Consider the following 142,352-nt stretch of genomic DNA (forward strand, 5'->3'; position numbering starts at 1 on the left):
TCCTCTGTCAAATCTTCAATTGCATCACTTCTATTGTCAAGGATCAAAGATGGAGCTTAAGCGTGGCTAAAAAATAGTTAGTTGAGTCATAGTATTAGGAAATAAAATACTTTATTTGCTCCAACATCTCAATTATCAATACATAAGTTTAAATATTGTGAGGGTGCTAGAATATTTGTTATATTCTTTAATTTTGTTATTTTACATTGATGTACTTAATTGAGTGGTTGTTTCAATTTCAATTGTGTCGTTGAATTTTATCAATGCCTTGATAAACTGTGGCTATAGTGGTGGTCAATGGTCAATTTTGGGGATAGTTAGCGGCACATTGCGATGAAAAGAAAGACGAATTTGTTTTTTTTTGTTTTTTTTTTAAAGGAAGTTTTGGAATTTCCATGGTATAAATGTACACATTAAATACATGTACATATCTAACATACTTTTAAATAATCACCTTGACCTTTCTTCCATTTCCATTTTCACTTGCCCTAAATACTCTTTCAATATGCTCCCTCCATTTTTATTTGTAAGAGAAAAAAACTATATCACACAATTTAAAAATATCAGTTAATTATATTAATTGTGTCTAAAAGTAAAAAAAATAAGACTACAATACCCTTCATTAATTATGTTATTCAAACCTTCATTAATTGTTTCTTATAATTATGAATCATAAAATTAGGAGGTATAATTTAAAAAGTTTGTAATAAATGCTTATTAAAAAAATATAATTTTGCTTATATAAAAAAATAAGTTAAAAGTAATAATTTTTTTTATAAATAAAAATGGAGGGAGTATCAAATAAGACAAGATGAAATCCACTAAAGTTTAGGTAACTTTTCCTTTTCACTTGTGTGCCCATCCTTTGGTGAATTACAATGTGAGAGCATCACCCTCCAGTTACGAGTAGCATATCCTCTTTTTCTAATGAATGCAAGCAAGCTAGCAAAGAAAACATCCAAGCAAGATTATTTCATCGATCTTTTTAATCTTTCAAGGCAGGCCTACTATGTAATAGTGCATTGCATTTACCTTCTTAATATGCCATAGTACATATCTGTAGACTTGTGTATACCTATATCTTTGATTCACGAAGTTACTTACTAGGATATATGTAATGCACAGTGTCCATTTAGTATTTGATGCTCTTTTTTACTTTTTTTTTTCCTTATGCTGGTTGGTACTTGGTACTATGGTGGCGAGCTCTTTTTATTATAGCTAAATGCTACCCGGAAACTTTTCTTACTAAATATATTTTATCTATTGACTATTGCCTTCTTCAATTTAAGTAGATAACCAGTTTTGCACCACCTATAAACTTTTCTTCGGCACAGAGCTGAATTTTTATGGTAACTGTTATGTGAGCCCCTTTGAACTGAAATCAACCATGTAACCATAGCCTATTCACATGACCTTGCTTGATGTGTTTTACTTAGTAGACGTATTTCTTTAAGCTTAATGGATATTTGTACATGTGGAAATACCGCCAAAGTTTAGTCTAGAAGTTTTATAATTTCTTTTCTACATACACTGCTTTTGATCATGCAATGTGTAGATTGGAATATCCTTAAAATCTAAACCTAATTAATTAAGTTTAATGAGAGTAATTAAGTGAATTAATGTGGTGTGTGGCCAAGGAAATCTAATTTTTGTAATTGATTATGATTTCAACCCTAAATGCGGGTCCAAAGTGAAGTCGAGTCATTCGAGCATCAAAAGGTGATAAAGAATTGAAGAAAGGTTTTTTATGCCACATGTCGTGGCACGAGGAGTGTCCACCATGGCACATAAAAGCAACCAACATGAATTAGGCCTCTTTATACTATGCGCCACGATGGGAGACTGCGTGCGCCACGATGCATAGCCAAAATTTTGATTAAATCAGTGCATGTCTGTTTGAAAATGCCTTCCTTTAACTTTATAATCCCCAAAACCAAATGAAATAGCTTCAAAATGCTCATACTAATTTGCTGAAATCTAGCCGGCACTAAACAAAGTAGCTCGATACTAATAACAGGAACTGAAAGCTACTGAGGAGAAAGGGAAGACGAAAGGCACAAGATTTGCTCTACTAGGGCATGAACTTAGGGACCATTAGAGATATTTTGAAACTTTCCAACACCCAAGGTAAGTACATTATACTTTCCTCTTCCCTTTTCTTACATTTTTATGAAGATTAAAGTTAGTGTTTGAGTTAGGAGAATGATTTTTTATCCATATGATCTATAAGTCCAAACCTAATGGCTAAGACATGAATAATGGGAGTAATTTTGAGTGTTTAAACCTCACATTTATAGTTCTATGGGTTGATGATTGTTGAGGACCATTAATACCCAAAAATAGCAATAAATAAGGTTGTTGAGAGTATTTAATGGATCATTAATGACAATGTGGGTTATTGAAACCTAGTAAACCCATTAGGTATAATTAGGAGTGAGTTTATGGCTTTGATGAAAGGGAGTATATAAAGTTATAACATTGAAAATTTGCCCAAAAATAGAGTAATGATGTTATCCTTGTGAAATGATTGTAGATTAACTCAATTGGCACCGTTCAAGTTTGAGAAGAAGTTTTAGAAGTTGGTATTTCAAGGGATAAACTTTTGACTCTCAAAGGTTGAGGTAACTGAAGAAAATCTAGTTTGTATAGTTGAATATTAATTAATTATTTATTGAATTTATTGGTTTGATACAAGTTTGGCATTTTGAATATCCATTGATGCAAATTTGGCATGGCTTGAAATTGTGTGGAATTGTTGAAAACAATGTGCATGTTTATACATGTGTGAATAATGATGATGATTGAGAGTATGAAACTATGTGTTTAATGGTATATGGAGTATAGTGGAGAAAGAGAATTTAATAAATATGATATGATAGGATTAATGTGTATTAAATGGCATATAACTTATTATGTGCATAGCATGATTATTGACGAGAGTTCACCTAAAGAGAAGAGTAGATTGGTAAATTGACATGGGATTTATAACTTGCCGTTGAAATTGAAAGCTTGCCTTTGCACAAACTGTTGGAATCGAGAGGTAGTCATTGTCCCATGGTTGATTTGAGACTATTTCACTTGTTCTTTGAAAGACTTGAACCTAATTAGGCTCCAACGATTCATGAGGAGGCTAGATTAATGGTACGACACCCCATAATTGTTAATATTGGGAAAAATTGCGGTACACAAGTGAGTAAGTTAACCCTGACCTAATAACTCCTCACAAATAAAAGGCCGGGTTAGTTTGAATTACGAGCGTAGCTATTAATAGCCATCAGTTTCATATCGGAGGTAACAAAAGGGTATAAGATTGGCATTGATCATGCATTTAGTTTCGGCTACATGGTTGTTATTATTGTGGTCCAACGTGTTTTAGGGGAGCATTGTTGTTATTTTTGCAACCCCAAGATGTGCATAATTGTGATAAATCCTATGATTGTATGCCCGATCACATAATTGTTATTGTTGTGGTCGAGGCTATATTTGCTATATGTGCGTGTTATATGACTTTATTACCATTTGCATCCATTTTTAATTGATCTGCAACTATATAGGCTATGTTGATCTTGATTATTGAGTGATTGTATTCACCTCTTGTCCTTCAATATTTTCAAGGCTTAGCTCATCAGATTAAGAACAGGAAAAACATTATGAGGTTTAGGATTTTAGTGTAAATCGTATTTGTAGGCCTCCTTATCTTGATTATGTGTATTTAAATGTTGTCAATTTGTCAATTAAAACTCATACTATTATTTTGAACTACTTGCATTATCGTTGTGAAAATCATATGTATTTTGTACCTTAAATTAGTGAGATATGGTTGTAAAACTTGTATAGAATTAAAATACTAGTACAAGTAGGAAAGATTATGCTTTGGTTTGAATGAATATTGATGATTTATGCAAAATTATCTCCCCTTTATGTTTTTTTGAAAATCGAGGGGTTGATGGCTGAATTTATTATGTATGTATATTTGGTTGACTGTGGTGTGTTGCACGAGTTTTAAATGGTCTATAGTGCATGGTCTAAGAGTTGGTATAGGCTTTTGACACATTTGTTAGAATTTAGGCACCCTAGATGTAAGTTAATGTAAAAAAGGAATGAAACTAATAATGGGTGTCCAACTTTTTATAAAAAAAATAATTTGATTGTGAAACTTATACCATTAACTAGAGTTAAAAAAAAAACTCTTTGTAGACACCAAGATTACTTCAATCGGATGTCGAATGAAAAAATGGGATGCGTGGAAATTTCATCTCTTGTGCTATCAATTTGATAGTAAAGTGCTATCAAACTTATACACTGTGTCGCGATGAATGGTACAGAGACATGCATGAGTGCATGTGCTGTTTTTCTGTATAGTTCACTGTTTGAGTTATATGTAAATGTTTTGATTTTTTTTTCAATTCACAGGCTTCTACATACATTTAAAACTTTGATTTGAATATATTGAAAGTGTATGGGAGTATTTTAAATATTGAAACCTTAGGATCATGTTGTATAATTTGTCATTCTTACTTTGAGATAATCTCTTAATTATTTAAGATTTAGATTAATCGGGTAATAGTGAGGGAGATTTTACATAAATACTATATTGTGAGAGATGCCAAGTATCTAAACATATTATTTATTATTAGTCTAGACAAATTGTTAGGTTGATCCAAAATCCTTAGAGTTTAGGAAGAACAGTTATGAAAATTGGAAAGCCTGAGGTAAGTTCCTCATATTGTTGTCTGCTTGGGAATGTTCTTTTTTTTCTTATTTGAATTATTCCTCAACTTGTCTTGTTATTAATCATGGCTTTTGGTAGCATATTTGAATAGGTAGACTGGCAATATTCTGATGATTGGAGCCTCCTACCGTTGCATTTTAATATCTCACACACTTCATCATTGATAGCTTGTGGAGTGACGATGGATTATCCGATATGTATTCTATGTGATATACATATGTGCATATTCTCTTAATTTTATGACTTCTCCCCCTCCTTATGTGATTATTGTTTTTCTTGTCGAAGGTTATTTGATGTCTGAACTGACTGAATTTTCTAACAACATTGTAGATTGGCATTGATGTGGAAAAGAAGCAAAGACGGTTCAAGAATAATACTTTAGCTATGACTCAATGTATGCTGGTATATAACTTACTAGTAGAAACTATACTTTATATAGAAATATCATCAACATGTAACTCTAATTTAAGTTTTAATGTAGGCATACATGGTACCTGAAAAAATTTAACAAGAGGAAAAAGGGTCAAGTAACGAAAAAAGGAGAGGAGAAGTATCCTACTTGTTTTCCCCTTACCTGCATCCTTTGTCAATGTTAAGGCATTCTTCATGCATATTTATACATTGGTGATCCTTCAGACTTTCCTTTTAGTGATCATAAACAATAGCAGAGAATGCATGAACACGTTTGTAAAGGAAACAGAGACTATTTTATTGATTGCCTAATTAATAGCGTTTCCATCAAGTGTTAAGATGTATTTTGATGGAATAAATAATGCAAAAGACTATTGAAGTAGAAGCTTCGTGACAAGGATTATACAGCCCCCAACTTAACATTCTAAAGAGTGTGGGAAAAACAAATCAAGACACAGTTCCCAACTCACTGGATTTAGCAATTTTTATTCAACAGCAGGATCAGAATAAGGAGACATTGGCTGCAGCATCAAAGTCTAGAAACAATTAATAACGGTTCCAGTAAGCCTACAATCCCTCGTTCACAATGCTGTAAATTCTAGGACAAAAGACAACGAGCTAATAAACACAAGGCATGGATGAGGAGCTATGTTTGCCTTCACCTGGGTAAGCTTCTTTACATATATTATACATACCATCTATGCCAGTGTGTGAACCCTACACTAGTAGGGATTAAATGTTAATACTTTCCTTATTTGATCTACACTGGTTTCTTATCCAGTTATTTAATGTAGCAACTGACCACCAGTTAATGTAATGCAGTATACATAAACTTCATTTGAAGTTATTCCTTTCCTGTATAATGAAAAGTACAATTCAGTGAGAGGATAACTTCTCGCTATTATAGGCTGAAATTCAAAGCATGCTCTTATTCTGGCAATTAAAAAAATGTTCTGTTGTCCTGCGGTTTTCACTTACGGTGTGATTCCCATTTATGGGAAGCATATGTAAGCACTGGGGAAGGGCTTCTCTACTTCACCTTTTCAATACATTTACTGTTCGATTAAGAGACTGCATGACAAAAAGGCATATGCCATGCTCCTCATTTGATTTCTGAGGTATGCTCTACACTTGAAGAGTTGGCTTGTGGAAAGCTCTGAGAGATGTTAGCCATTCATGACCTGATTCTTCTTCAAGACTCTACTTCATTCAACGGGGATCGTAGTATAGTGTTTGATTTATTATTCTTCTAAAAACTAAATAATCTTTACTATTTTATTTCTTGAATTTTACATTGACATAAATCCTTTTATTTTATCTTCCTTGTGCACTTTACTTGCTTAATGGGTACCCGAAATAATTATTGAGTCATTTGGTGACCTGAATAATCCCTCAAAAAATTGGCAATTTATGCTTCTGGGCAGGAGACACGTATCAACTTATCTGTAGAGGTCAAACAAATCTAACAGTAGCACATTCCAATCAATTCATCTAAGAAAGTCAGAAGCAAAAGAAGAGAACACGATCAGAGATTAATTGACATGCATAACTACTCCTACAACCAACGGCACACACGGTTAGCATCGCTTCTATAGGCACAAAAGTTTTCACCATTATATGGCTGTTCTTTCAATCAAAACAAAATGAACAAGAAAACATCATGAAACTATCATCAGTGTTAACAAACAAATTATATTAGGCTACATCCAGGACGAAGACAATAAAGCCAATGAATGTCAATAAAATAAGTGAAAGAGGACACAGAATAAGGTCATGGTGCCATCAACAAACATACCCTAAGAGGCTCCCGCCTCAACTGACCTATTGAGGTTTTGAAATATATAGATCCTTGCTGGAGAGAGGTGCTGCTGCTTGCACCCATATGAAAAACCAAAACAAGTACATTGTCCAAAGCAACCTGTCTGCTTTCTTTTTTTGAAAAAAAAAAAGAAATGGGATCAAATTAAAATGCCAAAGAAATTACATCATAAACCTAATCAAATTAGAGTTCCTATCATCATCAACCACTCTTCTGATGCAAGATGGTGGATAATCAAATGTATTTAAAATAGCCTGAGAGGAAAAGGCTAAATTAGCTAAAGCATCAGCACATGTACCCTCTTTGCAAAAAATAAATGAATAAATAAATTGGACCTTCCAAGGTCTATTGACACTTCTCCTAACAGATTAAGTGCACGTTTGGTTTTCAGTTTGTCAAAAGTTCATTTGATAAAAGTCCATTAGGTGAAAGTCAGTTTAGTGAAAGTTAGTTATTGTAATGAAATTTGTGTTTGGATTTTTTTTTTCAAAAATCAGTTTGATACATTAAAAGTTGTTTGATTTGTGATAGTGAAATCTGCTTTTGAATGTACAATTACCAAAAAGAACATTGATTTATAATGATTTATAATTTTTATTATACAAATGTAATATATTTAAAATATTTAAAAAATAGAAGAAAGATTTTAAATTTGATCTATAATGCTAAAAATTTGATTTCTAGTTATTTATATTTTTTAATTTATAATTTTAAAAGATGTAATAAATATTTTTAATTTTTATTATACATTAATGCTAAAAATTAACATGATTAATTACTCAATTTATAATACTAAAAAAATTCATACCTAATTATTATTATTAAAATAACAATTATATTTTTAATGAATTAACTATTTTTTAAATAAAAGAATAAGAGATTAAACTTAGAGTAGTATGGTCAAATAATATCTTACTTTTTAAATCCACTTTTTAAAAGGTTCAAATAGTTATATTTTAGAAATTCACTTTGTTTGAATGTAATTTCAAGATGTGCTTTTCTGTAAAATATTATACCCAAATAACTTTTAATTTTTTAAAAATAAAATTTTACCTTTTAAATATGAAATGGAGGAAAACCAAATAGTCTCTAAATGACTTTCCTGGAAGGATGTTGCTCCATGTCGTCCATGGTGATCACATTAATGGCTTGAATGCAATCAGTTAGCACCTCGACATTTTAAACTCCACGATTCCAGCAAAGTTCTAGACCAGTGATTAAAGCTTTAATCTCTGTAATGGCAGGTGGTGATTGATCAATTTTTTGACAAAAGCCTCTTATCCATTCCCCCTTTTCATATCTAACAATTCCTCCAATCAAGCTCCTGCCATCATCAGCTTTGACAGAACCATCGGTTTCCAGAACCTGTCGGCTAATTTGACATATTTCAATTTCAATTTGTTAAAAATTAGTAGATATACTCCAAAGTTTTGTACGTGTAAATTTTGAATTAGATTAGAAAAGGAACACCCAGTGTCCCAAAAGACAAGCCAAACCAGAGAAAGAATCAACAAACAACTTGGGGGCCTAAAACACGCTTTAGAACCCTACCCTAGTTTAACACATAACTCTGAAGAATTGCTACAAACCGAACGCCATTCTTTGTCTGGATCTTCCTAAAGATTGAAAGGTAGTAAACAACAACACAAAATGTCAAACTTTGTTACCCAGGATATCCACTTTTACATCAACAACAGATAGGGCATTGAATTAACCCATTCTCATTGCACTGGCCACATTTCACTGTCTTCTGGTGCTCTTTATCCAGGACCTTGCAACTTCCATTGCATTTTGAACACATCACAAACCTCACATCACCACACCCTTCACACCCAACTCTTGCCCTTGGAATTCCCTCAAACAGAATACCCAATTTCTCTTCTTCTTCTAACTTCACCACTTCATCAACTCCTCCTATTAATCTTCCCTTCACGAAGACCGTCGGGACTTTCACTCCTTTCGTTCCCATAAGCTGCCGTAATTCCTCCTTTAATCCTGCATCCATAGATATATCGCGCTCGAAGATGCGAATGTCATGGGACTCGAGGATTAATCGAACTTTATTGCAGTCTTCGAACGTCTTTCTAATACCTCGCAACGTCGTCGTGTAGATTACTACAGAGTTTTCTCCTCCTGGAGGGCACATTTTCTCGAATGCCTGAAGAACAGGTTCCGTGTCCTGAGACTTTCTGGACCTCCGGCCTTTGGGTGTTGCCCAGACCATTCTCTTGATTTGTTCTTCCTCTTCAGAGAGTTCTTTCTCATATGTTGCAAGAAGCTCCGGATCAAACAGTGGAGTGGGACTCCTCTTTCGAGACGAATGCCCAGAATCACTACCAAAACTGTTCCTTGAAGCACAAATAGGAGACCCCTTCAATGAAAAATTCGGATTAAGGACCGGCTTGCTTGGCTTGGGAGAAAAATTACTTGATTTCAGAATCCCTTTAGGGCTATAATCCAAGCGTCTCATGCCGCCTCTGACCACACCGCCTTGAACTTTGTTCTCCTTGCCTCCAAATTTCTTCACCGTTTTGGGAGACCCAAATTGATTCAATAACTTGAACGGACTTCTCGTATCAGAACCAATAAAGCCGCGAAGGAAAGGACTTGGTTTTGGGCTTTTCTTAGCTTGATTTGAAACGGGAACACCATCTTCAAGATCTTCCATGAGTTCCCAGGCATTAATAACCTCTGGGTCTTCGCGAGGAGGCGACTTCTCAAGCCTCTTAGAATCTGCAACGCACTCCGCTCCGGGTTGCTCGCTGTCCAACTTGAGCGCTCCATAGGTGGATGATGTAAGAGAAACCACATGATTAACGTAGTCGCCACCATTGGCGTTGATGAAGACTTCTTGCCTGAGGTCTTTCCTCAGGAGTTTTGAGGAAACACAACCCATCAGTGAGTGGGACGATGTCTAATCCTCTTGCTTGCTAGAAGGCCAGGGAATTTTGAAGGAGTGACGGCAACGGGTCTGGAAGTTTTTCCTGCAATCCGACCGTTACTTGTCCGCAACTGACCCCAACGGTCCGAAAATTCGAATCCACTTTGTAGTTTGTACATGTAATGACGGGATTTTGTTGGAACTTGGAAAGCCCGTACAATTTAGCGACCCGGTATCTCCCCTCCCACCCATTATTAACTAGATCGTCCAAGTTAAATATTTAAATTTTATTTTTTATTTTTTATAAATAAAAAATAAAAAATTTTATTAATTATTGTCAACAATATAAAAAATCAAGATTTAATATAAATATTATAAATTTAATATTATAATTTTTATATTTTAAATATTAAATTTACATTATTTAAAATATATCTAGATAGTCAATTTATAAAAATTAAAATTTTTTTATTAAATTTAATTACCAATCCAAACATGTTAAGTTTAATATTATTGGTGCAACTTTAATATTTAATTTTTTAAGGGGTAAGAACCTTTTAAATTTATAATGTAAAGGGTCTTTTATCCTATCATTTTCTCCAGGATTGTGTCTTGAGGTTATGGACTCAGTGTCGATTAAGATAAGTTAATAAAATTGTTAGGTTTTATTCAAGATTGTGGACTTAGAGTGGAACCTTGGAGGAAAGATTTGTGAGGCTACATGGTTTGGATTTTTGAGAAAAATTCAAATTCAATTTGGGCAATGTTTGTGGCTTTATCAAATCGTGGGATATAACTAGTTTTAATTCTTTGACTTGGTTAAGGAAACTCAACCACTTGTTTATTTTTTGAATTGAAAACAGTGACCTGTTTATTTTTTAGGGTTTCAATAAGTTGGAAAAGGGTTATCAAATATAAATCTTTTTCCTCAGTAATGTTTGCCCATATTTGTTTGGGTCCAATGGGTTAATCATTAAGATACTAAGGCTTAGATAGTTTTCAATTGAGAAGGTATAAGATTGTGGGCTTATTGTTTGGACAGTAAATTTAGAAAAGGTTGGTTTAGGGATTAATTTATAAGAGGTTAGTATTTTTTGCTTGGGGGTTTTCAAGACAGGTGACCCTACTTTCTTGGTTAATGGTTTAGTCAATGACTCATTTCAATTTTAAGTCAATGACGTTGTTAACAAGAGTATTGCTAAATTAGTCTTCTCCATTTTTTCTTTTCCTTTCTTCTAAAGCATATTTTTACTTCCTGCAAGAATTCTCTAATGAAATAATCTAAAAGAAAGTTTGTAAAGTCTCAAATATATTCAATTTCAAAGTCAAATACACTTAATAAGCTTGCCATCTAGCAAAAATTTATTTTGATACAAGAGTTTTAACATATTTTGCAAAACACCTTTGATCGATTTGCAATCAACTTTGACCAAAAACTTTTGGTTTATTAAGCCACTTTGAAATTTTGTGATACATAAAACGATGGTTAAAATTTCTTTTTTAATAATTGAATTATTTTGCTGGGTTGGATTTAAATGCTTTTACGTGAAAGCAATAATGCTTTCTTTCTCATTAAATCTCTATTTGAGGATTCTCCCATATCCTATAGCAGAGGCATTGCTTTCCACTACTTTTAATGCATGTGGGTCAGGCAGAGCTAAGCACAGGCTTTAACTTGTGATTTGATCTTTCTAATAATACGAGTGTGGGTATTTGTTCATGCTGGTGGACTTTTCTTAAGGCAATCGTGGATAGGTTTAACAAGCTTGTTTAACTATGGAAGAAGATCTCTTACATAATTTAAACATCCTAAAACCCTCTAGAGTCAAGTTTTACTAGTGATTTAATTTGATAATTTATTAGTAAATTGAATCATTCAATGATGGCAGTAATCATTCCCTAATGAATATGGTGACCTAAGAATCTTATTTTGGTTTGAAAAAGACTTATTTTTGTCTTTAAAACAGCAAGGCTACTTCTTTTGATACTATTGACAAATATGTGGATATGTTTGAAATGTTAATCAATTGATTGAGAGTAAATTAAAACATTATCAATGTAAACACTGATGAATTTAGTGTGTGGGTTAAAAATTTCATTTATGATTCTTTGAAATTCAAAGGGGGCATTTTTCAAATCAAATGACATGACATTCCATTCATACTGGCCAAAGGAAACTGAGAATGTAGTTTTATATCTATCATTATTCATCAATTTGAATTTGTCAAATTTTATATTTCATTTCAAACTTGAAAAAGATTGTTGCCAAATAAAGGTAGCTAAAAAGATTTTTTTTGTTAGGAATAGGATACCTAATACATTGGAGTGCCTAATTGAGAGGCTCGTAGTTAATTACTAATCTTGGAGATCCTTTCTCTATTTCTACATTTTTATTAATATAGAAGGCAACATAGGACCAAGAACTATGACTCTTTCTGATTAATTTTTTAGTGAGGAGTTCTTGAATTTCTTTTTGAAAAAATTCAAGAAGCTCTTGATTCATTTGAATTAGTCTAGCTTTTGTTGAAATTTTGGTTTAATAGAAATCTTTTTCATAAGATAGATTGACCAAATGTTTCTTTCTCTCCTAAAAAGCATAAGGGATATCAAAACATATAGATTGTTTAATATCAGTTAAAAGATTTTGGATCTTCGATTGGACTTTTGGTTTGGCTACTTGAGTATTTTTGAAGGAAATTTCTCCTTGTAAGAAATTAATTTGTTTTTCTTTAATGAGAATATGATTAACTTTTTAATCACTAGTTTGAAAATAAATTCAAAGAGAACTGGTTTCTCTAAACGTTGAATGGTTATTTCATCATTGAAAATGGAAAAAGGGAAAAGTTTCATAATGAAAAGAGTTCTTAAGATGATTTTATTTCTTATATTTTTTATCAAAAGGAGTGGAGTTTAATCTATCTGGTTATTTTTTAACAAAATTAATACTATATTTAGACTTTAAAAAATTTTAATGTTTAATTTAGACCACCCATATTAAATATGGAAATCTCAAATTAGTAATGAAACATGTTTATTAATTTTTTTTTATAATTTTTAATAAATATAGCAAAATAAATATTTTAAATTTGAATCATTCAAATTAAATTTGAATGGCCAAGATCCATTATCCCTCATGGGAGGGACAATAGAAAGAATCCAACTCCATAATTTAGGTGGTGTTTTAAAAGCTATATGAGAAGTAAAAAATTATTTATAGGATTGATTGATTGAATTTGGTTAAATAAGGTAGGGAATCAAGAACTGTTTTTAGATTAAGAATCAAATAGGGTTGGATTGATCTATTTTTTTAAATTAAATTTTAAAATTAAATAACAACATTGAGCAAGATAAACTTGAACCGAAAATTGCAAATCCTCAATTAGTGTTTTTTTTTAAAAAAAAAGCTCATATGGCAAGAGCTAATTATTTTCTACACATTTTTTAACAATTTCATATTTATATTGTTATGTAGGTATGTACTCTTACTTTTATTTAATTATTACGTCATTCCTTTAATCATCTCAATTGGTTGGACTATAAGAATTGTGAAATGTTTGCCTTTCTTATTTACAATCTGATCTGGTTTTTAAAAATTAAAACACTAAATTTAGGTTTATTCATTTTTTTAGGAGCACGTGACTTTTTTGTATTTCCCGACTTGTCGCCACACTCTTCAAATTTCTTCTTGCAGCTTCAGGGGCGGGGCAAGGTGGCAAACGCCTCAATGAAAATACCGCCTTGGCAGATTATTTTGCACTTGATTTTTTCCCTCCTTCAAGCCTAATTTGAGATACAAATGGAAAAAAGAGAGGCTAAAATGATTTCTTTTGGGTCAATCAAATATCAAATATAAAAGTTAATTTGCAGGTCCTCGTAATTTTTATTAGTTTTGAATTATGTCCCTAAGATTTATTTTATTTTAATTATATTCTTATAGTTTAATCAATTAAATATGTTAATCCCTGTTTCAAAATTTTTTTTCCAAGAAATGTAATGAAGAACTTTTATATTTATATCAAAACTTAGAATTACTTACATAATTTTTATAATTCAAAATTTATATAATTAGGTCATGTCCTCTAAATAATTTTTATTCAAGTATAATTTTAATAAAAGGTTAATAGAAACGTAAACATTGCATTAAATCATTTTTTTTCTTTTTGGCCAACAGTATTAAATCAAAGTTCTTATAAATTTAAAAAATATTTTTATTTTAAGAAAGTTAATCATTAATTAATAATTTTAACATTCAAGCTATAAAGGTTTGATTAAAATAAAATAAACTAGAGGAGCCTCATCCAAAATTGAAAAACTATAAGGATCTAGGTATTAATGTATAGTGATTTATATTTATATGCTCCTAATTTAATATAAACTTTTTTTTGGTTTGGGGGGGGAAGCCCAATGTATTAATTAACTAGACAGAAAGTGGGGATTGAAATGTCATGCAATCATGAAGCACTAACTCCTTTAGAAAGAAAGGAACATTATCAAAGAAGATGAAGAAGAAGAACAAGAGACATTCAGCGCCTCGTTTGCAAGTTTATCAGCCACTTTGTTTTGCAATCTTGAGATGAACTTATGGATGAACTGATGATCTATCATGCACAAGGACGGGCTCAGATACTATAAGAAGTTTGGAGCCCAATTCTGTTTCAGTTATCTCGTCGAGCTCACTTTTGCGAGAGACTGAGAGATCCTGGGGAATAGTAGTGTGTTGGCCTAGAAGTGAATCCAATGGGGGGCCCACAATCTTGACTTGCATGGCCATGTAAAAGAAGGGTTCTGTTATCAGGCGGCAATAAAAATAAGGGAAAATGACAATTACAGACCCTAAGGATGATTGATTACAACTGTAGACCTCCAATTATTGAAATATTGAGCATGACTTAATAAGATCGATTAATGAAATTTCTGACTTTATGCATATATAGAGTTTGTAACTTTGACCAAATTCAATGGGCCACCCAACTTGATTAAAAAAAATTAAAATTTGACTTGATTATATGAGTTTTTTAAGATGATAGGATACTTTAAATTTGATTAAAATAAGCTCGATTCAAATTGAACTCAATTCAAATAAACTTGGGCCACATGAATTACTAATTCTACCTATTTGTAATTAAAAATAATTTGATTGGACTGAAATGCCCTAAGATCCATTGAATAAAACAACTTGATCTGGGCATTGAAGCATTATCCCTAAATTTTCCCGTCCTTTTATCATTTTCTTCCTTCCTGCCTCTCCACTGCTCTCAAAGGTGACTTAAATGCTTGAAATTCTCTCTAACTCCACTTCTTAATTTGTTTTCAATTTCTCTTCCCAATTTCGCCACTTGTTCCTTCATTTCTTCTTCCATCTTTTTATTTGTGTTGTTTCATTTTTTTTTAGAGTTGATAATTTGAGTGAACCAAACTTATTTAAATCAAACTTAAAATATCTTACCCTATTTAAAAAGTTCATATAACCAAATATGACTTTAATACCTTCCGGCTTATTGGGACTAACCCAAATATTCAAAACTTTTTAAAAATATTTTTCTTTATTTTGTGAACCAGTTTTTAATTGTTAAATAATTATATTAAGCATAAAATATTATTTTAATTTTAAAAAAATAAAAAAATAATAACTTATTAACTTTGTACTCAAAAATTTTGTTAAGTTTTATTGTATTATGTATAATTTATTTATAAATCTTTTATTTACTTATAAATTAATATCTTAATTGTGTAGCTATTGCTCTTATTATGGTCGTATATAAATATTTTAATTAAATTATATTATTTCAATTATGATTAAGTTGATCTTAATTTAATTACATTTAGATCGCTAACTTAAAATTATTATCTTGATTAGTTTAAAATTTTTAATAACTTTTGAGTAAACTGTACTTTAATTTTTAAAAATATGAGAAAAATAGTCATCATTATATTATATAAAATAAAATTATTTAATTATGAGTAAAATATTATTTTTTATAATTATTTTTGAAATTTTTATATTGTTTAACCCCTCCAAACAAGGGATATTTACTTTAATTTATTTTTAATTTTTTGACCAACTCTAGCATAGGCGAAAGCTAAATAATTATTTAAAAATATTATTCTATTTATTATGTTTATCTAGTAATAAAGTCAAGAATTCATACATGTTCAAATTTTATTTTTAAATTTATTTTTAATTCAATTTTTACTTTAAAATTACTATCTTATTTTATGAAAAATATAAAATATATTTTTTGTATACTCAAATGATTTATAGGAGTCTAAACTTTTTAAAAAAAATAATTGGGCCTTAAAATATAAAAATAAGAATTAAAATATATTTTAAATATTATTTTAAGATATTTTATTAATTAAAAATAATAAAAATATGAAAATATAAATATTTTTACTCTTTTTTTTTGAAAAAAAATTATAGTAATGCACTCAAATATGTGGTATTTTAGTATAAAATGATATAAAATTTAAAAAATTAATTAATATTTATTATATTATATATATATTTTAAAAAAAATTATTTTTATTTGGATATTCAAGTTAAGCTTGACCTCAATTGGGCTTATTTTAAAAAATATTATTTCTTTTGGGCTCGATCCTAAATTTTGTCAGCATGGGTTTGGGTTGGCCTATCAAGTTTAAATTACCAACTCTATTTTTTTTAATTTTTGTTCACATTTAGCCTACATGATCTGTACAAATTGTGGATTAAAAATTAGTGGATTTATTTACTTTCTAGATCTTGTTGCCCCTACTTGCATTTTTATTACATGAATAGCTAAATTTGATGATTATGCTTTCTTTAATAGTTTGTAAAACTAAATTCAATAGTTGTGTTATGTATTATTCATAGTGATGTTCGATATTTCAATACTTATGTTAGATGTATTTTTAGTCCTTATGTTACGGGCTTTTAATAGCGATGTTTAAGCACATATTATAGGATTCTTTTTTTCGCTAGAAACATTATAGGCTTTTCTTTGTTTGGTGAAATTTTCTAGTTTTTTCTTAAGTGTTTTTGTTACATTCGGAAATATGGCTAATGTAATTGATATTTACAAAGTGTTTAATATTAAAAGTTGTGTAAATTATTAAGTATATGGCTTTTGAAATCTCCTAACATTGGTTGGAAATCGTGACAGGATCGTTTGTGAAATTTTGAAAACCCATTTAGAAAAAGGGTCATTTTAGATTGCTTAACTCTAAGATTACGTTTGCTTACTAAAATAAAATGGAATGGATTAGATTAAAAAATAATTGTAAAAATACGGTAATCAAAAAGGATATATGAGTATATTCATAAAGGGGTGAGATAATTTAATTTACGAGGTTAGGAATTATAATTTATATAATTTTTGAAGGGTGTGATGATTCCTACATTTTTAATATATATTAATGAGTTTTATTATGCTCAATATGGGAAAAAGAATGATTTAGTTCATTTTTATCTTTATTTTTTAATCTATTCTATTTTATTTTATTTTAGTAAACAAACATAACCTAAGTTTAATTAGAACATAGTTTTTTAATTATAAAAAAATGTATTACTATTAAAATCCCCTAGCATGGGACGAAAATAATGGTAGAATTACTTTTGAAATCATGAAAACTTGCTTGGTTTTGTGAAATCCTCTCATTATAATATTTTAAGTTTTGTACAGTACAAAGTTTTCTTTTAAAAGCAATAATACATTTACTAATAAAATCTCCTAACGTAAGTCGTAATTTTCAAGAGTAGTGTATTATTTTACACCCTGAAGTAACATTTAGTTACATACTTTATATTCTAACTTCATTACAACTAAAAAACAAAGTGGTAACAAGATTAGAATTATATCATTTTGTGCATAAACAAAATGAATATGTACACAGCTTTTGAGATTGACAACTTAGTAAATATCAATGACATTAATCATCCTTTTAAACGTAGCAAAAACACTTTACAAACAGAAGCAAGAAAATGTCAAAAAACAAAAAGCCTAAATTTTGTGCCTTCACTTTTTTACTACTTTCTCTTTGTTTGGCTTTTGAAATGAACGTCAAAACTTCTGAATCAACTTTATTGAATCAACTAAAAGGCCACTACGTAATAATAATCTATATATGATCCAAGTACTGAAAAATATATATACACTAAAAATACAAAACATCACTATTGAAAATCCATAATATAAGCACGAAAAATGCATCTAACATAAGTATTCATATAGACCATCACTATGAATAATACATAATATAACTATTGAATTTAGTTTAACAAACTATAAAAGAAAGCGTCACAATCAAATTTAACTATTCATGTAATAAAATGCAAGTAGGGGCAGCAAGATCTAGAAAGTAAAAAAAAAAAAAACCACTAATTTTTAATCCATAATTTATGCAGATGATGCAGGCTAAATGCGAACAACTATTGAAAAAAGTGGAACATCACAAATAAAAAACGGCACAAGAAATGAAGGAACAAGTGGCGAAATTGCGAAGAGAAATTGAAAACAAATTAAAAAGTGGAGTTATAGAGCCTAGTATGTGAGTCACCTTCGACAGCAATTGAGAGGCAAGGAAGGAAGAAGATGGCAACGAGATGGGAAAAAAAAAAAAAAGGAATAAAGCTTCAACTCCCAAATCAGGTTGGGTTGTTTTATTCGATTGATCTTAGGGACATTTCAGTCCAATCAAATTATTTTTAATTGCAGGACCATGGTTCTTAAATGGTATTTCAATAATTGAAGATCTATAATTGTAATTAATCATCTTATAGGGTCTGTAATTGTCATTTTCCCTAAAACAAACAAAAAAGCAATGAACGAATGGAGATGGACGAGGCTGGTGTGTGTAGCTAAGTTGTGTGCACCCCTCTTCTGCTAGCTAGCAGTCAATAGTTACTTCAGATCAAGTTCATTTGTTGCACTATTAAAAGAAAATGTTCATTCACTCATTGCGTGCTTTTTTATTCCCGGAAACAAAAAAATTCTGTTTTTTCCGCACGTGAAGTGTTATGAGCGCGACTGACTATTGATCAGCGCAAATTATTTTGTGAATTTGTGGGATGTCTGCAAATTACGGACTTCTTTATAAATCATAACATAACAGATGCGACTCCCAAAAGGCCAAAAGCCAAATTTCCTTCACCTTATAATTATAAACACTACAAAAACTTGGATTGCGACATTTCCCCCCTATCTGATGCCATCCTAAGATGGTTTATTAGATTAAACATCTGACCACTAATCTCTACATGCTGCTACTAATTCAGATGCTTTCACAGTTTTGCTTTCAATTAGCTCAGGAATACGCCGCATTATTTTATAGCTACTTCGAGCATCATGCATTATATAATTTGATCCATGTTGAATTAGTATTCAGGAGTGAATATTTAAATAATATATCAAGTAACTCCAGTTTAATCAATATTTTTAATTCTAATGCTCACGAGCTCACTAAATACGCCTCTTCACGTTCACGTTACGAATTATCAGCGCACCATGATGATATTTAAACTTTAACTAGATTGTGCTAATGTAATTTCTGGCCGGGGAAAAAAAAAAGAGGACTCTATCTATCTAGACTGGGTGCTCAGGGATTCTAGCCGCTGTTCGCGTAAAAGCTTCAAGCAAACTTATGGAAAAATTAACGTTTCAAAGATTGAGCAGAAAAAATCAGTCGCAGTACTTCAATTAATAATTAACTGGATTCATCGCCGCATTTGCCACCGGGTTTTGGTCTGCGAATATGATTAGTTTGTTGTAACTAACTTTACTAGCCTCTTTGATTGCGTCTTCTGTGTCTCCTAACTACCTAAACCCGCAATTTTTAATTTAATTCCTCATTGAATAACTGAGTCAGTGTATCATTAATGTTTGTTCACAAAATTACCTAAAACATTGGGGGAAAGCATAAAACCGGAGATATTAATTATGAGAATATGAGGCATACATTATTGTCGAGGAGCCGTGAGCATTCTTTTTCTTATATTGCAATATTGGTCGGCTCGAAAAGCCGGCTGTAATATAATCAGATTCGTATAAATTCCTTTTCATTACTCTGCAGCATGATATAATAATAATAATAATAATCTGACCTCGCTTCTTGTTTTATAAGGGATGCTGAATACAACTTGTCAAAAAGAACAAAAAGATCATCCCAGAACATATAATGACTTTTCAAAGACTACGTATATAGTCTTCGCCTCACATTCTTTTTTTTTTTTTTAAATGAATGTCATCATTGATGAAATTGGGACTTATTCTAGGAAGAGGGAAAAGTTAACAAATTCAAGCTACATAAGTAACGCGATTAATTAATGCATAATATCTTGACATACAGAGTTCTTTTAATGATTTGAGCAGTATGTATCAGACAGTATTGGAGTGTTTAATATTTTATCTTGCAACAGCTATTGCACTCACGTCGACCTACTAAAGGCAAGAAACTAATACATGTAATGTAAGCCTCAACTCAACAACCATTTTATATATGATGGAATAACGTAACGAATGAACTTCCATCATATGCATACTTTTAGGTCAGCAGCTATGGTATTTATGTAGCCTAGCTGCCTGACCAATATAAAATGCAGGTTGTTAATCAGAAAGCAAGGGCACACTGTGCATGATGAGAACCTAATTAGGAAGAGACCAGCCTTAGAGAAGCTGTCAAAATAAAAAACAGCCATGGAGGAAAACGAAAAAACCTTCAAGTTGGGAAAAACGCCCTCTAAAACGCTGCGTTTTTTTCATGGTTTTCGTATTCTTTTGACGGGCCTCAAAGATAGTCTACTCTCTCTCTCTCTCTCTCTCTCTGGAAAAGTGGGAGTGGCCTACTCGCATTCATAGAAAACAAAACCAGCGTGAGGTGAGACTGAGCACCAGTCAACAAGTTGAACACGCCCCTCCCGCTCCCTCCTGAATAATGAATGTATTAAATTCTCTCTCTCTCTCGCTCTCTCGCGCCCGCCTACTTTTCAAGTGCTCTTTAGCTCTTCCATTCCTACCCACTTCTACAAAAACCATTGTCTTTCTCCGTTTCTCCCCTTTCATACTTTCTTCCTTGCAGGCCTCGGCCTTCCGTTTTTGCGTCCACCAACTGCAATGCCACAAGTCGAAACATTGGTTTCTGCGTGTGCCGGCGGCGGGTCCGGTGATCGCAAAATTGCCTGCGAGACTCTTGCTGACGGTCACAGCCACCAGGTAGAGGAAGCGCATCTGCCGAAGAACAACCCTGATTCCCCGCCTGAATCCTTCTGGCTCTCCAGGGACGAAGAATTGGACTGGTGGGACCGTAATGCTGTCTACGAGCGAAAAGAATCCACCAAGGGTAACAGCTCCAATTCCACCAATTTGAACCCCAGTTTGAAATCCAGGTCTCAGCGGGTTTCTTTGAAGTCCAAGGCCTCCATTATTGGCCTGCCAAAGCCTCAGAAACCTTCCTTTGGGGATGCCAAGAATCGTCGAAACCACAAGCCGGGGAACACCAGATTGTTCCCCAAACGGAGTGCGTCAGTGGGAAAATCGGAATCCTCAGTGATCGAACCATCATCGCCAAAGGTTTCATGTATGGGGAGAGTGAGATCAAGGAGGGATCGAAATCGTAGGTTGAGAATTCGCCAAAGGTCCTCTGAGTCGGGCACCGCTAAAGAAAAATTGATGCGAAGCAAAAGCAGAGGCCGGAAACCAGGGTTCTTTGAAAGCTTTAGAGCTATTTTCCGCCCCCGCCGCCAAGAAAACAAGGTCCAGAAAGCCGATCTTCCGCCAGAAGATTCTCCTTCAAGCAAGAACCGGACCACGCTGCCGCGGAATAGCACTGCTAGCGATATCGACGCATCTTTCGCCGAGCCGACCCCGAGAAACAGCGTGACGGAGAGTGAACCTCCTGGTTTAGGTGGTATGAAGCGGTTCGCATCTGGGAGACGGTCCGGCGCGTGGGGGGTAGGTGAGCCTGAGATCCACGTGCGGCAATAGGCTTCAAGCGGTTCGGCGACGGCGTCGAGCTTGCGTGCTCGGAATCGCCGATGCTTGTGCCGGGCACAGATGACGTGACACGTCGAATAACGGTCTCGACTGTTCCCGAATACTTCTGCTTTTACTGTGATTTGGTTTTTAGCGTTTCCTTTTTCTCTCTAGTCTCTACTAACAATTTGTAAATAGATTCGTGAATCGTGAGTGCTTTTTTCCCTTCACCAAGAGTAGGAGTGATGTTTTCTAATAAATGAGCAGTTGTAAATTTTACTTTTCCTAATGGATCTGGGACTGGGCGTACAATTTTTGGGGAGGAAAAATCGCAAGTATTGATGGCCAATGATTTCAGTCTCAGAGCGGGAACGATTACGTTCTCGTCAGTGATTATAAAAGGGAAGAGTGAAAGTTTTTTTGATTTTCTTTTGAATTATGGATCATCCTTTTACATCTCTATATCATTAAACTCTTGTCATTGAGAGTTTAGATGTGGGAATGTAGTGATAAATTTAACTAGCAATAGCTGATTTAGAATTTATGAACGTTTGATGTCTGATGACATGAAAAGTTGAGGAGAATCTTAAGCTTTAGTCTTTTGCAATAAGAAAACTTTTAATTTTATTTTTTTAAAAAAAGTTTTATTATAGATATCTTTTTGAAACATGCTTGAACCTCTTCTAATATATTAAATAGTTACAAAACAAACATCCTTTTTATTTTTAAAATTTTATTTTTAATTTATCTAATTATTAGTTGACTGTTAAGTTATTAAACCAATATACCTACATTTAAAATATAAATGTTATCTAAAAATTATTTAAATTATCAAAAAATTTAATGCATATATTTACTTTTTTATTTATGTTTTTTTTGTTTGGTTTTATAAATATATTTATTTAACAACATTTTCTAAAATTTCAATACATAAATTGGCTAAAATAATATTTTAAACGCACAGTTAAGAAAACTTAATGAAATAATAGGATTTAATATAATAAATTACTCAATATAATTTTTATTTATTTCTTAATTTTATTAATTTAACATGCAATTTAAATTTATTTATCTAAATATTTATGTAATTATTTAAATTTTTAAAATTGGGAGAGAGAATAAAAAAATAAAAAATTAAATATTTTAAAATTTTTAAAAAAATTCTCCTTTGATTTTATTCATAGGGAAAAGAGGAAAAAAATTTAATTATATTTATAAGGCACTTATTAACTCTTAATGATTCTCTTTACATTTTGGTCATTATTAAATATTTTAAATAAAAATATTTGTAATGAAATTTAAAAACGGTAAAGGTAAAAATTTGTTAAAATTTAAGATAAAGTTAATAAAATTTTTTTTTTTAATTTCAGTAAAATATACTGAGAGTGACTGATAAATAGAATTAGAGAATCATAACATTGTTAATAATTGAATTAAAATATATTTTTTGAAAATTGAAGAAAAATATATGTGATTTAAGTAAAACAGAAAGGAAATTATTATATTTTTTTTAACGAAAAAAATGACTGTCTCGCCAGACGCACATCAGTGAGAAATCAACCAAGTGACATTTGATTTGCGCGATAAAAATTGTTGTGTAAATTGTTTAAGTTAAATTTAAATATACTGAGTTCTGTTTTTATTTAAAATGTAATATTTTTTTTTTACTTTCGAAGAATTGACATATAAAATTAAATAATTTTATTGTCAACTTATCAAAAAATAATTTAATTAAGATATAAAACTAAAACCATGGAAATACAATATAAAAGAGTGAGAAACAATGGGTATGCATGATGTAGTACTCATCATCTTCGATAGATACCGAATTCATGTCTGGTAATTGATTTTTTTAATAAAGATCTGAAAAGTAAAATAAATCTGTAATTTGTTTTGTTTTGTTTTTTAACTCACAATCTCATCATGCTTAGCTTGGACCCATCTTCTTCTGTAAGTCCTGAGACAACTGTGAAGGTCAAAAAAGGCATCTCGGCGTAATTTCCATCGTAGGTTACGTCTCGAGTTCAAATGGTGCTGATTGGGCTGTGTTTGTCAATGCTATTCTCCTTTCTCCTCTTTATTTTGTTGCACCTACTCGTTTTCATGTCACAATTAAGGGGTGCATAATTCATCTAGGTTGTGAAGATATTGATACATGTATCAAATACAGCATGCGTACATCAATATTTTAATTTTGAAAAATATAAGATATGATTTATTTTCGATAGTTGTATATATATTTATAAAAAATATTAAAAATATAATTTTAATTTAAAAAATATTCAAATTAACATACATATATAATCCTTTATAATAATATGAAGTAAAATATAATCATTAATTGTATTTTTATTTTATCTATACCTAATTGCTTATCATTTAGTCTTTACTAATAGGTAAAGTATTAATATTTTTTTCTTCTCAACCATTATAATATTACGTTTCCACATTTTTATAATTAAAAAATGTAATATTTATTCTTTTATTGTATCCAAAACTTATTTTTTTTAAAAAAAATTTAATCTTTGACTTTGAAAGCAAATCAAAAAATGATATTAGTAATAAAAAATTTAATATTACAAATTTTAATAAATTAATTTTTTTAAATTTTTTTTTTCAAATATTGATAAGAAATTTAAAAATATTGAATACATATTAAAAATTTAAATTTTTTAAAATTTAAATATATCATTTCAATACTTTGTGAATATGTATTGAAAAAATATAGGTGAATATTGATATCAAATATAATATCAATACGCATACGTTAGACAATTTGAAATATCAGTGTCTGACATATATAATTTTAATATCTTTCAATTCTCAATGCAACCCAAAAAATATACTACATCAAGATACTATTTGTTTTCTATTTAGTTGAATATAAAATTTTAAAATGTCCGCAGCATTTAGGTAACATCAAAATAGACAAGGTTGGAGACATAATTCATCATGATAAAACTCATTTGACAACTTTCAGAAAAAGCCTAAAATTCCGATTGCGAGCGTGAATAGTGATATGACATATCTTCTTACTGGCCGCCAACCAAAAAAGATATGATATATCTTCTCACCCCAAATACAAGTAGTCAGAATTCAAACTTGTGCTAAAGAAAATCAACACCCAACTCCAAGTTTCCTTGAGCATGCAAAATGAAATAAAATGAAAAATGTGTATTAGAAAAACAGTAATTTTTTTTTTTAAAAAAAAGAAGAAAAACAGTGATTTTATGGATGAACAATGTCTTTTATTCCTCGAAATAAAAGAGAGCTAGAAATAGCGAGAGAGAATGGAAGGGAGGGATCCCTCTCCTCTGAACATCACAGCCTATTCCACAACAGTCCAATGTTCATAAAACGACTAAACGATTGAAGCCAACACACTCTGCTGTTTAACAGGGGAAGCAAAAGATGAGTTAACCTTGAGCTGAGTACTTATGAATTTTGCGGCCGTCAAGGGGCTGGACAGGCCGTGCATTATTCTTGAACTGAGGGCTCAAAGGTGCCTTGAGAAGATGGATCTGTTCAGTGGAGATTGACCTTACCTTGCCCAGAATGCTCCAGGTCACATTCTCTTTGCATGGAGGAGTGGTCAAAGAGCCCACATATCTGTAATATGTTCGGCTTCTTCTCTTCATATGCCTCACATCAAAGGTTCCCAGATCAATATGGGCCCCATCGTAGCCAGCTGAACTCTCCTTCGCCAGCTCAACTAGCTTCTTCTCCAGCTGCACAGATCGATATCACTCCTTTATACTTGATCGGGACCTCAAATTGAAATGGAAATTATTTACATTTTCAAGTTGATGCAAGCCATGGCACCTTGGAGATGACAGGATCTGAATCACCCAATTTGTACAGCACCCCCACAACTGCAAAACTTCCTTCTTCGTTCTGGTGCACTAGATGCAGTTCCGCGTCCATTCTGTATCACAATATTTGTGTGTGTATATATATTTAACCTCACAATCAATTAAAAATGGTTTGAACCTTCTTCCTGAACCATAATGAAAGGGGAAAGAAGAGAAGGAACTTACTTCTTCCCATTAACTCGGTGCTCCGAAGGAGAATGCCAGTGCATTTGTTTCAGGTAAAACTTCTGTCCATCTATTCTCAAATCTCCCACTTTCATATCAAAATGAATCTATACATGCATGATATAATTACTTCATCAGTGCTTGATAATGCATTCGGGGCATGCTGGTTGAATCAAGAATAAAGTGTTAGTTCAGGAGCAGACCCCAATGTTGAAGCCGTTGTTAACAAGTGAGGCGTTAGCAGAATGGTAGTGTCGTTCTAAGGGCTTCAATTGCTTGTTGTACACAATATTCTCATTCCTAAGGTCCACAGGGGACTGAGCTTTTCCTTTGGAGCAGGCTGAGAAACTTGGACTTAAGCTGCCCCATTTATTAGGACCATTTGCACCATAATAGCCAAAATTAACCGGATCTGGTGCACCATAAAAATTTCCGATTATGAAACAAAAAATGAACACATGCCAACACAAAGAATTTGATATACTCTGCATCATTTGAATTTAAACCATAACAAAAACCAGACCTCTAAACAGAACACCAAACTCACGGCTCTTCAGAGGGGGCGGGGAACTCTGTTTCAACTTGTAAAATGTTAAGAATGCTATGCTGGTGGCAAACTAATGCATCCAAATCATTTGTATAGACTGATAATTGAGAACAATTATAAATTCCTAGCGCAAACTGTTGAAGATAAGTCACTAAAACAACTCTTGATATAAGCGAAGAAAACTTGTCTCTGCTGGAAAAAGAGGCCAGCCATTGGAAAGAAACAATATAAGTGAAATTCGATGGGAAGAAATATTTGGATTTTTACCTGCGGAAGTACAAAGTGCGAGCAATGCACAGGAAAGGATTAGGAAGAAAATTGTCATGGACATTTTGGATGGGTTGGAGTGGATGGCTATGTCGTGTTTGTGCTTTTGATTAGCTTTTATGGACGAAGATGCTCTTGTTTTCTCCAGTATTTCTGTTGCAACAGTAAATTTGTTAGACACTGCTGATTTGAGCGCTGCTTGTTGCAACGATTCGATGGTGCGATAGGAGCAGCTTTACAGGATTTATTTATAGAATTACATTTTCGCAAATATTTTTTTTTTTAAAAGAGGCTGTGCTCATGGAAAGTCGTATTCATGATCTTGAAAATATTTTCGCCAAAAATTTTATTGAAATTGGAGTTCTTGATTTTAATTTTTCTCTTGTTCATTGCTGCTTCCGGCGCGTAATAGTTTTATAGGCTCCATTTAATTTGTGCGCGAAAGATCAAAGATCTATTGCTTTCATATGAAAACGCACTGGTGAGTGATCATGACTCATAATCAATTTTGGTTCCATCTCAATTATAAGCATAAATATAATCCAGCAAACTCATCTTCGTGCGTGCGTGCGTGTGTGTAAAGTAAATCATGTGTATGTCTTGAAAAAAAAAATCAATCTTAAAAAGCAGAAAACATTGCACGTCGAAACAAAACTAATATAGTAATTTTCATTTTATTGGAGCTTCCCACACGATCCATGTTCCGTGATTCACATTCCTTTGTGCGTCTGAAAAAATAAAATTGGGATGGATGTTAAAAGCAGGCCACTTCGGGTGAGAGGGATTGGCATAGTGCGCATGCTCAGATGTCACTTTAAGAGGCTACGAGGGATTGAGATTGACCAAACAGCACTTGAAAGTTTGTGTCGAAAGGTTGGTTAATATTCTTTCAAATAAAAAATATTAATGATATGTAAAAAATAGCACCTTCAGAGCCACAAGCAATCAAAGTTTTAAACTTCATGCTCCATCGAAAAATTATCATATTAATTTATTTGTTAAAAATATTTCAACTTTTTTAATTAAAGAAAGACAATAAGGTATTTTGTTATTTGAACAAATATTTTTTTCAAGTTAAACTGTTGAAAATGAAAAAAAATTCATCTTTTTTTTTTGACAAATTATGATTAAGATCACTTTTATTTATTTATAAAAATACCTTATAAATATAATCAGAATAGTGAAATTTGTGTTGGTTTTGGTTGCCCAGGGGCATTAGAAGCCCACAGGAATAAAATGGCCATTTTATATGGTTAATAGGAATTTGTTTTTTTTTTGAAGTATGAACTAATTAAGTTTAACACTACAATTAGTAATTTAGGTGAGCTGAATTTATTTGGGTAGTACTTATTCGGACTTGAACTTACATAAAAGGTTCTAAGAAAATTAATTATCCACAACTGTAAAATTAATCAAATACAAAATCTAATATCACACTCAAATAAAATTAGTCAGTGTTAGAAAAAGGGAAAAAAAACTTAAAAAGAAACCAAACCACCAAAGGAATTGAAAAGGTGAGCAATACTCACCATTGAGGCTCAATAATAGAGGCGACTGCTTATCCAAAGAGCCCCACGCACTGCCACTGTACCGCGCGCATATCATATACAGAAGCTTCTCGATCTGTATTTTTTAAATCTATAAAATATATATAGTACATTTCATTTGCTAATCCAAGTTATGCAGTGCAAAGGTTAGCCTACTTATTATTTTTTTACCCGTTTAATAATATAAATTAATTTTTTAATTCTTATAAATGTAGTTAAAAGTATCTTGTATTTTAAATTGGAGAAAGTAAATAGAGTTGGTAATATAAGCTAATTTGCAGGTTGGAAGCTGACCTGCAGCAGGTCACTGGCTGGCATAACTCGCATCTTTTGTGGGTTAACAGGCTAACTCACTAGTAAATTTTTTTTTTAATTTTGAGAATTATAAATTCATCTATATTCGTTGTTTTTTGTGGTAAAAAAATCATATTTTCTTAAAAATTAATTATCTAAATAACAATAAAACTCTAGGGTTTGTATAGATATTATCCATGTTATAAGATAAAATCAAGCAAACATCCTAACATTTATTATATTTTAGATTATGATTTGTTTATTATATTTTTTAATAATATACTGTTGCATATAAATGATAAACTCCTTATAAATTTTTATTATTATTAAATTACATATATTAATAAAATTAGGTAAACTAGTTATTTGCAAAAAGATATGTATTATTATTACCTATTCATTTGCATTGAAAACGAGTCTCATTGATGAATGTATGCAATTCAATATGTATGGTTTAAAAAATATAAATATTAAAGACAGAGTAGATTGAAATGTTACATCTAAAATTAAAATAAACCCTTCAACGAATTTCTACATTTAAGACATGCATAAATGCAAATGGAGAGCGAGAGAGTTTGACCCATTGTATTAGCGTGAGAGAGAAAAGGGGGGTTAACTAAGCTAAACAAAGCTCAAATCTAACATGTCGAAGCTGTGTTGCTGTTGTTGTTGTTGTTGTTTTTTTTTTTTTTTTTTTTCGTTGTTGTCGTTTATAGTATTGATAACATAGATGGATGTCATATATATTTGGGTTTTGAAATGGCTTCCTCACGCGAAGTTCTGTTTGTTTGTTTTTTTTTTTTAATGACAGGCTTGGGGAGTTAAGTATTTGTAACTGACTTGTTAAAGACCGTGGGGGTTAACAATCAAGACATTATTACAAGTCATGAAACAATATAATCTCCTATCAAATTGTTGCCATAAACGGAACGGAACTGGTCGGTATAAAGCAATAAAGCACGCATGTCACATTGTGCAATCTGCTAAATGAGTAGATGGAGGTCGCGTGGGAGACACATGTCGGGGAAGAGATACTAAACTTTGAGACTCCCAAATAGTACCAATACATTGTATAAGCATAACACTAAATACAGAACTCACTGACTCAGAAAAAGCAAAACCAGGAAGGGTATTTTTTTTTTCGGTTATTTTTAAAGTTAAAATATTTCTTTAGAAATTAATAATTATAAGATAAATAGCAGTACTATTTTATATACTGTTTCATGTAAGATAAAAAAAAATTCTAAAATCTAATTAAAAAATAGAAAAAAACTGAACCATGAAAATCTCATATAGATAATTCAGCTGAGAAGAGTTCATGATGCATATTTTTTCTCTGCAATCTTAGACGTCCACGGAATTTCAGAGACAATGTGATTAAATGGAAGTCAACTTCATCTTCGCCATTGAAGCCCCAGAGATAATATTCTTCAGTCCCCACTTCCCACATTGTAAGGATCACAAAGCAGAATAATTTGGGGTTTTTATTTTTTTTTTATTCCACATGAAGAAGGGGGAAGATTTGTGAAGCGGGCATGGAAATGGAAACGCACAGAGAGAGAGAGAGAGAAGGAAGGAAAATAATTAAAATGTGTTTGTGTTTGTGTTTGAGCCTTAAAAACTAAAAAAAGTAAGGTCATCCTACTTCGGCCTTAGAAAATGCTTAAAACTGTTTTGATGCCCAAAAACGTCCGCATTATTGGCACACCGCCCCTGTAGGTTTATTAATGGAATCTTCCGGTCACCCAGTTTATTACAAGGCTTGACTTATTTAGTTATTTCTATTAAATTTACATAATTAAAATTTTATATAGCTTTATCAACATTTTTAATTTTGTAAAAAGTATACAATGAATTTTTAAATTATAAAGTTAAAAAATAATTTTACTGAAAAATGAAAATGAATCAAATTATTTATATCAAATACCCAGTTTGTTTCTTGACTACGTGAACATGCTGACGGGCATTTAATTGTTAACCCGTTGTTATTCCTTGCAAATAATTTCCCCTTTCCTTTCAGGAGTTTAAGCATACATAAAATAAGATGGAATAAAGCAAATAATTAAAAAATAATTCAGATACGAAAAATGATAATCATGTTGTTATTGTTTTTTCAATCGAGTCAAACAGAATCGCATTGATGCAAGACTCTCCTTATTCCCCTCCTTTTTCCATACGTTAAATTTCAACCCAAAACCTCTTTTAGAAAGAGCGTTGAACTACTTAAACTAAACGGCGTTAGTTCGTGTTGTTATTTTCGAGAGGTATTAAAAAGAGATAAAAGCTATTAAAAGATGTATTAATTTTTTTTGCTTCTGCTTTTCCCTTTCCTTCAACAAGCCAAATATGCTCTAAGTAATCTCACTGTCAGCCAACAAAATGAAGACTTTCAATTTTGGCAATTTGTCTTGATCTAGCTACTTGACTAGATATTTGCATGCAAGTTAACTTATCCAAGAATTTGAACAACTAGCAATCACACCTCCCAAGAGGAAGCAAAGGCAGACTGGTAGAGTGACATAATGGGAGTGAGTTAAAAATTCACATTCAGGAGCCTCTGGAAACGTGATTTATTGAAGAGCATAAGTTGCTCTTAGATATTCTATAATCTCTGCACTCTCATACATTCCAATCCCAGTGTTCGGATCATCCAAATAGGGTACCTGCAGTCAACCATAAGCATCCAAATTCATATTATCGTCTAACCAAAATGAGATCATGTCTCCAGGTTAGCAAATCTACATTGTGAGCGTGCTCGTGAACATGACAAACTTATTACCAGAATAGATCTTTTTTTTTTTTTTGACCAGATTACCAGAATAGATCAAGTACCTGGAAATGCCCAGTTTTTTCTAATAGCACCTGTCGTTTCGGGCTACCTCGAGAACAGCTGAAATGAAATGAAAAGGAAATTGATTACACAGAAAAGCAAGATTGCATATAGACCTTACCTACACTACACGAAAGACTCCATTACTAATTGTTTATGGAATTCCCAATCACTAATAAAGATTTGCATCTTCTCTATCTAATTGGAGAGGAAGCGTATGTATGATATGGCCGCAACCATGCATGGTTTTAACTAATGAAATCAACATAAGATGCATCAGCAATATAGTGGTCAAAACTCAACTAGTAACGATTATTAATAAAAGGGTTCATACGTAAGATGTTAGTTGCATAAAATATGAAGTGAATTTAGATAATATCTCAAGACAACCATAATAAATTTTTTTCTTTGACATCAGATCTAACAGTCAGCTAGTTTGGAGATAAGGAGATTACGTGATTTGCAAATGTGGCAGCTCCAACTCTACAAGTACTTCACGTACAAGTTTGCAGAAAGGTGAACCCTGAAAGAAAAATATCAAATATTGGTCCTATGATCTCAAACCAGAGAGGTCAACAACAACAACAACAAGCCTTCATCCCACTAGGTGGGGTCAGCTACATGGATTGCAAGACGCCATTGTGCTCTATAAACCAGAGAAGTCAAATCAAAGATTTTCTCATATAGAAATTTATATTGAGTTGAGCAATACAATGCATAGATTTGTATGAATTTAGTTTCATGGTCTACCAACCTCATATGCCCATATTTTTAGTGGCTCTGGAGGTAATTTTGCTGGAGTATAAGTGCTACCCTGAAAATAGAAATTAAGTAGTTATTAGTCATTTTTTTTACTGATGAAAGTGAAATATCAACAATAAGTTTTAAAAACAGAATTCACGAAACTACTAAAATCTCTAAAAAACATATAACAGTCTGCCTGCCAGCCAATTCACATATGCAATAGTTCCCCAAGTAATTCAGAAAGGAGCTGCTTTTTTTTTTAAAGAAAAAAGGAAAGAAAAGAAAAGAAACTGAGTTAATTTCGCACTAAAAAAAGGAGTAGAAAACCATACTACCTTTCCCCTTCGACCAAGCATGCCTAAGCCAGCACTCAGCGTCTGCAGCAAGCAGATAGTGTTTATTAGTAACATAACCCATATGATTTAACCTGTGAGTGATAATAGAACCAGATTCTAACCGTAAATAATCCAAGAGATAAAGTGATTGGAACACTTCCATCTCCTGCAGAACAGAAAAGGAATATTTAATAGAAAATTTGCAGGCTTCCACCATGTAAACTTGGTGAAAAATGCACTCATAAAATAATAATGTGCTCAGAAATGAAGTGAAAGCAGTATCATAACGTTTTAGTCCTTCTTATGGGTAAACAGGCTGCAATATAGCAATGTGATTCTGAGATAAGAAAAAGAGAAAATATCCAGATTTGCCAATATTGATGCTTAAGTGATAAAATTCACAGTTTTGAATTATCTTTTACATGAAACCAACAGCAGTAATCTCTTTTTATTATGATTGATTGGGGAAAAACTACATCGGCATATGATAGAGACAAGGGTAGATATGATGGCACACACCATATTTCTCAGCCAAGTACTTGATTATGTCATCCGATTCATACATGGAAACGCCTGTGTTTGGATCCACCTGAAAACAAAGATACACAAAAACAGAATCGTCTTTCAAAGACACGCACAGAATCATCACAGGTCTTGATATGTCAAGTGCATGCATAACTACTAAAATTACTACAAAAAAAGCTACTGCAAACCTTTAAAAAGAAGAAAGCTTTTTGTCTTTCGAAAACAACAAAATCATTACTGAAGCATTAGATGGTTTAGTACCATTTTATTTAAAGGTAGGGTAAATATGCATTTTTACCTCTAAAGTATTCTCCAAGAGACACCCAGTATCTCAAACTATTGGTCAGAGCAATTATACTTTTAAAGTAATTAAAACAGATCATTTTTGCCCTTGCCATTAAATTCCCTAACCGTCAACATTGCAGTCCTAGTTAGCATTTTCTAGTGGTCAACATTTGGAATTTGACGGCAAGGTTAAAAATGCTCCGTTTTAATTACATTAAGGGCAAAATTGTTCTGATCAATAGTTTAGAATGCTAAGTGCTCTTCGAAGAATATTTCAGGGGCAAAAATACACCTTTACCCTTAAAAATAAGAGTATAATATCATAACCAGGTGTATGTGAGCAGAATACAAATGGTAACTAATACATAAAGAAATTTTCCCCAAGTAGCAGTTGCACCTTTAAAGATCTATCAGATCAAACCAATTGGCTCCAGCTTACTTCATTTCAACTTTCAAGTACCGTGTGATACAGAACCTCATTCTATTATAAATCTATCTTTATAATTTCAAATGCTAGCATTCTGAGCCTATTTGCAAGCAAATAGGAAATGTAAGATGCTAGAATGGTATATGAAAAACAGCAACCAAGTTTTTAGATACACTTCGGTAACGTGGAGTAGGTTCATCAGTTATCTTCCTGTAATTAAAATTTTTTCTCAAAATATATAGAAAGAGGCATCAGATTTTCTTTTCTGGTTTGCTTTTGGTTTAAAGGAATCAAGCTAACCATGTAGGGGAATTGCTGTTTTCCACCCATCTGAGCAACCTTTGAACGGAAATTCGGTCCATTTCTAGGGCATGGATAAAAAAGAACATCGATGTCCAAAACAGCAACAATTTCTCTGACCTGTGCGTGATCAAAATATTAGTCCAGTCCACACCGAAAAATTAGGTCTTGCATATGATACCAGAATCTGAAGGTTCAATTTTTGCATAGATCCTAATGATTCCCACTTCCACCACCCCAAAGTAACGAAGGAAACTCATACCTTTCGACAAAATGGACAGCTGCACATGATCCATGATAGCCCATAAATTAGAAGGAAAAACAATATATAGATAGTTAGTGCATTCCTTCAAGAGGTATGTGACGATAAACATAGGCCAAAGGGAAAGGAAGAAACTAATATTTTCGAATGCATTCTGACATAAGCCTGCGTTTTAGAATATTCGACAGGGAAAAACAAGATACCTCTCAAATTCATATATCTCAATAGGTTTCTCTGGGCGAGGGCCTAACTTTGCTGTTTCTTTTACCTTGTACCCTGGAATCATACCACTCGGGTTAACATTCAATCCGCAAACAAAATCAAAATACAGTGATGAAAAGACTTTGAACTATCACGTTTAAATAGATTTCCCCATAAAATTTGTATTTTCAGAAATTATTCCAAAATGTATGAGTGATTATTTAAGTCAAGACATAACTTGAAAACTTAGAAACTCATTTCTAATTTTTAAAAATCGTCAGGTTGACATGCAAGCTTATTAGATTTTCCTCAGCTTTCTAATTCACATCAGCAAGCCAACAATATATTAAACGACAATATGCTATAATTAACCAGAACAAAGTATTAAACTTAAAAGAAGGCAGGTGTATACCAGAAACTTCCAAAGCATACTGATCAGGTGGAAATTCATCCTTAGGAACGAAGGAAAAAGAATACCTGCCATAAGACAGCACAAGCTCAAGAAATTCAGAATTCAGCTGCTGTCTAAATTTACAGCGAGACACATTGTCTAAGATGCAGTACTTTTTCAAGATTTTTGTCTTTTATCATATATTTTATGTGTTGACTTCAACTTGGGGAAAAAGTGATTTGAAGATACTGTTAAGTGCTCAAAATAATAAAAGGAAATAATAAAAGTAAATGTATTAAGATGATATAAAATAAGAATCTCGTTCTATATTTCTCTTTATAGCCACATTCAAGAGGATCTCCAAAGGATTTAAAGACTATTTTATTAATGATATGCTAGCTTTTAAGATGCTAATCATATTTATAAAGCCAGATGCAATCCAAAATATTAAATGAAATCTAAATAACTAGATCATGGAATAAAACATCCTAAAATCTATATCTGAATAAAATCTAAAAACTAAATATCTAAATATAATCTCTAGAAATCTATCCTAAAATATTCCTAAATCAAATAAAATCAAACTTAATTTATCTTCTAACACTTCCTTCTTGAATAAGTTTTTAAAAGAACATTATTTAGGATCTTTTCATTGCCCTCCTCTTGAAAACTTAACTTGTCCTCAAGTTGAAAAGAGGGAAACTGAGCTCGCAAGAGGTCGTAATCCTCCCAGCTTGACTCTTCCACAGGTCGCCCTTGCCATTGCACCAATAGGTCAAGCAAGTGATGGCGAATCCAACAATGATCCAAGACTTGATCAGGCAATATATGTAGCTCAAAATCAGCAAATAGTAGTAAAGAAGCTGGGATAATGAGTGGATCCATCCCATAAGCAGGTCGTAATAGAGAGACATGGAAAATAGGGTGAATTCAAGCATCTAAATGAAGTTCCAATTCATAAACTACCTTCCCAATCTTCCACGAGATCTTGTGAGGACCGAAGAAGTGAGGCAATTTCAAATTTCCACTTAGTGAGTCATCATTGGCGAAAGGGCTATACTCGCAACTAGTGATTAAAAGACCGAACCGGGTTGGACGGTCGGACTGATCCTGATTCGGCTTGGTTAGCATGTAAAACCATTTTAGGAGTTGAGCTGAGTTGGGCCGTTTTGGACCGATGGTAAGATCGAGAAACTGGGATCAAGCCAAGAGCCGGACCCAATTTTCAAAAACAGGGTTGTTAAAAACTTTTTTTTATTTTTTTATCAATTTTTTTTAAGAAAATGATCAATTTTTTAATCATTTGATATGATGTTGTATCATGTGGCTTGTCGAGTCATAATAAACTTAAAATATTTGGTTTTATTTTTAAGTTAAGTAACAATTTCATATTTATTTCTTATATTTAGATTATTATATATAATTTTTTTAATTTAATTATTATGTCACCGGTTTGACCACTGGCCCAACTCGATTGAACCATGCGAACTGTGAACCACTGACCTTCTTAGTTCAATATTCAGTCCGGTTCTGAAAACATTGCTTGCAATCAAACAACATTGCCCTCGACATATTGAACTTCTCTCTTATGTTTGTTAGTATGAGTCTTCATCCGGTCTTGAGCCTTGCACAAATCATCTTTCAATAGCTTGAGCATTGCATCTCTAGTTTCTAATTGGTCCTCTAAGTCAGCTATAGAAGTTTCTCCTTTCACATAAAGAAGTAGATGAGGGGGATCCCTACCATACACCTACTTGAATGGAGAAGAGTTGGTGGATGTATGATGTCCTATATTGTAGGAGTATTCAGCCTAGCAAAGAAACTTAAGCCATAACCAAGGTTGTTCATATGCAAAAGAGCAAAAAAATGCTTTAAGGCCTCAATTGACCACTTTGTTTGACCATTCGTTTAGGAATGGTAAGCAATACTCATTTTTAACTTGGTTTGGCTCAGTCAGAATAATTCTTGCCAAAAAGAGCTCATGAAAATAGGGTCCTTGTTAGAGACAATTGAGTGAGATACGCCATATAGTCGAATAATTTCTTCACAAAAAACAACTGCGACTTTCTTTGTAGTGTATGGATGCACAAGAGCAATAAAGTGGGCATACTTAAACGATCCACTACTACTAATATGACCTCAAAACCACCTGACTTTAATAGGCCAGTCATGAAATCAAGTGAGATGTCCTCTCAAATCTAAAGAGGTATAGATAAGGGTTGAAGAAGTCCTACAAGGGCTAAAGTTTGATACTTGTTCTGCTGACAAGTGATACAATGTCGCATATAAACCTTCACATCTGCTTTCATCGTAGCCCAATACAAATTCTCCAAGAGCCATTAAAATGTTTTGAGAAAACCGCCATGCCCTCCAATAGTGGAAGAGTGAGCCTCTACTAGTAGCTTTGGTCTCAACTAAGATGTGTAAGGTATGACTACTCGATTATCATAGAAGAGCTTTTGGTCAACTAAATGGAATCTTGGTTGAGATGACGAATCCCTTTACAAATCCAATACTACCTCATTAGTGAGTGGATTTAAAGCCAACTCAGAGGAGAGATCATGTAATTCAAGGCAAAAGGCACTGTCATTTGGAAAAAATCTGCATGCTGGTGTTGTTTTATCAAGGCATCTACCCTTTTATTATCCACACCTGCCTTGTGGATGATAGTGAAATTAAATGGCAAGAGCTTAAGGATCAACCGTTGTTGAGTATTACTTGTAATGCGTTCTTGTAGTAGATATTGAAGACTAGCATGATCTGTCTTCACGAAGAAATGCCTTCCAAGGAGATAATAGCAGTATTTTTATATTGCTAGAACTAATGCTAAGAGTTCTCTTAATCAAAGGCAGACTTGTCGCGGTTGGAGACAGAAAACCCTTTACTAAAATAAGCAATGGGATGATTATTTTGCTTAAGAATAGCTCCAATCCCTTCCGTAGACGTATCGCATTCAATTGTAAACTCTTCCTTAAAATTATGCAGCTGTAAAATGGGTGACATCATTAATGCAAGCTTAAGGTGATTAAAGGCCTTATGAGCTTGTTGAGATCACAAGAAGGCATCCTTCTTAGTCAACTCAGTAAGGGGGGCACGATGATCCTGAAATTCTTCACAAAACTTCAATGATAACCTACAAGGCCCAAGAAACCACGCAATTCCTTGACATTTTTAGGAGTAGGCCATTTCCATATTGCCTCCACTTTTTCAGCCTCAACTTCAATCCCTTAGGCAGAAATTTTGTGTCCCAAGAAAGGTACTTGTGGCCTCCCAATAAAGCATTTTTTTTTAAGTTGACATAGAACAAATTTTCCTGTAAGGCTCACAAAACCGTGCACAAATGATCTTTGGTGCGGTTGGAAAGAGGAACTGCACACTAAGATGTCATCAAAAAATACCAATACAAATTTTCGCAAGTAAGGCTGAAATAAATCGTTCATAGCCACTTGAAAAGTGGTTAGGGCATTAGTTAAGCCAAATGGCATAACTATGAATTCATAGTGCCCAGAATGAGTACGAAATGTTGTTTTGTGAATATCCCTAGATGACATCCAAATTTGGTAATATCCAAAATGGAGATCAAGTTTAAAAAATGAACTACCTCGGGTAACTCATCAATGTTGGGAATTGGATAATTATTTGGAACCGTAACGCTATTTAATTTTCAATAATTCACGTAAGAACGCCACGAACCAAGTTTCTTTGTGACCAATAAAACCAGGCTGGCAAATGGACTAGAACTAGGTTGGATGAACCTCTTTTTTAGCAATTCTTTAACTTGTTTCGCAATTTCTACCTTTGAGTAATGTCTATATGGTCACAAATTAGGAGGATTGGCCCCTGGAAGCAAGGGAATGGCATGTGAGTGGTTTCTAAGTGGAGGTAAACTGATAGGTTCTTCAAAACTAATGGCAATTCTTCAAATAGTGGTTTTAGGTTGGAACTAATCAAAGGCAACGGAAGCTTCTATTTGTTATAATGAATTAAACCGAGCACCTCTACTGTTATTAGGGACGCATTGGGCCTTATACCTTGCACCATATTGAGAGATGCTAGCGACCTAATATCAAGGACTAGATCGACACCTCTAAGAGTAAAAGGGTAAAAGCCTTCCTTAATGGTTAGCCCAGTTAGTTGAAATTTTATATCTTTACACATTCAGTGGCAACGAATAATACTACTATCATCAATTGGAACTCTAAAGGTAGAAATAAAATTGGTAGGTAGGAGAAGATCTAGTACCAGAGAATTTAAAATAAAATTATAAGTGGACCCACTATCCACAATTAATAGTACTTCGTGATTGCCTGACATGCCTTTGAGCTTCATAGCAGAACCCATATTACTTCCCAATGATTGCATTTAAAGAGATTTCAACTCCATCATCATTTTCTTCGACTCTAATATCTTCAAGAGAGGGTATCACTTCTATAATTTCCATAAGCGAGATGGAGCTTTTGCAGTGATGCCCAAGCCTGACCGTGTCCCCACAACAAAAACACAAGCTTTCTCTCTCCTCCTCTGTTGTTTGGTGTCCATGGAGGAATTTTTGTGCATATTCGTTGAAGATGCTGTTGCAAAATTCTTCTAATCACGTGTAAGAGGGGTAGACGCAAGACTGGACCTATGTTGGATTTGGAAAAAATTGGGCTTGAGCCCTCGTGGATGCAACTTGCCTTCAAACACTAGGGCAAGACTTATTGCTCGATAGACTTACTTTGGTTTGTGGATACACATGTCTGCTCATAGCTCTTTGCACAATCCATTTAGAAATACTCTAAGCAAGCAGTGTTCAGGCCAATGTTTAACTCAGGCAGACCGTTTGGAGAACTCCTGGCAATACTCATGTACCGAGCCCTCTTGTTTGATGCTATACAAGTATTCATCGGGATTCAAGTATTTTGGGCGTCTAAAATTTTCTTAAAAGATGTAACGAGTTCGTCCCAATAGTGCAGTGTTCTCTTATGGTTGATTCAAGTGAATAGATCAAGGGCATCTCCTTCTAGAGCCATCGACGCCACATCCACCTTCTCTTCTTCAAGTGTGTCATAATATTTAAAGTATTTTTCTCCCTTTAAAAACCATTCTCATGGATAGAGCCGGAAACAAAGGTTGGGTTATATAGGTTGGCCCGAATAATTGGTTATAAGGGTCGGGTCAGGGAAAAAAATGGCTGAAATAAAAATGATTTTTTCTAGCCTAAACTATATAACCCATGAACTATGTGGGTTAGGGTTGGCTCATTTAACCTATACTATTTTTCAAAAAAAAAATTAAAAAAAAGAAAAAAGGGAAAATTTTGTGGATGTAAACCATATTGACATAACTTATTTAGCTGGATCAATTTATATATTTTTTACAAATATTATAAATTAATATTTTGGTATATTTAGAATGAGTCATGAAGGAAAATCAAATTAAAACTTATTATTTAGATGTATTTTTTTAAAAAAATCATAAAAAATAAATAAATAAGCTAATGGGTTAGCCCATTTAACCCCCTAACCCTCAAGGGTTGCGTTGGGTTGGAAAAATAAAAACGGGTTGAACCCAACCCGATCTACATTTCTCTCAAACCATATGGGCCGGGTTGGCGCATATTCCCACCTCTACTCATGGATCATCTTCATTGAATTTTGGAAATTCAATGTTGGTGTGGTGATATCTGTTGTGTTGTCTTGTTCGTCTTCACTTTCATCTTCATAGTAGCGTCTGTGATAGGTCTCCTTCAACTTATTGTCTTTATTGAATGTGGAGATTTCAAATGCCTCTACCTTTTCTTTTAACAAATCAAAAGCTTCGAGTCTAAAGGTAATAGTGGCTAGATGATCTAATTCGCTTGAGTTTTGATTTTTTGAGGAGTTGCTGAATGAATTTTCAAAGGGTTGGTTTCCTGACAGTATGTGTGGAAGAAAATAAGAGAAATAAATATATTAACAAATCATTCTATATTTCTCTCAATGGTCACGTTCAAGAGGATCTTCAAAGGATTTAAAGAATATTTTATTGATGATATGCTAGTTTTTAAGTTGTTAGTTATATTTATAAAGTCAAATACAATTCAAAATATTAAATGAAATTTAGATAACTAGATAAAGGAATAAAACATTCTAAAATCTATATCTGAATAAAATACTGAATAAAATCTAAATAAAATATAAAACTAAATATCCAAATATAATTTCCAGAAATCTACCCTAAAATATTCCTAAATCAAATAAAATCAAACTTAATTTATTTTTTGACGTCTCATTCACGAATAAGTTTTTAAGGGAATATTATATGTGATCTTATCAGATTCCATCTAAAATCATTGTTTAAGGTGCAGCAGTAACGGTAAGGAATAAAGACCAATGTTTCTTAGTAGACCTTAAAGAGTTTTAGATAGTCATTAAGCCACAGCAGAAAAAGGTCAGAAAACCTATCATTATGCCCGCTATGGCTAGCATTTGAAGCTTGTCATCCTTGGGTTCATTAATATTTGAAATTGACCTCGAATTTCCAGTGCCATAAGCGATAATTGAAGGTTATGTGGGGAAGAAATTGGGGAACAAAACACACGGCAGAATACATTTGCTTACCCAGAAGCGAAAACTCCAGTACCAAAGCGCAAGAACAAGGGAATTGCCGCTCCAAACACGTCATTAGACTGGTCAGGCCTCACTTGAAAGCGCTTGGGCTCAGGAGGCTTGAAATTGAGTGGAGGAGCAAACGTGGACGATGAGGGCGGAGAATCCGGTTTTGGGTCTTCTGTGATGCTCACAGAAGCGGAAGAGGACGGAGAGGTTTCCGAAGTCGCTCTAATGGACACCGTGCTTCGGGTTACTCTTTTAGGCAATGGAACAGACCCAAAAACTGAGAATTGTGGGAGACTTAGAGCTCCGGCCATGGCTCCGGGAGGCCAAGGGTTCTGCTATCAGATTGGAGTGATGGCGCTGTATACCAATGGCAAAGTGTGCTTTTTCAGTTCGCAGTGAGACTGTGATTGGTAAGGTACAAGACTCTGGCCGGAGCTTCAAGTTGCCAGATTCATGTTCACTAAATTAAAATATCTATTTTGGAGCCCACTGAAAGTACCGATTAACGTCGCTTTAGAGCTTTGCCTCCACGTGATCGTAATGTCACCAACCACCTTAGAGTTTTTTTTTTTTTTTAACCCTCCTCTCTACAGTAAAGTAAAGAAGAACACGCGAAAATCATGGCCAGAAAATAAACAAGTTAAACGAGAAAATAAAGCATCACCGACTCAAAAAAAAAAAAAAAACCTCAGCTTGGGCTGTAATGGTGGACTTTTGCACTTTGTGATGATGGGTTGGGCCGGTTGTACACAGTCAATTCTAAGATATACTACCAACAAAGTTAATTTACTTAATATAATTTGATCCATATTGAAAATTTTATAGAAACAAATCTATATATTTGTTGGCAAGAGGTTTTGTAAGTATCTTTGTAAGCTTTTTTTGAATTTGGAGACGTGCAGTGACTTTTATGACTCCTGTACCCACCTTACCTAAACTTTTCTTTTATAAAAAAAAAAATTCTGACAAATACTCCTCATCTCCTTTATTTTAAACAACTAATATTGACTTTACGTAAATTAGTGAAGTTTTGTTAAAGTTAGTTATTTCTTGTAAAATTTAAAATTATAATCAATAAAATCATTAATCAATAATCAGAGGAGTTTTTTTAATTACTACCTCTGAACTTATTTATAAAAAATACTTTATAGCTAAATAAAATAGTCCTAGTAGTTAAAGAGTTCTATAATTAATCAGTATGATGGGTGAAAAAAAAATTAATACTTTGGACAAAGTATATTATATTACAATATATGCCGGAGATTGTCGTAATAAAGATCGGAGCATGTTTGGTGTACCCAATGAAATAAGATAGCAATGATTGGGTTAAGAGACAAGTGGTTAAATATTTGATAAGTAATTAACAGGAGTGGAGTCTAGTAAAAAATATTAGTTACTTGTAAGTGATGAATTAAAGTTTAAATTTCTATTACGAAAAGTATTTACATTTAATATTTAATTGTGCTTTAAATAAAATTATTTTTAATAGAATAATGCATAAGAACAATAAAAGAAGAAGCAGCAGCAGCTAAGCAAGTTATTGTTCCTTTTTCAACAGAAGAAGTTCTTTTTTAACGGTGAATTTACAAAACGACTGATTGCAACATTAAATTTATCGATAAATGAAATGATGATGCAGTTAAATAAATAGATAAGCAAAGTCTTGCGGTCAAAAGATAATCATATCCTAAATCAAATGGGGGCACTTAGAGCTCAAACTTTACGAATTGAATCTTTAACCAACTCCTATACGCCGAAAAAAAATTATATGCAAACATTTTTTTTTAACTAAATCCATTGCCAGTAATTGATTTGCCTACAAAATATCAAACAAGCATTGACTGTTATGGAATCTTATTAATATTCTGGAATTTGATAAAGTATGCGGCTCGCATTTTATATTCTGTAGTCATGTGCTAGTGTTTCTAATTTCTGTCGGCAAAAAACGATTGATTTTGATGCACTTTTATTTCCACGGACGTGGATGCATAAAATCAGAGAAGAATGAACAAAGGAGAGTGCAGCGAGCAGAGGAAGCAACAAGGCAAACACGCTTTTCGAGTGTTATGATGCCAAACCGTCAACTATGTTGATCATTTTTGGTATTGCTTCCAAGGTTCATCGATCTCTTGATGTGACTCCCGCCAAATTGCTATGAGTGTGATTTCCAGAAGCAAGTGGCAACCCCAGATACAGATGATTTCAAGTGGCGGCCCATGGACCTGAAACCTTTCGGACGAGCCTGTGGAAAAACACAAACCAATCGAAGTAAGTCATTCCAATTTCCAAGGATCGGTGCCGTCCGACCACCAAGAGCCAAGCGTTCCTTGAAGTAAAATTTAAAAGAAATCACTCCTTTAATTTTATTTATAAATTATTTTTAATATATTTTATTAATATTAAAAAAATTTTAAAATTCATTAATTCTATTTTAAAATTTAATAAATTTTTAATTTATTCCTGTTAAATATATATATTTTAATAATATATTTTATCTCTTCAACATTCAATTAAGGGTAAAAAAAGTTTGTGATAAAAATTTAATGGTGTGATTTATAAATAAAATAATTTTTTTTATTTTATAAATAAGATAAAAAAGAGTAAGTTGAGAAGGGAAAATCTGGAGAGAAGACTGAGAAAAATAAAATATTTGGCTTATAGTGCGCGCGCGCATGTTTGATACGTGTTCAATTAAAGTCCTCAATAAAAGTGTTTTGATGACTTTTTCGGTGAGAAAGGAATAGCGTCCGACTTACTTGCTTTGGAAGGAAGTAGAAATCAAAACATTAAGTTGGGGTTGTTGAGTGAAAACAGAACTTCTTCTTTGAGAAACTGGCTACTTAAAAACAAGGGCAAGAGGCCAAAAAATTATGGAGAACCATTTTTGTTGCGAGTGTTTTTAATATAAATAGAAGTCACGTATTAAACAAAGTTAGATTTTTTTTTTATCAAAAATAAAGTTAGACTAAAGAAAAATGGGTTAAAATTTAATTTTGTCTTTGTATTTATTTTTTAAGAGCGCTGCGCACCCTATACTTTTAAGTGGGACAATTTTACTCTTGAATTATTTTTTCAAAAAGTAAAAAATCTCTCTATTAATAAACAGTTAACTTTGTCATTATATGCTGATATGACATGTACATGGAGTCATGTATAGTGATATATAAGACTTTAATAATGTCCTTTGGTGCTAATTTGCCCATAAATTCTCTTTTCAGGAGCATTGAGTATCCTAAAGTCTTTTTTAAGAGCACTGAGTACCATGAAGTCTTGTTAAAATAAAATTTAATAAATATTATTAAAATATTAATTATTTTAATATTTAATAATTTAAATATTATTATTTAAAATATTACGCCACCCATTTTAATATTTTAATATTTTATATTAAAAATAAAGCAAATGAACTTCTAAATTAACGAAAGAATTTTTTTTCTTATCTCTCTATTTTTTTCTTGTTAATTAAATTTTTTTGTAGTACATTAATGGAATAATGATATCTTTCAAATAAACATTTTTATTGTCATTTTATTAGCTTTGATTGTCATATTTTTTATTTTACATCTAACATTACAACGCATAAAGAGTATTAAATTTTGGTAACACAATATTTTAGAAGAAAATTGTTATTTGACCAAAAAAATTAAGGAATTTAACTAATATTAAAAATATAAGTAAGTTCTAACATACACAAAAAGCATAATAATTTGGGGTTACTATTTCAAAGAGAAGATCAAATATTGATATATAAAAAATAAAAAGTTATCTATAAATTTATAAAATGTTAGTTTGAGTTATTAATGTTTAAAAAGTAATTTATAAATTTTAAATAAATATTTATAAATATTAATATTTAGATTATTAAATATGAAAATATTTAATATTTTGATAATATTTATTACAATTTATTTTAATAAGACTTAAAGATACCCAGTGCTCTTAGAAAAAGGCTTTAGAATACTCAACGTTACTGAAGAAAAAGTTCAAGGGCAAATTAAATAAAGGACATGGTCAAAATCTAACCTGTCATTGTGCAAATACCCCACGCACATGTCACATCAATATATAATGGCAAAGTTAACGGTTTATTAACAAAAAGGATTTTTTGCTTCCTAAAAACATAGTTTAGGAGTAAAATTGCCACACTTAAGAGTATAGGATACCCAGCGCTTTTAAAAAATAAGTACAAAGACAAAATTGAACCTTAATCCATAAAAAATTCTTATACAAAATATGCTTATAACATTATTACTAGGTTTTGAATTAACATGTGACATTAAAATCACTTAATGTCAGTATATAATAAATAATAATTTTTATCTTTTTAGCAGATACACGAAATTTGGAGTGCTTAGCTAAAATTTGTTTTGATTTTTATTTTCTTCTTTGCTCGCTTTCTAATTGCTTGCAACCTTTGAGTACATATCATGATTAATAATGTATTGATAATTGTTAGATTATTCAAGTGTGAGTGGATTAAAAACTATACAAAAAATTCTATATTGAAAAAAGTTCAGCTTAATATCTAGTATAAAATAAAAAAATGACATATAAACTTGAGCGGCAGATTTGACAGCATTACTTTAAAAAATTTATTTATCAATATACTATATTTTTGAGCGGCAGATTATTCAAGAGAGATTTTGAGAAAGAGTCTGAAGAGCTATGTTAGGGTTTGAAGAAATTAACTATTGGGAGTATTTTAGAGCTCATAAATATTAAAGATAAGCTTTTTATACCTAAATTCTTCTCTCCTTTCATTTTCTTAATGGTAGAAGTTAAGGTTTAGTTGATAATGATGATTTTCGGTCTATATGATTTATAGGTCCAAACCCATTGACTTAAATAGAGTTAATGAGACTAGATTGAACTAATAAAACTTGATACTTATGGAGTTATGATGATTGGTGGTTGAGGGGTATTAAATATTCAAAAATTCTCCATTAATGTGTTAGTTGGAACAATATGTTTTCATTAATGACCATTAAAGAGCTCAATGATATTAATGAGGGTTAAAGGAAGCTAAGAAATCTTATGAATACTTTTATATGAGTCAAGGATAAATTTTGAGCATTAAAAAGAGTTGAATTATTAGTGAAAATTAGCTCAAATGTGGACATTGATGATTTACATTGTAAATGTTTATAGAGTGACTATCTTTGGTATCATTCTAGTTTCTTGAAAGCTTTGGAAGTGAGTATTTAAGGGGTAAAACCTTTGACTTCTTAAAGATTTTGATATAACCGGGAGAATTTTATCTTATACTTTTGTGTGTTAATTAACTTGTTGAATAATATTTGATAATTGAATTGTGTGAATTTGGTTAAAATGCAAATATGGCTTGCTTCATTTGAAAAGCCCACTATGAAGTGGTGATTTAATGTAGTTCAATTATTTTCAAAGTGTTAAGTACCATGATTATGAAAATAGGAGTTTAATGATTTGAGTTGATAAGAGTTCAATAATTTTGAAATATATAGAGTTCAATAATTGTGAATATATGAGGTAAAATGATTATAATAGATTTAGAGTTCAATTACTTGTTTGATTTGAAATTCAATGAAAATGTGTTTAGAGAGTACTATTTTTTCTTGTTTATGAGGTTTTATGAGTATATGTATAGTAGGAGTTCAATGATTTGTAAAATGGTAGAGTTTAATGAAATTAATTATGTGAAGTTTTATGAACTATATTAATTGTGGGTTATTGCATGAATATGCATTGCATGATCTTAAGAGGCAGGAGTTCACCTAGAAAGAGAAGTGAAGGATTAAATTCACATGGTAGGACTCCATCCGAGTTGATAGCTTGCTTGAATCGTATATGTACCTATTGTCCCATGTGTTCAACATCTATCACTAGTTCAACAAGAGACTCAAACCTAGCTAGCTATCAACTAGTTCAACGAGGAAGTTAATTTAGGGAGTATGACACTTCATAGTGTGAGAAAATAGGGAAAATCATGTTTCATAAGTGAGTTGGGTAAGTCTTGGCCGGGTAATCCTCTCACAAGTTTTTAGGCTAGGAGAGTCCTGGATTATAGACTATTCTAGTGTACTATAACCCACGGTTTTATGTCAAAGGAATTAGGAGGATATAAGGGACGTGTGATATGCATATAGTGATTGAGAGTACATGATTGTCTGTATTATGACCCCAATGATGATACTCATGAATTGAATCTTAATCACTTTTGAGTATATGTCATTTGATTGTGTAACAAACTTTCTTCTATATGGAAGTTGTTAAAAAGCATTATTTTCCAAATATGTGCTATTATGCCTGAAAATGTGAATTTATACTCTTAAACATTTTATGTTGTTTAGAGAATTGATTATATTTTTTACTTACATTTAAATTAATTGACATATATTAGTATAAGTTAATTAATTTTGGTTACTGAGTGGTTGTACTCATCCCACTGTCTTCAATATTATAGGAAATAGCTCAAGATGATTGGATAGAGGAAAGCAATCAGAGGCTTAAGATTGCAATCCTATTTAGTAGGCCTCTTTATTTTTGAGTCATTATATGTATGTGACAATTAAAATTGCCAACTAAGAATAATCCATTGGATCCTTACTTGTATTATGTTTTTTGTGAGTTGTAAGTATATTTTGGGCCTTAGAAAGTGAGTTTATGAAATGTGATATCTATGATATGGCTAAAATACTAATGTAAATAAGAGTTAGGCATAATGTGTGATGATTATGATTTATTTGATGAAAAAGTTGCTTGAAATCCCCCTTATATATTTTTGAGATTAAGGGGCTAAGTAGTAAAATTGTGATCTATAAGTGTTTGGTACAATGTGGTGCATTGCATAAGTTAATTTTGGTGTATTGCACATGGTCTAAGTGGTGTCAATGATTATTGGCTTTTGATGAATGAATTGGACACTTAGTTTTGAGAAAAATATTAAAAAAGTATAAGTTTTGAAAATATATCTAAATTTTGATTGTGTAATAATTTGATTATGAAATTAAGGCCATTAGTTAAATTTTGAAAAGAGCTTTTTATAGACATTAATTTGCATCAATTGGATGTCAGACGAAGGAATGGGACACATCAAAAGTTGTCTCAAAAGCTATCATTTGATAGCAGAAAGTTGTTGTCATGATACATGCAATGTGCCGCAACACATGATACTATAAGGCACGGCGTATGCCTTAAATTTTTATAGAATTATTTTATTTTCAAATTCTTTTGCTAATGCGCTCATGTTTGAAATGATCCTATACTTTCATATAATTGTGAACTTTAATTTATTTATTTTAAAGCCTTTGAAAATGGTGTTTGTTTTTAAACACTTGGGATTCTGACTTTTTCACCTAATTGTAACTAGGTATTATGTTAATTAATTGAATCCAATCTCTTAATTAATTGAGATTTAGAGTTAATCAGATTTAAAAAAATGAAGATATTACAACTAGCCCCAGCTGCAACGAAAACTTGTGCGCACTACATCATAAAATTGGACTAGCCCTGATTAGAGGCATGGATACTTGACATTTAGTGTGTCTTTTGTATGAAAAGGTTGTGGGATCACATTTGAGGAAAGACTGTTAGATTGTCTAAGTATGAATGAACTAAAAATGATGTGAGAAGTCTTACATCAAAAAAAAAAATTAGGCTTATTAATAATTAATATAAAATAAAGAAAAATAACCCATAAAATTAAATTTTGAGGTTTTAAATTAAGATATAATTCCTTTAATCTTCCCCATGCCTTCTCTTCTCCTATTCTCAGGTGGTGGCTCCCCGTTACTACCAAAAATAAACCACCCAAAATTAACATTAATTATCAATTAAAATATGGTCAATATCTAATGGCCACTAAATTATTGTAAGGAGGAAGGTGGCGCCACTAATCTCTGTGTCCATTTTATACAGGGGTGCAAAATATTCATCATGCTGACATAACCAGTTACACCATAATTAATTATTTATAACCCAGGATTTAAGCTGCGCTAAGGAAATATCTGCCACGAGAGATTTTTTCTCTCTCGTTTTGGTCTGTGATGTTTCTTTAATTTGTTTGTCATATTATTTGTCTAAAATGGATAGAATTATACTACATCTATAATGGCATTAATGCTTTAATTTTTAAAAGTGGATTAGCCATTTAACACAGCTGTCCTGTAATTGTTTGCCATCTATGTTAAAGAATAAACTTTCCCCCAGATATGATCTTTGATGATATTTCCAATATATAAATATCCAAGCTTCGTTTCAATCGTGGACACTTTTACTTACTTGTGCATACAGCATAAGCCAATCATCTTTTCAAGAACCAACGACTTGTTGCTTGCAAATAATATTAAGATTTAAGAATGACATCTCTGCGAAGGATATTGATTTGCTAAACACAAAATTCTATTTAACCACTAATATAATCATTCCATTTATCTACTCAGCGTGCCAAATATTTAACAGTAATAATTATTTAGTCATGCTTTATTTATGACTAATTAATTATCACTGTACTGGAATAGATACATATAGAGAACGCGGAATATTTAATTGCTCCACTGGAGAAGTTTAAAGGAAAGTGGCATCACTAATTATATTATTATAAATATTTTTAACGTTAAAAGAGCATCGGGGACGTTGAAAAATTGAAGTGATGATAATTCGTAAGCCAACAATTCCTACCACCACTAGCAATCTAAGCAAAGCAATAACCTGATAGTAAAGATTTGATTAATTGAATCGCATGCGTGTTGACAACATCGCCATCTCAATCTCACCCATCAGCACTAAGCCCTTATTTTCAGCAAATATTATGGATCCATCACTGCGAGCTATAATATTGCTGCATCTCTCTCTCTTTCTCTCGCGAGTGCCTTCTAAGTCTCAGGACCTGAAATTTCCAATTCTTCGATCGCCACAGGTTCTTGGAACTGACCTTGCATGTCTGCTTCAAAATTGATTGCTACCTGCAGCTGCTTTTGTATCAAAGTTGGATTTTGAAGCCTAACAAGCCATGTAAGCTTCTTCTCATGCATATAAAATTCTGAGGTGGACCACCACCACTCTCCCTAATGTGTCACAAGGCCGAACTATGTCACTTATTACATACGATTCTGATGGAGGATATGTCGAGTGACAAGGACCGAAAGGGAGAAAATTAAAGCTTACGATTCAATTGGCTGCTTTTTTTTTTTTTTATGAATGTCGCAAGAAAAAACTGAAGTCTTGAACAAAATCTACTCTTCACGCGTGCATGATGAGAAGCCTTTATAACCAAACCAAAAAAAGATAAAAGAAAATAGAGAAAAGGGGGGGCAACTTTGAATAATCTGAAGGCGGATCTCCTAATCTAAATTGTGTAATTCACTTCAGCAAATATGGAACTAAGCAAGACAAGTGAGAATTAACTAATGAGTTCATTATTCTCCCTCTCCTGTAATACGGGATCAATCCCTGAAAATACCGTTAAAATCAAACTTTTTAATTAGAAGTGTTTCCTTTTAAGCTTATAATCGCCGGATCCAACTGCTCATAAGCATACGGAAATTACTGCATGTGATCGGAATGTAATGTAATTTTCTATCATAACTAAACCAACAAGCTAAGGTTCGTTTACTCCTTCTGTTGTATGTTGACTCCCAAGACTAATTCAATTACCGATCGACCTTCAACGACGTGCTTGTTTGTTTTCTCTGTAGACATTCAAATCAACGTCTTCAAGAAGCAGCAATAATTATGAACCCCACTCTCATTCACATCGTGATAGATAAGTAAATTTTCTTCAAAATTCGGAATTGAATTAAGCCATAAAATGAAATTAAATTAACCATTTTTTTAAATAACAATAATTTCATCAAGGACCCAAAGTTATAAAATTAAATCACCAAAAATAAACTAAATTACTAACAGTATTTAAGCTCAAGTCTACTAATAAAAAAGTACCATTTAGCCTAGAAAGAGGGGGAAAATTACTCATGTTGAGAAAACCTCCCCCAATTATGGCCTGAGCATACAAAAATTTTGAATTAGGAGGGGCAAAGGAAATAGTGAAAATATGTGTGATTGGAATTTTTTGAAGGAGCACTCGGAAGAGTGGTCAACCACTTGGGCTTCCTCTGTGAGACATTCTTCCGGTCACAATCCACTTCCACTACACACCATCCTCTTAACCTGTCTCTCTCACTTTATTCTATTGACTCTCCAACTCGGCTCATTTATATGCACGTTTTAACTCAAAATGGCCTTCCGAGTCAACTCTCGAGTTTTACATGGGCATCCAATTTATCACCATTTAAATGATGATATGGAGTTTGGGCTTTGGATGGTGTTTTTGGTAATATTGAGACCTCCGTGAGGGTATTTTCCGAAGCAAGATTTCTTAAATACGCCCTGAAGCACTGCTCCTTCCTCTCATTCCGAAACCAGCTGAAAACTAATAACCACCTCCGAAACTAGCATTTTGTTTCTTTCTCCATTTAAGCACTTTCCGAGAGATAAAAATATAAACCATGGGCAATTGCTTAGTCCTTCAAGAGAACATCGTCAAGATCGTCAAAACCGATGGCAAAGTTCTTGAATACAAGGCACCCATTAAAGTCCACCAAGTTTTGACACAGTTTTCGGGCCATGAAATATCTGAGTCACTGCCTGTCGTCCGGCATCTCCAGCCCAGCACCAAGCTGCTCCGAGGTCAGTTATACTACCTCGTACCGCCGGCACCGAAAGCTGCGGCAAAAAAGGTAAGGTTTGCGAATCCAGAAGTAGAAAGTGAAGAAGAAGAAAGCAGAGTGGTAAGGATTAAGGTGGTTATCAGTAAGAAGGAACTGCAGAATATGCTGTGCAAGGGAGGTATTTCAATTAACAACATATTACCTCTAGTTCGTGATGAAAACGGAGAAGATCATGATGGTGAAGATAAAACTGACTATGGTTGCCAAGAGTGGAAGCCAGCACTAGAAACCATACCGGAAGTAAACTAGCGATATTTTTCTTTTGAGTTACGTTTTCAGTGTTTTTTCCTCATAGCTCACTAGTTTTGATTAGCATGCTGAGTAACGCTGTATTATACGCACATACATATCGGAAAAACACAATTAGCATCTCATCCTGGTGAGACAGGCGATCAATACTTCACATTCTCTCAGTGCTGGGTCCTGATCAGTCATTACGTAAACTTGCCGTTAACGCAGTTCATCAACTAGGTTTTCCGTACGTCTTTAGATTAACATAAAACACAATTAGATGGTGACCAGCTAGCAGACAGGATATACATGTGGTTAGCTTTACGTTAAAAGTCCCTAAAACCAAAATTTTTATGGCGTTAATTTTTAACATTATAAAACTAAACATATTCTAAATATCTGTCTTTGTTTCTTTAATTTTTTGCATTCAAATAGCTTTGTGGCCACAGGGCACGGACAATTAAGAAAGGCAACAAGCGTTATATTAATTATAAGCAAAAAAATAACCATGGATCACCTTCTTATGTAAAAGAAAGTGTGTGGGAGCTCTTTCTATTATTCAACCCGAGCGACATTAAAGAATTGAAAAGGAAAAAAAAAAAGTTAAGAGAAAAGGAAAGGATGGGGGCTAGAGCATCATTAATGGTAAAAAAATTCCAATGGCTAAAACTCATTAGCTTCTCTCATATGATGATTAAGATAAAATACCAATGGAGAAAAAATGATCATGTTCGCCATTCTTACAATGATGTTGCTATTGCCATCACCATTTCTTTCCCTGTTTCTACGCAATATATATATATATATATATGGCAATAACACCTATTGATGCACCTATGAAAGTTATATAAATAATACTATACCAACTAATCCAATAATATTAATTAGGAATTTGCCACTTGCCAGCAATTAAACCCAGAGAATGTCTTTCAGAATGGTTTGAAAATTTTAAATATATGATTGAGCTTGTTAAATATCTTCCCATCAACTATTTATCATTTTGTTTCTCACAAATCTCCAACTTCTGAGACCCATTTTTGCCTTCTTTTCTGTGCTACCTCGTGGAACAACTTCGCCATCGCAGTCTCTCGCCGTGACTCTACTTCCTCTGAAAGCTTTTCACACGATCCACAGATTTTTGTGTAGGGTGAGTTTGATTCTTTTTCTCAGCAATTTTCCTCACCTGCATTTTACACTTGATCTTATCTAGAACCCTGGATTGTGTCAAGCTAGGCCCTGTTTATTTACAAACTAACGCCTCTTCATTTTGGAATTCAATCGAACTTCCTCTCGTTCCTAATTTGGTTATCGAAACCACGCTTGCAAAATATTGGCATGTGGATATTCCCCCCATTCGCTCTTTCCTTTTCCTGTTAGATGACGTTATAAGAATGTATCGTTATTAGTCAAGGTGAATACAATTTGTTTAATCTCCTCTGATAAACGAGGATAATGAAATGACTATTATTATATTAGAAATGACTAGAATGGTCTAGAAAATAACTAAATTTTGAACCATAATTTAAATAAAATTGTTTATATTTTAAATTTAGTTATTTATTTTTCTTAATTTTATATTTTAATAATAAATTTATGAGATATTAAACTCGAACCATTTAAAAATGGATTGAGACGGGAAGTGAGAAAATAAAAATAAAAATAAGAGAAATGGAGAGAAGGCAGTTAGAAGAAAGAATTGCATTGATTAGCGTGAGGTATGAGAAAATGGAATAACTTCAGGGGTTCCGATCCTCTTCTCATTCCTTCTCTCTCCTTTTCTTCTCCTCATCCTCATTTCCACCCTTAAACAACAACATGAATGGTACAGATTTATTTGTTTTATAAAATAATTATCAAATTATTATATAAAAATAAAAATAAATTTAAACATTTTACCTGTACAATTTACAGTTATATACTGTTATTATTTTTTTTATAAATTACATTTTATTTCAGTTATAAACTATGCAGATTAAATTTTAACAATTTAAAATTATTTATTTATTTTTTAATATAATATTATGATGATTGTTATATAAAATAATTGAATCTGAACCCTTCATTTTTTAGTCAAAGGTGGAGATGGGGATGAGGGGAAGAAAAGGAGAGAAGGGATGAGAACAGGATCTCCTTCCATAGCCTTCAGGGCAAAAGATGTAAAAAGAGACGGGAGACAATGAGCTGGCAATATGTAATGGCAGTGTTGCCCTGTTGGGTTTAAAAAACAGGAGAATAATAGCAACGTTCAGGCGTTGGCGAGCTTCTTCCCTCCCTTTTTTCACTTTTTCTAACTTACCAATCAGCTGTTGGTAAAAAAAAAAAGGCACTCAACTTATTTCAATGATCGTCTTCTTCATCATGGCATTTATTGTTCTCCTTTTTTTTTTTCGTTTTTCTTCTTCTTGCATTTTGTTCTTCGATCTGATTATTCCTTGGCTTATGATCATGTTTCTTCCTCAATAGTCCTCCCCCATGATCATGTTTATTTCTCAATTAGCTATTGGTAAAAACAAAAAAAAAAGGCGGTATAGTTTGGTGAAATAAAAGTTAATGATTTGTTATTTTCAGGTTAAAAGTGCATTTTTATCTTTTAAGCATTATTCGAGGAGCGTATAACACCATAAATTATTAGTTAGAGCAATTTTTTTAAAATAATCAAAACAAAATATTTTTATTTTTGTCATCAAATTTTCAATGTTTACTATTAAAAAATACTAACTACAACTCTAACTTTAATTGTTGGGGAATTTAACAATAAGAGTAAAAATATTTTATTTTACTTGATTTAAAGGTAAAGTTGCTCCAATCAATATTATAGGGTGTTGGACATTTCTTGAAAAATATTTCAAAGGCAAAAAACATTTATACTTATATTTATAATAATAACTATTCGCATATTCCCCAGCAAGCTTTTCTTGTACCTTTTTTTTTTGTATAATTGACTGGATTATAGCTAATAATTTCTTATTACATATATAATTTTTAAATTTTCAATTATTTATTTTCACCAGTAATTCAGTGATGGGCATGGGCGTGTCTTCCTTTCCTTTCCTTTTCTTTTTTTCAAAAAGACAAAAGGGTCAAGTTACAGATAATTTTTTCTTACAAAAGTGTCGAGTACGGGCCACTCTAGTCTTATTTTATTCTTGGATCCATGCAGATAAGGCGGAAGCAACAATAGAGTTTAGTGTCTGGCACCAGACACTTCGGTAGGAAAACAAAAAAATTGAAATGTTAATATTAACATGCATAAAATAACATGGCGAAAGAGAGTTAAAAAAAAAAGAAAAAAGAAAAACAAAATAAAAAGAAAGAGCGAGAGAGACTGCCATGCAACCATGAATGTTAAAATTAATATACTATTTGAACTACAGAGCAGGGGATACATCGATACAATATCAGTGAAAATTAAATACATGTATAAATAAATGAAGAAAAAATCACAATCAAGTTATTAGATATTAAAAATAATATTTTACACTTCCTAAGGTTTTAAATTGAGATTTGAGATAAACATTTATTATAATAAGGTTAACATATCGAAACTTTATTATAACATTTTAGATTAAATGAAAATGGCAGAAACCTCCACCAAGTGACTGTCAAATTGTTATCTAACTATATTTACAAATGACATGCATCACAATCAGGTACACAAGATCTTCTGGTGTTGGAGTCTCTGATTCATGTCATACCGGACGAGTTCCTATCTCGCTATTTACAACAGGGCTGTTGAAAAATTAAGAGTGCCTCCTGATTTTAAATTTGGAGGACAGAGTTCCTATTCACCTTTCCATTCTACCTCCAATGCAATCTCGTTGCGTCGTTGAAATGGAAGCGTGAACGGGGGATTATACTGCAATCAAAATAAAGAACAAATATCACAAGTTGGACAAAAAGGCTACTCGCTGAGACTTTTTACCCTTGCGGCACGGTTTGTTACCCTGAAAATTTAAAATTCCCAGCATCTATAAACATACTTATAAACTGCAAACCAAGCAGCCCCTAAAGCTCTCACCTGCGCAACTTCTACTGAAGAGCCCTCTTTAACTTTATATTCTCTGTCCCTTTTCAATCCTTCTCGTAGTTTTAATTCTCGTCGCTGAACTTCTTCATCATTCACGTAACCTGATTCAGAACGCAAGAACGGTAAAATATTTCAATGGGATCTGAAAAACATTTAAATAGAAATGATTTCTTCGTTTCTTCGTGCTTAGTACAACTAATGGTACGAGGCCGACTAATTCATTTTTAACTTTATATAGAGTTATCAAATAACGGAGTTTTGTGTATATAAAACATGCACACATCCACCTAAAACTTTATGATTCAAGCGGCAATTACCTGGCCTTCCTAGGTTGGGCTAAGGCACCGGGCTTAAAAGACTAGGTTCGGTGCAAAATCAAGCTAGGCCAATGCCCAATCCAGTCAGTTTTAGTTCTCAACTCGTCTTCTTTCCTTTCTAAACATATACAAACAAACTCACGTAGTTCTCAACTTCTCATGATCTAGAATTCTAGACTGTGGACTTTGTACTTTCAATAGTACTGAAAATTTAAAGTGGTACAGCTTTACTGTCTAATATAAATGGAATCATAGATGAAGAAGGGAAAAAATTCCATATTTAATTTCTTATTAAAAAGGCAAGGGCTAACCTGAAAAGGCAACTACCGCAACTATTTTTCTGGGGACCTCTTTGATCATCACAGAGGAATCTTTAGGCAATGGTAAGTTGGCACCATACTTTGATGGCATGACAAAAGACATTTTCCACTTTCCATGATCTTCCATCTAAAATAATGTCATACTGGATTAGATCATTATTGGAAAGAACATTGAAGGAATTGCAGTATCTTATGCAAGTTAATTGATGATTTAACAGCAATATCTTATGCGCGTTCCGAAGTAAAAGAAAACCAAGATCCCCTTTTCTACAATATAGCTACAATTATATTGTTAAAAGAGCTCTAAGTCAATTAAGCTTGAATTCTGTCACGCTGATAGCGGGAGGTCAAAATCATCCATTTTGAGAATAAGTGGTCCAACTGTTTCACTACCACAAGCAGAACAATGTGTCTTGAGTTTAGTTACTCATAAGAGATCATTCTAGCAATATTTAGGAATTACTTTTGTCTATGTTCAGTTGCACTTCATAGTTTTATGCTGTGTCTGCAAGGGTTTGTCAGTTTTGGCTGTTAAGCTGCTAGCTATTGTTTTCACTTTTTATATCTAAAGAGATATGATCATATTTATCAAACTAAATAACTCAGATTATTGATAGCCTCACCGGCATTGTATAAGAAGTATAAAAGTAAAGATAGAGATTGAAATTGCACAAATTACATGGAAAAGAATAGTACCCTTGTTGTCAACACAGGCGTTGTCATATCCATTTTAACCCCGTCATTCTCATCCTTGCGTGTAAAAACAGGTGTTGTCATCTCCATTTTCTCCTTCTTTGTGTTCTAATATCATAATAACAGTATAAATCCATTACTCATTTTAAAACATGAAGGAAAAAGAACAAAAGATATTCGTACGTCACTTCCACATGCAAAAGTTTCACTGCCTAATAGTGAGTGTCTATGAATTCAGTTACTCGGAAAGAAGAGAGTAACAACTACACGGGTGCAACTAGTGTGCATCCGCATGTACCATTACTCGAAAATAGAAAGGGATGTAGTGACCAAAGGCAGCCCAGTAACGTAATTGAAGTTCAGTTCTGAAACTAAAAATTACCTTCCCAAAAAGATATTCAGCTAGGACATTAAAGGACTGGGAGGCACTATAGAAGTCAAAGCCACTCTTCCCAGGCATTGTAGTCTCTGCTACAGAGTAAGGCTGCATAGAATAAAATCACATCAAGGTGAGAAACATGCCCAATAGCCCGAGACAAGATTGTTCACCATAACAGCAAATCACTTTATTTTTTTTTGGAAAAAAAATTAAGCACATGGAGAGTTTCGCGCAGAGTCGTACACACACAAACACCCACCCACCCACACACACACACACACACACACAATGAAAAGGACTACAGAACACGTACAAGCCCCTTCTAAGAGGAAATATCAAATTCAACGAAGATTTACTTCATCCTGCACCCACACGTCATGGGTGTACAGCTTTGTATGCTGTATATTAGGTGTTTGCTTTCTAGCTAAAACATTTTCCTTAGTCGATTTATCTTCAGTCAATACAGATGGAACCCATAAATACCTCAATTTCCCTGATCTCATACTGGTCCCGCGTACCGAGAACTTTGAACTTCACAGTCTCAAGGTCCGGAACTACAGAGAAGGCCCAAATAATTCGCAAAACGGGAAAAGGAACAATTAGAATAACTCAATTTCATATTTGACGATGAAAATCAATCATATATAATACCTGCCATCAGAGCCTCTTCGAGAGTCCGGCTTTCAAATCTTTTGGGAAATATGTATTTAGCAGTTTCAGTGGCCGCGTCCGCTAGAACTGTGACGGAAATCCGTAAAAACCAATCAAGTGAATTAGATGGATGGCAGAGCGAAGACACTAACTTACAAGAGGAAATAAAAAGAATTGTGCATTTACGTCTCTGAGACAAAGAAGTGGCTTGGGAAGCAAGAGCGAAAAGCAGAGAGTATCGAGCTTCGAACGCAAACATGGTTCTTCGCTGGGTTAGAGATGTGCTGATTCTGTTGCTGGACGCAGAATTGGTAATAATCGATGAGTTTTTTTTAGGGGTTCCTGGAAGGGGGACGAAGACTAACGATGGGTTGTTGCAAAAAAGCATTTTTCCTTAGGAACTCGAGGCACGACCTTCTATGTATGGTAATGAATGGTTGCCTCGCCTCGCCTCACCTCATAGGTTATGGTTTTGGGTTTTTTGAATATCTGCCGCTGAGTGCAGAAAGCCAGAAAACGATTGAATTTGGAATGTGTGTCACATAAGAGGTCATTAACTACGATTTTTTCCGGGAGTTTTGAAATACATATTATTTTAGACTTTTGCTACAGTGCACCCCAATTTTCTTCTTAATCTCATAAGCCGTACATAACTCATTGATACTGGTGCTCCGTCCTGTTCCAGCTTCTATGTGTTTGGATTAAAAAATTTAACTGAGGTTAGGAGTCAATTGAGGTTAGCAAACTGAAGTTAGAAAAAAAGTCAATTAATGTAACGTGATTTATGTTTGGATACTTTTTTTTCAAAAGTCAGTTAGATAAATTAAAATTCGTTTGGATGATTTGATTAAAAAGCCAGTTGATAAAATAGGATGTTTATACTTTTTGACTAACTAATAAGTAAAAAATATTAAACTTCAAATCACAATTAATAAGTAAAATATCTTAAATATTCAATTACAAAAACCTAAAATAAATTAATATTCAATTGATATGAAGTACAAATTGAACTTTAAAGGGTATCCTTTCCATTGTAACCACTTCAATTCTAGAGGGAAAGATTTGAACTTCCCTTTCAATCTCACATTATTGATCTGAAGCAGCACCAAGTTCACCATTGTTTCGAAGGACTTGGTTTGAAGCACTACAGCATTTCTATCTATCTTAACTTGTTGAAAATATTTTTTGTTCAACTGCTTAAGGAATGCCCAGGCATTTGCAAAACTCAAACCCCATTGAAGGTGTTTCCCAAAAATTACTTCATCCTTATGATCTTTAGTAGATCTTTCCTCTAAGTCTAGGACTATGCCTTGAATACTCCTCGTTCCCTACGGTATCGAAAGCAGCCAAATATTTAACAACATATGTAAGGAATTGGTATTGTTATCAGGGGAGCGGAGAAGAAGCTATAAAAATCGCTAACACCAAAAATCTGAGGCACTTGTGTGAAATGCATGTCAGACATTATATATAATATTTAATGCATGTCAAGATTTTCCATTGGTCTAATATATGCACAGCATGCAATTTGAGAACGTATTACGACATTGTAGTATTTTATTGAACCAAATTTGATTAAGATAATTGCAATATGATTAAATAATCTGACATGGCTGCCTTATAAAATTCTGTCTTTTCTTTTGTTTGTCTTAGTCACTCCTCCTGCCCGTAAAAGACAAGTAATGCGAGGACATGCATTCTTTTGTTTTACTGAAACATACAAACAACTATCACCATTTAACTTTAAATTCTTTTGGAAAAACTCAGCAACAGAATAGTGTAGTTATCTACATAAACACCCATTTATTTCAAACCCCATTAAAAAAATGAAAGTAGAGCAAATAGTTCAGACTTTATAAACCAAAGCAATAAATGAAAGCTGCTCACAGTTCATTAAAAAAGAAAAAAGAACCAGAGTGAGGACGGCACAGCAAGGAATGAGGTGACGTAGGCAGAGCAAAATCAGAAGATGAAGAGGAAGAAAAAAAAACTCAGCATAGCAGCAACCTTCGTCAACGAATGAGATGAAAGGAAGAACCTTAATTGCCAAGGACAGTCGATGAGGAGTAGATCCAGCGACGAAAATCTCAGATCTGGTGGAGATGGTGGAGATCGAGACGCGACTGTAATGTGGAGAAACCACTGCTCAAGAAACTATACTTTCATCTCAGACCTCGGTGCTTCAACATGGAGATGTTGGAGCTTCAACTAAGGTAGAAGAGAAGCAGATCTGAACGCGACCTGGTGCTAGATGTCTGGAGCTCAGGAGGTGAAGCGAAGCAGATATAGAGGTGCTGCATAGGAGGTCACGGGAGGAAGAAAGCAACACAAAAAAAAAACCAGATACCTCGTGCCTGGCAGGTTGAAAGCTAAGAGGAGAGAGAAAGCATGCAAATTTTAAAACATAATTTAATGAATGCAACGGTTTGCAACGTGAACGCTGATGCAAAAGCCAAGAGAGTGGGCTTCCGAAAAAATGCTCTTTTTTTGCTAACTGAGGTTGAGATTTTTTCTTAATCCAAACAAAACAAAATGAACTTTTTTTGTTCTAATATCAGTTGGGCTGATTCTAACTAAGGTTGATAGCTAATCCAAACATGCATTAAATATAAGTTGGTTAACTAATTTACAATTGTTAATAAAATAAGTTAGGTTTTCCTTAAAAAAATCAGTTTAGTTAATTATTTGCTATTAATGTATTAAACTTATTTAATAGTTTTCATAAGACATTTTTTTCATTAATTTAGTCTAATACTTCAGTCATCCTCGAAACAAACTCCCCAAACAAAATTTAGTTTTCATTAACTGAGGTTTTTTTTTCACGGTGATTGAAGAAATAGTTTACTATCATTATTGAAAAATGTTATTTATAAAATGAAGAATCACACATTAGGCCTTAAAAGAGTAAAAAATTGCACTTCTAGCTCAATAAATTTTATTATTACACTGTAGGGCCAAGAGCGCCTGTTACAATTTTTTTAAGAGTGAAAGTACAATTTTGCTCTAATATGATTTAAAAACTCAAATCATATACAATACAATATTTATCGATGTACAATACAATATCCATGCATTTTTAATTGATCAATAGATTTAATAAAATGTACAAGTGATATATACAATATATAGCATAATGTTCATAGACACACAACACAATGTTCATACATTTTCAATTAAATGTCCATGCGTGGACACACATGAATATTATTTTAAGAATTCATTAACATTATATTGTGTATCTATAAATATTGTATTATGCATGCAAATAATATGAATATCGTCCTGTGCATTTATAGATATTTTATTGTGTATTCATAAATATTGTGTTATACATGATCTAAGTTTTTACATCACATAAGGGTAAAATTGTACTTCCACTCTCAACAAAATTTAAAACAAAAACTCTTGAACTTGTAGTACAATATCAGAATGTATTACACTTAAAGTAAATTTTTTTGCTATTTTAAAATTTACAGTGCGAGTCTTCCTTTATAAAAAGAAAATAACATCATAGTCCTTCACCCCCCCTAGCTTGATTGCATGCGAACTTATTTAAAACTTCAAAAATACTCATGAATTATACTATTTATAATTGCAGAGTAAAATGTTTTTTTGGTTTGGTACAATGGAATGGCTTTTGGTGGAGCGAAAGTGAGAATGGAAATGGGAGCGAGGGTAAAAATGAGATTTTAAAAATGTATAGCATGTGAAATACTGACATAGCTTTTATTCCATATTTATAATATAATAGCAAAATATCATTTTTACTCTTGGCCTGAACAAAAAAAAAAAAAAAGAAAAAAAAATTGCTTATGAAGCAAGAACATTCTCAACCATCGTGCACAAATTGTTGCCAACAAACAAGAGAGCAAAACCACCAAAAAACTAGCGAAAGATCAACTTAAGAAGCAGCAAAACAATATTGAAAAAAAAAAAAAAATAGTAACTCCAAATCGAACAAGGACCCAAGCTAAACCGCCCGAAAGAGGCTTGGACGGTACTACGCATGCATCTCCATTTCAGTGGTTGAATTTACGAATTGATCAAAATCAGTATGGACATCTTCATCAATGGCGAAACGCGAAAGTCGAACAATGAATGACCCAAATCACTAATAGTGGAGAAGAGCGCCGAACTCTGGTGAAGAAAGGGAACAAATCCCCTTTCTTGACTTCATGACTGCGGTAGCGGACAAGATTTATTCAGCGACAGAGAAGATGATGGAGATCTCAGATTTGGGTTGCCGCCATTACACTGGAGAAAGGGAGATGACTGGAGACGGAGGCTACTAAGAACAAAGGCCATTTTTGTCGACGTTCAAAGTTGGGTAGAAGACAAAAATGAGGAGGAGGTTGGAAGGTGAGGGTTGGCGATGGAGGTCCAACAACGACAGAGAAGCCAGTCGGAGTGTGAGGGAGAGGAACCACGATGGAGAAGGGGAGACGGTAAGATGGCAATGCATTGCAGGGGTCATTTGGTAAAAGAAGAAGTGTGTACGGTTAATTGCAACAAACTATGATTAAATATAATTTTAAGCTGGGGTAATTTAATCGCTCAAAAATTCATTCCCAAAAAATGGACCAATTATTAAAGAGTATCAATCAGTTCGATGTCAAAATATTTAAAATCAATTGGCCTAACAATGCTCAAAGTATAAATCGAATCAAACCAAAGATTAAATTGAAATTTAACAATTAAATTCAGTTAATTAATTTGGTTTTGAACTACTTGGATTCGAGCTAACTTTTTTTTTTTACTAAAATAATCAAAACTTATATATAAAATTGAACTTGTAAGGTAATAATAGCCATGAGGTTTAGAGTTTCAACTTATTAAATTATATACTTACTTTTATTTAAATATAAAATAAAAAAATAAAATAAAATAAAGTAATTAATAAACTAAATATAATTTATAAATTAATAAATACAAACATATATATATATGATAATTCGATGGGCTAACCTATTCAATTTTAAATCTTATCAATTAAGTCGAACCCATCAATTAAAAAAATTTTCAAAAAAAAAAACTTGAATAAATTAAATCAAATAATAAAAATTCCATTCAGTTTTGCTCACTCCTATCAAACCATGGTCTGTTAATGGAATAAAGATTACCTCAAATGAGGTAATGAGCCATTCCATGGTAATGACTACTCCCGTGTGTCAGATGAGGTAATGAGTTGTTCCATTATCCCGCATTCCATTGCACCAAACGTGGCCTTAGAGGAGAAGAGAAAATTAATCAAGCACCTTTGAGAAGATGGGCATCAGGCCGTTGTCTCGTGACTTTCGTAATTATCGCGTGACTGAATAGGGCCAGGTGCCTTATTTTATAAAGAATATATTACTTCAGTCGTGATTCTTCATTAGTACTTTATGTAGAAGAGAACAGAGAGAAGAGCTAATTCCCTGAACCCATACTCATACATGAACACAGAGTCTGAGACGACATTTCTGCTCAGATAATAAAACTTGAAAACAAGCACTGATTTAAGTCGACACCCTTTTATAAGGACATTCAACGATAACAAAATAATGAGGGCAGTTGGTAAAACACTACTTCTCAAACGAAATACATGGCCATCTGAACAGAATTCTGCTTAAAGCCACACTTCTCGTAGAACACTTTGTTCTCAAGACTGCAATCAAGTATCACCTTATAGCACCCCATTGAACGGGCATGATCTGTAAGGAACTGGATAACTTTCTTTCCCAATTGCTTCCCCCGTGCACTGGAATGAACAACAACATCTTCAATATGTCCAACCTTGCCACAATTTCTTAGAAACTTCTTTTCAATGAACACACTTCCTGTAGCAATAATCCTCTCACAAAGTTCATCTTCTATAACACATATAACATGATCATCTCTGATAGAACTGAGCTCGTGAAATCGATCCTGAAATTCCTTGTCAGAAACTGAATCACAGACACTAAGTTGTTGCAGCAACTCTATGAAACCTTTCCCCTTGTCTGAGATCTCTAATTTTCTGACTCTTAACTTCTGCTCCACGCCAGGTGACTCATTGTTCTGCATCTTGTTCAGCGCAACTTCTGTTTCTGTAAAAGTTACTGCGTATATACCATCAACTCAAATCAACCATTGGATATCACAAGAGCATTTTATCCTCAGAAAGCAGGAAAGAATAAACTAAATTTATTAATAGCATCAACAATGCACATGAGTGCCATAGAATTCATTTTTCTAACCCTAATATTATTATACTGGATCCCAATGTCATCAGCACATTGTCGTCCATAATAATTTCTTCTCAAATGGTAGCTCAAGCAACAAAGATAAAGTGAAAAGTTTGTCATTTCAAAATTCAAATAACTGTCAACAAAAAGAGCAACTACAGATCATCGAAGAGAGATTTTCTCAAGCGATGAACACCGACAGAAGTCTAGTAAATTCCCTTACGAAATAATGTGGCAGTGAATTCAGAAGGATAAAACATGATCAACATTATCAGCGTCATAGCTAAATCGTACCGATTCGAAAGTTTTCCCAATAAGAAGAAAAGGAGAAAGCAAGTACAGACGTGAGAATACCAGCAATATTGTACTAGCACCTAGCTCGTAATAACAGCTTTAATGAATCCTAGCCCCTTACATGATATTCAAAAGAGTTAAGATGCATTTTTACCCTTGAACTTTTTCTTGAGGAGCAATTTTACCTCTGTACTCCTAAGTGGGTCAATTTTATTCCTAAACTATTTTTCAAGTAGCAAAAAAACCCCTCTACCTGAGGGTGTATGGATATTGATATCGATGATATATGATACAGGAAGGGGTATGATAAAATAGTAGGAGAGAGAGGAGTTCAGTTATCTGGAGGACAAAAGCAGCGGGTGGCTATTGCATGAGCCATAGTAAAGAATCCGAAGATATTACTTCTAGATGAAGCTACCAGTGCCCTGGATGCTGAATCTGAGAAAGTGGTTCAGGATGCATTGGATCAAATCATGGTGGAAAGAACGACAGTGATAGTGGCTCGCAGGTTATCCACAGTTAAGAGTGCAGATTTGATTGCAGTAATTAAAAATTGGGTCACAGAAGAGAAGGAAAAGCATGAAACTTTGCTCAACAAAGGCGATGCCTATGCCTCTTTAGTAGCATTGCACACGAGTTCTTCTTTAAAAGAACTCAATTGAGTTCCTTCAAGTTACACGTTATATATTACTCAGCAAACCAAAGACCTTGTAAGATTAAGACTTCACAGTAAATAACTATGAAATATTAACAAGAAAAATGTCAATCTAAAGACTATGTAGGTGAACTGTCAAAGTTAAAATATAAGCAAAATTGCGTTCATGCTGAGAATGAATTGCGTTCATATTTATTGATACAAAATTAAGGTTGCTTTGTCCTTCCCAAAAAAGAAAAGAAAAGTTTTTTGTGGGTTTGGATCAGCTCGAACAAATAGTTCAAGACTAAAATTATCCCATTTATTAATATAATAGTAAAACTGCTTTTTGAGAAAAAATTTAAATATAAAAATGCACATTAACCCTATCTAAATTGAAAAGTTTATTCATTGTTACCTTCTCCGCAAAAATTGATCGTACATCAATCAAAGCCTTTGGCTTAGTTCTTTGGGAGCGAGAGGAGAGCTCGACTGAGATGCTATGAGCCTTTGGCTTTGGAGGGATCGAAACCTTGCCTTCTGAACAGCATCTGTCACTTGAGGCTCTGATGAGATTGAAGAAGATCGAAAATGATGACGTCGCTATTTGAAGCGGCGTTGCCTTTGATTGATAGACGGCTCAGATTTTGCTCCATGTAATCTGGGGGTACATGGCGCACCATGCGTGCAGCCACTCCTGCAATATTTAAAAAAAAAAAAAAAAGAGTGCAAAAGTATTGAAACGCGTCGTTTCGCTCGGACCACGGGCGCCGATATGCCCGTAAGAAGAAGCTTATACAAATATACAATCCGAGTATCTGTTGTGTATCTGACGACGAATTGTTCATTGAAAGGGGAGGGAGGAGAAATAGGAAATAGTCATGTCAAGATCGCTAGTTCGACGCTTCACGCCATTTTTTACAGCTCGAATTCGACAGAACCAGAGGCTTCTGAGCTCCTCTTCTGCGTCTGTTCTTCACCATGCCTCTCCCTCATCTCCGTCCTCGTCGTCTTCTGCCGAGCCAGTTCAAATGACTGAAAATTGTATTCAAGTATGTCTTGCTCAATCAACAAGAATACTTGCCACTTCTCTATTACTTTATATTTGTTTTTCGTTTGACTAATTAGAGTTACGGTTTAATATGCTCCTTTTTTGTTGGTATCATGAAAATTGGAATCTGATTGAGTTTCTTTGTTAAAGTGATGTAATCATTTTCGTATTTCTGCCCCTAGGAAAATTTAAGTAAAGAAATTTGTTTCCGGTAAAATAGGACGAGTTTATGCTTCTGCCATTCTGCGTATTGACGATATTTCCTCCCTTTTCTTTATTATATAAACACCGGAAAAGGCATTACTTATCCGGGACAAAAATGCGAAAAAAATTTTAGGACTAGTTATGGCGTCTGACAGGAGCCTATGAAAGAAAACAAAATTGAATCCAAGTATGAAAAGGAACCAATGCTTGAAAGAAAATAGGATCTCTTATTCGTGAAAGAGATAGAAGTACCGGTAACCAAGACTACTTCCTTTCTCAATACCCCTTTTGCAGTGGCCTTCCCCCATTTATATCCTGCCTTAGCTCTTGTAAGTTGATGCTACCCAATTCCAAGGCACAAAAATATTTTAACCATGCAGCAACTTGCGCTAACATGGCTAAATTCTTGCCTTCTCATGTGATATTCTTCCAAAGGTATAAGCCTTCATACCTCTTCGCAGGTGTATCATATTGTATTAGCATGGGTTGACGGGTGGCAAGGATGGGGCTGTAGAGCATGGCTAGGGGAAAATCTTCTGATAAAAGTGTAGATAAAAGCTATTTCCGTTATGATGAATCGTTTAACAACGCTTAGGGGGTTACAAGCAGAAAAGGTGTTATAAAAGAAAACAATTCCAAATAGAAACATAATCAGTTTTTCAAAAATGTCATCTCACCAAGTCTTCTCTGTAATTTTATGACTCTTGTGTCAATTGGTTGTTTCATGATGTAATGGAAAAGGGTTGTCAATCCCCTGCTTTGTTATTTGTTTGACAGCACAATTTATCTTGATTTTTCCAGTAGAAAGTAAGAAGTTCGACCATCAAAGTGCTTAAGATCAAACATTTAGTGAAAAAGTCCGTTAGCTGTCTCCAACACCATTTGCTGCTCTGGAGAAACACTAACGTAGTCATGTTAATCACTGCTACTGTGTTAGTGGGATGTAATTCAGAGGCTACTCCCTAAACATATTAATCGTTGTTGTCCATACTTCATTGACATTTGCCCATTCCTGATAAACCACCAACTTTATTGTTGGGGGCTTTAAACTCATGTCTGATTCAACTTGAAAACTGAGTCTGTTTTTAATAAAAAGGAGGAAGCTGAAGTACTCCTATGTCTCCAATTGAAAGAGTTGATGAAGGATTCCTTCTCTGTGAAAAACTTGTCAAGAGATGATAAACATGATCTAAAATTTGCAGCAACGTATGTTGATATCCATTGTGGTACTCAACTGTTTTTGTATAATATTTAATTTGGTTGATGGACATTCTCTCCTTGCTCATGATTTTAGTGTATGCAAGTGAGATAAATGTCATTACAAGTATCATTACCAACCTAGTTCTGTAATTTATTAATTGGTCAACAGAGAATGAAAGAACTAGTATCCAATGAATCATCAACGGATGGGAAAATGCTCCGTTTGAGTGTGGAAACTGGTGGATGTTCTGGATTCCAATATGTTTTCAATCTGGATGACAGAATAAATTCAGATGACAGGTATCTTCTTTCCCCTGTGAAAATTTGTTGATGTGCTTGTTAGTCTACAGTTACTGAAACATATTTGTTATTGGGAGAATAGCTTTACACATAATGATGTGTTATTTTCTCAGTTGTGTATACATATGCTAATCACTTGTCTTTTGTTACATGTTATGTTGACAGAGTTTTCGAGAGGGAAGGTATTAAATTAGTTGTTGATAATATTTCCTATGATTTTGTAAAAGGGGCAACTGTTGACTATGTTGAGGAGCTAATACGCTCAGCTTTCATAGTAAGTCAAGCATACTTTTGAGCTATGAAAATGTTGTTTATTTAAAATTATCTTCTCATCATTCAGTTGCAACTTATCTGTTTTGTAACTTTGACATGGTTTGTTTATGTATTGTTGTCGTCCTCATCGTCAGAGTAGTAATAATACTTTTATGATAATAATCCTTCATAAAATGTGTTCTTGGATTGGAACTTTTCCCTCGAACAACTTTCATTTTATGGCAATTGAATGAAGTTCATATCCTTTTTTCTGGGTAAAATCCTTTGAGATCTGAGGACCCTTGCAAATCACTGTGTCAAAGCCCCCTCTCTACTACTTGCGGTAAAGGGGACCCGGATGATAGCCTATCAGTGGCCAGTGCTTATCTGTAGGTGTCAAATTATTAATGATTATAGGCGTATTTAGATTTACTGGATTCCTAGAGTTGCAGTTGTCAGAATGTTGGTTGTAGAAATTTTACATGTTCAAAATTCATTTTGATTTATCTTTTTAAAGTTAAGTTATGCCATTGCCATGCCATGCCATGCACTTTTTAGTCCTCTAATTAAGTATCTTGCAATGGCTTTATTATCCATAATCAGATGTGCTCTTGTAATTTAAATACATATTTGGTAAAAGCTACTTCTGGGTGATCTCACTATCATATTTTGTCTTCAGTTTCATTGGGACATGCCTAATATAAGCTTGAAGCTTCCTTATGATGTATAATCCATGATGAATTATAATTAGCTTATGGCCACGTGCAGGTAACGGAAAACCCAAGTGCTGTTGGTGGTTGTAGTTGTAAGAGTTCATTCATGGTGAAACTGTAGTTACTTTGCAAGTTCCTCCTGACTCCTCCCGCTGCTCAGATATTTTAATGATCTCGGTCCTAGTATACTATGTAGTCTGCTGAGGTACATTTTTGTATCTCTATAGGCGGAAAACAAAACAATTCATTCATCTGATGACAGATTTATTGAATGTATGATGCGGATATACTCAAAATAAGATCAGGCCGGCAAATAAGATATAGGCTGCAGCAAGCTGCTAATGGAAATATTGAGTGGAAGATGATGGCGATGCTTTCAGGAGGGTGTCCTTAAAAAGTAAATTGACGATAGCTCTGGACGGCATGCTGCATACTCTTTCGTCTAGTCGATCAGATACAAGAGAATCAAGTCGTCATTACAAATATCATAATTTATGAGAAGGAACTGTTAAAAATCCAGGGAGATTTCATTTTTTGAGACGTACATTAGAAAACTGTATGACTGAATGGTGAAAGAAAGGAAATAAGGGAAGGATATCTCAAAACAGTTTGATTTCGATGTGTTCACCTACCATTTCTTATGGTATTTATTTTGGTGACCCTTGCACGTGTGGAAGAATGAGGAACAGGCTTACCATCTGCTCCCTTGTGTAGCTGTGTTGAGGCCTTTCAAATCAAAAGTGCTTCAGATAATAACCAACACATACGAAGAAGTTAATTAATGTCTTTAAAATTGCCATATTTTTTTTAAATACCCTTAAATAATATTTTCCCTCTTAATTCCTGCCACTATCATAAATTATTTATTAGTCCCTCTCTCTCCACACATTTATTTTTACTTTTTCAGGGATTTTTTTTACAAAATACTTTATAAATAGGATGTGAACGGATAAAAATTTCAGTCACAAATTAAAGCAAATTGAACAAAACTGTCAACAAAACAAAATTGATACGAGGAACAGGTTATTGAAATAACATCAATTGTTGCCAAGAATTTTTCGCTTATAGCCGCAGCATGCACATCACAGCTTCGCCGATATAGCTAACCCTAAGCTGGAATGGAAGTAATGGGATCTAAAATGCTCGGATTGCACTCCCCATGGAGCTCTCAAGGTACAAGCATCTCACCTGTTTTCCATGCGAAGAAAGAGAATAAAAGTTATTTTTAGCCAAGAATAATCATGGAACAGTAACAATACGTTAGTTAGAATTTGTCATTGCATGCCATGATTTCATGCAGCACACTGCACAGAAGTTTCAAAACTAACGATTACAATTGAGAACTCTTCCTTAGGGCTTGACTGGAAGAATAGGTTAGGAGTGGAGTGGGGTAAAGATCTTAAGTTCTTAACCATTGATTGAATGTTTAAAAGCTAATAGTGGAAGAGTGTCCAATCCATCCATCCTAACCCGCCCCGCCCCACCCCACCCCACATCAGGGGTTTTGGGATGGGAACGAATTTTGCACCACTCCACCTCATCATCCCATTTACATCAAAACACCCAGTCCGGCCCTCAAATAGATCTCTGAAATCTTAACAAACCCCACCATGCAGATAACAGTAGTTGCCTGGATATTTGTGCATGGAGGATTCAGCAGAGATTGCCAATGGGTTTAGCATAGCCACAATCCTCACTTACGTGTATATAATTTATTTAGAGCAAAAAATGAACATATTCACTTATTTCCCTTTTGGTAAGTAACAAACAAAAACAAGCTTACATTAATACACAAGCACTGTGGACCCAACTTTGACAATCGCATATTAAGACATGCAATACGAGGTCTTTCAACTTACATTTTGCCAATTCTTCTTCAATAAGGAAACCAGGAAACTGACACTAAGTTGAACGTTCTGAAAGATCTGCTTCTCCTCATTTGTGCAGTTTCCACAGCAACGACCATACAAAGAACTTTCTTAAGTTGAAACTTCATCATTGCTTTTGTTTCATTAACTTTCGACTCCAAGGATTCTTGATGAGTCACCAGTGTTGGAAACTTACCTGCGTTCCTATATTGAAAATATAAATACCATAATATAGATACGAAGTCCTCAAGAATGAACTTCAAAATTTCCACTGTCACAGCCATGGTGATAACCTGACTCTAGTAAACTACTCCCTCTATTCCTATATATAAGTATTTTTAAAAAATTTATTTTGTGTCTAAAATAAAAGAGATGTCAATAATATTTTTGAGTAATTAACAATTTTGTCTTTGTCTTGAAATATGGAGGAGATATTAATTGTATACTTTACCCTCCGCCACAACAATATTAATTATGACATTATTTGGGGTAAAATTAAAAAAAAATTGTGATTTTATGTGATTTCAACTAAATAACAAATTTTTATTGATATACAAGATTCGATTAAAAACACCTTATACATAGACCGAGAGAGTATAGTTTCACACAGCGTGATTGACATTCATGGACTAATGCAAATAAAATTAAGACAATTAGAACATAATAAGCAACATGAATTTTTCAGGCTAACATTGAACTGACTGAAGAAAAGAGGGAGATCAATAAGACTTGAATAATCCCAAATGTTGCATTAAAGCAATTTTTACCATCCTCTTGCAAAGATACTGCTGGTTCTGGATAAAGGGAATGCTCATCAAGGAATTTTCCCAGATGCATCTCATCAGAAGACAATGCCTATTGTTTTCTAACACTACCAAAAACTTCTATATCATGCTGCTAGAAGGCAACAGCTAATTATCAGTTATGTGTAGAAGAAGAATTGAGACAGCAGAACGAACACAAGAAACATTCGAGTCTTGTATGATTATTGAAAGAGATTATATTTAAGACGGCCAATAGCAAATGAGACTACTTGCCAGCCTTATTCAAGCCAGGACCCACAAGACGCGAGGGATTTGCTTGATTACAGCTTCAGATGCTAAAAATGCATGGTACTTCTTAGCAAGCTTCTTGGCGAGTCTCTCGTTTTTATCAAGTTTTTCAGCCCTTCCACATCCTTGCAGTCCAGTCCTATTTTTTCCGCCTGAGGTAAATATCATAAAAGAGACCACATAAATAACAAAACCATGAAATATTTCTAATACTCTCATGTCCCAAATTATAAACAATTTGAAACAATGTCAAGTATATCAATAAATTCAATAAAACACGTTACAAATTTACTTTTTTAAAATAAAAATATAAATTTTTAAAAATGTCCTACATTTAATATAACTTAAATCCACACACATAATTATTACACTACGATATTTCAATTTTCTCTCTTTTAAAGGGTAATATAAAAAAAGTATCATCAGTGAAACTTTATTTTCATTAAATTATCTTATATATTAGGATAACAAAATTTTTCAAAGTTCTCTTATAATTTGGGAAGAAGGTAGTTTATATTAAGCTAGACAATGTAAACTTATGTCATAGTGAGGTAGCAAGAGTCAGATTTACGGATGCCCAATGAAAATGGGGGTAAAATGATGGAATGAGTTACTGACCTCTTCCACATGCTGAGCTTCACCAAGCATGCAAATCTTCATCTTGGGGCGAGGAATATGAGGAAGCTTCACTGAGCCACTGAAACGCTTGTCTTTCTGAGGGTCATACTTCTTCAATCCAATTTGCAGCTCAATAGTCTCAGTGAAATTACGTTTTTTCTCCGTTGACTTGCTAACAATCGGGAATATGGCCCTCTCGTTATATCGCTTTGCAGCTTACTGACAATCAAACGTAACAATAAAACCTGGTAAATTTCAAGTCATAACCACTAACAGACAGAATTCTTCATTTCAAGTTGAATCACAATTCTAATATGTGATCTCCATAAATTAGCTAGCAGAGTCAGAATTGTGTTGATATAAGAAGTCCAGGAAATCAGTGGCTACTGAGTCATCAAATGGATCCAAACTAGCAAAAAGTCGAAGGAGGATAACGTGAAAAGGGAGGGGAAAAAACAATAGGCAGAAATCGATGCACGTTCAACGAAAATCACTTTGCAGTGACAAAACAAAGCTAAAGGGAAATTGGATGGGATTGCCCGAGAATAAGCAAACAAATAAGGTAATTCAAGTTCCAGTTCAGATTAAACACAGGATTGGTATCTTCTAAAGGACAAAGTTCAGCAATTGATTATCTTTATGTTAGTTTCAATGGAAACAATGAGAAACTGTCCGGAGGGAACATCGCGCGATGCCTATAAAAAATTAGGACAATAAGCTCATAGATAGATAAATCAAAGCTGGTTGCCACCTCATGGTCGAGAGTTTCTCCTAGAACAGCTCGTGCAAGGATTATTCTGCAATTTGAACTACAAAGCACAATAAATGTTACTCCATCCATTAAAAAATGTAAAGCATTTTTAATCAAATCTCACTCTTCAATATAATAGTTACTTACTTTTTAACCAATCCTATCTTTTCATATTTAATTCTATTGAATACTTAAAAAAAACACTGATTACATCTCAAAAGATTAAAAATAACTTACATTTTTTAACATCTAACTCTTTAAAATATCATATATTTTTGACAGAAGGGAGTATTATTAAACAAAAGCAGAGTCAATCTATTCGGGCCACCCGTACTAATGCATTAACAGGCAAAGATATCTTTCTCTTTTCTTTTTGTTTTAGACCAAAAAATGTCGAATTGCTGGGAATGTGGATAGTCAGAGTTCCCACCTAAAGTACGGTTTCCTGGCTGGACAAAGAAGACAGCTGCGAGAGATTCGGCGAGAACTATACGTTGTCCCGTTGTTCTACAAATATAAAGCCCCAGGCTAGAGATCTTCCCACTCCCCAAAGTGGGCGACCTTTCTTCGGCAAAATATAATTTAATCTGATAATTTTATTTAATTTTCAATTTGACTCGAATCAAATCCATCAAACCAGAACATAACAAATCACCTGGAAAAAAAAAAAAAATATATATATATATACTCGAATCAAATCGAATGAAACTGGCGCAATAATTTTGGCTCAGTTTTATAGATGAATCAATAATTTTGGCGCAATAACTGTGATTGATTTGAATCCAACTAAACAATTTCTGGCCAAAAAAAAAAATCAACTAAACAATTCCAGCCAATATTTTTTCTGGCAGACGCAATAATTTACATTACCAATAGAATAAGTAAAAAATATTGTTAAAATTGTTTGAATTTCTTAAAATATAAATATAAATTCACTTTACTAACAATTACTATATATTTTTTAAAGCCTCATTATAATATGAACCCAACCAGATCAAGTTAAATCAAATCAGACCAACTCTAATAGACAAAAACCACGGATAGATCGAAACCAATCGAGTTCTTTCACTGTGATTTTTTTTTATTGACCAAATCAAATGAAATCTTTTTTTTTTTTGCCAAAAAAGAGACCATTTTATTAATCACAAAAAAAATTTAGTAAACACACTAAAGTCAAAAAAACACTCAAAAAAAAACTATAAATACAACTTAACACACACAAACTCACCAAAACAACTATTTTTAATAGCATTCCCTTTTCAAGAAATTTCCAAAGGGAATTTTCAAGAATAACTATTTTTATGGGTATGAGAGCATTTAATAGCATTATTATTCACAAATAAATCCCAAACCTCCTTTATAGCACAATCAACAAAGCTATTCACCCCCCTGTGAACAACGAAACACCATCAAACACAAATCAACACCTTAGTTTCCAAATGTACTAACAAGCGAGAGCAATTATACATTTTATCTCATTGGGAAAATATGCTTCAATTAACCACAATTCACACCACTCTTCAATTCTCTGACCCCTTGTCTTTTTATTTTCCATTCCAATAGACCCCAAAACCAAACAGCTCTAGATCAATGATACAAAAGAATCATATGCTCTCTAGTTTCCTCCTCACAGCCACAAATATTACAAGTAGGGCTTACCAAATACTTCCCCTTCCATAAGGCTTCATAGGTGAGCAAAGATCCACTAACCAATCTCTAAATAAAATGCTTAATTTTTGGCATGCAATTCAACTTCCAGATATTTTCCCAAAAACCATCAGCAATTCTACATGAAGAACTTGGATCCTTACAGTTTATAGTCCTATTAGATTTTGTAATTCTACATCCCAACTTTATAGTATAAACACCATTAGAAGCACCATCCCAAAATAATTCATCACGACAATCATACATTGGTAGATGCAGTTTTAGAATCGACTTTCTGTCATCCTTAGTCAAAAAGGCAAAAATACAATTTAAATTTCGAGCATTGTTATGAATCAAATTAGAAACAGATCTATTTAATTCATTTTTATCATCAAAATCAACTTTCAACTTACTATCAAGAGATCCTAAACTCACTTATCTTGTCAAACTTTTATATTTTTTCCATTCCCAACTCTCCACCGCGGCTTTTCCTTCAACAAATCCCTTCCAGCTAACATACTTGACCATCTCCAAGACACATGAGGTCCTTTCTTTGCATTCAAAAAATCAGAGTTAGGAAAATAAACCCTTTTAAAATTTTTACCCAGAGATTCCCATCACATTTTAACAATTGCCAGGCAGATTTAGCTAATAAAGCAATATTAAAATCTTCAAAACATTTAAGTATCCCAAGTTATGAGGTGCATTTTTCTATCTTCTCTCCCTTGATTACAATAAAAATTCCTGCTAATCTTCTCAATCTCATTCAAGATGCCCTTTGAAAGGAGGTTGTTTACATTAATAACTAGGCACAGTAGAAATCAAAGACTAAATCAAACTAGCTTTACCAGCTAGAGAGAGAAATTTACCTTTTTGAGAAGACAACTTATTATGAACTTTATCAAGGATAGGATGATAGGTACTGTTGGCAGCTCTCTTGTGGAGTAAAGTTGCTCTAAGATACTTTTCAAGGTCAATAGTAATACCAATTCTCAAGATCTCACTTAGTTCCTTAGCATGATGAAAGTTAATATTCTTAGTGAAAAAGGCTTTGGACTTGTCAAGGTTAATGCAGTGACCCGTACTTCTGCAGAAGTTAAGGATGGTTGCTCTAATAGTTTCCATTTGAGTCTTTGAGGCTTCAGTAAATAAAACCAAGTCATCCGCGAAACAAAGGTAAGAGATTTTAGGTCCTCTAATTCCTAACTTAAGGGGTAACCATATCTTCTATTTCACCGCATTTTGAATAAAATGCCCTAATCTTTCCATCCAAAGAACAAACAAATAAGACCCTGCCTAAGCCCTGTTGTGGGAGAGAAATGTTGAGTTTTATTGCCATTCCATAACACCTTCATAGAGATAAAGGTGACACAAGCCATAATAATTTTAATAAATTGATGCCGCAACCCAATATCAACCGAAGTTTATTTCACAATGCACCAATCAAGTTGGTTATAGGCTTTCTCCATATCCACTTTGATAGCAACATATCCTTTTCATCTCTGTTTACTTCACATTGAGTGGATAATTTCTTAAGAAATAATAACATTATCATAGTTTTGGTGACCCGTAAGGAAACTACATTTGTTGGATTCAATAAACTAGGTGAGAGTTCCTTTCAAACTGTTAGCAATGATCTTAGAGATTATTTTCAAACTAATATTGCAAAGCAATATTGGCCTAAAATCCTTCAAAGTAATAAGGTACTTAACTTTTAGGATGGGGGCAATGTTAGTATGATTAATCTCTCTAAGTCTCTCAGGATCTAGAAAAACAAAATGGATCATATCACAAATTTCCCACCAATAATACCCATTAAGATTGAAAAAAATGTGCTTGTAGTCCATTTGGCCCAAGTGTTTTGAAAGCACCTACATTGAAAGCAACATTTTTTATCTCAATATCAGAGACTCCTCTTTGGATAAAATTTAAATCACCATCAATAAGCCTTAAGAAAGCATCTGGCCAATCCACGAAACTAGGGATATTCTGATCTTTGAATACAAGTCTCTAAAATAATTAAAAGCCATGTTCTTCAAAGTACCCTAATCTTGAATCCCATCACCAACTTCATTTTGTAAGGCCTCAACCTTGCTCTTCTTTCTTCTAATTTGTGAAAATATCTAGTATTCTTATCTCCCTATTGTAACCATTTGCATATGAAATTTGATACCATATCATCTCCTTTTGCGCACACAACTTTTGATAATCCTTCTAAAGTTTCTTTTCCAATCTATAAAGTCCACCATGATCATGAGAGCTTTTTTTCTGTCAATGCCATCAAGCCTACACAAAGTCTCTTTCTTTTTTTTTTTTTGGTATATGGCTTACAGACCAAGTTGGGAATACGGGCAGGTTCGGCTCTTATGAGCTCGACCCTTATGGGCCTGGCCTTTAAGGGCCTAAGCCTTAAAACTCGATTCCCCATTTTTAACCCTGTTTTTCAAACTTGACCCTTATGTAAAGGGCTCAGAGCCGGGCCTGTAAGCCCTTTTTAAATAAAATAAAATAAAATAAAATATTATAAATTAATTAAAATATTTTAAAATTAAAAAAATAAAATTCTCATAATTTTTTAAAAATTAAACAACACACATTTAGAAATCTAGTGATAAAATTCAAATTTTAGTTAAAAAATAGTTTATTTTTTTATAAATACACAAACATAATAATTATAAAAGAATAAAAAATATCAAAAAATTTATATCATACACTGATATTTATTAAATTATATTAAGTCAATTTTAAAATAAATTAAAATTAAAAATAATATAATGCATGTAGGATCAGGTGAGTAGGTCATTGGTTTAGATATATATTCCACCAAAGAAAAAAATAATAATAATAATATAATAGGGCTTGAAGGCTACCCGAGCCCGAGCCTTTTTTTACAGAGCTTATCAGGGCCAAACCCTCAAGCCCGATTACTTTAAAAAAAATTATTTTTAAAATCCGAATTCTTATTTAAACAGGGCCTCAAAACCCGGCCCTCCAGACCTGGCTCTTCTTCCCAACTCTACCTACAAAATAATGATTCCTAGTCGTAGCAGTCTGGCTAAAATTCTCCACTCCTAACCAATTATTCCCATCCCAACCAGACCTAACAACTTGTTGATAACCCAGCCTCGGCCATCAAGGAGTCATGTACAGGATCAGGGGGTTTAGGATCTAACAACACAAATTGACCAGCATTAAGAGACGAAGATTGATTTTCAGAAGAGATGACGCCTTCACCATTAATCTGCATCGAGGTCTCAGTTGGCTGATTGGGAGTTTCAGCCACTAGCTTATCAGATTGGAATCTATCATCTAATTTACCACTCACAACTTTTTGTGAACGCTAGCCCAATTTCTTAACAGGCCCATCAGATCTCATGACAGGGAAATTGGGGCTAAAGCCTCCCTCATTTCGTGCTACTCCATCTGTTTCAATTTGATTTAATAAAAATACATTAAATATATAAAATTAAATATTTGAATCCAAATAAGATACCATGAAGACGATGGGCTCGGATATCTTTTCGTTTGAAAATTATTAAGTAAAATTACCTAATCAGCCGCTCTCCCCACCGAAAAAAAAAAACAGTAAAATTACGTCTTGGCTCTCACCAAACAATAAATTCAGTAATTAACCATCGGCTAGTGTGCATGAGTTAGTAAAATATTGCAGTTACACCCATTTCTCAATGGCTCATGAATCTCAACCCAACGCTTTGGTATCAGTTGACAGTTATCCAGTTACTCAACCGTTGTCATGTAAAAAAAAAAAAAAAAAGGCTTCCAAATAATTTTAATTGATCTAGTTTGGCATGTAATAAAAAATGAGCTCAACACAACCTTTCTGAAAGTGAGCTGGTTAATTTCATAATTCAAGATTCACGGAGAAGTCCTTTCAGCAAATACAGAAGTCTGTTAATTACTGGTTCAGTGTTCTTAGATCCAGCATCTCCATGACTTACCAGCCAAGACCACACCCAAGCATATAACCCTTATTGAAAAAATGGAAATTGCTATATAACTCTTGATGTTTACACCGAAATTTCGAAGTATTAAACTCACGGAAGACCAACAAGATGGTCGAATAAATCACTCCTCTGATTGCCTTTGCCCCAACACAGGAATGTCTTCATATCGTTTCTGCAGCAGAAAAGAGAATTGAATTATAGTTCGGGGCCAAAATAACAGTTGAGGTTCACGCAAAAGTTATCACTTACTATCAAAACCAGACACCTCAAAACTAATGTTCACTAATATGGAACAGGCTCCGGTGAAAGCACAGCAATAGCATGACCGAATTTCATCATATCAGGCAATTTCATGTGACAGAGGCGAAGGGAACGTGCAAGGATTAAAGCGAAATACCAACATCATTAATTTGCATAAAGATGAATGCGGGCACTTCTAGGAATGCAGACATGTAACCCATTTTTTAGCAAGGAACCAGAAGAACAACCAAAGCACCAGACGCCAGTAATGTATAATTTTCAGGAGACAGAATTCAATCCTTTAGACAAGTTAGAAGGAACGACAAAAGGAAAAAAAAAAAAATTAGGACACGTACAACTACTAATTACCATTGCGACAAACCTTATCCTACTAAATAAAGTCGGTTACATGAATCACATAAGATAATTATACTCTATCAACAACTAACTCTTTAATTATATCATGTACCAGGAGATTTTCTTTGATAACGTCCTTTAAGGTCCTTCTTAGTCTCCATCTACGTCTTTTAAAAAGGCTAAAGGCCATTGCCCAACTCTCTTCATTGGCACTTCTATCGGCCTTCTTTACACGTATCCTAACCTCCTTAAATAATTTTCTACCATTTTCACCTTGAAAAAAAAATCAAGGAAGTGACTTAACTAATTTAATGGTCAATGGGTGGAAAGAATTAATCATTCTTTTGGTTAATTGTTCCTTAGAGTGGAAATGCTTTTGCTAGGCATTCTCAATTCACCTCTAAACATTTTTGCAAATAAAATAGCCGTTTAAATAAAGGCTCTAAAGTAACAAAGTAAACCTCTAATTTCAAAAATTCAGAATGATAATTGATAACTTTTCACAGATATCATGTCCTATCCATATTGCCATGCTCCTTTTCGGTGGAGAGCCATAAATTTCCACTTATCAATGCAAAACTTTTCAAACCTGAACATAGATAAGTGAAAGTGAACTCAATCGAAATTTAATTAATCGAAGAAATAACAATTTGAATTTAATGAATCAAATTTAAAACTTCAAGAAGCTAAAGCATCTAAACACGCATGCACCATAAAATTGATAAATAAACCGTGTCGTGTTTATGTCGAGACTTAAACAAATTTTGTACCCCAACGTTATTGTACTCCCAGAGCTTGTGAACTCCGTAATCCACAGCCTGCAGCCAAGAACAGGAATTTCTTAGTCATTCATCTCGCAAAAACTGGCGTCAAAGATACCAAAGAAAGCTGGTAATAAATCAGCACAAAAGACAATGGAAACTACTAATAACAGGAAATTCATAATTACATGTAAGTAACCTTACGGAACGGGTTTTAAAAATAAACAATTAATTTGTGAACTATTTGTCAAGTAGAAGTTAAACCCTCTTTACGATAGAAATAATACAATTTTTGAAATGGAAATGCTTTCCTCGACCAAGAGACGCTATAAATCACATACGTTTAACCTACAAAGAAATTTCGTGGTCTCGATCGAGGCATCTAATAATCGCAAAGTAAAACTTAACCTTCTAAATTTGTGTAAAACATGGGGTATCGCATTTATATCCTTCCAAATCCAACTTGCCAGCATTGCATTATATTCTAAACTCCATTCAAAGCAATTACATAGTATCTTACTCAGAATTTTCCTCCTACTCTGGCACATAGTCTACGTTGTTACCCGTTCGCATCCAGCAAATCGTGATTAATCTCATTTCTGTGGTCAATGGTCATGGTCTCATGGATGAAAATTAACAAGCAGAGCAGTTGAGGATACTTGTTTTAAAAAAAAAAGGTACAAATGTCGAATGCGAGCTCGTTACAGCGATGAAGGCATGAAGCGCCCATTCCTAACGTGTCGTCCATCCAAACAAAAATTACAGCATGGGCCAATGTGAGATTCAAAAAATAAGAACTCACCCGTTCTCCGAGGAAAGCGCCGGCAATGATAAAGGTCACATAGACAGAGTTCCGGCGCATAATCACCTTGTACAGACTTTCAAGGAGGCCACCTCTGCTTCGTCGAGCACCAGAATCCATGGTGAATGACATTTCTTTTCGTTCGAATCCTTTTGATCGGTGCTCTAGGGTTCCGGATCTCCTCTTCGACGAGGTGGTGAGTGGAAAGAAGCACGGATTAAAGTCCGTCAACTCGTTTTTTCTTTTCTTTCCTTTTTTTTTAAAGCACGGTCAATGCAAATTAATTGGTCTTATTGGATTAGCAGAGAGCCAGAGATGCTTGGTCAAGAAGTAACAGAGAGCCACGTTTAACATTCGTGGGCACATTCAGCGATCAGCAGGGGTATAAGATCCGGAAGATTCATATTTAACATATATAATTAGAACAGTTAAAATTTAATTTTTTTTATTTTTTTAATAAAAATGGTAAAACTTAATAAATTTATTAATTATCAATATATACAGTATATATTTAATTAGATTGATCTAAATTTAATATTATTTTTTACCATTTTTATAAATTAATCATGTATATTTATTCTGAACTATTTTGAATCTAACAATATAATAAATAAAAAATTTTGAATTTAAATAGTTCAAAGTAGATGTATATGGTTAATTATAAAAATTAAAAAAAATATTAAATTTGGGCTGACTTGATTAAATATAAATAGTACTTATTAATAATTAATAGATTTATTCAAAATTTTATTTTGAAAAATAAAAAATAAAAAGAACTTAAATCTGAACTTTTTAAAATAAATTTAAATGATTCAAATTATTTCAAGAGTGATGAGCATCAATTCTGGTGAGCATGGAATGTACTCCCATGCATTCCTATCATTTTATTTTTTTTTATTTTTGTGAAAGGGCATTGGCCCTATCAACTATTTGCTTAGTAATATTATAAACTTTCATATACAATCTTTTCTTTCAATTTTTAAAAATAATATACTGAGCACCTCATGTTAAAAAGATGGGAGAATGATAAAGAAGTTCTAAAATAATCAATTAATTTAAGTTAGGTCTTATGTGTTAACTTTCAAAAAATTACAATTCATGCAACTTTGTTGTGAATCTTAAATTTTTTTTTATGAGTGATACATTTGGTATTAATTTATTGTACTGTCATAATTTTTCCAATTGGTGTTATTGGTTAAAAATATTAATATTAGTAAATTAGTAAGTGACATTTTTTAGACAGGTTAGTAAATGACATTCAATAGTGCAGCTAATGGTAAGCTTAACCCATTTATCTTGTTCATCGTTTATTGATGACAAAAATGTCTAAAATGAATTTGGATTTTTTTTATTTCATTTTCATGAGCTTGTGTGGAGTTAAAAGTTAGCATTGTGTCATGTCCTATATCAAAGGAACTTGAGGATGATTCTAAATATATAAGTGGGTGCTATAAGGTTACCTTACATAAACACAATTAAATTCATAACCATTTTAATCAAGGGTCTAAACCTAATAAGTTTGTCAAATTTGCACAAATGGGATTCCAATTTTTTAATATATAAAATACTCTCATGCACTTTCAAAATATTCAAATCAACATTTAAAATAGGTGCGGAAGCCTAGAAATTGAAGAAAGAATCAAAACATGTGCATAAAAATAAAAATAGTGAACTATGCAGAAAACTACATGTGTGTCACCGCTAACTGCTCCTATGTCACGGCATGCATGTCTTTATGCCATGCGCCACTGCCTAAGATGTCACGCATTACGGTACATTGCATGAGCTTACAGCATAGTGGATGAATTTTCAATGCGTCATATTTCTTTGTCTAACATTCGATTGAGGTGATCTTAGTATCTACGGAGAGCTTCCTTCTAATTATAACAAATAACACAAGTTTCACATTCAAATTTATTTTCTATCAAAAGTTAGACACATAATATTAATTTCACTTCTTTTTCACAAAAAATCACAATTAGGGTGTCCAAACTCTCACACATGCACTAAAAGCCTACACCAACTTTTAAACCATACTCAATGGATTATTTTGGACTCATAGAATAAACCACACCCATTCAAATACACACATACCATAAATTCAACCATCAACCCCTCAATTCACAAAAACATGAGGGGGATGTAATTTCACATAAGTCATCAACATTCATCCCAAAACAACCAAAATACACTTTATTCTCTTGCACTAGTATTTTAGTCTTATACAAACTTTACGATTATATTATACTAACTCAAGGCACAAAATATACATGATTTTCACAATGATAATACAAGTAGTTAAAAATAATAGAATGAATTCTAGTTGACAAATTAACCATCAAGATACAAATAAATAAAACAAAGAGGCCTACAAGTAAGATTTACACCCAAAATCCTAAGCCTCAAAGCATTTTCTTCCAATCTAAATTTGATGAGCTAGGCACTAAAAACATTAAAAAAAATGAGAAATGAGTATAATCACTAAGTAATCAAAGTCAACTTATTCTATACAATTGCATATTAATTAAAAATGAATGCAAATGGCAATAAACTCATATATCACACACATATGGTAAATATAGCCTTAGTCACAATAATAACAACCGTATGACTAGGCGTACAATATGTATCATCATATATATCAATTATGCATATCATATGATTGCAAAAATAACAACTATGCACCCTAAAACATACTGGACCATAATAATAACAATTATGTGGTCAAAACTAAATGCATGATCAATGCTAGCTTTATACCTTCATGTTACCTTCGATATGAAACTGGAGGCTATTAAGTGGCTACGTCCATAACTCAGACTAACCCAACCTTTCACTTGTGAGGAGCTACCAGATCATGGTTAACTCACTCACTTACGTATCATGGTTTCTCCCAATACTAATAACCATGAGATATTGTATTCCTATTCTGGCCTCTTAATGAATCAGTAGAGATTAATTAGGTTTGAGTTACTTAGAGAACAATTGGGATAGCCCTGAAATCAACCATAGGACAAAGGCCACCTCTTGATTCCAACGGTCAATGCCAAGGCAAGCTTCCAACTCTAACTATAAGCCATTAATACCACGTGAATTTATCAATATACTCATCTCCCTAAGCGAACTTCTGCCAATGATCATGCTATGCACATATTACACAGTATGCAATTCAACCAACAATTATATCATATCCCATTCATAATCATATTCTTTCCACTATACAACACATACTAATTATCATTCATCATTTCTACAAAAGCATGTTCTCAAACATCAACATTAATCATAACTGAACAAACATGCATATTATTTATCCATACTCTTATATTAAATCCATGTCACAATACATCACATTGTAACATTTGTATCAATAGATTCATAAGCACTCGGATGATTTTATAAACAATTTAGTTCAATAAATAAATAATTAACATACAATTATACAGATAAGGTTTATCCTGGTTGCCTTAAACCTTTAAGAGGTCAAAGATTTACCCCTCAATTTACTAACTTTCAAAGCTTTTTCTCAAACTTGAATGGTGCCAAACCGATAGTCTACAATAAAATCATAAGGATATTCATTATTGCCCTAATTTTGGGCAAATTTTCAACATTAAAACTCCACATACTGCTTTTTATCAAAATCATAAACTCACTACCCATCATGTCCAATAGGTTTACTAGGTCCTAACAATTCACATTGTCATTAGTGAACCATTAAACTATCATTGAAGGTCATCAAACACTCTCGATAACCTTATTTATTACTATTTTCAGGTGTTAATGGTCCCTAACAGCTAACAATTCATAAAATCATTAACCTAGGGTTTGAACACTCTAAACAACTCCTATTATATCTATTTTAATCAATAAGTTCAGACATATAGCTCATATGGGCCAAAAATCACTCTTACAACTCAAACCCTAACTTTAACCTTCATAAAAATAGAAGGAAAAGGGTGGGAGAAGCATAATGTACTTGCCTTATAAGAAGCTCTAAAATATCTCTAATGACCCTTAAGTACATGCCCTAGCAGAGTAATAAGTGTGCTCTCGTTTGTCCTTTCTTGTCTTTTTTGATTTTTAATCTATTTCACAATTAGTATATCAAAAAAAATTGGCCATATGCCCTGGCACATGTAACACACACGCAGTGTTTGGCATAGAGAAGTCATTTATTCATTTCTTGCCTTTATACGCCACAATAGACATTCCTCACGCCGCAGCATGTGGCATAAAGGACCATTCACTTTGAAGTCACATTGAAGGCTGAAAACATAATCAATTACACAAATTAGATCTCTTTAGCCACACACCACATTAATTTCCTTAATCACACTCATTAAACTTAATTAACCAAGTTTAATTTCTAAGATGTTGTAGGTACACTGCATATCCCAACAAGTTAGCCTTTTAGGGAATGAGTAATAGCCCTATGACAATTGGCTTTGCTTTAAAGGATGGGTTATTAATGGGCTTAAGTTTAAAAAAAATCAATTTAAAAGATCATTTTATGAAAGAAAAATTTTTTTTTTATTGTAGGGCCTAGCCTAACTTTGGCCCCCTTGGAACCTGGTTATTATTGTTGTTGCTGAAGATGAGATTTTATGCCAAGGTAATTTCTAATGACTTTTCCTAAATTGATCTCGTCTTCTGTCATCCCAATACTAGCGACTAGTTCTATTCTTCTCTCTCCATAGCTTGGTTTTGTCATTCACCACCGTTATGGTTCAATTGCTATGTTTCATTGCTACCTTGGCTTTCATCTTCATTGATTAAATCTCAAGGTTCCTTTTCAAGCTATCCACCTCCGTCTGACTTGCCTCAAGGTCCAAGTTGTTTGTCTCTATTTGTTGCATCTTAAGGTTCCTTTATACTGAGCTTCTTTAATACCCCATTTAATAGCATGGAAAAGTTTTTTATGGAAATAGAAGTGAAAGTGAGATGGAAATGAGATTTTAAAACATGTTTTATATGCACATAAAATTGAAGCATAATTTTTAATTGAAATATGCATTTAAAATATGAAAATATCAAAATACGTTCCAAATAAAAAAAAAATCTTACACTATGAAAATAGAGAACCATAGTCGATAGACCAAAAAAGCTCTTCATAACCATCTTGAAACACTATTAAGGAACTAAAAGAGCCATTATAAACCCAGAAATTGAAGGGAAAAGAAAATCAATCAGCAAAGTGTAATAATCCTCACCCCATCTCACTGGGAGTCTTTTAGACTGGGCTAACCCACAACACTACAGTGGAAGCTAACTTTTCCCAATATAGTACTTAGGTTATTCCTCATCTCACCCTCATGTGGTCTTTTGAAACCTTCCCAGACTCAAACCTCTAACCTCTACTACCCTAATGAAGTTGAGGCTAAGTTTAATATCATTAAACTTAACACATATAGAAACCATAAATAATACTAACTTATAACATGCAAGCTAGTCAAGTCTATTAGACAACCTCCTTTCATTATCCACCATTTTAATATAGCAAGGTAGGGGTTGATCAAAGGTAGTATAACGTGTAAAATCACTATGAGCTTAAGTGGCCAACAGATGAGCACAAGTATTAGTCTTCCTAAACATCAAATTCAAATGAATGTTCCAATCTTAATAGAAATAAATTCTAGCTTGGTTGATAATTTCTCTAAACGGGTGATAAGTAATATTACTTCTAATAATCAAGCTGATCGCCTCAACATAATTTGTGTAGACCTGTACATTGTGAAATTTCCTTTCCTAACATATATGAAGACCATAAATAATACTAACCACTTCAGTAATAGTAAGGGCAATTGCCTGTATTCGTATTAAAGCTACATACCCAATCAGCATTATGATCTCTTACAACACCTTCATACTTACCAGCCCCATCTTTATGTTGGCACTAGCAGGGAAGATCATAATCTAAGTCATACTTGAGTACACTATCACTAAGAGCTATTTCATCACACCATATTAATTGCACGGTAGGTCTCTAGGATTAGACAGATTCTTTTTACAAAAAGCAGGGACACAAAATAGCATAAATTCATATATAAACTCATGTAACAGCACAAATGAAACAATATGATAGAAAGGAAGGGAAAGTTTGAAAGCTCAAAGGCTCTCTTTAAAGTTGCGACAAATACTGCCTTTTATAGGCAATGTCCTTAAAAAAATTATACAATATAACTACCTTAATCACATTTAAAATTTCGTTACAAAAATAATGAGGCTAAATAAATATATTTTAGTAAGTGGTTATAGTAATTAAAATTATTTATTTATAAATAACTTCTTTTGAAATACTCAAGATATTTTATAATATTCAATAATTCCTCGCATATTTTAAAAGGAATAATTTTTTTTTTGGAAAACTATTTTATGCAAATAATTTTGTAACTCCGCAAAATAGTTTCCAAAACTTAAAAAAAAAATGCCCAGTACCACATATAACTTGCTGCGTGAGCCTACTTCTCCTCTACACCCATTTACTAGTCCAAATTCACACTTTAGTATACATGCACTAAGGCCATCATTCAGTTGAATAACATGGGACTTTTCTTTTTAGCATTAATACAACAATTCCCTGTATGTCAAAAGAAATACAATCATTCGAGTTATTTACATGAAAGACAACCATTTTGAATTTGGTACCTTTCGACTTGAACCAAATCTAGACCAGTAAAATTTAGCACGCAAAAAAATTGATGTAACTTTATTATTAAACCAACAGATCTTAGGCGTGTATTAGAGGTTTTATTAGTTAGATTATATCCCCACAATTTTCATTGTTAATGATGATTTTATGTGTTATCAACTGTGCGCACACCTGGTTTTAATAAATGCTTTAAAGATTTTGCCACAATCTCATAGGAGCGGCCTTACTCCACATTTGCATAAGTGATTTCATCAAGTGTATCTATAATAAGTACACCATCTATAAGAACTATAGAAATTATTCAAAGCTTTTACTCAACCTCCGATCAATGTATTCTAGCACTTTCTAAAGTCATAGAAAGGGATAGAGAATTTAATGCTAGCGAAACTAACAACTGACTTGTTCTTACCTATTAAACCTTTTTCATGGGATCTCTAATTACAAAAGTTGAGTTGCCATCACTGTTAATTTTAAATTGACTTAAGTCTCATTCTCCTTGACATTCAAATAATTAAAATCTTCCTTAAAGGCTTAGTTAATAGATCCATCAGATTTATATATGATCTCACACAACCATTTGAGATAACTCCCTCTTTTAACATACTTAACAATATCTCAAATGATGTTTACTTATGTCACTGTTTTCTTTATAATGACTATTGTCATTTGGCAATCGCAAATCATCGACATGACTTGTGTAGGTTTACTCGCCATAGAATATTCATTAGGAAGTTTTTCAACTACTTAGCTTCATTATTAGCCAACTTTAAAGTAATAAACTTTGGCTTACATAATATTTTATTTGACTAACAATGAATCTTTCCTCATATGAATATAAAATTAAATCAACATTAATGTATTATTTTAATACAATAGAAATCTTTTATACGTGATACCAAGATTGGTATCCCTTAGACAATCATTTGTCTCGTTCTCTTATGAGACTATACTTGATGTGCTCAATCTCCACATAATACATGTTAAGGGATTAATGTTAATCAATGCAACAAGCTCTCAAAAATATGTTCATACATGCATACATAGATTGAGCATAGAATCATCCCATTTACATTTGTTTAATAACATATTTATATCATGGAAATGCTCAGCCACGCCAAGTGTTGGATTTACACTAAAAAAAACCGCTAAGGAACAGCTTAAACATTCATGATGCTTATAAGGTCACTTGAACAGCTTAAGTATTGTTTCCCCCGCATATAAAGTCACTTCACCACCACCCTTCTTTAGCAACCACAGCTCCACAAGGATGCTAATAATGATGCATGAACTTGTAAATGTATTCCGGATAATTTTCATAAATTTAATATTATATACCAGTGCATGCAAAAGCAATTAGCAGTTTGAGGAAAAGATGAGATCAAATCAGTGAAATTAAAAATGAGACCACCCTATCTATAACTATACTTATAAAATCTGTTTGTTTTAGTTTATTTCATAAAAAATACTTATTTTTTTAAAAATATCTTTTGTAAGTTTTTATTATATTTGTTGAAATTTTAGAATATAAAAAAAGTAAATTTTTAATTATTTTAAAAAATTACTTTAAGTAGCTACTAAAAATAATCTAAAACAAGTGTTTTAAAGAGGCAAAATGCATAAGGATGTCATAAAATTTTTAAATAATATAATAATAAATTATTTTTATAAAACAAAAATCAACGAAGATATTATAAAATTTAAAAATAATTAATTAATAATTATATTTTTTATTATTGTAACCAAATATAATATCTATTTTTCATAAAATTCCTACAAAATAAGTATGTTTTTTTATAAAATTTTTCAATTACCTAAAAATTATTTATTTTTTAATACTAAACAAATAGGTTCATAATTTAATAAATTTTATTTACATTAGAAAAATGCAACGGTCATTGAGTGACAAGGTGGACAAGACAGGTTTGGTTTTCATTGTGCTCTGATGATCATATATACCATCTAAATTTTTAAAGGGGAATTACGTTGAAATTCATTAAAAAAAATTAATTATTATAAAATTTATTAATAATTAAGTTAAGTTATATCGATAACACAATCAATTATTAATATAAATTAATTTAATTGTTAATAAATTTTACAGTAATTAATTTTTTTATGTAAGATTTAGTTGTAATTCTCTCAATTTTTAATTTAAATGATTCAAAGTTTAAAAAAATTAAAAATTTATTTTTATTTTGTATTTATTGTAAAAATTTATTAAATTTACTTTACAATTAATTTAAACAATATAAATTTAATTTTAATAATTTAATTTAATATTAAATTTTTATAAATTAATTATTTAAATATGTTCTAGACAGATATAATTCAAAGTACATATGTATAATTAGTTTATAATTTTTTTTTTAAATTAATATTAAATTATGCGGGTAAATGTCGAATTAAAATTTTGGACGGTTCAGATTGCCAGAACTGAACGCGGACAGGACAAGAGGGCAGCCGATTTACGGGTTTCGCACGCGGGCGTTCCCATCAACGATGTTCCGGCCTCCTAGTTCCTACGTTCTGGGGCGCTTTGTGCGCGTAGAAATCCTCTTATACAGTAAAGAGTAAACAAATAGCCGGTTCCTCAAATTAGTAGCAGTATACTCTAAAATATTGGTTAATCCCCCAAAAAGCAGAGAAAAAGAACAGCGAAAGAGAGGAGTGATTACTAAAAGGCCAGTTCGAGCCACTGTCTGTGATCTTACTTTCGTTTCGATGGAGAACTTCAGTGGGGGTTTTGAACTGAAGGAGATTCAGACACTAGAAGGTCACTCCGATAGGGTTTGGAGCTTGGCATGGAACCCTGCCACTGGGCATTCTGGAACTCCCTACGTCTTCGCCTCCTGTAGTGGCGACAAAACCGTTCGAATCTGGGAGCAGAATCTGTCCACTGGTCTTTGGGGCTGCAAGGTTTTTATTTTCCCCCTCTCTCTGAATTCTTCCGGTCCTATGTGAGTTGGGGAATCCACTTTAACGCTTAATTGCAAAATCTCGGGGGTGATCGAGAGAAAATGCAATCATTCACTTGGGAACATAAAAGTCTATCGAGTTGTTGGTATGATTTAGTCTACAATGAGTGTCAACGGGGGAAAAAAAGAGATGAGCTTTGCTGGGTAGAGCTAGACAGTGCCGGTAGCATGATGAACTTGAACGAGTTAATATCTACTGTCCAGTGATTTTCTGTTTTCGTAATGATTCCTCGGCGATCAAGTGTTTATTGCCTTAGAGATTGACTTAGGCTATAGTATCTGCTTTAATTCGCTATTCCAATCATGATCATTACTAAAAACTAGGAATTTCGACGGTCTTATTGTTCAACTATCCGGTGAAGGCTTTTGGTCTAATCTCACTCACCCGGGCGAGGGAAAACAAGGAGGGTCAAATAACGTGGTCAAGACATGGTCTTTCCACGCGAATTACTGGGCAAATATTTTTTTTGAAACTGAAATATCGTTAGTAGGAAGGCTGGAGTATATTTTATGTTGAAGCTCAATTTTCTTTTATTTTTTGGTGGAACTTTCAAAATTTCAAGAGTCTGATTAAAATGCAGGCAGTTTTGGAAGAAACACACACTAGAACAGTTCGATCGTGCGCTTGGTCACCATCTGGAAAACTCTTGGCTACTGCCAGTTTTGATGCTACTACTGCTGTCTGGGAAAATGTTGGGGGTGATTTTGAGTGTGTCTCTACTCTAGAGGTATGGTTCTACTGTGAAGAATTCATTCTCTACGGACGTCATCATTATGTTTTCCTTCGAGTGTATTTATTTATTCATAATTGCTCTTCTCTTCAACGCTAAAAAATGCACTCTGCTTGCATTTTATCTCATATACAGGGTCATGAAAATGAAGTGAAGAGTGTATCTTGGAATGCATCTGGATCTCTGCTTGCAACATGTGGCAGAGATAAATCTGTTTGGATATGGGAAGTGCAGCCAGGTAATGAGTTTGAGTGTGTGTCAGTGCTGCAAGGACATACTCAAGACGTGAAGATGGTGCAGTGGCATCCAACAATGGACATATTGTTTTCATGTAGCTATGATAATAATATTAAGGTAATGTTGTATGGTAAAATTGCTTAGCTAATATACTTTTACCATTCTTTTCATGTATAGTGTGATTACTTTATGAGTTAATCAATGTTTCTTCCAGGTTTGGGCAGATGAAGGTGACAGTGATGATTGGCAGTGTGTCCAGACTCTAGGAGAAGCTAATAAGTAATATATCCTTACCTCTCTTCTTGTTGGATTCACTTTTAGCCTTTTATAGCTTTTTTTTTCTTTCATCTCTTTTAAACCTGTTCTATTTTTCTGGTCTTTGTTGCTTGCATATATCTTTTATGCTAGTCATTGGTTGACTACTTTCTTAAACTAAGCTTGTTCTTGTATAATTGTGTTATTTGCCAGTGGTCATACTTCTACCGTGTGGGCTCTCTCCTTCAATACTAGTGGAGACAAAATGGTTACCTGTAGGTATGTGTAATTTGCCTGTTGTTCATTTCCAGGAATCATTTTGGCCTTTTGCTGGACTTTTATAGCTTTCTGACCCTTGCTGCTTGTGGCAGTGATGATCTTACCCTGAAGTTATGGGAAACAGACAGCATAAGAATGCAATCTGGAAATGGATTTGCTCCTTGGTAAGAACATGCATTCTTTTCACCAATTTATCTCCGCTGGGTAAGAATACCAGAATATGCATCTGATATTTCACATATTTTAGATGTTGTAATGTGATTAAGGCTTATGCAAGAATGGAGAATCTATCCTTAAATATTGGCTTGTAAGGGAAAACAATCATGCCATTTAAGTACCACAAAAATTACTTGTGGCTACCCAATGTTGGACTCCATCATAACATTGTTCCTTAGGGTATGTTTGGTTCAAGGGAAGAGAAAGGGAGGGAAGGGGAGGTGAGGGGAGAGGAGGGAAGGGAGGGGGAGGGGGAGGAGGGGAGCTCCCCCCCAATTTGGAGGGGAGGCTTTGGAGGGGAGGGGAGGGAAAATTTTAAAAATTTCCCCTTCCCTCCTCCTAACCGAAGGAGAGAGGGGAGCCCTCCCCTCCAACCAAACACACCCTTAGAGTTGACGTTGTCAACATCTGCATTTTATGGGACTCACTTGTCCCTCTTGATTGCACCCTTCACATTTAGCCCTTTTTGCAGAGGTTGCTCTAACTATAATACCAATTAATGGAGACCTAAGCAAGTAAAGAAAAGTCACCCTTAAAATTTGGCTTGTAAGAGGGAAAATTATGCTATTTAAGTATCAAAATAATTGCTTGTAGCTATCCACATTTATTCCATCATAATGTTTGGGTTGCTTAGTGGGAAGTTGTGTGACATACATCGTACACGTGTGAGTGTATTTTTTTGGAAATTGGCATTTTCTGAGATTTGAAAACTGACAATAAGAGCAGCATGTCAGTGTAACAGGTGGAAGATAACGACTCTTTTTTTGGGAATTTCAGGAGACATCTTTGCACTCTTACAGGGTATCATGATCGGACAATTTTCTCAGTTCATTGGTCAAGGTAGCTGCATCTTATTAAACTAGGATGAAACCTATCTTCCTTGTTTGGCATATCTAAATTCTTTTATTTACACATAACTGTTCAACACGGATAATTTTATTTGGTATAGTTTGCATTTTGGAAAGGCAGTCATCCTCGTTAGTAAGGGCTTAAATTTAAGTTAGATGCATGGCAGGGTCTAGATGACCGCTTTTATTGTAGGTAGTTCTGTCAGTACCCACATTGGCACATTTGGATTGCTTGCTGACAATTTTGATGTGGGTAAAATAAAAGGACGATTTTGTGACTTCCTGCTAATTCATTATAAAATCATGCATTCTTTTCTTAATTTTGTTAATAATTGAAAGCAAGATGAAAAGAGACTTGAGCACTTCATATCTTATATCAAGATAGCAGATAAATGATAACTCTGATCCTGCTGTGTCCTGCATTGCGTGCATGACAGAGAAGGCATCATTGCCAGTGGAGCAGCCGATGATTGTATACGACTCTTTGTGGAGAATAATGAAAACCTGGTATGGAAATATTTCATTCTTTTCTTTTGGGATGGGCAAGAATGCAGTTTTTTTGGTTGTTGCAGTTATCCTGAAACATTTAACAGTTCAAATTCTGAAGTCGTTGTTTATGTGATTTGTAATCAAGATTTTATTGGCTTGCCTTACCTTAATCATTTTCTTTTAATCTCTTTACACGTGCTTATGATAGTAGCAATAAAAAACATATATGAAACTATCCTAGTCTAAGGGCAGAGAAGACTAGTTAGCCAAATAGATTTGTTGTATTTGCGACTTTAATTATCCGAGTTGAGTTTCTATGTTAGACTATGTTGTGTGTGTGTGTGTGTGTTTTTTTTTTAGTATTTGCAAGTGATGCTTTGCTACCAAAATATTGTTTAAACTTACAAGAACAAGAGATTTCTATATGTTTTTCTTGTCGTCCTGATATATAGTGAACTTCCATTCATTTTTCTCCTTGCTTTTCTGGACTTGCACGTGACACTTGTTTAGTTGTTTGTTAAAAGTTTTAATCTTAGGATGGTTTGAGTTTCAATTTGGGAAGCTGTTATGCAGTGATATTGTCATATAATGTACATTGATTTCTAAGTTCCTGAAAATTTTCAGCTTATACATTGTTGTGCCATTGTGTGGGTAAACAAGGAGTAAAAGCAACAGATTCTTCTTTTCTTTCAATTCATTAAGTTTGTATGCCGGGGCACTCTTGACGCATTAAGTTCATCAGGGTAGCCTGTAAATTTTACTTTGCAACTTGCTTGTAAAAGGTTGATGGCGGTCCTCTTTGTAAATTGCTGCTGAAGAAGGAGAAAGCCCATGGCATGGATGTAAATTCAGTGCGTTGGAGCCCAGGGGTATGATTCTCAGACCCTACTTAGATTGAATAACATTGAAGATGGAGTTAACTCTTTCCGTGTACATCAAGTGGTGGGAGTCCAGTGATAATATTGGACTATGATCATAGGTGATAGAGTCTTGATCCGTAAAATGATCACTCTAATTTTTAGGCACTAGAAGAAGAAATGTGGTTAAGAAAAATTGAGGGCCTTCTTTTACTAGTTTTGAGCCGATATTCATTATTAGAGAAGTTGCACCTTGAAGAATGGAATTATTGACATGGTTGTCTAAGTTAGATGTATACGATTTATAGTTACAGTCATGCCAGACCTGTAAGAGTTAAGTGGTTTCTCCAGTTACAGGCCGATTCTGTGTGTTCCAAAGACATTGGTAACATACCTTGTTGGGAACTTCATTGGCCATTGAGTTAAACTATCAAAAGGTTAATGCACATCTTGTGGTCCATGTAGCTTCCAAAATTCATGATCAGTGCCTCGGGCACCGGGAAATCGGCGGGATTACAGATGACTCATTAGAACTTACAAATAATGATGAGTTGCTTCCGCTGTGTCTATCATCAGTCTTTGCATCCTTTTACAATCTCTGCCCTAATGAAAGTTTCGTGTGTTCGAGTGCTTATCAGGAGAAGCGGCTGCTAGCCTCTGCTAGTGATGATGGGACTATCAAGGTGTGGGAGCTGCTATCACGGTGACTTCGCTGATTCAAGTTTTACACATATTCTGCATCAGTATAAGAAAAATATTTATACTGCTGAAGCCTGGTAGGAGAAACGAGCAGGCGTCGTCTTCATAGTTTTATTATTGCCTATTTAAATATTTAAGATTAATATTCATTCAGGTTTGACTGTAAATTAATTACTATTATTACTATTTAAACTATATGGTTTTGATTTAAGCAGATTAATAGAGTTGGTTTTACTTTTTTTTTTTTTTTTTTTCCATTTCCGGCAAGGTTTGATTTTATTCTTCTGCGGCAAAATTACTTCCCAACTCTGATAAAAATGATAACTTCAACAAGCCCTGTGCCTAGATATCGGATTACAAGGCTAATCAATGAGTGGCAGGTTGCTGTCAAAATAAAGAATTCCATGCGAAGAGTGGGAAAGCCACCTCATTATTTATTATTATTATTTTAATAGTTAAAATAAGAAGCTTCATCTTCCTAGTAATGGAGAAGGCTTGTTGGCTCTTTGGGAGAAGGAACGGCATTAGAGGTATCGGACTTTTTTTTTTTTTTTTTTTAAACTCAACTCATCGTTCCACGCGACCTCTTCTGGTAATACCAGTGTTTCAGTCCAGGTTTTAAAGCTTTTCATTCTTAGAAATCCTGTAACTGTATAGAAATAAAAAAATCCAATTCAGCCAATTTTTTCTACCAATGTTGCTGAAAATGAGGGAGCTGATCAATAATTGATTAATTCAAATCCAGTATCATAAATTCCTGAAGCATTGAGTGATTTACAACAATGGGAACTTGTTCAGTAGTCTGAAATTCCAAACTTAGGCTAAATCGCAAAGCTTCGTTCTGGTGAATAATCTAAAAAACAGGAAGTTTTGAGAATGAGACTCTAAATGGAGTACATAAAATAAGACAGGGTTACGAGAGAAGTGAGGATTGATGAACCATCATTATCTATACACGCTAAGCTCATTGCTAAAATTGAATCGCAGAGAAATGAAAGTTCAACACCTGTTCTCTATTCTAAATCCGCCGGCATTGGCTCTCGTAGCCTCTCGAACCATCGCCGCTCGCGCCGTGATGATTCTGCTCGGAGCCAAAGGAGCGTCCAAAGCCGAGCAATCAATCCATCCTTCAACAGCTCCTCCTGACCCCATATCTCAGGAATCCATACCCTTCCCGCCACTTCCACTCTATGCCTCTTCAGCTTCTCTCGTCCACTTTCCTCAGCCTCACCACTGCCTCTCGTCGCATCGGCAGAATCAGAAACCAGGTTCTGCAATGCCATTTTCTCCTTATCGCAGGCACATGTTTCCGAAGCCGACAGATTCTGAGATTGAGACTCTGTTTCATCTTTACAATCACTGTCACTGTCTTGAGGTTGGCATTGAGATGGCATCCCGTGAACAAGTTTTGAAGAAGGAGGCGATTGTTGGTGGTGAGCCATGAAATGGATTTTCTCTTTCATTGTGTGTGCAATTGAGGGTGGTTTGTGAGCAGAGGAGATATAGAAAGAGTGGAGCGAGAGAGGTGAGAATGTATATGTGGGGAATAAAGCGAAGGGGAATGGGTGGGAAATTAGTTAACACGTCACCCACAATGAAGTTTTGCTTCGTATGGCAAATGACAAAGGTACGTGTCTCTTCTGGGTTGGGATTATTCTGAAATGTGTGGCTTATTAGTTATCAGTAGCAACTCGCAAGTGCTCCATCATCGAAAGGGAAAAGAATTGAAAAGGAAACAAAAAAAAAAAAAGAAATTTAAAAAAATTGTGAGGATTTCCTTGGATGGACTTTTGTAGCATTGTGATTTGTGAGGTTGATGTTGATCAACCTGAGTATTTATGATTCGTGGATTTCAGCCAATGGGGTTGGCGTATTTGATTTTTTTTTTCCCCCTAAGACATTTTGTCGATTAACGTTTAAACAAAATATTAAAATCATTCAATTACCTAACCAGCCAACTTGCTATTTTATCCTTCCAAAATACAACGTTATTATTTATTCTTATTCTTATTAACTTTCACTGTAAAGTAAAAGAGATAATTATTAAAAAATAGATTAAATTATATAATACTTTATTAAAAAAAAAGACATAAGTTATAGTAATTCTTTATGTGTTAAGATCTTAAATGACAAATAGTTGCACATTAATGAATTGTGGTTAAAAGCTTGAATGACGCTTAGAAGGCAATTTTAAATAAGAAAAATGATAATAACTTTTTTTTGAATTGTGTAGATAACATTTTGTTCCTTCAAATTGCCATAATTTTTTTAAAGTCTTTAGAAACTTTTCTATCATTAAAAAATTAATATAAATGATTAAATTGTCAAATATTAATTGACATTCATAAGTTTTGTATCAAGATTTACAATTTTTTTTAAATTACAAAATTTAATAGTAATTCGTAAATTTACATTTAAAATATTGATATTTCTCAAGTGTTTTAAATATTAATTGCTATTGATAAATTTTTTTATAATATTTACAATTTTTTAAAATTATAAGAATTCAACAATAATTTTAAAGTTTTAATTAAGGGTAATTTAATAACTTATATTAATATGTTAATGACAGAAAAATTTTATTATAAATATGTTAATGACAGAAAAATTTTAAAAAATTATAATATTTTAAGATATTAAAATATTATTTACATAATTTAAACAGATTCTATTATTATTTTTCTTTTAAATAAAGACAAGAGAGGGAACAAAATGAAATGAAAGGAGGAATACGTGAAATTCAGTAATTATGGATACGACGAGGCAAGAGAAGGTTGGAGAAGGAGAGAAACAGAGGGTCAGTTGTCAGCAATAAATAAAGGCAGGTGAGTGTGGACCAATGAGTCCACATGGGCGTGTTTGCAGGAGGAGGCCACCTCCAAGAAGCAATTGCCTTTTCCAAACTTTGAATTGTACGGCCATTGTGATTCTCGACCCCTCAATATTTTTTCCCTTGTGGCCGGGTCCCTTCTTTTTTTTTTTTTGTTTCTTTGGTTTTTTGCCCCCATTTTTCTTATTGATTCCTGAGAACTCCATTTAAATCTTGATTTTGTCAGAATTACTAGAATAATTAGATGTATAACATACATACATGCATGCACACCTATGTAAAGTCTAATTTTTAATGCTGATAATTACAGGAGTTCTGAAACACGAGGGTCATCGGTCGAAAATGAGAGAAGCGTGGACATGCATTAACTAGGGGTAGAAAAAATGGAAGTGCTGTAACATGGAAGGGTCAAGGTCAAGGGAAACCTTGATGCGCTCCCACAGCCAAGCTGTCGGTTTCAACTTTGACGGTCTTTGATACAGACCAATTATGTTTCTTCGGCACTTCATAGAATACAAGTAACTTGAACGCGCCGAAGCTCACGGAAGCAGAACTTTGAGTTGTCCCTGGCGTCAATGAAAACTTACATACATATGTATAGATATATGCCATACATAATCAATCGATGAATAAATCACAACAAAGAGTAATTGATGACTTGATAATTCAAAAGCCATCGAACAAGAATCATTTTAAAACATGTTATTACGCCAATTCTTTGTTCATGGTTTTGGCCGAATCATGGACCAGTTCTTTCTTGCTTTGGTCTCCAATGAAACTAAGAAAATATTTAATGTCATGCATAATCAATCCATGATTAAATTACAACAAAGAGTGGTTGATGACTTAATAATTCAAACGCCCGTGAACTACAATATTTTAAAATACGTTAAGTGATGCCCCCAATTCTTTTTCATGGTTTTAGCCGATCATTGATCATTTCTTTGGCTCTTTTTGAAGGTCGAATAGACGAGAACCATCTCCGAATCACGGATTTATGAAACATTCCCTGTACATTTATCCTACTTGTTCGACCATGCCAACCAGACAAGTGCTAAGGCTGCAATATTGCTGCTAAAGCGCACAAAAAACTCCCCCAAGTACAAAGCTAAGCTTACATGAATAAACTGGGTGCGTGTTGCACAACACTGACATAAAAGGCGGCGTCAAAAGGCAAAATGGGGACCTAATTCCTAAAGCCGTTTACTTGTATTCCTTTGATGCAGTTGTTTTAAGCTCTAGGATAGCGTGAACGTCCTTTCTTCCTTAAAAATTCAGGGATCTCAACCAAACCACCATCATTGAAAGAGGAGGGTCGCCTGTTGATACCAGCAGTCGTATCTCCCTGTGTAAGCTGACTTGCCTGTGATTAGAACAAAAACCAGAGTTAGGTTGTGATAACTGAAAAACTGATAAGCATAAATGAAGAGGACGAGTTGAGCCATGCGCCCATACCTGCAAGGGTCTCCCTTCACTTTCCTCTTGACGCTTGAATCCAGTTGCAATTAATGTGATGCTTACCTATATCAAAACAAGTTCACATAATAAACTCCGGTTTCAGAAAGGCAAGTTAAGAAAGCATTGAGCCACAAATAGAAGCAGGAAAACAAACTAATCATTGGGCAAGATTACAGGACTAGAGGAAAAATAACCCCTATAGATGGTAGATCATGTAAGAAGTGGTTTGCGCAGTATTCTCTTCATGTACGCACCATCAAGATTGATGAGTCAAAAGATAAGGAACAACTTCTCCCAAATTATGAACCTTTCTAAGTTCTAGCAGTTACATCCTAGACACTGCCAGTTTTATTTATCCACATTTCTTTTATCTCAGCTTTTTTTTAAAAAAATAAATATTACATCAGCACTAATACCATTTGTTTTTAATGTATGTAACAACATGCAAGTTACAGCAATTTAAGCCTACTGTTAGAGTTCCGAAATAATGGGCGATCTGTGAAAAGATATATTATGAACAAATATTATTTTTAATTTATTTCAGATATTTTGTATTTAATAATATTATTTAAATTTTATTTAGGTATTTAGTTATCTAGATTTTATGTAGATATTTAGATATTTATTTAGATATCTAGACATTTATCCAAATATCTAGTCATTTAGATTTTATTCAGATATTTAATTCTTTAGATTTTATTTAGTATTTCATATAGGTATTCTAGAATATTTTATTCAGTTTTATTTAATTATCTAGTTATCCAGATTTTATTCATTATTTTAGATTGTATTTAGTATTATAAATATGCTTAACAAATCAAAAGCAAGCATATTATGAATAAAACAAACTTTTGGCCTTTTGAAGATTCTCCTAGGCGTGACTATTAGAAGAAGTATAGAACGAGATTCTTGTTCTACATCATTTTGATAGATTTATATTTTCTATTTTCTTCTATTAGTTCTATGTTCTCTTATTAATATTATGAAATTAGATTCTTATTTCATGTGTTAATAATAGAGATTTATCTTCCTTATTTGTCTCTACCCATCTTGAATCCTATCACTTCCACACCCCACTACTAGTTTTGGTTCTTTTCTTTGAAAGCTCCCAGGTTTTGTGGTCCACAAGACCACAACGCTATTATAAAAGTATAAGCTACATCACGTACTTGACCACTTAGCGATGGATCTATTACTGCTCCAAAAATTAAATTGGCAGCAGGGTCCACAAGGTCATATATAACCTCCGCAGCAGCATTTACCTGTAAATAGCAATATAACCAGCTCAAGCATGTGAAAGGGCAATCTTTTCATAGCAAGAAGATGATGAACACAAGGCGGCAGTTCATGAAGTGCAAAGCTATTAAGAACAGCCCAAGACCTCTTTAGTGGAAAGCATGACCGCCAGGCATGCCTCACCCAAGTGTTTGCTAACTTGCTCAATTCTTTATTCAAGTTTGTACAAACTACAAGCTCGCTTAATGATGATGCAAGACAATAGAATCACAATAACGAACAGAGGAAAACTGTCCTCTCACAAAAGTTTCTATCCACCTTGTAGATTTTTCTTGCTCACTTAATATCATATGAAAGGAAAAACGATTATGACTTCCAATTCCAATCACACAAGATACTGAAAGGTTTAAATTTGAAACTTTCATCAGCAACTTACAGTTCCTAGAGCCTCTAAATCTAATAGCCCTTGGATGATCTAAATTCCAAAGAAACAGAGGAAAAGAGAAATTGAGAAGGACAGGGGAAAACAATGGATGCAGAATTGTCACTGATGACACAAACAAATGACAAAGTTAATGCAGCAAGAACCAGAGAGTTTGGTGGCTACCTCAAACAAGGTCAGATCTAAATTCTGAAGAAACATAGGAAAAGAGAAATTGAGAACGAGAGTGAAAAACAATGGATGCAGAATTGTCACTGATGACACAAACACATGGCAAAGTTAATGCTGCAAGAACTAGAGAGTTTGGTGGCTACCTCAAACAAGGTCAGATCATTTCCGCCAGTTATGTTCCATACAATTCCAGTAGCCCTCTCTATACCAATATCTAGTAAAGGTGACTGAATAGCATTTAATGCAGCATCTCTTGCTCTTGTTTTTCCTACAATACATAAAGAACAAGAAGATAATTCAATGACCAGCATAATTCATTGATAACAATGAGCAGGTCAATTATGAGGGGGGAAAAACCGGAGAGAAAGGTGCCTTGACTACATTTTCTACTTCAGAAAGCATGGGAAGAAGGTGATACAGAAGGGTGAAAGATACACTTCCAAGAAACATTTGGCATATTTTGACCAAAATTATTTTTATAACCCTTCAAATTATTTTGTTTGATAGTTAATGTGCTTTTAGGCAAAAGCTGGCTATGCTTTTCCCATATCACTCTGGTTATATAGTCCTTCTATTTTGGGCATGCACTAACATCAGTGAAGAACCTGCATTAACGATTATTGCTTGAACATTGAGGATCAACAGCTCGTTCTGATTCCAATTATTGCATTATATTTGAAGTCCAGTAGAAGGCTAGGAATTCAGGAGTTAAGTGTAGCCCCATTTGTAGTTTCCATACGTACCAGTTGCAGTTCCAATACCCATCAGTGAAGAACCTGCATTGGCCATTATTGCTCGAACATCAGCAAAGTCTACATTTACCAGTCCTGGTATCTGCATTGAATTAACCAGAAAAATAATGAGCATAAATGAGGTGGAGACAGGAACCATTCACTTCAAATCATAAGCAATCTATAATCAGGACTTCCAAACAGTAAAAGTAGTAGGATTATCAATCATCAATAAGCATCGAAAATTGATGAAAGACTAGAAAAGTTTATTCAAATCAGGACAACTTGCTTTCAACATTATTGAACCAACTAAATCTACTTTATGCCCACATGCATACATGAATATATGTTAGTCATTACAGAAACATAATTATTAAGTTGCTGATGTATCTTATTTGCTGTATGCACCAGCAACATTAGCAGAACTTCATGAAGGTCTTAAAATTGATTGGATAGGGACTAATGCCAAAACAAATAACGGCATAACATACTTTATCCCCTTTAATTCACCATTTTTCAAGGAGCAAAACAAATGCAGCAGCAATAGGAAGGTACGTGTTCACATTCCGAGATCATGGGAAAGAGAAGAAGGGTTTCCATACAGTTATGATATCAGAGATGCCACGAACACCTTGTCGAAGAATATCATCAGCTAGATTGAATGCTTCAGTGACAGGGGTAGTTTGAGATACTGCATTCAATAGCTTGTCATTAGGAATGACTATGAGCGTGTCAACATTGTCTCTCAAGGCTGCAATTCCTTCTTGCGCTTGAACTGCCCTCCTTCGTCCTTCAAAAGAGAAAGGAGTTGTGACAATACCCACAGTCAGTATGCCCATTGACTTTGCCAAACCAGCAATAACTGGAGCTCCACCAGTTCCAGTGCCTCCACCCATACCAGCCTGCACGAGTGAACTTAAATTTCCAAGGCTAGAAAAGTATTATAATAACGAGCAGTTAGGTAGGAATTAGGAACTGCCAAAACACTTGTTGCCAGTTGATAACAAAAACAAAAGTGTTTTATTAATCCAAATATCCAGATCTGCCAATTCCTTCTGTAGAATGGGTATTAATATGAAAAGTCAAAATAGTAAATACTTGATACAGACTCTAAGAATTTCCTTGTTGACTATACAAAGAAAGATATACGTGACACAAGTAGATTTGCAATTGCCTAGGCCCAGGGTTTGACAAAACAGATCCTCGATATTGATATTATGGTGCATACGGAGCTAGAATTTAAAGTTACAACTAGACAATAGTAATGAATGTTGTTTCTATTCAAGGTATCATAACATAACTTCTAGTGACAGACTTCAAATCAACATTAGCAGCAGCAGCAACAACAACAACATCTCTGAAAAAGACACAGTGCAGCAGCAATTATTGATACTTTCTGAAGAACAAATTATGAAAAATATTCTACCAGTATTTTTACTATTTATATGCTAGAGGCATGCTATTTGCCATGTGAATTACTAGAAAGACTGAAACTGAAGAAAGATTAAGTATTGATCTTTTTTTTTTTTTGCCAGAAGTATTGATCATTTATTTCTGTATTTAAAATTAGAGCATTATTTTTTTGAAAAAAAAAGATATGCATTTTTTTTAATGATTTCAACATGACATCCCATCCCGACAAAGTGCAGAAAATATTTAAGAGCATGCTCCACAAAAAGCAGGCTGATATATATATATATATATATATTCATTCTCTCAGTTAAAAAATGTAAGGCATTTTTAATCGAGTTACACCCCCAATAAAGTAATTAGTTGTCTCTCAACTAATACCATCTTTTCATGTTTATCTCTATTTAGTAAAATGTTTTTCTTTAAAACAAACAAAAAGTGACTTACTTATTAGGGATAGTTTTGGTCAATGTACATTAGTTACTCCTTGAAATACTAAAAATACCTTATATTTTTAATATCCAAACCTAAAATGCTTTACATTTTTGAATGGAGGGAGCATATCAGTTTTGACACATTTTCAGTTCTCAATTATGGTCTTGTGGGGTTACTCCAGGAGTTTTCTTATTTAGGGGAACTAGAGTCTAGAGTGACAGATGAAGTGGTATTTTTCTCTGTGCAGATTGTTGATGCTTTGTTTCGAAAGTGAAAAACATGGTCTCATCCCTATAAATGCTCTTTCAGAAGGCAAAAAAACAGAAGTACTATTGGTGTAAAGTCTAAAAGACTAATTACTAAAAGGAAAATATTATAATTTAAATCTGTAATTCACTTGGAAGAAGCTATAATTGAAAATAATTAGTTGAACCTACTGTAACGAACACCATATCAGCTTCGTAAAGTGCCTCTTCTATTAATCCCTTGCTTTCTTTGGCAGCGTTCATGCCAATGTCGGGGTTACCACCAGCTCCAAGACCCCGGGTAAGCTCTTCACCAATTTGCAAACGGTTCTCAGGAAAGACGGGTGACATTCTAATAGCTTGAACATCAGTATTAACAATCCAGAATTCTACACCTTTCATTGAACTCTCCAACATGCGATTGACTGCATTAGACCCTCCACCTCCCACACCGATAACTTTGATCTTTGCTTCATTGTAACCAGTAGGACTAGATGTGACATCTAAGCTCTCAGAGACGTTTTCACTTGAATTATCCTTTCTCGGGTTGTAGCCTACAGTGTTCCCTTCCCCTCTAAGCAGTGACACCTCAGGATGTAGATCAAGGAAAGGGTCTTGACTATGATATGGACTGACACTATGGGAATTAGCAGAGCACTTAATATGAATCAAAACTGACTTTCGTTTGTCATACAATTTCATGCAACTTGCTCTCCCCGGGTAATTGTCGTTCAATGTCCTTCCTCCAAGAACAGTTAGCATTCCAGCTGAATTTCGAGTATTAACAGATGCGAAGTTTGTTGACACGCAAATTGCCATATTCGGTTGCCAAACTTCTGATAACAACGTCAGTAGACTAAAAACCTTAGCGGCCCCAGGATTCAAATTTCAATTTGCCCGGAATTCTTTCTTCCAACACCTGCTTACCAAAAAATTGATATGTCAGATAAGAGTCGAGCAATTAACCATCCTGAGAGGAAATGGCACAAGTAAAAAGGATTACAACAAGTAGTTACATAATAAAGCTCGTAATCACAAATTTAAATACCCCAGAGCTCAAAAATGTCTGATCTGGGTCAATCGCAAAGATCCGAAGGGCAAATGCAGATACAATTGTTCAAAGGTCAACTTGAGGAGAAAATAAACTAAACTCCAAGGGAAACAATAAACAAACTAGAAATCATTACAGCTACGAAGAACAGGAAATGCTGCAGAGATGAAGACCTGAAATTGTAGAAGAGCAGTGGAATGGAAATAGCACTTGAGCACTGAACGCAAATGATGGAAAACGAGTCTCTCTCACTATTTCGGAGGAGGCAACTCTGTTCTTCACTGTCCGCTTTGTTGATAATTCAGCCGCAACGCAGAAAAAATTGAGAGACGATGGTGGGTTTGGATAAAATTGGGTATAATTGATTATAGAAAAGATTGATTAATATCATTTGATTAATTTTGATTATAATTAATTATGATATATCACAGTATAATATAATTAATTATAAAAAATTAATTTTTATAATTAACTATATTTAACTAGAATTCAAATGAATAATGCATGTGGGCTCTTAACATCGGGACGGCTCCAAAAGTGAAAACAGGGAAAATGACATACAAGCATCTTGTTAGGGCCTAATGACTAATGAATGATGCTAGTAGAAGTTTTCAGAAAGTTGAATAATAAAACTCTATTTTCATATTCTTATATTATTTAAATTTTAAAATATTAAAGATTAATAAAAAATTATAAACAATATAGTTATCAATAATGGAAGTTAATTGTCTAAAATTCTTTCAGTTTTTTCAATACTACTGCAGGAATTTACAAGACTATCCAATGCAAAAGCCACCGTGCAAAATAAACTGGAATATGAATATGATGTTCTAGAACCTCCGCATAATTCGTGGAAACAAAGCGTGGTGGACACGTGCCAAACGTAGATATTTTTTTTTTGGGGTGTGGGTTGGGGAGGTTCTGCCATTTAACCGACGAAATTGGCCTGACGAATTAGTTAGAGCATAGGGACGGAGTTAAGAAAGAAAGAAAGAAGGAAGGGGGGTTGAATTGGAGGGCTGAGGGAAATTTGTAAAGGATTAATGGCTTCCAAGGCAATGGCGGTCGCAGCAGAAAAAATTGGAACGGCGTTCCGACGTCAAGCCGTGACCCTAACCGATGCTGCTGCCTTGCGAATACGCTACTTGCTACAGCAGCGTCAGAGGCCGTTCCTGAAGCTTGGTGTCAAGGCTCGCGGTTGTAATGGCTTGACATACACCCTGAATTACGCAGGTTTATCTTACGATTTCTGGTTATATCTGTTGTTTTCGAGATCTCGATGTCCTCTTTCAATCAAGTTTTTTTATGCTTTGCGAATTTCATTTTGGTTCATATCTTGTTGATTTTTTTTTTTTAATGGAATAGATAAATGATGGCTATTTAGCAGGAACTCATTCGCCTCAGTTATATTTACGATTAATCAGGAATTTATTCTCTTCTTAAGCTGTCTGAATCAATTAGGAATTGTTCCTTTTGTTCCTACGGTATAAATCATTCGTAAAATCACATCATCGACGGATTAACCTCGGGTCTATCTTATCGATGGTTTTTCTGGTCATACCTTCATTATGTTTGGAAACTAGGTGAATTGATTTAACGGGTTTGGTTTTTAGCTGTCTCTTGCCATAGTTGTTAAGATTTGTTTCCCATGTGGTTTTCCTTTCCGTGTGTTCATAAATTGTTTCCGCCAGTTATATTTTCATCATATACTGAAACTCTGAAAGTCACTGCCCCTTTGAGTAGCCACATGGATTTTACATATCATATTGGCCACGAAACAGTTATACGTTTCTCAGGCCTTTTGAGAGGTCTATTTGTATCTGATGTTTTAACTAGCGGTTCTCTGAGCAGCCTTAGCCATTTTTTCTAGTTATTTTTCCTAACGAAAGACTACCTCTTGAGGCTTACACTTTCTCCTGTTTGGAGGGGCACATATTATTGTGCTGCAGCATCGGGGTCCAGGCTTGTGAAATTTTTTAATTTTTTAATATGATAAGTTGCATTTATTAGGGTGATGTTTCCATAGTTCTTGAGACCGGCTTTACTTGCTCTTTTTATATCTTTGGTTGCACACGCAGTGCATTGACTGATGTAGGTGGTTAACTAGATTTCTAACTCTGACTTCTGAGAGGAGAAATTTGGCTGATTGAAGAAAGTAAATGTTGGAGGGGACGCTTCTTTGAGATGATAAGAGTGATTGCACTTTGATATGTGTCTATGTAGAAATAAATCGAATAAGTAACATATATTGATGGAGTTTCCACTAGACCTGCCAGGATTTTGTTCTTAAATAAGCATAAAGAATTTTGCTTACCTTATAGGTATCTGACATAATGGAAACTTAGCCTCCTGGGTGTTTACTTTTTTGCATGCCAAAAATGCCTTTCAATTGAGGGGAGCTGGAGATGGATGCATTATGACTTTTTAGTGTATCATTCTTGTTGTTTTGACAGATGAAAAGGGGAAATTTGATGAGTTGGTTGAGGATAAGGGTGTGAAGATATTGATTGATCCAAGGGCTCTCATGCATGTTATTGGGACTAAAATGGATTTTGTAGATGACAAGCTAAGGTAACTATTTTCTTTAATCCTGCTTTATGTTGTTGGAATTGTTTCTGTGTTTTGGGGTGGAAGTCTGGAAGTGGAAGGTTCTTGCATTTTAAACTTCGTATGCAATTGCAAATAACAGGAAATTGACTGCTTAAGATTTATTGTGTTCATAACTGCTCCAAGTAGACCAGATTCAGTTATTAATTTTCTTCACCTCCTTGACTTTAATGCCCCTTGGATGTTTGGAGATCGGAGAATATTCATATTTTTCAAATTGTGTCTGATTCTGAGGTGAACATAGAATGCCAAGCAAATTATCATTGCAATTGTGAACAACTTTCGTCCCCCTTTAGGTTTGGAACTTGTATTCATGCTTCTCTTTTTAATTTGCATTGTCCTTTTGTAATGTGAGTGAATTAGTATTGCTGTGCCAATATCCTGGCAAATTTCATTCTGCCATGTGGGCACAGAACATTCGTGCAGTGGGTAATTTGTTATTTTCCACCCAGACCTTGGATTAATATGTAATTTTCAGGATAGGCAGTGATTTTACAATGCTGGATGTGACATGTGGCAGATTTTTGCATCACTAAAGGCCGAATATTGTTATTACCCATTTCATTTGTTATGATTAATTTTGAGGGTACCAGCGGCTTCCCAAACCCAGATTTCATGAGGGAAAAACACTTGGACCCGGAAGAGTTTTATGAAGTGTGACGTGGATGCTTTTGTTGCTTAAATGTTGTGCTTGATTCTGCTACCTGCATCAACTAATTTTCCTTTGCTTGTTACTTTGCTTTTTTCTAGTTGCCCTATTCAATAATCATCTTTTTCCTTCTTCTGGCAGATCTGAGTTCATTTTTATAAATCCAAACTCTAAAGGTCAGTGTGGTTGCGGTGAATCTTTTATGACGACAGCCAGTTCTGGAGCTGCTAAGCCAGGAAATAGTTGAAAGTGCTATGTAACGTCAGGGTTGATCCACGCTTATGAAGCCACTCTTTCATGACAAGTTTGTTGAACATAAAGCTAATTACGTTTTTTTTTTATACGAAGGAAAAAAAGGCTAATTGCTTTCTGTAATTTTGTCAGAGAATAAGGAAATTGAAGGCTTATGCACTTAAGAACAGGACGCAGACATGGCTTCATTGTTTCAGTATACAGATACATAGTCCTCTGAACATTGTGCTGATAAGGCTTAGTGCAGCAGTTTTGTACTATCATGTAATTCGTTTATGTGATTCTGATTGTTAATGTAAAGTTTTTTTTTTTTTTTGGGATTATGAAACATGGTATAATATGTAGCCAAGTTATGAAAATAATTTAAACTATCATCCCGTGTTCATTCATTCTAAATATCAGCAGAATCGGTGACATTCCAGTTTGAAGATTCATTTTCTTTTACGGGAAAAAAATGATGCTTGAATAACATCAGTTTTCAGGCTTTCCATGTCAGGTTCAATGACATCAGTTTTCTTGTCAACATGTGCGGATGATTTTCCACTACTTTACCGATGTTAGGGATGAAAATTTGTGTTATTGTGATGTTATATGAGATTTCAGGCTACGGCTGTAAGTCGCGTTATTTGATTAAGGTCCGTTGTGTAAATAAAATGAAGTTAGACGTATGCATACAGCTGGAGGAGTTTCTTGCTTTTGCGCAGAGATAACACTCGGAGATTGAAAAGCATACCTCTTGTATAGCGTAGCTTGGGGTTGTTTTGTTCAAAGATATATCATGTTTACCTAATTTAACACTGACACGCGTCAACTAGGACATCGATGTGATTGTCATATTTGGTTGCTGATAAATCTTTGGTGACCTGTTATACTTGATGGCCGCAGGCCTGACTGCATTTTTCACTCAAAGTTGGAACTCCAGATTCGGATCTTTGACAAGTTGCCCTATCGAGGTCCCCGTGGGTATAAGTTTTGACAAAATTATCTGAAAAAAAGTCTTAATTTTAAACAATTATTTTTAATATAATTTTTTCAAACAATATTTAAAATTTAATTTTGCCCAAACACCGATGACCATGCTAACAGCGTGAAGCAGACGTGATCGCCTGATGGTGGGGGAGACTCTTCTGGTGGAATTGATCCTCCCAACGTTCCCTCAGCATTGACAAAGTCCCGGCCCTTCAATCTATATCTAATGTCCCGTGCCTTACTATATCATCCCATATTAAAATAATTTAATTTTAAAAATGATTTTTTACACTGTATATTAAAAAGATAAGATTATTTTTGCCTTGATATAGTCAAAATGTTAAAAAAGAAGATAATATTATATTATATTATTTTTTAAAACTCCTAGTATTCAACATCATCAATTCCAAAGGTTTAAAAAAAATATATATCAATTCCATGTTATTTAAGAAGATTTCTTTTACTGTACATTTAGTTTCTTTCCTTGATTATTTTGTAATGCTTTAGGTGAGTGATTTTTCTTACAATATGTTTCCTAACTTTTGTCTTAATATAAAAAAACAAGGTGTGGGATACAATATGGGTAAAAGTTCAAGATCTATAAAAATTAAATTATTAAGTAAAAATTTCAGATATTAAAGTATTTTTATAAAAAGGTAATTTAAAAAAAAAAAATACATCGAGTCACTGGCACTTGTAAAAATGCCGAAATCTATCCGCAGAGGTCGATTGCTGCGGAATGCGGCAGTGCCTGGCTTCATTCGTGGCAACACGTGCCAAAGTTGTGGCACACGAGTTGGAATACCCATTCATTCACCATTTTCCATTGTGCTGCCAAAAATTCCCCCGGAGTGAGGGAGAGGGATAGGCCTTCTTCCCCGATTCACAGCCGCGGTCTTTGTTTCGCTTTCCTTCTTTCTATTGTTCTTCGAATCCAATTCCATATCAACGTCCTGGGCCTTTCAAAGTTCTATCTCTTTCTTCCTCTCGTGCGACTTTTCGGTACTCCGATGATCTGTCCCGATTTCTCCTGCAGAACATGATCGTTACGTTTTCCCGGTGAGCCCCTCTGTGACCTATACTTTAATACACCTCTCTTTCTCTTTGTAATCTTTCCCCTTGATTGTTTTCCGTCACTGTGTTTTTGTCTTATCTGCTGATTCGAGATTTTGTTTAGCGACTTCTTCTTGTAATCCTTTTTTTTTTCCTGTAAGCGTACCTTATTTGTTTATCCTGTTCTAGTCTTCCGCTCCTGTGTTCATTCTAGTTCTTACCTAGTTCATATCGTCGGGGAAGATTGCAAATTCGTACACTTTTTTCGTCTATGCTGATATCCATGTATCTCAATGTCTCTTATAATTTTCTCCAGTGATTTTTTTCATTTAAGCTTTTTTCGGATACATTTTCTTTTAAGGTTTTAGGTGTTTTTTGTTTCGTTGTTTTTTTTTTTTTTTTTAAGTTATCCGTGTTCTTATTGATTCTGAATTATGAAGCATTGACATATTGGACAGGCTAAGATACATCCGTATCTCAATTGCGTTCAATCCTAGAAATAATTGCTGCTTCATTTCTTAGTGATTCTTCCACTTTCGATGGAGCACCTTCCTGTTGAAGTGATTGGTAATATACTATCCCATCTTGGGTCGGCTCGGGATGTTGTGATTGCCTCAGCGACTTGCAAGAAGTGGAGAGAAGCTTGGCGCAATCACCTCCACACTCTTTCATTCAATTCTAGTGACTGGCCCATCTATCATGAATTAACTCCCGGTAGATTGGAAATACTCATTACTCAAACAATCTTCCAAACCAGAACATTGAAATGCCTAACTATTTACATGGATGATGGTTATGAGTTTTCTGCTGCCCCCGTCATTGCTTGGCTTATGTATACTAGGGACTCCTTGCGACAATTACGTTATAATGTAAGGACAACCCCGAATTTCAATATCATTGAAAAATGTGGCAGGCAAAAGCTGGAAACTTTGGCATTAGCTCGTAACTCCATTACAGGTGTTGAGCCCACTTATCAGAAATTTCCGTGCCTGAAATCACTCTCACTGAGTTCTGTTAGCATCTCAGCACTGGATCTGAGCCTTCTACTTAGTGCTTGTCCAAGACTTGAAACCTTGTCTATTATTAGTCCAGATATTGCCATGTCAGATGCTCAGACTTCCATGGAGCTTAGCAGCTCGTCTTTGAAGCATTTTTATGTTGAGTCATTCCGTTTGGACAAATTTATATTGGAGGCAGATTTGCTTGAGAATTTGCATTTGAAGGTTTGTACCTTCGATGTTTTTGAATTGGTCAGCAAAGGAGCCTTGAAAGTACTGAAGATTGATGATGTGAGTGTTATCCATCTCGATATTGGTGAGAGTACAGAGAATCTCGAGATTGTAGATGTCAGTAGCTTCACAATCATGTGGCCAAAATTTTATCATATGATCTCAAAAGCATCAAAGCTACACAGGCTTCGGCTGTGGGGTGTCGTATTTGAAGGTGAGGATGAAGTTGTGGATATAGAGCCGATTTCTGTTTGTTTTCCTCAGCTGACACACTTATCCTTGAGTGACGATTTAAGAGATGGAGTGCTTCATTTGTCTCTTTTAGTGAATGTGGTTGTGCTAGAGCTTGGATGGACAGCGATTAATGACCTCTTCTCAGCTTGGGTAGCTGGGCTTTTGGACAGATGTCCCAGTCTGAAAAAACTGATAATTTATGGGGTTGTTTCAGAGGTCAAAACCCATGAAGAGTGTCAAATTTTTGCCAAATTTACTGAATCAATTCTGCAACTCGGGCGAAAATATATGCATGTAAAGTTTGAGTTTGAATATGAATAGTGAGTACTGCAGTATCATGCATCTCTGTCAAATTTTCGATTTATCATAATTCTGACAGAAGGTATTTCCATATCCCATGAGTTTCCGTGCTTCTTGGTGTTTCATTAAGTGCCAAACTGAAGAGTTCCATGGAATGTGAAGTTGCAGTTTGTGTAAATGACTAAATGAGATAATTCTAAATTTTCGATATATGTTTCGGTCCGTGGCTCTCAAGGCTGGACCATAAGATCACTTTGCTTATTTCCTTCATCTGCTTATGTTTCCGTTTTTTTCTTTTTCTTTCCTGTTGGGAGGCGGTGTTGTAGAATAAAAGGTTCTTCTGTTCTACTGCTTCACCATCCTTCTTATCTCAAATTTGATTAGTGGTAGCATTTTTGTGCTTTGTTTCCTGCATTGTACTTATTTTGGCTGTCTGGATTCCTTCTGGAAAATGCAAAAGAGGATTGCTGGCATGTTAATGCACGATCTTCGCTTGCTTGACACTGAACTTCCGTTTCAATAGTTTTTGAAGGCTCTATTCTGTGTCTTGGATGATTTTTTTTTTCTTTTTTGAGCAAATGTGTCTTGGATGATTGAATTGGCTCTTTTTGTTCTCAATTTTCACCGCGCCCGAGCTCGTTAACATCAGTTTATAGAGGTCAGGATCGAAAGAGCCGCAGTGTATATGCTCTTTACAACATCGGTTTTACACTGAATTCCTTATTCATGTCCCGCGTTCTATTGTCGTTTAAAGTCTCGTGTTCCGAAGACAAGTCTTGTCCTGGAAATTGATATCTGGTGGGATGCCTCTATTTTCTGACCATGATTTTTCTCTCTTTTTCCCGTGTATGATGACAACATATTGCGACACCAATATGCTCGACTAATGATAATGTAATTCGCATTTTAAGACGCAAAATGATGGGGGCGCGAGTGAAGAAGCCTTTTTGTTTCCTTCTGCTCTCTAATTATCTCTCTGTTGCTTACAAAGGAATAAAGCAGAATAGGTGGGGAAAATGTTTCGCAAAGGGAGATAAAAACGTTGACAACTTGGCCCATTTGAATTTTAGTTGGTTGTAATTGATTATAAAAATAATTAATTAATATGATTAATTTTAATTATAATTAATTGTGTTATAATATAATTTATTTGAATAGTGTTTTTATGAAATTAATTTTAACTGTATAAATTATTATAAAAGACATTACTTTTCAAAATTAAATTATTAATAAAGTTATATTTAATATTATTAAATTTGTTAAACTTTATTTTAAGAAATAAAATATATTATTTAACAGTAAAATTGAATCTATAAGTAATTTTTTAGAGTTAATTTCAAAATATAAATCTGACTCAATAATTAATTATGAGATTTTTTAGTTGTTTCGATAGTTGTTGTTAAAATTGATTATTTGGCTGAAAAAATTGATTATCTCTGCAATCCAAACTGGCTGTTAACATTACACTTTTTCCAAGTTGCACTGCCAAATAACAACTTTTAAAAGAATTTTTTAGTTTTTAATATAAGTCACTTATTAATTACATTTTTTTATATTATTCTTACTTAAACTCATCAATCATGGAGGAGAATGTAATATAAATTTGATTTTTTTTTATTTAAGATAAAATTGAAAGTTTATTTTGTTGTCAAATAAAAGTATATGATTTAACCACTGTTTTTTGATTATGACAAGATAGTTAGATGTGAATTATAATTAAAATGGAAATGAGTGCACTGATAACACTATGTGTTTTATTTATTTATTTATTTTGCCTAACCAATAACACTCTCTTCACTCAGTAACACATGAGGAAATATTTGGGAACATGACAATTAGAAACCTCACAAGAACATTAATGATAATTATAAATCTTGAATTATTAAAATTTTAATAATAGATCATGGATATTACTTGCAACAAATTATTGTTTATTGATTGATTTGAGATTCACAATAGACTTTTAAAAATTTTCAATTAATAATACAAAGATTCTCAATTATTTTTTATTAATTTTTTAAGTGAAAGCAAAAATATTATAAATAATTGGTTTGCGATTTATAATTGACTCTCCTCAATTTTCAATTAACATTGCTAACAATCTTAAGTGCATTTTATTAATTTTTTAAGTGATTTATCTATATATTGATAACAAAAAATCGAGATTTATAATTTAATCTCATAAATTTTTGACTGACGTTACAGATAGTTTCAATTATATTTTTTTAATTTTTTAACTAATTATTTATATTTTTTTAGTTGCAAGTAAAGATCATGATTTATTATTAAAATTTTAATAATTTAGTGTTTGTAATTATCATTAATATTCTTATGAAATTCTTAATTATCATTTTTTTAAAATATTTTTCAAACGATACTGTGCTTGCTTCATATTCCAACTAGAGTCAAACCTCGTACATTGCATGGATGTAACAAAAATTCAGTTGTGAGAAATAAACACCAAAAACAATTTGAATTAGAACATGAACAAAAAGTAGTTCGTCATCAAACATATATAAAGTGATGAACCTGATGCACCATGATATTATTTAAAGATTTTGTTAAAAATTTTGTCATTTAAAGATTAAAGCATCATTGACCAAAAAAAAAACTAGACATAATGTTATTAATTAATTTTACCTGTCATTCATTTGTTTACTCAAATTAAACTAAGTACTACAACGTCAGGAAATGTTGTAGAATCTTTTTAATCACTTCTCTACAAGACCAAAGGTGTCATGAATAATAAATTTTAAGAGACATATATGGAGCTTCTTTAATCTTTGCATTAAATTGGTTATAATTTTAGATTTTTTTTTCAAGAGATATTATTCTGATCTTATTTATAAATTATTTTTAACATATTTTACTGATATAAAAAAAAGTCAAAACACATTAACTATGTCTAAACATTCAAGAAGTTTCCAACTTTGCTCTTATTAAATATTCATACTTTAACAATATATTTTCTCTTTTCAACATTTAATGAAGTGTAAATGGAATAATTTATTATGAAAATTTAATGATATAACTTTTAAATAGGACAAAAAAAAACCCTCTCTATATACCCCATAAATAAGACTAGAAGGAGTATATTTTAAAAACACAACAATAAATAATCTTTAAACTATTCATTTGAAGTCACAAATATAATCATTTTAAACAACTGATAATATGAATACATCCAATAAGTCATCTAATGTAAATGCATTTGAAGTCACAAAAAATGATTTATTTCTAATACACACATATATATGTTGTGTTTATTATTTTTCATCTTTAATCTTTACAAAATAAAAGTGATATTTTTATCTTATAAAATGACAAATGATAACAGTAAAACTACTTGGAGAGCTTTGTCTTCAGAGCCTTCAAGTCTTGGATTACTTTTTCAGAATTAATTATCATCTCACTATTCCCAAAATGTCGACCCTCTAGAGCAAAAACCCCAAGAATAACGCCGGTGAGATTCAGCACAAAAGAGATAGATAACTATGGATTTAAATTCATTCTTGTATAAGCAGTGAGAGTAACACTCTTGAGAAATAAAAGTTCATTGCCTATAACTAATGACACATGACCATGTTTACAAGAAACTGAAAACAAAATGTCAGCACGCGCAGATACAATCACATAAACACCATCTATCATAAAATTGAATTTATAAGTTTCCCAAAAAATTTGAAGTGAAGCAAGGATCTTTGGCAACATTTCAGCACATAACTTTCCTACTTTGCCTGATCTGAGAAGCAATATTTTATTAAGTAGGGATTTGCCAGTGAATTACGAATGAAAATTGCCAATAACAAAAATTTTCTACAGGACAATGAAGCCATCACATCATGCACAACCTTTCACATATAAGATAAATTGTACATGCTTGGCATGCCAAACCACCTTGAAATTTCTTGGCTCCTTCTCATCCAAAATGTAGCTTCTGTTCATTTGAAATATGACTCTTTACATTTAGAAAAATAAATTTTCTTAGAGAAGGGAAAGATGGAGTGCACCTAAGTTGTTGGAGGAGAACAATATATCCTCAAAACAAAATGAGAAAATAGTATAAATTAAAACTAAAAGGTGCTTTTTCTCTTTGAAATAAGGTTGCTCAATTGCACTTTTTTGAAATTTTAAAAGGAAAAAAAAAACTAAACGTGCAATAAAGCTACTCCATGTCCATGCATAACTTAAATTGGAAACTTCCTTTAAAACTGAAACATAAACAACGTGTTGGTAATAAGCCATCAATGCGATCATATCCTTTTCATATTTGGGGCAAAAGGCCCACTTGAAGGTGGGTGGATGACCAAGTAAAAAAGTTAAGGGGGGAAAAATCAGTTAACTTATTTTACATTAGTCAAATACAATTGGCCAGCTCCACAGTTCATGTTCTTCATATTCAAGAAATATCACAATATTTCTTGAACAAATGAATTTCATCCCTCTTTTATTCAAAAAAAAAAATAATTTCATCCCTCGAACTTCTAGTTCAAAAGAATTCAAATCATTAAAGTGCATCCATGATAAGGATTAACAAAGAGCGAGTACCAATTTTCCCATGCCCCGACTGAACAAGTAAGCAGGTAAGTTCTTAATTGTTACAGTCATCATGCCCCTTGCTGCAAAAGCTTCATTGCAAGTTCTACAAAGATGACAAAAATATTAGTTTCCCATTCAACTCTAGTATATGGTAGTTCCGATTGTACGACTATTTATATAGCAATAATGTAAGTCAGATATCAAATCCAATTACTTGAATTAAGTCAATCTTAAATTGCCAGTGCTCACTATTATAAGATCTTTTGATTCCCATTGTAGTGCTACCTACGTTTTACGCAAGGCGAGGTGAAAAGCCATGTTTTGCTAGGTTCATCAACCATAATATGGTAAATTATATAATCAAACAAGTAAAACTAATTTAGCAACAAAGCAACATGCATCCAGTTTTCCATGTGTCTATGTTGAAGCACAATAATGAGAAAACTCCTACTTCATTTACTTTTTTATTGCAAATAATATTATTTGTTCTACCCATTTTAAGAACCAATGAGAAATAATCTTTTCATTAGGTATTGCAGGTATGATAAAAGAAAATTACAGCCAAGAGAAAGGAACAGAAGATTTAAACTTGAGATCGAGTAGAAAGCAGAGACAAAGTCAAAGTGAATTACCCAGTCCAATCAAAGTGAGGCGTCTTTGGAGTTCAAGCCTGTCCTTTCTTCAAGCAATATAATTAATCACCTTTCACCCAGCAAGTCTGAATTTTGCTAGAGCAGATTGACGATCCCAAGAGAAGTTAGCTTTGCCTTCAAATGCACAGATTTTTGTCAACTCCATCAAGCTTTGACCCGATCCTCCGTTCTGTCAAGAGATTTTAAAATTGGCTCCAAAATAAGCAATATTTGCTTACAATTGAGAAGTAAAGTTCTAATCCATGATTCAAATCGTTGACCAAAGACCAAGACCCCAAATGTTGTGTAGACAAAAACCTTCCAGAATGTAGATTCATATTTGCCGCACATTCAATCTTGTATACTTTATCTCCACAATGAAAACTGGTCCGTGCGATCACGGGGCTTAAAATCTTTACCTACAACGGTAAATGTTTGAATTAGAATAAAGCAAATATCATGTGTGTTTATTCGCATGTGTTGAAGTTGGTTTATCTAAACCTCTAGTTCCTGCATATAGTATTATCATCAAATTTAAGTTACACAAGTTTAAGATCATCAAAACAAATACGACTGCAGCACAGAATCCAGAGTCTAAACGCACCCACAGATGAGAAAAGTAATTATCAGTATTAAACGATCAAAGCTATCCGATTGCAGCAATTGAGCACTCAAAGGTAGGATCTGTATTACAAATTTAGAACATCAGAGAGTCAGATAGCATATCTCCGATCCCCCCTTCTTTCTTGTGCAGAATTTTGGTTCTCTCAGATTTTCTCATTCAACTGAACACATATTCTTCCCCCCCCTCTCCTCTTTTTGACTTAAATGATGGCTATAATTTTACAATTGAAAGAAAGATTTCGGTTGCATGGCTATCTCACCCAAATATTTAGCTGGTGAAATAATAATGCAAAAATAGAAGAAGCACAATATAAAACAAAGGCAAATCTCACCAAGACAGTTTTTTTATATTGCCATATCTCCTCCCTTAGAACATTAGAGAATCAGATAATATATCTTTTCCTCCCTTCTTTCTTGTGCTGAATTTTGGTTCTCTGAGATCTTTTTGATTCAACTTAACAAACATTCCCCCCCGCCTCTCTCCTCCTCTTTTTGGCTTAAATGACGGCTATAATTTGACATTTGAAAGAAAGAGAGCGTTGTGAAAGATCCAGCATGCATGGCTATTTCATCCAAAAAGTTCACCAGTAAAATAATAATGCAAGTGTAAAAGAAACACAAATCTTACCGAAAGAATTGTTTTTATATTATTATCTCCTGCCTCTTCCTGATTCCTTCAACAATTTACTTGAAGCATTCAGGTGAAATGAAAGACGAGTTTCCATCAGCAATTACATCTTCAACACTCTTACGAAGTTGTCATGATTGCACATTAATGACCATGGTTTATTATTGAAATTTTAATAATTCAAAATCTATAATTGTCATTAATGTTTCTATGACAAACGATGCCGAGCACGGTTCACATTCCAATTTCAATTGTGGAAGTTCAACTTTCGTCATCATTAGTCCTTTAATCATTGATGAACTTAAGCAGTGAATGCATCTCGGAGGTGAAAGAACCACTCCCTGGTCGTATTAATGCTGTATTTGGCCCTCCCACGTCTGTTGCAGCGAGTAAACGGTCTCCTTTGTTTTCATCAGAATTTAGCAGAAATATCAAATAGGAGTGCTGTCTCTTTTGATCACTTTGTGATCCACGGATTGGCACAACTATGTACAACTAGCGGGCAACTTTTGCCGGCCCAGTGGAATATGTAAGACAACCATATAATAATTCAGGTTGGGGCCAAAAGAAACAAACAAGGAAAGAAACGCAAGCAATTTAACCCAAGTTTTCGAACACCATCAGCAACATAAGTAGTTCAGGTAGAGATTAGCATATCTTGTACAGTTAGCTACGCATTGCCTACTGACACAAAGGTAAGTTTAAGAATGCTATTAATAATACAGACAGCTATATCTTGAGCATTTCCATAATTTGTGGCTCGATCTCAAGATTCCCTTCGTATCTCTCTCTCTCTCTCTACCCGGTTCTGGTTTCACTATGAGTTTTCTCTATTTTTTTCTTCTTCCCGTTATATTTGCTTCACGAAGTTTTCTTCGTTTGGTTACACCAAGTTATAACTCTAAATACTAAATATGAAATCTGCCGATCAAGGTCACTGTTTACTATACTCGATGTATGTTGCTCTTCACAAAGGACAGCTCACAGCCCTTATCAAGGACCTCAATTTCTCTCTTGCCTTCTGAGCTTTGGTAGGAACTCTCATGTTCGCTTCCTCAAGACCCTGCAGCAAGAATGTAGGAGTTGAAGCAAAACATATCAAAGAGAGATTTTCTACAATTTCACTACAAATCCCCATGGGACACGAAAAAAATGATTAAGTTGCACATATATTATGTTGATACTTGTTAACATTAATGTGCTCATTGTCTATGCAAGAATTGTAAACATTACTTTGAATCATTATTCATTAATATATGCATGACGATACCTGTTGCTTTCTTCTCCTCTCAAGCTCGGCCTGAAGAGTAAAATTAAAGCATGATTCTGATCAGTGTTTAAAATTGCTAAAATGTAAGTGAGGGAAAGTAAGAATATTCACGTTCTTGATGTATAGCTCATGATGCTAGTACCAGAGCCAGTTTCAGATTGGCGTTCTCCTCTCTTAATTGGTTCAGTTCTGCTTCTAATTCAACTGTATATGCCTGCCAAGCCAGAAGAAGACAATTAAGGTTACTAAAACCCCAAAAAACAAGAAGAAAATCTGCATAGTCTCTAGTGTAGCCACGTCTTGGACTGCATTCACGTGGAACTTCGCAGAAAATGGCATCTATGCTGAGTATAGACTATAGACAGGTAACTAGAAAGCTATTGAAACTTGAAAGAGTCTTCGCATTGCCTTTGCTTTAGCATTATGCGTTATGACAATTAGTACGACCCTAGCCAGAGTTGCTTTAGAAGACCTTTTTAAAGAGTCCTAATTTTTAAACCATGCACTCTCCCTTCTCATTGTTCCGTCCAGTCGTAATTCTATGCAGCACAGACAACGGCTAATAAAACCAGACAAGTTTACAACAACAAAATTTTTGTTCGCTCATAAATGCAGGTTTGATGTGTCAAAATATCAATCACGTCATTTTAAAATCTAAACTGCTAGGGAAGAAACTTAATGCATGTAGTCAATGCGTCTGTTGAAACAAAGCAAAGGCACGTACCTGTTTTCTGGCTCTGGATCTCGCGGCCGACTCTCTGTTCTTGATCATCCTCCTCTGCCTTCTCTCTACCACCTTCTCCACCGGACCATCGACGATCCTCTTCCTTCCTCTCAACAACCCCATCTCTACCCCAAACTGATTCCCGCAGTTCTCATTTGTTCCCAGCCCATCCGACGAAACAGGGCTCAACGGCGCTCCGATTGCCATAGTCGGCGCCGCCGCCCCATACCCACCACCTCCACTCAGCACCCTTCCTCCGTAGCAAACCCCCGACGGCGGCGGTGGAGGAGGATACCCATTATTCCTCTTCCCATTCCCGGCGTACCCAGAAGAAGGCTCTCCCTGGGCCACCGTCTGGTACGGCGGAACCACATTGCCCGCCAATACAGTCCTGCTAACAAAAGAGGGTCCCATCGTAGAGTTGTTATTCGGGTACATCCCATACGGCTGCGTCGAGACTTGACCTTGAACTTGGGCGGGCATTGGAGCAGCACATGATTCCCGAACCACCCCTGCTTTGATTAAGAAATCCTCGAGAGTCATCTCCCCAAAAGTAGGCTGGCGAGGGGCAGATTCGTTATTCAGCGCATTGCCACTATCGCCACCGCTATTACCCTGATGACCCTGCTGTGCTCTGTGTATCTCAGACCAAACTTCATCAACCGTCTTCCTACAGAGCGGCGCCGGCAGCGTCAGAGAGCCTTGACGAGGAAGGCTTAGCTGCTTCCTTATCACTCCTTTTTCAGCGGATGCTTCATTCAGAGGCAAGCTTGTGTTGTTATTGTTGCAGGCGCTAGTGTTGTGGTTGGAGTTAATGGCTTGGCTCTCTTCGGCGTTCCAGATGCTGCTGAGAAACTCGTCCATGTTCATGGACCCGAAATTCTTGCCGCTCTCGCACAGCGTGTGCTGGAACTCGTCAAGCGTGAGCGAGTATATCGACGATTGTCTTCCCAGCGACGAGAATGAGTGGTTGTTCTTGGGACTTGACTCCACCTCGCCTTGCGAGTTCGTCGTCTCAACTTCCCCCATCCCCATTTTCTCCTTTCCTTCTTCTTCTTCTTCTTATGCTGCAAAACTCTGCGACGTTGAAATAGTCAAATTCGGACTAGGTCCTGATGCAGCACTAGGGTATTTGTCGATGGAAATAAGCCTGAAGCCTGACCACAGGTCCACAGCAAAGTATTATCAAATTTTCTAAATTATCTCGGTGACTTGGCATGAATATAGTGTGCATTTTAGATAAATGGACATTAAAAATTTGGGAGAGTGGGTTTAATTAAGTTCCACTTATATGATGGATAAGGAATAAATTCTTTACCAGATTTGTTGACATCACTTTCATTATACAAAATGATTGAGAAATAAAATGATCATAAGCATGCATGTACTGGTGTCTCGTGCGAACGAGTACTGCCACGGCGAATATGGAGTCATTTTACGCTGGTTTACCAGACAGATAAAATTTCAATTAAAGGTGAATTCGGATTCGGATGTGCGTGCATCAATATATGTCCTGCTGGGCCATTGCCCATTTCGCTTTCATCGTGCATAAATATATAGGAGTAACCATCTGTACCTTAGAAATCGTAAAATCAATTTATATATATATATAGTCCGTTACACCTATAATATGAGAAACCCGTGTAATTTGCGACGATAATATTGATATTAATGTGGAATGATATTCATATTATATAGAGTCTAGTATACACAGGGAGAGAGATTGAACAAAAACCTAGTTTTGATTCTCGAAAGAACTAAAAAGGCAAAAACTGCAGCCTGTGTGAAATGATCTAAGCAACGTAATAATGGCCACTTTTATTTTTCAGTGCATAGCTCAGCTGGAGGTTTGCTGCAGCTCTCCTGAGCTCCATGCAAGCCACCATTAAATTACCAGTTAATTAATGAACTTTAACTGGTAATACAGGATACACACCCCGGGGGGGTGGGGCGGCGAAGAAATTTTACGGGGTTAAGGTTCATGATAAAGTTGAGGAAAATAAAAGGCGATCTTATCCTCCAAAAACGGAGGTAGGCCATAGGCATTTCCTAAATAGGAATAAATTGGTTGGGAAGAGTAGAGCATGGCAGAAAAGGAATCTTTCCTTGTTTAGAAAGCACCTCTAGACTAGTGGTTCCCGAGGCTGCTCGCCAGCGCACTAACATTTATATATTCAAATGAACAAAATCGGATCGACTTTACGAGGCATGCATGAAGGACACCAGAACACGATCTCTGAACCTAGCAAAGTGGGATCTCATCCACCTCCACAGCCAGAAAAATAAGTGAAGGTAACAAAACAAGCAGCGAGAAGGACTTCACAGACAGGTTCTTTCAGATAACAGCTACGCAGATAAATTGAGAGATCAAAACTTACTTGGAATGCAATCAATATTTAGTGGCACGATAAGCACATCACCATGAACCCATTACGAACGAGAGGTAGGATTGTGCAGTGGGACGAGAGAGAGGCTGTAGTACTAAAAGACGGTGCCACGCTTACTCAACTGCCTATAGCTATGGCAGGAGACTCCACAGGACAAGGTTAACATCACCCATAGAGTCTAATGAAGAAAATCAAAATATCAAAAAGCCAACGTTGGCGTGGCTGGGAGGAGGACCGCTCGACACGTGGAGAACAGGTGTCGCATGCACAGCGTCGTTTCAAGGCATTCTGTGCGTTTGGGCTCAACACGTATCTTTTTTTTTTTTTTTTTGGGCTGGGGTTGGGGTTTGCTTTGCCTTTTTTACATTCTGATTATTCCTAATGCCTTTTGCGAGCATTTGGGCATCAGATCCCACGACAAACGACGTGAGATCTATGGTGAGCAATGAATGATACCTTGCTACTTGTCAAAGGAGTTGCCCACGTGTCGCTTTCTGGTGGATTGATGCGCAAACACGCTCCGCAAACAAACGCATTCATCCGCCAGAGCAGTGTTTCGACTACTCAAAACCAACGATCATTTGATAAATGTTGAATTGTAGCCCATCAATTACAACTGAATTTGCGGCCCAAAAGAAAAGGGGATTCCAAACCTCTATTCATTTTAAAATAGCAAGAATGCTTATGAGAAAAGAGCAGGATTTATTTTTTGTTTGCTATAAACAGATTTTGTTTAGAGAAAATCACTCTAAGATTCCATAAAAGCATTTAAAATATGCTGAGATTTCATGAGTTTAAAAAATCGCTACTAAATTCCAAGGGATTTGAGGGTGAATAAGTTTAAAAGCGCAATTACTTATTTTTTTTGCATTTGAAATACTTGAAAATCACTCTATTTCTCAGTAACCCACAAAAGTTAAAACCCACAGTGAACAGTTCCATGTTTCTCATTCTAACATCTTCCAAAGTTCATCGTCGACCATCATTCTCACAGTCACATTCCGTCGAAGAAGACTATAACATCTCTTGTTGGAGAGTCCAAGACTTTAGGAGTAAACAAAGAAAGTAGCGAGCTCCCGTTTCACTAACTCAGATATGCCTTAACCACCATTATCGGACTATCTCTACAATAGTCTAGCTTAGCAAACGAATTTCTTAGATCCCAAAGAAAATACACTCTTGACTTGCTTAAGGATACTGGTATAATTGTTTGTAAACAAAAAGAAGAAAGGAGATAATGATCAGCTGTATAATGACCAAAGTTAAATGAATATTTTTTGAAATTACTATTAAAGTTTTCTTTTTTGCTTCAGTTTTCATTTTTGGGGACTTATAAATAATCAAGTATATTTCTTCATTGTTACAAAAGTGTAGCTATGCATGAGATTTTTGTAATCAAGTATAATCATGGTTTTTCTTGTCAAGATGTTGGTGTGTTGATGATAGAATTCTTAATTCTAGTTAAAAATTTGTAATTTGAAATATCTACAAATTTCTTCATTGACGACAACTGTTTTCTTTATTGACAATAACCATATACTCTATTGACAAGAACCATTTATTCCATGAATGACAACTAATTACTCTAATAACTATAACCATAAACTCTATTGATAACAACAATATGCTCCATTGACTAGTGAATCATTTTTCTCTGTGACTTGTGTTTTCTTCTTCCTTATAGATGTTAATAAACAATGTCAATATAAAAATTTCTAAGTTGAAGCTTAGTATTAATGACTAGTATGCAAAAATCTCTTTTCAACATATCTAACTGAACTTTTCTTTTTTTTTCCAGATAAAGGAAGATTGAAGAGAAAGTAAAGACAACAATGAAGAAATATACTGTTTCATTCCATACGCACTACTCTTTTAGTCAATTTATTGAAGTATCAAAATATGTGAAGGAAAATGAGAAATTATAAAAAAGGGTGGAGAAGTTAGGATTCAATAGACTACTTGATATGTCCTATAAAAAAATTTTTGATAGAACTTTAGGATATAATTTTATTAATAATCATCTCTTTTTGTATAATTAACTCATTTCGTATAGTTAACTTGGATAATGTTATTATAATGCTGATTACAAGTTTGTAAATGTGGTAAATATTGAATGTTGACAAGTGTTTATCACTTTATTGACAAGTAGTTATTAGTATATTGACAAGCTATTAATTTACCATTGACAAGTGTTAAGGCACTAGTTGCTGTTATTCTCTTCAAAAATCAACCAGTTAAAAGAACATGTTGACTACTTGCTGTTGGAAATTAATAAGTGGTTATAATTATATTAATAAAGTAGTAATTCGTCATTAACAAGTGCTAAGGCTACTATTATTCCCATTAAAAATTAACAAGGTGTAAGAACCTATTGACTACTTACCGTTAGCAATTGATAAGTGGTTATAATTATATTAATAAAGTATTAATTTATTATTGACAAGTGTTGAAACACTAGGTGCTGTTATTCCCTTTAAAAATTAACAAGGTTCAAGAACTTGTTAACTACTTGCCGTTGGCAATTGACAAGTAGTTATAACTATATTGATAGAGTAATAATTTGTCATTGACAAAAAAATTAACAAGGTTTAAGAACCTGCTGACTACTTGCCGTTAGTAATTGACAAGTGGTTATAACTATATTGATAAGCTAGTAATTTGCTCAAAAAAAATTGCCATTGACAAGTGCTGAGGCACTAGAGGCTGTTATTCCCTTCAAAAATCAACTAGGTGCAAGAACCTATTAAGTACTTACCATTGGTCATTGATTACAAGGTATCACTTCATTTTTAAGTTATGCATTCGCTATTGACAAATGCTAATATATTAGGTGCAATAAACAAAAAAAAGTAAACAAAAAATAAATTTCAGATACATAAACAAAAAAGTACACTTGTCTCTAATATTTTGTAACATGGATTAGGATTCTTGTAAGTCTTGAAGGTATGACTAGTCTTATGACATCTTTCACGATGATAAATCTTTTTGTTTTAGAGTTGAGATTTCCTTCTTTTATTCTTTGACCTACCTGAAGACCTTCTATTCATTAATGTCTCCCTATATGGAAAAAATATAATATATGTTCTCTAGAAGAATTTGCTATCTTACAGGTCAACCTACATCACACACAGTGTATTAACAAACTACACATAATATATTAACAACACATTCATCCACTATTGACGAGATGCAGTATTATTTTATAGTAGAGATTTTCAACAAAATAAGCTTGCATCAGATGCTTGAGAATAATATATAAAATGTCTCATATGAGAAAAAAAACATAACATAATACACTTTTTCCAGCAGTACTTGCATTCTTACAAGTCAACCTGCACAATACAGTGTATCAACAACTATTTACAGCATATTGACAACACAAGAAAACACTATTAAGAACATGTAGAGTTATTCATATTAGATATTTTTCAATGTATCAATGTTGCATCAACTTATTCCACGGATTAGCTTTACAAACCAAATGATTGCAGGTATACCTAGAAAGCATTATCCTACTCTTAAACAATAATGAAATTATTAACGCACAAGAAATCGTATACCTGGCCAACAATGGATATGCTGTTATCAATCGATAATTTACCCAATTTTATAGCCAACAATCGTTTACCCAAAAAAATTGTTTTTTATCAATGAAATGCTGTTGTTGCAAATGAAAGATTCCCAACTCGCTTAGATGAAGACAAGGGCTGTACTCATGGATATGATGAAGTAAAAATTACCCTATTGTAATCAACAAGCATGGATATGCGACAATCTTCAATATATCTGATCATGGGTTTCGTAAGACGTGCGGGCACAAGTAAAATCTCCTTTTTAATGTTGGAGGGCAAATGAGTAATTTTATTTTCAGACTTATTCATCTTTAAGTCCCTTGAGATCCAGCAGTGATTTTTTAAATTCATAAGACCTTAACGTATTTTAAGTGTTTTTATAGGATCTCAGAGTGATTTTTTCATTTTTTTTAAGGCAATCCTATTCAAGATATTATCAACGCTAAATATAAATACAATTTTTTAACAGAGATTCAAAGCTTGATTGCTAATTTATAAAAGAAGTGCAGATTTTGATAGACGATGATTGGGAAGCATCACTACTCACTGCCTTGCGTTGTAGGATCTCAGACCTTGTCGTGTTCCTTTATAAAACAAGAAAGTAAGTCAACGATGAATAAAAATTTAACTAGAACTCTAGAGGCTCGAATTGGCGGAAAAGAAGATGAAGAAAGGAACATAGAATAAAATGGCCCGCTCCTTATATCAAATGCAATTCAAAAATTATTATAATGTCTATTTTTTAAATACGTTAGCTAGGCCTAATTTTTTTTCTTTGGATTAAAAGGTAACAATTAAACCGTGCTAATTGATGAGATGAGTCTTATCAGTGCACAAAAGATTATAACAACCAAATGATGGGATATTGAAACTATGACCATATAAATTATTAGCAGGGGCTTGATAAGATAACCAGTCCATACATTTATTTACTTTCTTGAAGATGTGGTCAAATATGATTGTCCAGCCTTGCATGATAAGGTCTATAATTTTGTTGATAGTTTTTGAAAAGTGGGTGATTGCTTTTCGAATTAACAAGATAAACGAGATAAAGAACTCATTGCGAATTGATGAAATAGCTTCTACAGAGTTAGAGGAAATATTAATTTTGTCAAACTTTTTGACCCAAAAAATGTGTAATCCTTTCAAGATTCCCATAAACTCAGCTGGTGTGTTTGGATAATATCCACGGTATTTGGAGAAACCATTAATCCAATTGCCTTGGTTGTTTCAAATGAGATCATCACAAGTAGCTACACCATGGATGTTGACAGAACCATCAATAGCTAACCTAACCCATCATTTTTCAAGGGAGGACCACAACAGCAGCTCTATTGCCATTCTAAGATACTCCCTTCGTTTCTATATATAAGAGACAAAAACTGTATCATACAATTTAAAAAAAATTAGTTAACCATAATAGTTATATTTAAAAATAAAAAAATTAAACTAAAATACCCTATTTTAATCAATATAAGAATGCGTTAATTATTTTTTCATTAATATAAATTATAAAGGATGATTTAAAAAATATGTAATAAATGCCTATTAAAATATATGATTTTATTTATATAAAAAAATAAAAAATAATAATTTATTTTATAAATAAAAATGTAGTAGTAAAAAGTTAATTTTAAATTAAAGACATTGATCCCTGAATATATCCTCAATCTTCATGAAAGCAATGTCTTTAATTTTGACGTCTTCTTCATGGTGCATCCCACCATGATCTGGAAATGGGCATCCCACCATTCCTATTTCCTGCCAGGGAATAATGGCGTCAGCGTTGCGTGGGTTAAAATTCATGATTCCGATGTAGCCACCGGAACTCGCGTGCCCTCACAATCAAGCGGATGCAAGAAAATTCAAAGGAACAACACAAGCACGCTCAAAGCTCAATACAATTACAAGCCCATGCCCATCGGATAGAGTTAGAAAATAGAAATAAATGGTTCCCAAAAAATTAGACAGAGTGCTCTGCTCAATAATCCAACGCACAGATTCCTAATTAATCATTTGAATCATGGTTATTGTCAGCTAAGCCTTCTACAAGGCGTGCAAAAACCTTATGATTTCAATCACTGCCGCCGAACGCCGATGAATTTAAAAATAAACTCGGGCTTATACTATAGCAAAGAATGTCACGACTAGTGGGACCCAGATTAGGATCATAGCCTATACGCACGAGTCAACTGAAGAACAGGTGCCTTAGATCCCGCAAGCAATGCCTTGCATCTTATAATGCTTAATCATTCCAAGAGCGTAGTATTCATGTTGGAAATGTAAAGCTACTCAGCAAAGTATCTATTTCATTTCTATATAAGCCAGCTTGACTCTTACGTTCTTCAACAACCTCTAAGGAGAGCAGGGGAGATCAGATAAAATGGGTTCAAAGCAGGTCTTCTGGTTTGCGATTTTGTCCCTTCACTTGGCTATCATCTTGGCCTCTGATCCTGATCCCCTTCAAGACTTTTGTGTACCCAACCCAAGATCTGCTGGTTTTATCAGATCAACAGTCCATGGTATGATCACAATTCCACCTTGCAAAAACTCCTCCGAGGTCACCACCGATGACTTTGTCTTTTCCGGCATGAAAGTTGCCGGGAACTTCTCGGACACTGGCCTAGCAGTGGTCTCTGCGAGTCCTGCTACCTTCCCCGGGCTCAACACTCTGGGAATGTCATTCGTGAGGGCAGACATTGAAGTGGGAGGCATTAATCCGCCCCACTTTCATCCGAGAGCCACCGAGATAGCTTATGTTGTAGAAGGAAGAGTTTATTCAGGTTTCGTGGATTCCAGCAACAGAGTGTTTGACAGAGTATTGGAGCAAGGAGAGGTCATAGTGTTTCCCAGAGGTTTGGTGCACTTCCTGATGAATGTTGGTGACAAGCCTGCTACGTTATTTGGAAGTTTCAACAGTCAAAACCCTGGCTTGCAGAAGATACCGTCAGCTGTATTTGGTTCTGGGATTGATGGGAAGCTTTTACAGAAAGCTTTTGGATTGACTCCAAAGCAGATTGGCAGCATGAGAAGAAAATTTGATCCCAAAGGGGCAAGGTAGAGCACAAGTAGTAGTGCATATGATGTTGTCTGTTACTCGAGTTATACGCTGAGGTTCAGTTTTCATGGTTTGTTTGTCTGTCTGTTTCTTTTAGTTTCCTTCCCTTGTGAACCCAATGTAGATGACGAATGGAGTGCTTCTTGGTTATGTAATATATCTAGATCTATGCTTCGCGAGGCAGCAAATAGTCCCTTCCCCAAACCACACACAAGGGTTAAAGAAAAAGAAATATTGATGTGTAAGTGGTGTTAATCATTCGTTTTAGCCACCCCAAACTCAACAGTGCGGAGGAATGATGAGGACGAGGAGTAGTCAGAAAGAAAGTGAAAGACATGATAATCCACACATATCCCAAGAACTCACATTCATAAAACGATAAAGCACAACATAAATAGCTGAATTTAGAAGCCCACTCTTATTAGCAGTGGCTGAGGTTTTTTAACTCACAAGTTTACAATAAATTTATGTCCTGCTACCACTTTGGCGTATTATATGCTCTTTGAAGTATTTAATATAAGACACTTTTTATTATTTTACACAATTTAAAAAAATTAATTTTTTTATTGATATCATAAAAAAATGAGATGTACTTCTATTTATACTATTAATTTTAAATAATAATATAATTATATTAAATGTCTTTATGCTAATTAAAAAAGGATAAAGTTAAAAAAGTAATTTAATTATTATAAAAAGTACCTTAGGAATAGAACCAAAATATATTGGTACACTTTGTTATTTTCTCTTTTTCGAAAAGTCTGGCACAAAAATAAAAATAAGATATGATATTGTTATAGCAAGTGCCAGTGTTTGGTATAGCCGTATAGCAACTTCCAAATTCAAGGTATCAATTAAAATTAGACCGAGTCTATTTTTGTATGGAGTTTAATGCCAGCCACATTGTTCATGATTTTTGAATTATGCAACAACAACAACAACAAGCTTTTATCCCACTAAGTGGGGTCGGCTACATGAATTGCAAGACGCCATTGTGCTCTATCATTTATCAAGCTTTTAGAAATATTATTAATTAAGAGATCACGTTCAATAACTTCCAAGAATGTTCTCTTAGGCCTTCCTCTACCTCTCTTAATCGGACTCAAAGTTATATGTTCCACTCTTCTCACTGGTGCCTCCCTTGGTCTTCTTTGTACATGCCCAAACCATCTCAACCGATTTTCTACCATTTTTTCTTCAATAGGTGCCACCCTCACTTTTTCGCGTACGTGCTCATTTCGAATTTTATCTTTACGTGTATATCCGCACATCCATCGTAACATTCTCATCTCTGCTATTCCAACTTTATGCTCTTGCTGTCCCGTTATAGCCCAACATTCCCTACTATATAACATTGCCGGTCTGATAGCAGTGCGATAAAACTTTCCTTTAAGTTTATTAGGCACCTTAAGGTCGCAAATAACTCCTTTAGCTTTTCTCCAATTAAACCACCCAGCTTGAATTCTATGTGAAATATCTCTACTGATTTCGCCATCATTTTGAATAATGGCTCCCAAATATCTAAACTTTTCCACTTGAGGTATAATTTGGTCTCCCAATTTCACTTCCAAATTATTGTCGAATAGTATTATAAAGATATATATATATATATATATAGATTGAGTCATGCTTCATGAATTACAAATTTAAAACCTTTATAAATGATCATATCTCAGTATTATCGCTTAATTCAAAATATACGTTTAGTCACTTGTCCTTGCGTTTCTTTGCTTGTACGCATATGCTTAATTGGCTGCAGATATGAAGAAACATTCTGGTGTTAAATAGTCTTCCAAGCAGAGAGCGTAACTCTCAGTCTCACATGACCCTCCTTCTAACGAATTATAAATTCTTTGACTGTCACTTCTAACTCATTTCTAACCAAACTTCAAATTAGCGGCATGCGAGAACAGAAGTCTAGAATTTGATCATGAAGTAGCAACTGGGTTCTCGCAAGTTTATTCACATAAAACCACACAATTAACCGGAACATGCAAATTAAATTGATCGATACAATTCAAAAGCTCCTTAACACAGATATGCATTGTAGGTGACTTGTGATAACCAGCAATCTTTACGGACGCCATATTCCCACTAACAAGCGACTTGACAATTGCATCACTCATACCATCAGCAAAAGGAAACAAGTGACCAGCACCTGGAATCTCATGATATTGAATCCATGAAAGTCTTCGTGCAATGTATCGTTGCAGTTTAACAGGCACTAGCAAATCATCATCTCCTTGCCACAGATGGGCAGAACCTTCATTATTTCGAAATGGGTTTTCCAGATCTGCAGGACTAAATTCGCACTTACCCATTCCAATTACGATGTCACGGTGACGGGTTTCATAATCTCCTTGCTGTCTTATTTGTGCCTGTGGAAGCCACATTAGAAAAGAAAATTGTAAAACTAGTTGATGTTCTAAGGATTAGGGTTAGTTCAAAATTAAGCGCATGTAACAGTTATCGAACCACAATTACTTAACAAAACTCCCAAAACGAATATTGAAACACCAACTTTATACAGTTGTTACCAACTCTGATCCTGAGAAACTCTTCGCTGAGAAAGTGCAAAAACTGAATTACATAAACACAATGTTAAATTATTAGTGGATTTCTAAGATTTCAACTAATGCCTTTCATTCCATTGCATTCAGAACAGAACTACAATGTTTTTAATCAACTGAAGGACAGTTACATACCACATAACTCTTTCTATCAGCACCCCTAGAAATAAGGTCGCGGTCTTGGCGTGAAAGAATATCTGCACTATCAGCAATTATGCTAGAGGCAGGGAACAATCTTTGAGTGCTCCACCAGTAAGTCAGCCACGGCAAGTAATGAGAGACACGAAGGGTCCATTGGTCTTGTAGGGTTTGTCGGCTATAAGCTTCTTTAGTTAGGTTAGCAGGAAGACCAGGCCACCAGTAATTGATAGATGGGGCTAAGAGTACCGCACCAGCTAGCCTGTGAGGGTTGAACATTTTCCTCAATGCAAGGAACAGACAAATTGTAGCTAACAACTCTATGTCACACCACCATGTACGAGGATTTGAAAATAGAATAAAAAGGCAGAGAAAGTATACGAAAACCATGTTTAGTGATTTTTTATGTCAACAGAATTTCAAATGACCTGAATGAGATTACTACCTTTGACGTATATACTTAAGGCAGCTCCAAATAACCTGTCCACCCATGGAGAAACCAATTACGTAGAATCGAGACCCTAATTGCAGCTGATCAGCAAGCTCTTCAATATCTAAGGCCAGGCTCTTTACTGTTCGATTTGGATCAGGATCACTTTCTCCATAGCCAGGTCTGTCAAAAGACACAATGTAGACTCCCAAGCTTTCAGTAATTTCCTGGACAAATCCACCCATAAATTAAAATAGTAAAAGGCTCATAAATATGAAAAATGTGAAAGCAAGGAAAAAAAATGCATATGTTAACATAAGTTCTCACTGGAAATAGGGTTTGGCAACCACAGCATCATGCCTGCAAGAATAAAAACCATGGACATAGATGATTTTATATTTTACTTCATCTTTTCGGACGCCATGCTCTTTGTATGCCAGGTGTCTTCCATCTCTCAGTTTGATTCCGGGTGCTGATATAGGAGGTCCATCTGGAGAGCCACGTATCTTGGGAGGAGGAGGTCGGATAGCCAGAAAAGCCCATGCTAGAAAACCACCAAACAATACTGCAAATGTTGTCCTAAGCAATCCTGAGAAATTAGAAGGCTAATTGGTCAATAAATTATTCATTGCATTAATAGCTGTGAATCTCCCTCTAACTAAGAAACTGGGACGAACAAAACAAGAAGTGAAGAATTCTATCTCAGAACCAAACAAACAAGGGAAAAGAACCATCGCGATCAAAAATAACCGTACCAGAGACAACAGGGCAGATGAGTGGACCAGGTATAGTGCATTCCAAAACTTTATATTTGCACCGCTAACAAAATAAAACTTGCACTTCTAATAAGTAATAGGCGGGATAATTAAGCCTCGTCTGCGTCGTCACTTTCCCTACATTTCACGCAGCACTTCCTTCTCATACTACACTTTCTTGAAAAAAATCAACAAATACATTTTTGTCTTTCTGCCGCACACAGGTTCAATGCGTGCTTCGTTCTAGAAATTAGTACATTGGATTTTATTGGTCGAAGCACGTAGCAACACCAAGACATGAAATTCAACAAACAGAGGGGGAAGGGAATTTTACAGGAGCCAGATGAAGTGAGAAGTGTTGGTGGTCTAATATTACAATTTAAACCATGGCAAACAAAACTTTCGGCGAGATGGATCGAGGAGGCCCGGGTGGGGGGGGGGGATGAAACAGGCACAAGAAAGAGGACGAACTGAGCTGCTTTTCCCAGGTCTACTAGTGGGAACTGTGGCTGATTCAGCAGAAATTTTCTTGCCAACTCCGGTCGCCATGCTCTGCCCCCCTCCCAACCTGTCTTTTATCAGACAAATACAACATTCCTCAATAAGATCGACTGAATCTCACATCAATTTCTACTTGAGAGGAGGCGAGGAAGCTAGGGTGTTCAACTTATATTCAATTCCATTTTGCCCAGTCATATGCGAGTCTCCTCTCAAATATTATACATATATGTATATGTGTGTGTACTATTTTTTTTATTTTAAAAATATATATTAAATATATTAATTATATATAATATTTATATTAATTAAATCAATTTTAAATTTAATATATATAATTTTTATTTGAAATTAAAAATTTTTTTATTGATAATTTTAATGGCACAAAATAAACAGTACAGAGTGATTTTTTTTTCTAATGTATTAATTATATTAATACAGTTTATATTCTATTTAATAATTTTTGTTTATATCATGTTTTTTGTTTAATTTTAAATAGAGTAATTAGCTTAAAATATTTTAATTAAAGAAGAAGAACAATGATTTGATATTACGATTGACTTGTCTATTGTTATTGCTTTTATAGCCTAAAAATCACTTAGAATTAATTGTTGTGATATATGTATTTGTGTTATTTTTATTTCAAATTTAATAAATTATGTGATTCAAAATTTTAATGAATGTTATTATTCAAGTCTTTCTCTTACATTGTTTGATTTATCAAAGCTACAGGACGTTTCGATCTCATCCTGATTTCTGACGAGATGAGACACAACATGAAATAAGAGTTCGATCTTGATTTTTTTTTAAGACGGGACACAAGATAAGGGTGTTTCGGTCCTATTTTATGTAACATCCTAAGTTTTTCAATTTTTAATTTTCAGTGTTTTCAAGGGTAAATTAGTCAATTTAAATCAATTATTGATTAATGAGGTTTATGAGAGATTAATATAGTTTTTGAATCATTAAACAGTGTTAAAAAAAGGGCTAGGTCAATATTTGAACAGGCCATGGCATGGAAGTGGGTTTAATTTTTGGTGAGATTTTCTATGCCATACGCCGCGGCGGGTTTGTCAATGCGCCGAAACACACATGCAAAATTTACACTTATCAGATCGCGAACCAAGCTGAAAATCAAAAGAGTAGAAAGGATGAACGCGAGAAGGATAACGAAGAGAGACTTGTAGCTGCTAGCGCTTGCTTCTAATGTAATTTTAGAGGCCTTACAAGCTCCATATATATTGGGTAAGCTTTCCTTTCTTCTCCCTCTCCCTCATTATGTGAAAATCTAGACATTTGCAGCAATGAGAGCTTTAATTTCAGTTTTTATGAGTTTAGATCGAACTCATTAATTTATTTAAGGTCTTGGGGAGTTAAATCAAGCCTTTGGCCTTAAGTTTATGAGTTTTATGATGATTGAAAATTTTTGTCAAGGGTTTAGATGAACCTTAAGCATAATCTAGAGGTTTCGAGACAATTTGGGGATTTGGCTAGTAATTTTGGTGTGTTGAGATGTTTAATAGAATGGTTAAAGTGTTTAGAAATGATTGATATTGTTAGAAAAAGAATTTAAGTGTTATGAGTACTTATAACCTAAAAAATTTAAGGTTTATCTAGAGTGATAATTGACGATTGTCACTTGATTGTGTAGATTGAGTGTTGCTTGAGCACCTCGTGCATATAGAAGTGTGGAGCTAACGTTGAGCCACGATAACCCTTTTGTGTGACAAAAAGGTTGAGGTAATGGAATAATTTACACTAATTGATTATATTACTTAACTGTTTGTAAGTAGATATGCTGATTTGAACTTGAACTTTAATAACTTTGCATATTGTAAAATGTGGTTTTATGCATGAAAAACTATTTGCGAATGATGAGAATAATGACAGTTTTATATGACCTGATTCAGAAAATTTGAAGTGTATATATGTTATATACGATGAGTGTGAGCATCATTTTGTTAGGGGGTGTAAATTCACCTGTAGGAAGGAGCAATGAAAGTCCATATGGCATGTATCTCCTTGGTATCTAATGAGGCATGGTGTTTTCTTCTTAGTATCCATACCGGATATGGTGTTGGAGAGTAACACTCTTTAGCATCAATGATGTGGTGTTGGAATAATAACATCTCAATTTGTGTGCGATAAGAGAAAATCATAGTCCAAAAGTGGAATGGGACACCTTTGGCCGAGTGATCCTACCACTAAATGTGAGATCGGACCATTATGAATGAACACTTGGTCTAATAGCCTATAGTTTTAATCAGGGTGATATGGAGGCTCGAATGGTAGAATGAGCACGCTAGTGATAAATGACTTATGTTGAAAGAAATATGTGATAATATGCTAAAAGTATATATTTGGAGTGTTATAGCTTTACTCTTTTCTGGTTGTGTATGTTAATTAATAGTAGTAAATTATTATGTTACTAAAATATTTATCTCATCTCGTGACTATATTTTACAAGTAAGGGCTCTAGTAGGCGAAAAGGAAAGGAATAGGGGACTGAAGAGTGAAGAGCAATAGTTGTATAGCTCTTTCCTTTTTTCCTTTTGAGTATTATAAAGAATATTGCTATTATATAATGCCAACTTAGGAACATAAAATTATTTTATTTCACTTGTATGAATTATGATAAGTGTGCGTATCTTAATCTAATGTTAATATTGCAGATTAAGTATGTGTGCTAGGCCAAGTTATAATTACAAGTGATATATTCGAAATGATTTATGTGCCAAAATGACCTATTAACATGTATGCAAAATTTTATTTGCCCCTTTGTATTATTGTTAAATGGAAGTTTAATGGTCATTTTGAGTGTGAATGATTATTTTTGTGATATGAATGAATGAATTGGCATGTTGTGTATGGTTCATTTGAGGTGGTCAAAGTGTTTTTAGGGCTAATGGCATTTGGCATTGTGAGTTGGACACCTTTGTGTGTATTTTATGGTGGAAATAAACTATTTCAGGTTTAAGTGTCCATCTTTTTAACGAATGATCATTTGAATGTGAGACTAGTGCCATTAGTTAGAGGGTTTGAAGAGTTTTGTATGGACATTTGAATCGCTTAAATTCGGATGGCAAAACGGCACGCTCTGGAAGTTCGGAGAGCTATAATGATAGCAATCTGCAGTCATAACACTAGGCGTGTGTCGCAGCGCAAGTGACCTTTGAGGGACTAGTCTCTCTATGCCATCCACTGCGATGGGCATAGCTTGAGTCGCATTGCAACAGATAAGCTAGATTTTTGAAAAAAATAGCTCGTTTCAACCTGTTTTGAAGTGGTTTGATTTTCATACTTCCATATTTATTCATAATTAATTTTTAATCATGGTTTGAGCTCAAATTATTTTTAAAAAGGTTTTTTTCTTGGAATCCCAATGTTTTAAACTAATTATCTTTTAAACCCTTAAGTTGTGATAACTTTTATTTGAGATTTAGCTAATCCTAATTATTACAACGGTGTGTATGAGTGTTGTCCTGGTAATATCAAGACAGACATTACAATTTGTCCCGTGAACACTTTTAAGAGAAAGATGAAAAATGAAAAAAAGTACAAAGATCAAAGCCTTAAAAGGGTGGAAAGTATAATTATCAAACTCTCAAATTAATTCTACGAGTTTAACATTTTTATATTTTTAACTTACAAAATCATGTCAACTCACTCATAAACTTAGACTAAATGCAAACTCAGTTAAATTCATGAGTTCAGTTCTAACTTTATCATTTTTACGTTTCAAACTTACAAAATCACGTTAAATAATTCATAAATTCGAACTATATGCAAGCTTGGTTAAATTTGTTAAGCTTGTCAATTTTTTTTTAGTTCAGCTAGTTAACTATATAATGTGAAAAATTTTATTTATAAAAATTAGAAGACTTGGTTCAAAGGAAAAAAAAAACTTGAAATGCAAAAATTAATATTAATAAAAAATAAAAATAAGTTTTCATATTTTAAAATTTTTATGTCTTGCATATGATAATTTATCCATGTATATGAATTTAATTTCAATAATTTATATTTTTAATATATTTAAATTAAATTACAATTTAATAAAGGTAAACTCTTACGAGTTTACAATCTAAGTTTATGATGCGAGTTTATATTTTTGTCACAAATTTACTTAAACTCATGAGTTAAAAATGATAATAATCATATGGTCTAAAAATTTAAGTAAAGAGGAGGTCATGAATTTAGGTAAAAAAATTTATATTTTTTGTTTATCTTATTATTTTTTACAAAATATAACATTTTTATTTTTTATTAAACTTATAAAATTTAATAAATTCACCAGTTCTCAATTTCTAGAATAAGTAATTATGTTGATGGATAGTAAAATAAGCATAATTATTTTACACAAATGATAAGGGCGTTAAAAAAGAAAAAAAAAAGAAAAATAATTATGTTGATGGATAATATAGTCTTACTATTAAAAAAATAAAATTAATGACAAATTTTTAGTAACAAATCTTTAATCCATTACTAATTATAGGCACTGGTAACAGAATTTTTGTGATGGACTAAAACTTATTACTAATTAATTTTAGTGACATATTAGTGATAGATACATGATATCGTCGCATTTTTGTTAAATTTCATAAACTTATTGACAGATTTAAATCCCTCATTAATTTTTTTTTGCTAAATCTTTACATTAGTTACATACATTTTTAATTAAAAAATAATAAAACGATCTTAAATATTTTATAAAAATAAAAAATTTATGATATACACAGAGAGATTTACATGAAGAATCTTCAACATTACCACATTAAATAATTACGCAGATAATTTTGTCTCTTATTGTAAGTAAAGTATATAATATGAAATGATATTTTTTAAATTATTTATTTTATTATGTAAATTTAAATATAAAATAAATTTTTTATCATATGAAAATATTTTAATGATAGCATATATAATATAAAACGATATACAAAAATATTTATTTTCATAATATATATTAATTGATATTAACTAATAAAAAATATTGAATTATATATTTATACTTTTTAATTGTGTGAATGATAATATATATTATCAACATATTTAAATAATAATATATTAAATATATAAAAGAATATATTAAATTAAATATATATTTTCAATTAAGTAATATATATTAAATTTTTTATATTAATAATAAAATATCATTACAACTCAACTAATAAAAGGCATGTTTTAAAGAGAGAGAGAGATCTTAAATTTTGCTTATTAATGATGAATTTGTTTGTCTTTAATTTCATTTTTTTCTTGTAGTGCCTGTATTTTACAGAAATGATAAAAAAATTTTAATAGTAATAATGATGAGAAGTCTTTATATTTCGTACTTGATTGTGATATTGTATATAGAATAGTACTGTTCTTAATAATATGCACGCGATAAAAAATAAATATATGATAAATACTAGTTTTTTTTATGGTATAATAGGAAATATTATAAGCAGTACACACCCACTTTTATAGAGTATATGTCTCTCTTTTCGTTTCCGGCTAAAACGTTACGGCTCCCAACTCTAATTTTTACAATAGAAAAAATTGGTGATTCTTTTTACAATAGAAAAAAAAAATTGGTGATTCATTCTCCCACACGTTAGTTCATGCTTTTTTAACGTTCGTTGTTTTACATTTAACATGGCACTGGGTTTGTAATCTAATTTTATGCACGTAAAGCAAGACATCTCATCTATATTATTAATACGTTTAAAAAATGGGAGAGATATTTTTTTTCTATGGTCCAAAAAAATGCCTAATGACCGGAAGAAAAGTATATTAATTTATATTTATAAAAATAAAGAGGATATTTAGAATTGTACTAACTATAGAAAGATTAAATTTATGAGTCACACAATAAAATTGTGGGAAAAAGTAATTGAGCATAAATTGAGATTGGAGACAAATATTTCTAAGAATCAATTTAGTTTTATACTAGGTATATCGACTACGGAGGCGATTTATTTATTAAAGGAATTAATGAAAAAGTATCATTGTAGAGATAAAAATTTGTACATGATTTTTATTAATTTGAAAAAAGCCTATGACCGTATACTAAGAGAAGTGTTTTGAAAAGTTTTGAAAAAGAAATGAGTCTGGATTGCTTATATTAAAGTTTTACAAGATATGTATGAGGGGTTAAAAATTAGTATAAGAATATCTAGTGGTTAAACAAAGAACTTTTCTGAAAAGATTGGACTACATCAAGGATCATCTTTGAGTCTTTATCTATTTAATTTGGTCTTAAATATTTTGAGGGAACATATTCAAGGGGAAATGTTCAAATGTATGCTCTTCGCGGATGATATAGTTCTTATAGCAGAGACAAGAGAAGAGATTAATTGTAAACTTGAGTTATGAAAGAAGACATTAGAGTCGAAAGATTTTCGTCTGAGTAGGAGTAAGACAGAATATTTATATTTTAAATTTAGTAAGAGATTAATCGATAGTAATTTAGAAGTGAAATTAAAAGATTAAATTATACCTCAAGTGAAAAAGTTTAAATATTTGAGAGCCATCATTCAAAATAACGGTGAAATCAGTGGGGATATTTCACGTAGGATTCAAGTTGGATGGTTTAATCAAAGAAAAGTTAAAGGAGTTATTTGCGATCGTAAAGTGTCTAATAAACTTAAAGGAAAGTTTTATCATATTGCTATCAGACTAGCTATGTTATATAATAGTGAATGCTAGGCTCTAATGAGACAGTAAGAGCATAAAGTTGGAATAGCAGAGATGAAAATGTTACAATAGATGTATAAACATACACATAAAGATAAAATTTGAAATGAGCACGTGTGCGAAAAAGTAAAGATAGCGCCTATTGAGAAAAAATGGTAAAAAATCATTTGAGATGATTTGGGCATTTGCAAAAAAGACCATGGGAGGCACCAGTGAGAAGAGTAGAACATATAATTTTGAACCTTGTTAAGAGGGGTAGAGAAAGGCTTAAGAGAACACTTTTAAAAGTTGTTGAATGCGATCTCTGAATTAATAATATTTCTAAAAGCTTGGTAAATGATAGGGTACAATGACATCTTACAATTTATGTAGCCAACCTCACTTAATGAGATAAAAGCTTATTGTCGTTATTGTTATTGTATACTTCTTTTTTTTATTCACTTTATTCTATTTCTTTTTGGTCACTTAATTTGTTTCAATTTATATTCTTATTATCAACAACTTTCTATTTTATATTATTCTATCCATGCTTTTTCCTTTATCTTTTTTTGTTAGAAAATGAGGCAAAACCCAAACATAATTGGTCACTAGTACACAAAATGAGGGGCTCAAATTTCCCAAGAATCTCAATTCACCAAAGGAACTATTACATTAGAAGGAACCTTCATTACTATATATCCATCTGTTCAATTCACACTTTTCTTTGCAAGCCAATTCG

At 33.6% G+C, this 142,352-nt stretch overlaps 16 protein-coding genes and 2 pseudogenes across 23 annotated transcripts; 7 read left to right on the plus strand and 11 right to left on the minus strand.

Moving 5' to 3' along the window:
- Window positions 1–8,390: 8,390 nt before the first annotated feature.
- LOC129306937 (uncharacterized) lies at window positions 8,391–9,982 on the minus strand. Its single transcript, XM_054947761.1, has one exon. The coding sequence runs from the start codon at window positions 9,856–9,858 to the stop codon at window positions 8,650–8,652; it is 1,209 nt and encodes a 402-aa protein (XP_054803736.1). The 5' UTR covers window positions 9,859–9,982; the 3' UTR covers window positions 8,391–8,649.
- Window positions 9,983–20,672: 10,690 nt separating this feature from the next.
- Window positions 20,673–22,071, plus strand: LOC129306699 (uncharacterized). Its single transcript, XM_054947410.1, has one exon. It carries the CDS (start codon window positions 20,931–20,933, stop codon window positions 21,798–21,800), a length of 870 nt encoding a protein of 289 aa, XP_054803385.1. The 5' UTR covers window positions 20,673–20,930; the 3' UTR covers window positions 21,801–22,071.
- A 2,943-nt stretch (window positions 22,072–25,014) lies between these two features.
- Window positions 25,015–26,985, minus strand: LOC129306909 (alpha carbonic anhydrase 1, chloroplastic). The gene is made up of 5 exons (XM_054947712.1): window positions 26,640–26,985; window positions 26,029–26,237; window positions 25,826–25,932; window positions 25,611–25,713; window positions 25,015–25,516 (listed from the first exon to the last, which is right to left on the minus strand). The coding sequence occupies exons 1-5, from the start codon at window positions 26,701–26,703 to the stop codon at window positions 25,205–25,207; spliced, it is 795 nt and encodes a 264-aa protein (XP_054803687.1). The 5' UTR covers window positions 26,704–26,985; the 3' UTR covers window positions 25,015–25,204.
- A 3,784-nt stretch (window positions 26,986–30,769) lies between these two features.
- LOC129306788 (uncharacterized) lies at window positions 30,770–41,704 on the minus strand. Its single transcript, XM_054947517.1, has 12 exons — window positions 41,362–41,704; window positions 34,802–34,866; window positions 34,392–34,464; window positions 34,189–34,207; window positions 33,927–34,046; window positions 32,909–32,978; window positions 32,512–32,555; window positions 32,390–32,431; window positions 32,065–32,124; window positions 31,766–31,833; window positions 31,313–31,370; window positions 30,770–31,143 (listed from the first exon to the last, which is right to left on the minus strand). Exons 1-12 carry the CDS (start codon window positions 41,667–41,669, stop codon window positions 31,051–31,053), a joined length of 1,020 nt encoding a protein of 339 aa, XP_054803492.1. The 5' UTR covers window positions 41,670–41,704; the 3' UTR covers window positions 30,770–31,050.
- Window positions 41,705–51,727: 10,023 nt separating this feature from the next.
- LOC129307368 (uncharacterized) lies at window positions 51,728–52,474 on the plus strand. Its single transcript, XM_054948305.1, has one exon. It carries the CDS (start codon window positions 51,840–51,842, stop codon window positions 52,308–52,310), a length of 471 nt encoding a protein of 156 aa, XP_054804280.1. The 5' UTR covers window positions 51,728–51,839; the 3' UTR covers window positions 52,311–52,474.
- A 3,334-nt stretch (window positions 52,475–55,808) lies between these two features.
- On the minus strand, window positions 55,809–59,213 carry LOC129306571 (heme-binding-like protein At3g10130, chloroplastic). The gene is made up of 8 exons (XM_054947244.1): window positions 58,866–59,213; window positions 58,680–58,766; window positions 58,512–58,582; window positions 58,032–58,133; window positions 57,653–57,757; window positions 56,948–57,083; window positions 56,311–56,420; window positions 55,809–56,148 (listed from the first exon to the last, which is right to left on the minus strand). The coding sequence occupies exons 1-8, from the start codon at window positions 59,065–59,067 to the stop codon at window positions 56,074–56,076; spliced, it is 888 nt and encodes a 295-aa protein (XP_054803219.1). The 5' UTR covers window positions 59,068–59,213; the 3' UTR covers window positions 55,809–56,073.
- A 4,866-nt stretch (window positions 59,214–64,079) lies between these two features.
- On the minus strand, window positions 64,080–66,384 carry LOC129306249 (glucosamine 6-phosphate N-acetyltransferase). 2 transcript variants are annotated; one of them, XM_054946723.1, is made up of 2 exons: window positions 66,229–66,384; window positions 64,080–64,756 (listed from the first exon to the last, which is right to left on the minus strand). In XM_054946723.1, exon 2 carries the CDS (start codon window positions 64,719–64,721, stop codon window positions 64,248–64,250), a length of 474 nt encoding a protein of 157 aa, XP_054802698.1. In that variant the 5' UTR covers window positions 64,722–64,756; window positions 66,229–66,384; the 3' UTR covers window positions 64,080–64,247. The 2 variants fall into 2 exon arrangements, with proteins under 2 accessions (XP_054802698.1, XP_054802699.1); XM_054946724.1 differs by having other exon boundaries at window positions 64,080–64,744; window positions 66,229–66,377.
- A 107-nt stretch (window positions 66,385–66,491) lies between these two features.
- LOC129306248 (iron-sulfur assembly protein IscA-like 2, mitochondrial) lies at window positions 66,492–70,147 on the plus strand. Its single transcript, XM_054946721.1, has 4 exons — window positions 66,492–66,862; window positions 68,435–68,565; window positions 68,731–68,839; window positions 69,586–70,147. The coding sequence occupies exons 1-4, from the start codon at window positions 66,692–66,694 to the stop codon at window positions 69,649–69,651; spliced, it is 477 nt and encodes a 158-aa protein (XP_054802696.1). The 5' UTR covers window positions 66,492–66,691; the 3' UTR covers window positions 69,652–70,147.
- A 517-nt stretch (window positions 70,148–70,664) lies between these two features.
- On the minus strand, window positions 70,665–78,713 carry LOC129305606 (60S ribosomal protein L10a-like; annotated as a pseudogene).
- Window positions 78,714–79,304: 591 nt separating this feature from the next.
- Window positions 79,305–81,852, minus strand: LOC129306579 (cytochrome b-c1 complex subunit 9, mitochondrial-like). Its single transcript, XM_054947255.1, has 3 exons — window positions 81,592–81,852; window positions 80,799–80,846; window positions 79,305–79,603 (listed from the first exon to the last, which is right to left on the minus strand). Exons 1-3 carry the CDS (start codon window positions 81,721–81,723, stop codon window positions 79,553–79,555), a joined length of 231 nt encoding a protein of 76 aa, XP_054803230.1. The 5' UTR covers window positions 81,724–81,852; the 3' UTR covers window positions 79,305–79,552.
- Window positions 81,853–90,744: 8,892 nt separating this feature from the next.
- LOC129306264 (protein CIA1) lies at window positions 90,745–96,068 on the plus strand. The gene is made up of 10 exons (XM_054946749.1): window positions 90,745–91,159; window positions 91,800–91,946; window positions 92,085–92,303; window positions 92,401–92,465; window positions 92,655–92,720; window positions 92,813–92,884; window positions 93,714–93,776; window positions 94,222–94,291; window positions 95,056–95,142; window positions 95,769–96,068. Exons 1-10 carry the CDS (start codon window positions 90,965–90,967, stop codon window positions 95,835–95,837), a joined length of 1,053 nt encoding a protein of 350 aa, XP_054802724.1. The 5' UTR covers window positions 90,745–90,964; the 3' UTR covers window positions 95,838–96,068.
- Window positions 96,069–96,559: 491 nt separating this feature from the next.
- Window positions 96,560–97,374, minus strand: LOC129306265 (protein BIC1-like). Its single transcript, XM_054946750.1, is given in 2 exon segments — window positions 96,560–96,956; window positions 96,959–97,374. Coding segments are annotated over 2 exon segments (462 nt in total). The 5' UTR covers window positions 97,293–97,374; the 3' UTR covers window positions 96,560–96,828.
- A 2,251-nt stretch (window positions 97,375–99,625) lies between these two features.
- On the minus strand, window positions 99,626–106,170 carry LOC129306308 (cell division protein FtsZ homolog 2-2, chloroplastic-like). Of its 2 annotated transcripts, XM_054946827.1 has the most exons (8): window positions 106,012–106,166; window positions 104,980–105,706; window positions 103,300–103,599; window positions 102,710–102,800; window positions 102,110–102,234; window positions 101,287–101,379; window positions 100,115–100,180; window positions 99,626–100,022 (listed from the first exon to the last, which is right to left on the minus strand). In XM_054946827.1, the coding sequence occupies exons 2-8, from the start codon at window positions 105,604–105,606 to the stop codon at window positions 99,891–99,893; spliced, it is 1,434 nt and encodes a 477-aa protein (XP_054802802.1). In that variant the 5' UTR covers window positions 105,607–105,706; window positions 106,012–106,166; the 3' UTR covers window positions 99,626–99,890. The 2 variants fall into 2 exon arrangements, with proteins under 2 accessions (XP_054802802.1, XP_054802803.1); XM_054946828.1 differs by lacking the exon at window positions 101,287–101,379 and having other exon boundaries at window positions 106,012–106,170.
- A 614-nt stretch (window positions 106,171–106,784) lies between these two features.
- On the plus strand, window positions 106,785–109,717 carry LOC129306311 (iron-sulfur assembly protein IscA-like 1, mitochondrial). 2 transcript variants are annotated; one of them, XR_008592194.1, is made up of 4 exons: window positions 106,785–107,071; window positions 108,292–108,409; window positions 109,236–109,398; window positions 109,479–109,717. XR_008592194.1 is itself a non-coding variant. In XM_054946836.1 (3 exons), the coding sequence occupies exons 1-3, from the start codon at window positions 106,882–106,884 to the stop codon at window positions 109,339–109,341; spliced, it is 414 nt and encodes a 137-aa protein (XP_054802811.1). In that variant the 5' UTR covers window positions 106,785–106,881; the 3' UTR covers window positions 109,342–109,717. The 2 variants fall into 2 exon arrangements, 1 of the variants encoding a protein (XP_054802811.1); XM_054946836.1 differs by having other exon boundaries at window positions 109,236–109,717.
- Window positions 109,718–111,053: 1,336 nt separating this feature from the next.
- Window positions 111,054–113,667, plus strand: LOC129306309 (F-box/LRR-repeat protein At1g67190). Of its 2 annotated transcripts, none has more exons than XM_054946831.1 (2): window positions 111,054–111,374; window positions 111,891–113,667. In XM_054946831.1, exon 2 carries the CDS (start codon window positions 111,908–111,910, stop codon window positions 113,150–113,152), a length of 1,245 nt encoding a protein of 414 aa, XP_054802806.1. In that variant the 5' UTR covers window positions 111,054–111,374; window positions 111,891–111,907; the 3' UTR covers window positions 113,153–113,667. The 2 variants fall into 2 exon arrangements, with proteins under 2 accessions (XP_054802806.1, XP_054802804.1); XM_054946829.1 differs by having other exon boundaries at window positions 111,055–111,374; window positions 111,827–113,667.
- Window positions 113,668–120,133: 6,466 nt separating this feature from the next.
- LOC129306310 (protein ABSCISIC ACID-INSENSITIVE 5-like) lies at window positions 120,134–124,093 on the minus strand. 4 transcript variants are annotated; one of them, XM_054946833.1, is made up of 5 exons: window positions 123,927–124,093; window positions 121,549–122,625; window positions 120,967–121,038; window positions 120,825–120,854; window positions 120,134–120,617 (listed from the first exon to the last, which is right to left on the minus strand). In XM_054946833.1, exons 2-5 carry the CDS (start codon window positions 122,581–122,583, stop codon window positions 120,522–120,524), a joined length of 1,233 nt encoding a protein of 410 aa, XP_054802808.1. In that variant the 5' UTR covers window positions 122,584–122,625; window positions 123,927–124,093; the 3' UTR covers window positions 120,134–120,521. The 4 variants fall into 4 exon arrangements, with proteins under 4 accessions (XP_054802808.1, XP_054802807.1, XP_054802809.1 ...); XM_054946832.1 differs by having other exon boundaries at window positions 121,549–122,705; XM_054946834.1 differs by having other exon boundaries at window positions 120,936–121,038; window positions 121,549–122,705.
- A 5,663-nt stretch (window positions 124,094–129,756) lies between these two features.
- Window positions 129,757–130,823, plus strand: LOC129307128 (germin-like protein subfamily 3 member 2). Its single transcript, XM_054948008.1, has one exon. The coding sequence runs from the start codon at window positions 129,891–129,893 to the stop codon at window positions 130,566–130,568; it is 678 nt and encodes a 225-aa protein (XP_054803983.1). The 5' UTR covers window positions 129,757–129,890; the 3' UTR covers window positions 130,569–130,823.
- A 1,637-nt stretch (window positions 130,824–132,460) lies between these two features.
- On the minus strand, window positions 132,461–135,007 carry LOC129304436 (uncharacterized; annotated as a pseudogene).
- Between the last annotated feature and the right edge of the window lie 7,345 nt (window positions 135,008–142,352).

This window comes from Prosopis cineraria, unplaced genomic scaffold (genome assembly GCF_029017545.1).
Source record: "Prosopis cineraria cultivar Desert tree isolate PC_DT_omini unplaced genomic scaffold, ASM2901754v1 PC3, whole genome shotgun sequence".
Taxonomy (NCBI): Eukaryota; Viridiplantae; Streptophyta; class Magnoliopsida; order Fabales; family Fabaceae; genus Prosopis; species Prosopis cineraria.

Excerpts from the sequence above, each read along its gene's own strand:
- LOC129306248 (XM_054946721.1), top strand. The coding sequence starts at position 66,692 with ATGTCAAGATCGCTAGTTCGACGCTTCACGCCATTTTTTACAGCTCGA. Across the intron at positions 66,863-68,434 it reads TGACTGAAAATTGTATTCAA|AGAATGAAAGAACTAGTATC; the intron begins GTATGTCTTGCT and ends ATTGGTCAACAG. Across the intron at positions 68,840-69,585 it reads TAATACGCTCAGCTTTCATA|GTAACGGAAAACCCAAGTGC; the intron begins GTAAGTCAAGCA and ends GGCCACGTGCAG.
- LOC129306249 (XM_054946723.1), bottom strand. The coding sequence starts at position 64,721 with ATGCAGAACAATGAGTCACCTGGCGTGGAGCAGAAGTTAAGAGTCAGA.
- LOC129306571 (XM_054947244.1), bottom strand. The coding sequence starts at position 59,067 with ATGCTTTTTTGCAACAACCCATCGTTAGTCTTCGTCCCCCTTCCAGGA. Across the intron at positions 58,583-58,679 it reads CGAAGAGGCTCTGATGGCAG|TTCCGGACCTTGAGACTGTG; the intron begins GTATTATATATG and ends CCTTCTCTGTAG. Across the intron at positions 57,084-57,652 it reads CGCCTGTGTTGACAACAAGG|ATGGAAGATCATGGAAAGTG; the intron begins GTACTATTCTTT and ends ACATTATTTTAG.
- LOC129307128 (XM_054948008.1), top strand. The coding sequence starts at position 129,891 with ATGGGTTCAAAGCAGGTCTTCTGGTTTGCGATTTTGTCCCTTCACTTG.
- LOC129306699 (XM_054947410.1), top strand. The coding sequence starts at position 20,931 with ATGCCACAAGTCGAAACATTGGTTTCTGCGTGTGCCGGCGGCGGGTCC.
- LOC129306909 (XM_054947712.1), bottom strand. The coding sequence starts at position 26,703 with ATGTCCATGACAATTTTCTTCCTAATCCTTTCCTGTGCATTGCTCGCA. Across the intron at positions 25,933-26,028 it reads ACAACGGCTTCAACATTGGG|ATTCATTTTGATATGAAAGT; the intron begins GTCTGCTCCTGA and ends ATGCATGTATAG. Across the intron at positions 25,714-25,825 it reads CACCGAGTTAATGGGAAGAA|AATGGACGCGGAACTGCATC; the intron begins GTAAGTTCCTTC and ends ATTGTGATACAG.
- LOC129306579 (XM_054947255.1), bottom strand. The coding sequence starts at position 81,723 with ATGTCATTCACCATGGATTCTGGTGCTCGACGAAGCAGAGGTGGCCTC. Across the intron at positions 80,847-81,591 it reads GCGCTTTCCTCGGAGAACGG|GCTGTGGATTACGGAGTTCA; the intron begins GTGAGTTCTTAT and ends TCTTGGCTGCAG. Across the intron at positions 79,604-80,798 it reads GGGAGTACAATAACGTTGGG|AAACGATATGAAGACATTCC; the intron begins GTACAAAATTTG and ends TTTCTGCTGCAG.
- LOC129306308 (XM_054946827.1), bottom strand. The coding sequence starts at position 105,606 with ATGGCAATTTGCGTGTCAACAAACTTCGCATCTGTTAATACTCGAAAT. Across the intron at positions 101,380-102,109 it reads ATGATCTGACCTTGTTTGAG|GTAAATGCTGCTGCGGAGGT; the intron begins GTAGCCACCAAA and ends TGCTATTTACAG. Across the intron at positions 100,023-100,114 it reads GTGAAGGGAGACCCTTGCAG|GCAAGTCAGCTTACACAGGG; the intron begins GTATGGGCGCAT and ends TTCTAATCACAG.
- LOC129306937 (XM_054947761.1), bottom strand. The coding sequence starts at position 9,858 with ATGGGTTGTGTTTCCTCAAAACTCCTGAGGAAAGACCTCAGGCAAGAA.
- LOC129306788 (XM_054947517.1), bottom strand. The coding sequence starts at position 41,669 with ATGGCCGGAGCTCTAAGTCTCCCACAATTCTCAGTTTTTGGGTCTGTT. Across the intron at positions 32,432-32,511 it reads TATCTCTTGGATTATTTACG|ACGCTGAGTGCTGGCTTAGG; the intron begins GTTAGAATCTGG and ends TGCTTGCTGCAG. Across the intron at positions 31,834-32,064 it reads TAAAAATATGGGCATATGAG|GGTTCACCTTTCTGCAAACT; the intron begins GTTGGTAGACCA and ends TTTTTCTTTCAG.
- LOC129306310 (XM_054946833.1), bottom strand. The coding sequence starts at position 122,583 with ATGGGGATGGGGGAAGTTGAGACGACGAACTCGCAAGGCGAGGTGGAG. Across the intron at positions 120,855-120,966 it reads CCAATCTGAAACTGGCTCTG|GCCGAGCTTGAGAGGAGAAG; the intron begins GTACTAGCATCA and ends TTTACTCTTCAG. Across the intron at positions 120,618-120,824 it reads AGAGGAGAAGAAAGCAACAG|GGTCTTGAGGAAGCGAACAT; the intron begins GTATCGTCATGC and ends TTCTTGCTGCAG.
- LOC129307368 (XM_054948305.1), top strand. The coding sequence starts at position 51,840 with ATGGGCAATTGCTTAGTCCTTCAAGAGAACATCGTCAAGATCGTCAAA.
- LOC129306309 (XM_054946831.1), top strand. The coding sequence starts at position 111,908 with ATGGAGCACCTTCCTGTTGAAGTGATTGGTAATATACTATCCCATCTT.
- LOC129306311 (XM_054946836.1), top strand. The coding sequence starts at position 106,882 with ATGGCTTCCAAGGCAATGGCGGTCGCAGCAGAAAAAATTGGAACGGCG. Across the intron at positions 107,072-108,291 it reads ATACACCCTGAATTACGCAG|ATGAAAAGGGGAAATTTGAT; the intron begins GTTTATCTTACG and ends TTGTTTTGACAG. Across the intron at positions 108,410-109,235 it reads TTTGTAGATGACAAGCTAAG|ATCTGAGTTCATTTTTATAA; the intron begins GTAACTATTTTC and ends TTCTTCTGGCAG.
- LOC129306264 (XM_054946749.1), top strand. The coding sequence starts at position 90,965 with ATGGAGAACTTCAGTGGGGGTTTTGAACTGAAGGAGATTCAGACACTA. Across the intron at positions 92,466-92,654 it reads ACTCTAGGAGAAGCTAATAA|TGGTCATACTTCTACCGTGT; the intron begins GTAATATATCCT and ends GTTATTTGCCAG. Across the intron at positions 92,721-92,812 it reads GACAAAATGGTTACCTGTAG|TGATGATCTTACCCTGAAGT; the intron begins GTATGTGTAATT and ends TGCTTGTGGCAG.